General features: G+C 46.1%; 2 protein-coding genes across 3 annotated transcripts; one reads left to right on the top strand and one right to left on the bottom strand.

Moving 5' to 3' along the window:
* Positions 1-211: 211 nt before the first annotated feature.
* On the bottom strand, positions 212-10247 carry FASTKD3 (FAST kinase domains 3). Its single transcript, XM_047867868.1, has 7 exons — positions 10144-10247; positions 7762-9232; positions 6576-6661; positions 3888-4062; positions 2647-2716; positions 1549-1663; positions 212-503 (listed from the first exon to the last, which is right to left on the bottom strand). The coding sequence occupies exons 2-7, from the start codon at positions 9197-9199 to the stop codon at positions 405-407; spliced, it is 1983 nt and encodes a 660-aa protein (XP_047723824.1). The 5' UTR covers positions 9200-9232; positions 10144-10247; the 3' UTR covers positions 212-404.
* Positions 10248-10334: 87 nt separating this feature from the next.
* MTRR (5-methyltetrahydrofolate-homocysteine methyltransferase reductase) lies at positions 10335-42890 on the top strand. 2 transcript variants are annotated; one of them, XM_047862746.1, is made up of 15 exons: positions 10335-10393; positions 12143-12307; positions 14254-14407; positions 16393-16510; positions 19264-19642; positions 23997-24119; positions 25725-25878; positions 26750-26838; positions 29040-29217; positions 32574-32616; positions 33165-33351; positions 36559-36677; positions 37952-38044; positions 38130-38312; positions 40960-42890. In XM_047862746.1, exons 2-15 carry the CDS (start codon positions 12179-12181, stop codon positions 41102-41104), a joined length of 2094 nt encoding a protein of 697 aa, XP_047718702.1. In that variant the 5' UTR covers positions 10335-10393; positions 12143-12178; the 3' UTR covers positions 41105-42890. The 2 variants fall into 2 exon arrangements, with proteins under 2 accessions (XP_047718702.1, XP_047718712.1); XM_047862756.1 differs by lacking the exon at positions 10335-10393 and having other exon boundaries at positions 24000-24119.
* The last annotated feature ends 79006 nt before the right edge of the window (positions 42891-121896 follow it).

The following is a 121896-nucleotide window of genomic DNA, read 5'->3' as shown; positions in this document are numbered from 1 at the left end:
GGAGGGGCAGAGAGAGAGGGAGACACCGAATCCGAAGCAGGCTCTGAGCCATCAGCCCAGAGCCTGATGCGGGGCTCGAACCCACGGACCGTGAGATCGTGACTTGAGCTGAAGTCGGACGCTTAACCGACTGAGCCACCCAGGCGCCCCTCATTACATTTCTTTATTGTACTTGATCAATTGCTTTGTGTATAAAAGTATAACACTAGTATTAAATAAAAATAAAAATAAAAATTTATTTTAAATTTACCACTGGTAAGCGTATACACGGTATAAGGAAAACCACAGACCCTTTCCGGATCACGGCCAACTCACAACCTCCATCCTTTTACATCCTTCTTTGTACCGAGTCCCAAGAAAACACAAGTTGGTTCACCGAGTCCTGAGGCCAGTATTCCTTCTTGTTACCAACGAACGCCCACGTTGTGAGGAAATAGTTTTCTCTGCAAATATTCCACCAATTCAACTCTTGATTTTAGCATCTCAATCTCATAATAGGGGATCTGTAAAGGGAGGGAAATAGAATACATCACACAATCCGTCATGTTCTGAAGTCACCCTGGTGTTTCGGTCCCTCGAACCCTCTGCCACGGCTCCTGGAGGGCAGAGCTCAGGGCTGCTCGGCGGGTCTCCCCAGTGCTTGCGAGGGTGCCCGGCACCCAGTGCGACTCAGCAAACGAGCCGCAGAACATGCAGAGAGAACGGGCGTCTCGCGTGGAGAGAGGCTCACATTTCGGGTCAGGGCGGAAGGGGAGCCCGAGCCAGAATTTGGATGCGCAGAGTGTTGAGACCAGTCCTCTGAGGGAAGCAGCGGGGCCAAACGGAGAGAGGCAAGAGAGCGGAGGGGGGCAGGGGTGCGAAAGAGACCGCTGAGCACGGGCCGACCGTGGGGGGTCTTGGATGCCCAGATGCAGATGGGTTTCCACTTCATCTTGTAAGCAGTAAAGGAACAGTAAAGGTTTCTCAACACACACAGGCATGTCAGTTTCAGGAGCGTTAATCTGGGGATGTAGGTAAACTATGGAGTGGAAAAAAGTAAGCAGACGGGACAGCAGAGAGCAGACCAGCAGACCGGGAACACACAGTCCGGGAAGCTCCATGAACATTCGCTGCTGACTCCGCACAGACCGCCTCGCTAAGAGATCGACAAGACAAACACAAATAAGGGCTGAAGCTTAAAAGTACGATGATGATCCTGGTTTTAACGGGGTCATCTCGGCTATTTCTATTCATTCAATCAGAGGGACATTAAAGCAAAACAGGTGCTCTAATAATTCAGTAATCCTAGAAGCAGAGGTTAGTATAGCTTAGAAAGGGTATACGGATACTGCACTTGAGAAAACTGTGGGTCTGAATATTCTGTATTTCAAAATATAAATACAGGGATTTTTTTTTTTTTTTTAACTGGGAAAATAATGCTCAAAGTTGGCCTTTAAACTAGATGTAAGATGCATGGTCCACTGGGCTGGCAGACCACCTAGCCCTCTGGAGAAAACACATCTAAATTAGAAGTTGCTTTTCGGGAGAAGAAAACAGGTGAATTCCTACCTGAACAACCTGATAACCAAGCAGGCGCAGGTGTCTCTGTTTAATAGCTTCCTTTCCCAGTAAGTGTCTGCTATTCAGAGAAAATCTTTTTGGATCATCAATGCATAGTGCTAACCTGAAAAAGCGGATGGAGAAACTTAGTTCTTAAAACAATCCAAAATATTTATACATTTTTCGTGGAAAGAGTTTATTTGGGATTCGGCTATTCCTGTGTGTCAATGTTATTTTCAAATAAATCATGAGTGTGCCATTCTTTAATTTGCTGAGAAAGCAATCTTATTAATATTAATGTTTCTGTTACAAGGAATTTCCAAAATTGGGATGCTGTTCAGTAGTGTCTTTACTTCTAGAAACATGTCTATTTTCCCATCATGTTTTTAATGCTTTATTTATTTATTGGGAGGGGGGGGGCGGGACAGAGAGAGAGGGAGAGAGAGAGACAGTCCCAAGTAGGCTCTGCACTGACAGCAAAGAGCTCAGTGTGGGGCTTGAACCCAGGAAGTGTGAGATCATGACCTGAGCCAAAATCAAGAGTCGGATGCTTAACCCACTGAGCCACTCCTGTTTTCCCACCTTCTTAAGAAAATACCGGGGCGCCTGGGTGGCGCAGTCGGTTAAGCGTCCGACTTCAGCCAGGTCACGATCTCGCGGTCCGTGAGTTCGAGCCCCGCGTCAGGCTCTGGGCTGATGGCTCAGAACCTGGAGCCTGTTTCCGATTCTGTGTCTCCTTCTCTCTCTGCCCCTCCCACGTTCATGCTCTGTCTCTCTCTGTCCCAAAAATAAATAAACGTTGAAAAAAAAAATTAAAAAAAAAAAAAAAGAAAATACCATCGAGGGGCGCCTGGGTGGCTCAGTTGGCTGAGTGTCCGACTTTGGCTCAGTTCATGATACGCGGTGGGTCTGAGCCCGCGTCGGGCTCTGTGCTGACCGCTCAGAGCCTGGAGCCTGCTTCCGATTCTGTGTCTCCCTCTCTCTCTGCCCCTCCCCTGCTCAAGCCCTGTCTCTCTGTCAAAAATAATGAACATCAAAAAAAAAACCACCATCGATTATTAATCCCGACAAGTTTTGTAACATAAAAACCGCATCAGCTTTCTTTACCTTTTATGCACATCTTCGTCAATCGTAAATGGCAATACTAATCCTTCTTCGTCTAATTTAATTTCCACATCTGGTGAGAGAAGAAAGGAAACATTCTCCGTGTGATACCCTCACAAACACTACGTTCCTTTCCTCCTCCTCCTTCTGTTCTGAATTCTCCCACACTGCAATTTACCAGCTGTGCTGGAGGCTGCAAAGAAATGACCACACCAGACCACGGTGAGAATTTTAACGTAACCAGCTCTACCATCAACCAAGTCAGCCTTAATTTCAGAAGGCTCAGCCACTAAATCAAGGTGTCAGGTGTGATAAGAACTGCACGTACTTCCTCTCTCTCCTTGAGGTGAGTATTGGGACCCCTTCACCCCAGACAGGAAGCAAAGCCAGACTGTGGCCTATACAAGTCGCCACTTTCATCACGGAGTCTCCCAGAGTCTCCAGGGTGGGCAAAGCCTCCTGCACCCCACTCTGTGGTCGCTGGGCACGGCAGACCCCCACTTCCTCCCCTCTGATGTCCTGCTATTCTCTTTGTGAAAAGAGCCCCTAAAGGAGGAGGGAAGTGAGCTACGACGTCCTGAAGCCTATAAAACACTACCTCCTCGGAGCTGATTTTCTTGGAGTCATTCATTTAAAACACTGTTAAGGGCAGAAGGACGTGAACTCTCCCGTCAGCCCCACCCAACAGAACTTTCCGCCGTGATCACGTTTGCGCCTTGGCTGTTCCAGCACGGCTGCCACCAGCCACCTGTGGTTCTGAGCCCTTGACATGTGGCCAGGGCAACCAAGGAGCTGAACTCTGGATGGTTTTTAAACTTTAACTAACGTAAATTTAAGTAGTCACAGGTACTCCTGGCTAGGGCCTCGGACAGCACTGACCTAGAGTGGCACAGCAATTATACTGGCTAATGATTACCCAGCACTTGCTATGCTCTGGGTATCACTCACTTAGTGCTTAAGCAAGTCTGGGTCACTATTCTTCGTACTCTCATTTTACAGAAAAGGAGCAAGCGGAAAAAGATTACTCTGCCCAAAGACATTCTCCTACCACGTGGCTAACAGGTGGGACTCCCCCCACGCATCTGGACTCCACGGCCCTACTGCTCACCCACGGTTCCAATTTGCCTTCGGGGAAGGGCCAACTCCGTTTTATATTTCCTGACCTTCCAGTGGCTGCGAAGTCCTGCATATTCCCAAAGAGGACAGCAAGCCGAGCCTGGTAAAGGAGACTCCCAAGTACTTACCTATTGTATAACAATAGGGCGTTAACACTTTTGAAGCAAAATACATTCTTGCGCCCAGAAGGTCAATCAGTCCAATCCTCACAGATCTGTAAAGCTGAAAATCCATAGGCGTCTCCAGAGAACAGCACGGAGTAAGAAATGACCTCACTTGATATTTAGGAAGAAGTTTCCGACCCTGAAAATTGTATGTTTAAACATGAGAAAGGAAGATATGATCCAAAACCAGAAAATAAAACAAGGTTACCTGCGAATAAGTCTGATCAATATTACTCTTTAAGCAGGATACTTTTCCAGATTAAGGACAAATACCTTCCTCAAAATGACAACAGAAAAATATTCTTGCGATAGCTCAAATCCAATGGTTCGATAGATCTTTTAAATGTGTGGGTTTTTTTTTTTAACATTTATTTATTTTTGAGAGACAGAGACAGAGCATGAGGGAGGAGGGGCAGAGAGAGAGAGGGAGACACAGAATCCAAAGCAGGCTCCAGGCTCCGAACTGTCAGAACAGAGCCCGATGCGGGCTCGAACTCATGAACCATGAGATCATGACCTTAGCCGAAGTGGGACGCTTAACCAACTGAGCCACCCAGGCGCTCCTAAATGTGTTTTAAAAGTAGTCCGTGGTCATAGAAAGAAAGAAAGGAAGGAAGAGAGGGAGGGAGGAAGGGAGGAAACAACAGTGCTCTTGCAGCTCAAGAAATATCTCTTTGGAACTCTTAGAATTGCTTTAAGGGCCTTAAGGACACTCATGTTTTTAACAGAGGACAATGTGATAAGGGTGACATTTCAATTTACCAGGAGAAGGAGAGCTACGTAATAAATGGTACAGCCGGTAATCCATCCAGAAAACAACCAAGTTAAAGTTCTAGCACATGTTGAGGACTGCCATAAATTCCAGGTGGGTTAAAGTGCTATAAATTCAGTAAGGGAAAGGAGCATTTTTAAAAATTTAGTAAAATATGTGTATTACCTTAGGAATGGTAAAATACTCTAGAGAGAGGAAACCCAGAAACCATAAAAGATGGATACATTTGACTATAGACAGCTTGAAAATTTCTGTAGACCAAACAGAGATCATAAACAATATTAAGCTACAAGCCCCCCTCCCCCAAATGAAGAACAAAAACTAGGACCGAGTATGTGCGACATACATAGGCGCTAATATCTCTATCTCACAATGTGTTCTAGGACAAAAAAAAAAAAAAAAAAAAGAGAAAGAAAAAAGACAACCAATAGGAATCTGAGTCAGGAGATAATGAGGTAATTCACAGCAAATCGACCAATAAGCATTGTGAAAATAGGCTCAGCTCAAGATGCAATTTAAACATGTGACACGGTACTTTTCCACGGAGTCAAATGACAATGATTCAAGGGACTAACCACGCTCGGCAACAGAAACGATAGGTAAAGGGACATCTCCAACTATCAGGGGAAACACATCTGCCAGTAGTCCAGAATCTAGTCCACAGTCTAGTCTCTAGATTGAAAAACAAAAAGAATGCACTTAATCTTCATGCATTGCCCTCGAGGAACGTCCATGGTAGACTGGGCATATTAGAGCCAACTGTCCTCGGAAGAGCCCCGTTCCAAGGAAAGAGAGAAACAGGAGTGTTCATGTATTTGTGCACCTTTGTACATAAAACTGCTAACACCACTCCTTCAGGGATGGAAGGAAGCTGAGGTAAGTAGCATTTACTTTTCTGTGCCTTACTACCGTTAAAGCTGTTTTGTTTTTTTAAGTAGGGTCCACGCCCAACATGGGGCTTGAACTCACAACCCTGAGATCAAGAGTCCTATGCTCTACTGACTGAGCCAGCCAGGAGTCCCTGTTGAAGCTGTTTTAAAGAAGAAAATAGGAGTGCCTTTCTATTCTTCCTTCTTAATCTGAAATGAGCTTTTTGTTGTTGTTGTTGTTTTTTAATGTTTAGTTTGAGAGAGAGAGAGCCTGTGCTCATGAGCAGTAGTGGGGTGGAGAGAGAGAATCCCAAGCAGGTTTCACGCTGTCAGCGCAGAGCCCGATAATGTGGGGCTCAAACTCACAAACTGGGAGATCATGACCTGAACCAAAATCAAGAGTCGGATGCTCAACCGACTGAGCCACCCAGGCGCCCTGAAAATGAGCTAGTCTTAAATGTGATTCAGTCAAGGGAGGGATGAGCAAGTCTGGAGAGGCCATGTGTGATCTTAACCAAGGTGCTGGATTAAGTTACAAGAACAAATCTCTGGGGTACTAGACAGGAAGCACCAACTCCACCTATCAGGTGAGAGTGAAACTTCTGCCTTGGCGTAGAAATGTACTTGACACAGTTTAGGATTTGCTCAGGCCTAACCGAACGAGGGATTCACATTCACTATCTAACAGCTGTGGGGAGTGCAAGCCCTTCAAGGCCCTCAGAGCGCATCCAGGACGCTCTGACTCATGTGCCGGCAGCACCCCACAGAACCTTCCAAGAAACCTTACGCAACTGGAAATGGGTACTTCCAACACAAGAGAACAGGTACGGGGCCAATTTATCAAAGAGAAGGCTACCTAGTGGGAAAGTAAGTTGGAGTGAATGAAAGCTCTGCTTTCTGATGAGGTTACGGAGACAGATCAAAAGAGGAAAAACTTAAAAGATGGGGAGGGAGACACAAAAGAAAGCTGCCCCCACAGGGAAATAAGGTTAAGAGGACTCCTGCTTTTACCTTATAGAAAGGGCATTCTAGCACTGAGGTTAGGAACAGTTGGGTCAGCTGTGCGAGGCTCAGTCTGTCCACGGACGATTCTTCCCCTGAAACAAGAAGCATTCCAGTTGTAGGTAAGTTTGAATTTGGTTTGTGAAGGAACATCACAAATGGACGATGTACACTAATCACTCTGGAAGTAATGTACTATTAAATGGCACTTGGGAGGGGCGTCTGGGTGGCTCAGTCCATTGAGCGTCCGACGTCGGGTCGGCTCGGGTCATGATCTCACGGTCTGTGGGTTCGAGTCTGCATCGGGCTCTGTGCTGACGGCTCGGAGCCTGGAGCCTGCTTCGGATTCTGTGCCTCCCTCTCTCTCTGCCCCTGGCCGACTCATGCTCTGTCTCTCTCTGTCTCAGGAATAAACATTAAACAATTTTTTTTTAAATAAATAAAATAAATGGCACTCGGGGAAGAACTTGTCAGAGTTAACCATGCCTTCTGGCTTGCCATCAAATGCCATCTCATTTAAACTTTTTTGTTTTAAGTTTTATTTGAGAAAAAGAGAGAGAGCATGAGAAGGGGAGGGGCAGAGAGGGGGAGACACAGAATCCAAAGCAGGCTCTAGGCTCTGAGCTGTCAGCACAGAGCCCGATGCGGGGTTCGAACTCACAAACCGTGAGATCATGACCTCAGCCGAAGTTAACAGTCGGATGCTCAACTGAATGAGCTCCCCAGGTACCCCAATGCTATCTCATTTGAACTTCTGAGGAATTCAAGCTATAATGAAAAGTCAACAGATATGTTAAAATTAGTGAGAATTTCCTTTAGCAGTGGAGACAGACATCTGACGTTATTTGGGTGGCCTTGAAGATGACCCACACCCTTTCTGAACAGGGGAGTCTACAGTTGCTGTTGTGGCTTCTGACATATTGGCATGACTATCACCGATGCCACACCATGTCCCCGCGAGACTCAGTTCAGCAGTCTGTGCACCCGGAATGGTTTTCTCTGTGCAGTGCTCCATCATTCTTTAACTCCGTATTTACACTGGCATCTGAAACTTCACATGTCTTCTTTAGGTTATTATGGAAGAGAAATCAAAGGCACCGCACGGCTCAGGCTAAGAGGTAGATGTGCGACTTGAACACATCACGCACGCATTCAAGGGTTAATTTTTCCACTCTCCAAGTTATAACCAACTCACCTTGCAGCTGCTGAAGAAAATAAGGGCTGAATATTTTTGCCATAAAGTTGACCGGATGGCATTCGATGAGTGAACACGAATGGAGAATTTTCAATAACGTTTTGGGTGGAAAACAATCGAAACGAGTGAGTAACAGGTTTTCTAGCTTTCTGAATAAAGCAGAGGCGTTCGGTGGCAAATAATTGAGTTTTCCAAACGGTTCAATTAACTCGGAAACCTGACGAGGTGAAAATTTCTCTGACTGGCCAACAAAAGTTTCCGCCACCGCATCGAAGATGGGTTTTGAAAGAATCTGTTTCCTACCGCAGTACTCCATGACTGTGCTGATGACCTCAGGATCCAAAGTGAGACACAGTGAGGCCACATGTCGCTCCAGGGCTGTTGTAAAAAATCGGTCATTGTGCCCAAAGTATATGAAAGCCTCCAGGACTTTTCTGAGCTCTTCATGAGTAAAATGAGGGATATGCCTCACAGCGTATTTTCCCAATTTTATAACCAGAGGAAGTGCTTGAGTTTGATCAAGAGCCACTAGGGCAGTGAGCATTTGACTCATCAGCGTAGGACTCAAGTTGGAAACGACCGACAGGGAAAAGCTGTTTATCTTGTTTAGAAACGCTTGGTGTCGGTCCACTTTTTCAGCACATGCCTGCAGTATTCTATAAAGGGCCACAATATCCTCAGGGGCAAATGTTTCCAATTTTTCCCCTTGCAGTTGATATATAATCAGTTCTAGTGTCTCACCGCCTGGACCCTGCAGTCTAATCAGACTTTCCCCAAGGATACAGAGACTGCGGACTTCCAGGCCACCTCTGTTGACACGATGGCGGCTTTCTGCCACCAGGTTTAGTAACAGGTTACTCTGAGGGCCCACGTACAACAGACTCAGAGCTTGCAAAGCAGTCACCAAAGCAGCGTCCGACAGACTCGGGGATTCCTGCTCAAACCGAACGCATAAAGCCTGAAAGACACCGTTCTCTAGTATTCCTTTTGGCAGCCTGTGACTGCCATCTTTTTTTTCCACTTCACAGATCCGTTGCAAGGCTCCTGCTGCCAGGCTGTCAGGCAAAGGTTGCAGCGTGCCTATAAAATGTAACACGTCTTCTGAGGAATCCAAGTCGTTGAGTCTCCTGTAAAACATCTGTTCATCCAGGCTTTCAGGATTTTGTTCAGGCCCAGCCCAATCATGCGCTTGAGAGACCACTGGCTCACCAAGTGGATGCAGGGCGTCTCCGTTTTCCGAGTGGAACTTTTTACAACAGGCATGATGGAACCTGACCCTGCAAGGCTCGGGTTGTAGTGAAGGGAACCACGGACACAGATGCCCCTTGACCGTCTTGCGAACATGGTTTACGGGGTGATTTTTCAGAGCGGCCAGCGCTCCATGTATCCGAAAATCGGATAAATGGTAAAGGTTCCTCCGCAAGGTAATCAAAGCCATGCCATCAGATTCTCAACTCCTCTTGACTTCTAACTAAAGAAAATAAAGAAAACACGGTCAAACATACTGAGAACGTGACTCGCTCAACAACACGAATGCTTCTGAAACTGAGGATGAGTACTCATAAGAAACGACACACAAAAGTTTCCCACTGAAACACAAGCACCCCGAGATCAGTCGCAGCATCCCACAGCTTAGAAACGTGGCTGGCACCCAAGGATGATAATCGCTATGGTTTCTATGCACTGTTGTGCCCCCTAGAGCTTAGCCCTCAGCTCAGTGAATGAAGTACTTCTGGTGTCATTTTATAGTCGAGGAAACTGATGCCCTCGGTTTTCTGTCCAGCTTCCAAGCTGGACACAGTAAGCGGCGGTGCTGGGATTCCCCTCGGGCAGTCCAGATGCGAAACACGCCTCCTACATGTTACGTGTTGGGTCGACGGAAGGCACTGCGTTTGGTTAAACTGACTCAAAAGGAGCAACGGGTTAAAATGGCCAAAATTCGTATAGGTCCACGCAAAGCAAAGGTCAAAACCACGTTTAAGAAGCCCTGAGGCGTTGGTTTCTGCTCGGAGTAAAGACCCGGCCAGTGGTAAGGAAGAAAAGGATCTAGCTTGGCAAAGAGGGAAAATGTAGGATTTAAAAGAAGATAAAGGAGGCGGGCGTGTAAAGGAAGAAGGTGGGCGGTCCGTCCAGATCTAAACACCCTGTGTGAGATTTGGGAACAGGAGTGCGCGCGCCAGAGGGGACGGGGCGCCCCGGGGACCCGGTCCTCCTTGGCATGAAAGGAACCCACGCGCCGGGCGCCCCAAACCCGACGTCTAGGGACCTTCGATAAAGCACCGGGAGGGAGGCGGCGGCGGCTGGAGAGCAGCGGAGGGGCCCGGGCAGTACCGACAGCTCAGCTATGCCGCGGGCCCATGCACGCCGGGCCGGCACACCTACCACGCTGGGACATCTACTGCGCTCACACCGCGGGAGGTCGTGCAGCGGCGAGGACCCTGGAGCCTCGTGGGCCTCCGTACGCGCCTTCCCAAGCGCCGGACAGCGGGCGCATGCGCGGGGAGGGAGGCCACGCCCCGCATCCGGAGCGCTGTGACTGGCACAGTTCCTTCCCGAGCTCATTGGTCCCCGGCGCTGACAAGAGTGCGCAGGCGCCCGCTCTCCCCGTGGGTCTCCGGCCGGTCACCCTTAGGTGAGCGCCTGGCGGTGGCTGTTTCCTAAGTGAGCAACCCGTCCTGCTCGAGCCTGGGGGACGCGCCCCAGGGTGGGCAAGGGCAGCGGCTTCTGCGCCCCCACGTCCCTCCCCCGGCCGGGCTGGGCGCTCGCGGGTCGGTCAGGAGCTCGGCCCCGCAGGGCAGAGAGCGGAAGGCGGGCTGCCCGGAGGCCGGTGCTCGGGGGACTGCGGCCGCCTTCCGGGAGCCGGCCCCACGTGGCGGCGTTGACCCACGGCGTGGGTCCCTCCCGTGGGCGTCTCTGTTCTCTAGGCTGGGGGCGAGGGGACTCGAGAATGTTTGGAGCACAGCCCCGGGCGGCAGGCGGGGTCTGGCTCCCTTGCTGCTGCTGCGCCTGTGGTTGCCGGGGATCCGCCTCTGAGAAACGCGGGGCCGCGGCACCTGCTTTATAAGTGTTGGTGAACCCGAGAGGTTCATCCCCTGCAGCGCCTGGGGCTGTGCCTGGCGCCTAGGAAGTGCTCGAGGGCCCAAGCTATAGTGATAAGCGGTGACAATTTCCATCTCTCTCGCTGCATTCCCACAATTCTCACCGAGTCCAAATGTGTATTATCCTTACAGTACTTATGCGTTCATTCGTTCAATGTATCGAGCACCTGCTCTGTACCAGGCTATGTTCCCTATGGACATTCCATGATTCTAAACAGCCCACGATTCTAGACATGTTATCTAACCCAATTCTTTTCATGTCTTTCGTGGCTTAATTTATCCTTGGATGTAACTGGTCAGAGGAGCATAAACCTGCTGATGGTTCATTCTGGAAGAGCCAAGATTTGATTTGGTGACATCTGTCCCCACAAGTTAACAATTCCCCAGTTTTAGATACTGGATGAGCCTGTGAGTGTTCCTTATTGTACTCTTGGTTTCCTTTTCCAGGAAAACATATAAACTAGCTTGAGTGGATTGGAAATATTTTCTCTTTGTACATATGTAAGTGTATCTACCTGTGCACCCACATATGTTTGATATTGAATTAAACCATAAAGCAGAGTATGTAGATTAACTTCAGTACTTTGATCAGTTTATTCGGCATTAGGATCATGTAGGAACAGAATCCTCAACTTTCATTGGAATTTTATTTTTAATTTTTTTTTAACGTTTGTTTATTTTTGAGAGAGCACGGCAGAGACAGAGAGGGAGACAGAATCTGAAACGGGGGCTCCAGGCTCCGAGCCATCAGCACAGAGCCCAACCTTGGGCACGGTGAGATCGTGACCTGAGCTGAAGTCAGATACTTAACCGACTGAGCCACCTAGGCGACCCTTTACATTTTTTTTAAATAAAAATATCTAAGACTTAGTGAACAGTGCCGTGTCTCAGCTGTTGTTCACGTCTTTGCAGCTAGCACGTCTTTGTCAGGTGGGTACAATTGTCCCCATTGTAAGGGTGAGGGAGCTGAGGCACAGATCAGTTGAAAAGCTTGCCTGAAGTTCTCTCTTTTTGAATGATGGACCCTGGATTCAAGCCCAAGTAGCCTGACCCCAGAAACTGATTTCCGAGCCTTGAACTTCAAGCTTTACTCGTGGTTAAATGAATTCTCTCTTTTTAAGACTCACTGAGTTAATGCTAACAGATCTAGAGAAATCTCTTTCGTATGTGTGGATATTGGTGGAGACTTAAAAAAAGATTGTGAGGGAGAATTAATGCCTGTGGTGTACTACTTAATTAAAAAGAAAATCCCCTTTTTTTGTTTTTGTTCTTTTTTTTTTCAGTGTAATTGTTACAGGTGAAGCATATGCCTCAAAGTGATGAGGAGGTTTTTGCTGCTCTATGCTACGCAGCAGGGACAAGCAAAAGCCATAGCAGAGGAGATCTGTGAAAAAGCATTTGTGCATGGATTTTCTGCAGATCTTCACTGTATCAGTGAGTCAGATAAGGTAAGTGGTTACTCATGTGGTTTTTATCCTGTGTTTTGTGCCTGCAGTATTTTGGTTGGGAGGGAATGTTAAACAGCAAAGCAAGGTGCTGAATGCCAACATAATCCTTTTCTCCCCCACCACATTCAGAAATTTATTTTATCAACTGTGTTGTAAGATTTCTGCCATTTTTTTTAAGCATATAAGTGTATGTTTGAATTAGACTAAACTGTCCCCCAAATCGAAGCAAGTAACTATTAACCGTAAGCAGAAGTCGTAATGCTTGCCTTGGTTTTCTTGGTTCTTGGGGTGGCTTTGCCAACAAATGAGACGTGTTTGCGTGCACGTGTGTGCTTTCCAACTCACAAATCCCATGTCTCAAAATAAAGACTTGGCATTCATGTCAGAGTTCCTGCAAATGAAGGGCCATGGAATTTTTTTCAAGTTTATTTATTTTTGGGAAAGAGCAAGTCATGGGCTCATGCACAAAGCCAGTGGCGGTGGGGAGGTGTGTGGAGCGGGGGAGGGCAGAGAGAGAGACACACACACACAGAATCCGAAGCAGCTCCAGGCTTCGAGCTGTCAGCGCAGAGCCTCTGCGGGACTCGAACTCACTAACAGCGAGATCGTGACCTGAGCTGAAGTTGGATGCTCAACCGACTGAGCCGCCCAGGCGCCCCAAGGACCATGTAATTGTTCTGTGGAATAAAATTTAAAGCCGAAGTGGAAGGATCTAGAGAAGATTTGGCTTCTTTAGGTCAAGGACTGCTTATTTTTACGTTCAGTGTCTGCAGAAGTTCATACTTTAGGTTATGTGAGATCATAACACACGTATATTCTTCTCTCAGTTTGTGGGATTGAGTCCTGCAGTTTTACTGTTTTATACAGTCCGGTTCATAGCAACTAACAGCTTTTTATACCAGCACAAGATGATGTACCAGCCACTCATGAGTCAAATTTAGTTTAGTATTTTAAAAGTTACCCTGCCGGTACACTCAAGTTCATAAGCTCCTCTGTCCTTTCCCACATCTCTGGTTCAGAAGACTAGACTGTCGGCAGCACACTTGAATTATAAACTCTGCTCATAGGAGAGCCACCTGGTTCCTTCGTGTGTGAGGGCCAAGGTGAGCCAGCAGGGAGCATCCTAGAGGACACCGCCAATCAGCAGGTTCTGTAATCCTGTGGTTACTTCAGAGTTGGCGTAGCGGATGCCACATGATAGAATAGGAACAAAAACAGAGTTGTCCGCACCGTGTAACTGGCCCGGATTTGGCCCCTAGGGTCGCCTCACCACCCAAATCAGCGGCTACTTGAAAATTCGGTGAGTGTTTTAGTGCCTTGTTAGTCACGTGTGCGGTCCCAGCTGATTGACTTCTCCAGCTGTTCCCGATCCAAGTTCAAACAGATAGCTTTCTACTTCCTAGGTCGAGGTCGTCCTTTTCAAGGTGGAGTTACTTTAACAGACTGTAGAAGTTTAATACACAATTTGCGCCGCGTCCTGTAAGCATTGAATCACCTGGAAAAACGTTAGCTCAGATCCTTGTGTCCGCCTGAGAAATAAGTGAATTCCTCAGAGGCAGCTTGGATCCGCATGCTCAGTAGAGCTCTGGAGTCATGATAGAGATGGTGAAGTGCTCTTCTTGGAATATTTAAATTTAGGTGAGAATTAGGATGAAGAAACCTGATCTGTAAGACACGGAAACGCGGACGATCTCGGCTTACCACTGACACTATCCCCAGCCCCCCCGGAGCCCTGAGGGAGTGAGGGCTTAGCCAGGCTCCCTGGTGTCTGAGGAGTGGGATGTGCACCTTCCCAGAGTGACCATGCTCCGCACCCTCTCTGCCGTTAAACAACGTGCAGTACAGGTGACCGGTTCAGGATAGAGACTAAGCCGGTTGCGTGGCCGACGCGTTAAGTCGAAACTGCATACGGCTGTAGATCCCTGACGTGCCTGCTTGTCTTCTAGTACGATCTGAAAACCGAAACGGCGCCTCTCGTCGTCGTCGTTTCTACGACGGGCACGGGAGACCCACCCGACACCGCTCGCAAGTTTGTCAAGAAAATCCAGGACAAGGCGCTGCCAGTGGATTTCTTTGCTCACCTGCGGTATGGATTACTGGGTACGGACTGTATTTTGGTTCTGACTCTCCTCAGTTATTACAGGTTTGATTTCTGGTATCTGAATGTATCCTTCAAAACCGTGGTGTGTAGCTGTAGAGGTCTTGTTTTTGTTTGTTATTTATAGAAATGTGTAAAACACGTAAGTGTAAATACCGTGCTGTGTTCTGCAAATGAGTCCCCTGGCTTCACCCCACAGCAGCGCCTCTCTGGGGCCAGGGGACATTTTCTGACTATCAGCGGCTAGTCTCCATCCCAAACTTGGTTAAAAATAAAAGGAATCCCTGAAGGAGCAACTTTAAATGCTGTTTTATTGTTTTTTGTGTGTTTTTTTGTTTTTTTTTTAAACAGGCTCCCAGGTCGATCTGATTTCCCTAGGAGTCACTCCCCTAGTATGATTTCTAATCTCGGCCACATATTAGGACCAGCCAGGGGAGTTTTCCTTGAAATCTGTTACCCAGGCGCATCTCCGGTGACTCTAACTTAATTGCTTGGAGGTGGGGCCCTGGCATCAGTGGTTTTTAAAAGCTCCCAGGTGATTCTAATATGTATCCCAGGTTGGGAAACACTGGCATCTAAGTTTCTGTGAAGTACAGGCTAAAAAGCTAAGATAAAGGATCAGAAAGACCAGCTCAGCAAGATAGGACACCAGAGAGAGAATTCAGAGCCCATATTCCTGGCTTGTGATCTGTATTGTTCTTTGAATGCTCTTTGAGAATTATTTTGGGGAAGGTGTCTGGTAAGGATGGATTATGCTAAGTGACTGATCAGAAATTTGAGGTTATGACGCTGACTAGGTTCTGTCTTAACAGAACTTATTCGAATAAGAGGGTGGTTTAGAGTACTTACATGTTTTTATTCAAGTTTTCCTGATTTCTTTTCAAGAATGAACATGTGTTGCTTTAAAAAAATTCCTTAAAAAAAAGTATAGACTGAAGCCCATCCCAACCTTTCCGGTCATTCTTAGTCCGTTTATGCCCCCCTCCCTCCAAAAGCTCCCCATGTTCTTGTTGGGAAGGTACATGGAGATGATTAAGTGAGAAATTGACCATTTTAATTTTAAATTTTTAACCAAGTATGAAAATGTTAGTCCATTTTCTTACCAGGAGACACAGAAGCAGTTCCTAATTCACCTCACACAGAAACATGGCAAGTGATTATATATTACTTGTCTCTGCTCTAGATTAGGGGTCAGTAAAATCAGTAAAGGACCAGCTGCTAAATATTTTGGGCTTTGTGGACCATGTGTTCTTTATAACAACTACTTCCCTCTGCTGTTGTGGCTTGATAGCTGCCATGAACACTACGTGCACAGATGGACTTGGCTGTGTTCCAGCACTTTATGTGAAGAAAGACAGCGAACGGTATTTATTTGGCCCACAGGCTGCAGTTTGCAGACCTCTCACTAGATCAGAAAAGTCTGCAAAGACAGATGTTATGGTTTGTTTTTTAACGTATCTAATTCTCGTTTTAAGGTTTCCTTCCACATTAAAATTTTTTTTTTTAATGTTTATTTTTGAGAGAGACAGAGAGCAGGGGAGGGACAGAGAGGGAGGGAGACACAGAATCCAAAGTAGGCTCCAGGCTCTGAGCTGTCAACATGGAGCCTGACCCTGGGCTCGAACCCATGAATCATGAGATCGTGACTAGAGCCAAAGTCGGACACTCAACCGGCTGAGCCACCCAGGCGCCCCTAAGGTTTCCACATTTTTACAGATTCGCGTAAACAAACGTGAACATATTTTTGTTAACGGTGGCCAAGAAGTACTTGTTTGTGTTTCGATGCATCTGATACTTTAACATGGTAAGATAGAAGACGATCGTTTGCATGCTTAGTATTACTCAAGGAAAACCTCAGAAAACGTGAAGCTATATGTTATGTATTCGTTAATCAGCATGTAGAATGTTGTTTTAGATACTCTATGTATCTGTTCTATGTACCTTCTTTAAATCTTACGGTGCACTAACAACCCATTTGGGCTCCTAGGGCTGGGCGATTCAGAATACACATACTTCTGTAATGGCGGGAAAATCATCGATAAGCGACTTCAGGAACTCGGTGCCCAGCATTTCTACGCCACTGGACACGCAGATGACTGCGTGGGGTAAGGACAGGCTGTGCGGTTTCCACTCAGCCCCTGCTGGTACTTGATGAAAGTCTGTGAGGTTCTAAAATGTGATGACTTTTGATTTAGCACTGAAGCTTTTTTTTGAAAGTGACATTTTCATTTCCTTAGCTTTTTTAGCTCTAGGGCCAGAGATCAGCCGGAGCTTGATGTACGTATTCTGTTGACTTTAAGTGCCTCACCCATCTCAGTAGCTGCTACCGGAAGAAATTTGAAAAACCGCCCCAGTACCGTTATCTTTATCTTGAAGCGTGTAGGTCTTTGTGAAAGTCCACATTTTCTTTAGGAACTTCGATAGCACGTGCGCTTGCTTCTCTGCCGCGCGCACAGGGGTGACTGCGTGCAGGTCCTCACGTGGAGGGCGCCCGGCAGGCCACGCGTCACCAGCAGAGAACACAGACCAGAGGCCTTCCCGGCACTCTGGGTGCCTAGGCTCTCTCCCTCGCCATCTTAATGGCCATTTGCCACCATGCCAGCCAGAAATAGAATTCCTGCTTCCATTAGATTATTCTCGTTTTTACAGTTCAGTATTTCACTGCATGTGCGGCCTCTCAAATCCTCTTTGTGTGTCTGTTCAAAGGTCTTCTAGATGTCGTGCTCCGCCTTAGTTTATCACTTAGCCTTTGGCCGTTTTAGCCAGATTACAGCATACCCGCTTGCTTTTTCCTACTCGGGGCGTGTATTAAATTCATACTCACTTGATTTTTCTGTATGAATAATGACAGAGTCAGCAAATGTCTTGCTTTTCTGCATAGCGCCACCTCACACGAGTGTGGGTCCACGTAACCCACCCTTCGGGTCCGCTCCCTCCATCATTTCCTGCAGCTGCGATGCTGTGGACGCTTCCAGATCTCAGCACACACATTCTTAGTTGTGACAGAGCTCGACCGTGTTGCCTTGTGTCTTCACCTTTTAGTTTTGTTCCTTTATATTGATTTTTTTTTTTTGGTGGGTTTTTTGTCAGAATCCTGTTACCTCCCATTGTTTGTCTCATAAGAGCCGTTTACTTGCTAACTTCTTCTAGAACCCATTGGGCCTTTCCCTGAGCCCATATTTTACGTCTTGTCAGGGGCATTGTTTCCCTGTGCATTTACTGGATGGAGTGTTAAAATTCTTGGGGCGCCTGGGTGGCTTGGTCGGTTGAGCGTCCGACTTCGGCTCAGGTCATGATCTCACGGTCCATGAGTTCGAGCCCTGCGTCGGGCTCCGTGCTGACCACTCAGAGCCTGGAGCCTGTTTCAGATTCTGTGTCTCCCTCTCTCTCTGCCCCTCCCCTGTTCATGCTCTGTCTCTCTCTGTCTCAAAAATAAATAAACGTTAAAAAAAAAAAAATTAAAATTCTTAAGTGTATTAACCTGCATCTCTGAAAGTTTAAAAACCTAACCACCTTACTTGAACTTACCCTCGTCTAAAATTGTTTTCAAGAAGATATCCTGGATTAGTGTACCCGGCACCACATTGATGGGTTCAGGATGCAGCGTGGGGTCCAAATCCCTGCGTCCAGATCCAGAACTATCCACCGCCTCTAGTGACCGTGAAACTTTGGTCGCGTTACTTCCCCCTCTCGTGCTACCATCTCTCCCTGTGTGAACTAGAGAATAATAGTGTGTGTTGTGGAGAGTTTTGGGGAGGACTGGATGAACTGACACAGGCTGTCCTCTTAGAAGAATGTCTGCCACGTAGTCAGTATTCCACGGACATTAGCTCTCCCGCGACAGTGTCATCGTCTCGATATCTCTGAGCCTTGAGAATGGCATGTTCGATGGAGCGGCTGTCGTGGAACTCAGGGTTTTGGGTACTTGCTTTGCCAAAGGCTCGGAGGGGTGGATGTGGAGCGTGGAACCAAATTTTGAGCTGTGAGCACCTAGTGAATCTAATGAGCTTATAGCCAGAGTCCTGTGAAGACAGAGGCCTGGAATGTGCCTTCTCCTGTCATTTAACTTTATGAATTAGAATTTAATTGATGTGTCCTTTGAGTTGTGACTAAAAATGAGAAGGAGGTTATTTCCAAGGTTCCGATCCACAAGTTTCTCAGTTCAGGAAATATAGGAGATGTTACTGTGGGCCTACCCTACTTTGTTTATTGGCAAATACACTACCACATTTTAAGACCTACCTATGATTCATTCAACTTTCCTAAAGGATTATTAGTTTTTTCCTTTATGTTCAGACTTGCTGCAGATTTTATCAAAAATATCCAGAACCGGTTGAAGATTTGAACTATTTATACTTAGTCAAAATAGCATTAATCTGGAGTGATTTCGTGGTGATATTCTAATCTCTAGGGGGAAAAAAAGGTCAGTAAATTAGGTGAAAAAGTGAAGTTGCATTTGAGCTATGTAATTGTCATGTGATATTAGAGTGCACTTGGATTTGGGGGGAGTTCTGTTAGCCTCGGAATTTAGCATGCCTGTTTAAAATCACAGCTGCTTAAAATAAAGATCGCCAACTATATTTTAGAAAGTTAAGAGCAATCCCATTCCTCTTATCTATTACTAAAATGGCTTCATTTCCGTTCTGACATTGTTTGTGGCTGAAGTGCCGACGAACACAAAATAGTGTTTTTAACTCGATCTCAAGTGTATTTTGTATTCCGAATCATTGTTATGTCTAGTGTGTTTGACCGCTTCATAGTGCTCAGCCAAATAGACTGCCGTTGCCCTAGTATTGCACATTTAAGTGGAGAACTTAGGCCTTTTTGTATTTTTTCCTTTTTTGTTGCTACAATCCAGTTTAGAACTTGTGGTTGAGCCCTGGATTGACGGACTCTGGGCTGCCCTCACGAAGCATTTTACGTCCACTAGAGGAAAAGAGGAGATAAACGGAGCTCTCCAGATAGCATCGACTGCCTCCCAGAGGATGGATCCTGTGAAACCAGAATTATTGCACATTGAATCACGAGTTGAACTTCTGAGATTAGCCGACTCAGGCAGAAGGGATTCTGAGGTTCAGGAACAGAATGCAGTGAACAGAGATCAATCGAGTGCTCTGATAGCAGAGTCTGAGCCCTCACTCACCCACTCGGTTCCCCCACTGTCACAGGCCTCTCTGAACATCCCTGCCCTTCCACCAGAATATTTGCAGGTGCATCTGCACGAGCTTCTCGGCCAGGTAAGTGGCTTTACTTTATTCCTCGTGCTGTAGAATGTTAACTCACCAGGGGGTTGGTTTTGTTGTTGTTACATGAGAGGGCAGCAAACTGGTCCACCACCTACCCCGGAGATAAAGCTTTGTTGGAACACGGGCCTGCCCGTCCATTCCCACGTGGTCTGCGGCCGCTTCTGTGCTACAGGGTTACGTGGTTACCGAGGCCTGCGAAGCCCGGCCCCTTTCTGGGAAAGTTTGTGTGTTGCAGAAGCGTTTGTGTTATTACATTACCTCTGTGGTTGAAGCAGCAAATGGTTAAGAGCTCGGTTTCTCTGTTATTTTGGAGAATTCTTTGTTGCGGGTACTCAGGAAGTTACCTTAGCAGCTAAACTTAAAGCACTTCTTTATAGTAAAATCTCATTTCCAGCATGGCTTTTTGGTGTCTTGGGATGCTCCGTTTTGGGGATTAATTTTCTTGGCAACATCTTATAAACTTGTTTTCGCCTGTATTAAGTCACTTTCTTTTGTCAAGTGTATTTTTTGTACCAATAAGGAAGTGAGTTTAAAGTAGTCTGTAAATCTGGGGGCACCTGGGTGGCTCGGTCAGTTGGGCGTCTGACTTTTGATTTCTGCACAGGTCTTGATCTCATGGTTTGCGAGATCGAGCCCCACATGGGGCTCTGTGCTGAGAGCGTGGAGCCTGCTTGGGATTCTCTATCTCCCTCTCTCTCTCTCTCTCTGCTCCTCCCCTGCTTATGCACACATGCTCCCTTGCTCCATCTCTCAGTATAAATAAATGAACTTAAAAAAAGTCTGTACATTTTGAGCATTAAGTTGGATAATATCTCATTTCTCGTCACTACTCTTCGGACATGCCTGGTACACATCTCCGTTGAAAGCCAGTCTTTTGGGGCAGAGCCACACTCTGTCTTTAGAGTGGCTGACTGTGGAGTTTGTGCCGGCTTTCTCATGAAAACCACACCCTCATGCAGCCATCCTGATTTCTTGTTTCTTGATTTTTTATTTCAATTTTTTTGGGGGGTGGGAGGGGAGAGCATGCGTGGGGCAGAGAGGCAGAGGGAGAGGGAGAGAAAAAGATCTTAAGTTGGCTCCACACCCAGTGCAGACCCAGACACAGGGCTCAGGACTTGATCTCATGACCCTGAGATCGTGGCCTGAGCTTAAATCAAGTCGGACACTTAACCAACAGCCACCCAGGCGCCCCTCGATTCCTTATTTTTAATGAAGCAATTTAAATACGACTTTCTGGTATATTAGAACTGTTTTCTGACACCTGATATGATGGTGGTTTTTTAACGTTTATAGCATCTCTCTGAAGCATCCAGATAAACAAGTCTTCATACATAAACAACTATCGGGTATCATTCCGCTTGATTATGGCGTGAATTGTTGACGGAGGTGATGACAGTAGGTACACGTTTGTCAGGTCTGGGAACCGACACGAGCGCCTCTAACGAACCTGGCGCACAAGCGGGTCCAGGGCCCCTGTTGCACGCTGTGGGGACGGATGCACGTGGCAGAGGCGTGTGTGAACGTGATTGCCTGACCGGGCGCTTGAGGAGGATCTAAGGAGGTGTCTGTTACAGGAAGTGTCATTAAATAAGCGTCAGTTGCTGGGAGTGTGGTTGAAAGGCTTAAAATCTCAACCGGTTAAGGGATATTTGTGTACATTGCCCAAAGGATATGCTTAGAGGATAAGGGCTTGGACAGAGATTTATTTTAGGCCATCCTCTTGGGGTCGTCACGTTAGGGAAGGGGAGAGGAGGGGAGGAGCCCTGGGAGAGCGGCCAGTCCCGCTCCACAGCACCTGTGTCCTTCCTGGGAGCTCTTGGGCTGTGGGGCCTCTGGGCTGCGGGACCGGCCGTGGGACCCCTTAGCCCCCGTCACTCGGACCCCGCACGGCTGCTACCTGGTGTGTCGTCTGGTGTTGGGGTCGGAGCGGCCATCCTAGGATCCCAGGTGTGGAAGGTGCAGGCCTGCCCTAGGCTGTCCCGCTTCTCCCAGGTGAGGTGACGGACAGGACTCATCGGTGCGTCCTCTGCCGGGAGGTGCAGGCCTGCCCCAGGCTGTCGGGCTCCCGGAGGTTGTACCGAGAGCGCTGGCCCCTCGGTCTGCACGGGGCGTGGGTCTTCCCGGGGATGCCCGCACACCAGCCACGTGTCCCCCGTTGGGTCCGATGGGCACCGTGGCACTGACGGGCTCGTGTGCCGTGCTGCAAGTCCAGATGTCCCGCCTTGAGCCAGATTGCCGTAACAGCCGGCCGGAGCATTGCCACAGTCTGTTCTGCGTGGAAGCGTGTGGTCGTCTTTAGGGAGAGACGTGGAGAAGAGCAGACTGGCTAAGTCTGTGTCCACGCGCCATGCGCCTGAGGCCGCGTGGATCTGATCTCTCAGGGGAAGCCATCCTGCGCGGAGGCCGAGCTGGGGCTTCCCGCTTGTTTGTGTTTCTTGTGGTTCCTCGTCGTCCTCCCCGAGGGTCCGCCTGGTCGTTGCAGGGCCAGGTTGGCGAAGTGGATGGAGACCGTCCCCTGGTCCTGTTGACTTTTAGGGATGGTGTCTGTGCCTGCAGTTCCTCTCAGGATGCTGGATGTTTCCCTTTGTACCTCGTGGGGGGAGAAGGCCACGTCAAACTCACAGGCTTCCTCGTGGCCTTCCCACCAGATAGCCCTGAGCCCCCCAGGGTGGGATGCCCTAGTGGGGGCATGGGCGTGGCTTGCAGGGCAGAGGACTCACGCAGCAGGGAGTTCTTGCTCTCTGTAGGAAGAAGTAGCCACTTCTGCAGACTCAGGTTCAAGGGAATCTAGGGATTCAAGATTTTGAGGCCTCACGTCCCCCTGTCAGCTGCCAGGAGGCCATTCTTTCCCTATCAGAGACAGGCCTCAGCCTTCTGTCCCGAGGCAAGAGACAGCAGCTTCTTTGGATGCCGTGGAGGATGTTCTCTGGCTTCCACGTTTAGTTTTTAAGTATTTTCTCAGCTTTTGCGTTTTTTTCCAGAGGTGTCAATGAAGTTTAGTAAAACCCACAACTCGACTGGCCGTATCAGTGCTATTTCCCCCTAGATCTCCAGCACCAGCTACTGTCCAGTGCGTTCCCTTTCATGGTGCGCCCTCCCACTTAGCTCCCGCCTTGCCGCCTTGTGCTCTGTCTCCCCTCTGCCACCGGTGTCGCGTGCTGTTGTCAGCCAGGTGGGTGATCCAGCTCCAAACTCCCGTTTTAGCATCTTGAAGCCACTCTAGCACCGGCTGTCACAGACTCGGTTCCTGTAAATCGAACTACATGATTATTTTTAGGGTATCCCCTTGAGATCCTCACCTTGGGGAGAGGGGGGGCAGAAGCAGGAGTGGGCACGGTGAGAAGTGGGCTGCGAGGCGTTCCAGCAAAGGCCCCAGCCGATCTCACGGGGTTCTCCGGAGCTGGGATGGCCCTTCAGAGTTGGCCAGAGTTGGGGCAAAGGGACTGGGCCTTTATGGTCATCAGCTAGTCATTGTGTATGGGCTGCCTCTGAAAGGAGGCGTGACCGGGGTCCCAGATGACCACGAGCCAGCTGAGGGCCGTCTGCTGACAGTGCTCCCAGCAGCCCTGCTGAAGGCTGTCTCTGGCAGGGGGCTTCTCCCGGTAGCCCTATGTCATGACTGTCAGGCTCTGAGCTCTGACGCTTTTCCCAGTTTTCCCATCTAGCCATGTATCCAGTGTTAACTGACTAGCGTTTTGTAAGTTTCTGTCTTCAAAAGAGCTGAGGAGCATCAAGGTAGGAAAGGGGTGGAAATAGTGCAACCAATTGGATTTCTTTGCGGTTTCCCAAGACCTGGGCTCGCTAATATGGGAGCCACTGGCCATGGGTGGCCACTTAAAGTTAAATAAATGAAAATAAGAGTTGTTTGTTAGGCACATGCATCTGGTGGCTCCTGTGCTGACCAGGGCGGGTGCGGAACATTCCCGTCGTCAGTGCCCAGCAGGCTGAAGGTTCTCAGGAACATCTCTGCAGGCGTCTTCCAGCCTTAAACATCTGTCCTTTCCTTTACAGTCTCCTTCCTGAAATAATGCATGCACGCTGCCTCCTTTTGCACAGTTTACTTGGAAGACTGTTAGACCTTTACACGAAAATGCTGGTGCCTGATGTTTTCAATATATATCCCAGAAATGTACCTAATAACCAAGGCATTTAAGATCTGGATGAGCTATCTCTTCTGAAAGATTGAGAGGCGTGTGTCTGTAGCCATTTGCCTTAGAAACAAATTCTTCAATAGCTAGGATGTTTTCTAAGACCCTATAGATCTTACCTAGTCACTAAGTGAAGCAATGGTGAGTAAAATTGGAAATCGCATTTAGTGATATTTTATCACATTTGTCTTCTCGAGGAGGAAAGCCGAGCATCTGTGACTCCCGTGGATCCAGTTTTTCAAGTTCCAATTTCAAAGGCAGTTCAGCTGACTACGAACGATGCCATCAAAACCACTCTCCTGGTGGAATTGGACATTTCAGTAAGTTCCAGAAGCTGTCTCTGAGCCCCGTGTGCTGTCGAGGGGCTGCTGGGGTCCCCACGCTCGGGAAGGAGGACGGTCTCTGGCCGACACCAGGCCCGCTCTTTCTCGACCCCCCCATGTTCTCTCCCCACGTCACACCTGTTTTCTTTTCACTTTGGGGGTGTGTGGGGGTGGGGCTACAATGAGGAGGGATCTGGGAGGTGAGTTGATTGGAGAGAACAGTGGCGCCACCTATAGAGTGTCTCTCGCCTAGGAGAGAACAGCGTCCCCTCACTCAGTAAGCCATGAAAAAATAGCATCAAAGCGGCATTTCCGTTCGAGAAGAGCCCTGAGAGAGGCAGCGGGTCGTCGGAGGGTGGTCGGGAGCAGAGCTCAGACCCGGCCGGGCACCGACTGCTTCATTCCTCATCGTCGTGGTGGCTCTTGTGCCTTGAGAATCCGGGAGAAGTCACGGATCCCTCCAGAAAGATGGTGATAAGCGTTCTCATGTAGTTTTAGGGGCACGTGCTGTGTCTCAGCTCCATCCACGAGCCACTGCCCGGCCCCTGCCCCAAACCACTGGCCTCCTGTGACCTCAGGGCCGGAGGCTCCAGAGTCCCTCAGCTGTGTATTTCGGTGGGGGTTCCGGGAAGGGGGTTGTGCTTTCAGAAAAGGGAGTCAGGGCCGTCTGTAGATTTCGCCGAACTTCTGATAGGAAGAGAGAAATGACAGGCATCAAAACTAAGTGGTTTTGCTGGCATCCGATTGAGTAGTTTCCCGTTCCTTTGGAAGTGTTGTTAAATATTCTGTGTATACCAAAACGTTTTCTTTTTCATTCTGTGTTACGCTCTTGTCATAAAATGGTGAGGGCTGGCCGGTAGGTGGGTTCACGCTGTGTCCCTCACTGGCCGGGGATGTGAGCACGTGTGGTCAGAGGCTCTCCGGATCCTGCACTCGTTCTGTGTCGCTCTGTGAATCGCTGTGGGGGGCACGTGGATCTTCGAGTCTGCCTTCATTCACAGCAGCAAAGCCAAGTGCTGTAACGTTTTCTGCTCAGTAAGGAAGAAATACAATGTCTCTCCTGGACAATGCCCTTGCTCTTCCCCGAAAGAAAAAAAACTAAAGGAAATCGAGGACCAATGCAGACAGCCTCAAGAAGTTTCTCTCGCTCGTGTTTGCCTGAGAGGGAGTTTTACGTTGATGATGAAGACGTTTACTGAGTCACCTTAAATGAGGAAGGTTTTAACATTGTAAAAAATACTCAAATGGTCGAAACAAAACACTGGGTAGCTGTGGAAGTTTTTTTCTTTGAAGTAACTCCTGAGGCCCCTGGCTGGCCTAGTCCATGGAGCATGTGACTCTTGATCTCCGAGTTGTGAGTTGGAGCCCTGCACGGGGTGTATAGGTTACTTTAAAATTAAAAAAAAAAAAAAAAAAAAAAAAAAAAAGTAACTCCTAATAAAAGGTTTGTTCAGTTGGGCTTACTTTTTGAAGTTAGAATCATTTTGTTTCTAGTTCCTGTTTTGAAATGAGAATATAATAAAAACATATTTTTGTTACCCCACAGCTCAAACACTTGACTCATCTGTGCTTTTTTTTTCTTCCATGTTGGTTCTTCTCTAGAAAACAGATTTTTCCTATCAGCCTGGAGACGCCTTCAACGTGATCTGTCCCAACAGTGATTCTGAGGTTCAACACCTACTCCAAAGACTGCGGCTCACAGACAGAAGAGAGCACTGTGTCGTCTTGAAAATTAAGGGTGACACCAAGAAGAAAGGTACAGCCCCGATCTGTTATTTCTTCAGGTGTCATTGGACCAACGCATGGGAGGTGACCAGTGCAAGGCCCTCCTTCCCCAACCCTGTGTGATGGCTGCACAGGTGGCCTGAGGCCTGGCGCCCCGTCAGTGGGTGGGACACGGGCACGTGCTGGCCTTCCGGTTTCTTAACTTTTACACACATCACACGGGGTGGGATGATCATGCATTTTCTGCTTACTGGGACACTGCTGGACAGGACACGTGAGTGTAACCGAGTCTGTTCGTTGGCTTTCTGCACTTAGCATTATTTTGTTGTGGAGTTCTACGAGAGTTGTCCTACAGTAAACTTTTATTATATGGACCTTTTTAAGGTTTTCTTATAATGTGTATTTCTCATAGCATATTTATTGCTTATTTAGTATATAAAAATAGTTTTCCATAATTAAGGGGCATTATTTGTTTTTTCATTTGTTTGCCTAGAATCTTGAACTGGAGTTTCATCAATTCTAAAATTCTTTTTGAGAATAATATGCATTGTTAATGGACAAGAGCCATATTTTGGTTTTTGGTTTTGGTTGTTTTGTTTGTTTGTTTTGGTCCTTGGCTTTGGATAATTTCCCTCTTGTTTGGTATACCTAGATTTGGTAGGTGTGGCTAATAATACTATTGAATTTATAATTCTTTTATTTATTTATTTTTGCAAAGTGGATTTTTTTTCCCTATAAACATTTTGGGAAAATTTTTTGACTGGATAAACATTGCCACAAATCCTATTGTACCTTGCTAGCACGGTAATGTAAAGAATACAGGTAATTGTGTTTTTAAGGATGCAAAAACATTCTGTTCTTTATTTTTTGTGTCATAAACTCTTTCCTGTGTGCCTGAAAAGGAGCAGCCTTACCCCAGCACATCCCCGAGGGACGCTCTCTCCAGTTCATTCTCACCTGGTGCCTTGAAATAAGAGCAGTTCCTAAGAAGGTACTTCTCTTTGGGTGATTATTTGCAAGTATACTTAGCTCTGTGTAAGATTCATTAAATCTGGTATCTGCCCTTTGAAGGCTTAGAAGATACGGCGTTCAGGGCATCTTTTCAAGAGTTTCCAAGCGTGTATGGTATTTGTCATGGACAAATATTTTTGGGGTTGTGCTTATATTGAAATTTTGTGTTTTCTGTTGAAATGACATTTTTCTTATTCTTACCAGCCGTTAACTTGATGTGACACGTTAATCAGCGATTAAGGTGACCCCAGATGACCTTGTGTTCTCCAGTGCACAGGGACACCTTTTCTAATTGATGACAGGAAGCTTATGAGGGTGCAGGCCTGTTTAATGTTGGGATCTCTTCCGGGTGAAAGCACACAGTCACCTACTGTTAAATCAGAATTAAAGGATTCGGGTAGGTTACGGATGTCTAGATGAATGTGCAGAGAGAATGATCCACTAGGTGTCAGTAGGATGCCGGGAGCTGCGTTTCGAAGATGCTCGTACCTGATTTCTTCCAACCACGTCCCTACACAGATCCAAATGGGGACACTTTGCCGGCCGCACTTCGCCAGTGAGCATGGGTGGTGCCTCCATCAGGGTGCCCTCCACAATGCCGTTTCTGCTCTCTGTCATATTCGTCATTTGTTGCATGCAGCCTTTGGGAAGCAAACTCCTTTAGAGAGAGGCTCAGCCCTGGATGTAATTTGAGTAAATTTAGAATTCACTGTGATGAGAACTTCCTGATTAAACACAGTACGTTTCACAATTTAGTTCAGCTCTACCTTTCCATACATCGAATATACATAAACATAGTTTTCCTTACTATAAAAGTAACATTCTCACTTTAAAAATTCTGGACACAAAAATGAGTAACTCAGGAACTCAGGAGCTCGTGTACCCCAGCGTGGGAAGGTATCCTGCCTGCGACCCATGCAGAGAAGTGGGGTGCTCGTTCACCCCACACGGTTTCCAAGTGCTCGGTCTGTGTTTGGTCCTGTGCCTGGCATCGTGAAGAAGGCTTGCAGTGTGTTAGTCCCAGGATAGTTCAGGCAGGGCTCCTGAGCTGAGCCACTGGAAACCTGTGACCCCTCACGAGAGGAGGGACCTCGTCCTTCCTGTTGGGGGGTCCAGGGCACGAGGTGCTTGAGCCATGGGGTGACAAGTAGGAGTGTCTGTTAGCATCTCATTTAGCACTGGAAACAGAGGACTCGCTTACTTGCTTTGTCCCTAAAGAACCCTGGAGTGGTGACAGCTGTATGTGCCATTTAACGGGTGTATGTCCTTAAGAACCATCTATATGTATGTCATGGTCCGAATACGTGGAAACTGGAAGTCGTTACTAGCAAGTTTGGTCTTTTGTCTGAGAGTTTGGACTTGGCTCTTTGAGGCTTGGGATTCAGGATGTCATTGCTTGGCTTTCTTCGTTTCTGTTCTCCTCCTCTTTCTGCAATGAGTCTGAGGTGACTCAGAGAGTCCGTGTGCTGGAGGCTCTCGATGCTCTGGCCCTGCCTGTCTTTGCAGCCTTTGTCCTGCGCCCCCATTTCCCTGCATGCTAGTGAATACAGCATGGCCCCGGGGAGCGTGCTTTTTCCAGCCGCCTGTGCCTTTGCGGAACCGCTGGCCGCTTCGCCCTCCTGACCGTCTCTTCCACGGGGCCAGCTGTCGGCCCAGGCTTGCGTTCCGGGACACCCTGGCTGCCGAAGCCCCTATTGGGGTAGTTGGCCTCCTAAGCACTCTATGAGCTGGGAGCCCTTAGGGCAGAGCAGGGGTCGTGCCCAGTGCCTCTTGTATAAAGGACTTACCAGTTAGCAGATGAGAGAAGTCTAGCTTGTGGTCATTGGCTAAGACAAGAACAGGTATCTTGTCTCGAGTTAAAATGAGGAGTTAATGAGACTCCTGATCACTGTTACTCAAGTACACCAGACGTGACATCTGAGGTCGTACTTGGGACTGAATCACATTGGTTTGGGAAACAGGAAAGGTGACCGAAAGTAGAACGTGGGAGGGCACTTTCTTGAGCAGGCTGAGTGAAAGCACATGGGTGCCAGCCAAGTTCTCTCTCCTGATCGCACACCTAGATGCGTGACCGGGCGCGTCCCCAGGTGACCAGGCGCGTCCCCGGGTACGTACTGACGGAAGATTCGCGCAGCCTGGCCCCCCGTGGTACTTTCAGCCTGCTTCCTCCTCTGGCCGCAGGCGATGCTGAGAGCCCTGGCGGAACACGCGGCCGGCCCAGACAGGCGCAGGCTGCACGAGCTGTGCAGCAGGCAGGGCGCCGCCGACTACGGCCGCTTCGTGCGGGACGCCCACACCGGGCTGCTGGACCTCCTGCTGGCTTTCCCATCCTGCCAGCCTCCGCTGGCGCTCCTGCTCGGTGAGTGCTCCTGGCCCTGCGCCCCAGGGGCCCTCCCATCAGTGCTCCCCACCCCTGTGCCAAGGGCCCTCCCGTGAGTGCTTCCGGCCCTGTGCCCCAGGGGCCCTCCCGTGAGTGCTCCCAGCCCTGCGCCCCAGGGGCCCTCCTGTGAGTGCTCCCAGCCCTGCGCCCCAGGGACCCTCCCGTGAGTGCTCCCCACCCCTGCGCCAAGGGCCCTCCCGTGAGTGCTCCCCTGCCCTGTGCCCCAGGGGCCCTCCCGTGAGTGCTCCCCGGCCCTGTGCCCCAGGGGCCCTCCCGTGAGTGCTCCCCGGCCCTGTGCCCCAGGGGCCCTCCCGTCTGTCTGGCAGGTGGCAGGTGGCAGGTGGGAGCGCGTCTCTGGGAGGGAGCCTCTGTGTCAGGGTCTTCCTGGAAGTGGGAAGAACCCCGCTGCCACAATGTTTATTTCCTTACTTCGTCCTTCCGCCGTCCTCACAATCGTCTGAGCTTCCTTGCAGCCAGTGGTCCTTCTCCTTCTTTGGATTGGCCTTCGGCGTCTTTTCCATTCATTCAGCTATGGTTTGGAAAGTTTTTTTGGTCAGATTTTACCGAAAAAGGCGTTTCCCGAAGGAAACCAGGTTTTTCAAAGCTGATAGGCATCAGGTGTACATGACAGGGGTTAAGGAGGTGGGTGCTCTCTGTGCAGAACACAGAGGTGTCGCCGCTGGGCACGTCCAGTTCAGGGCGCTCCCAGGGCGGCAGGGGCCCCCCGTGTCGTACCGGCACGTGCCGCCTCGTGCAGGGAGCCTCCGGGCTTGAGGCTTGGGTGAACTGGCCACAGAATGTCCAAATGTAGGATTACCTTGATTTTCATCCACACTGTCTCTTGGGGTGTTTGTTCCAACAGAAGAGAGAAGACCTCCCTGAGGAGCTGTGTGTCAGGGAGGGACTTTCTGCAGCCTCCGTGGGGACCACAGACGTTTAGCAGGGACGGTGACGGAGAAGTGCGCAGGAGTCCTAGGCGCGTAGTACTTTCCTGTGCTTGTAGTTTTGTCCTCTCCTAGCTGTTTTCCTGTGGTGATAACTAGTAAAACCTTCAGAATTGCGTTACCTTTGGTTCCAGGAAAACGTATATCCTGCTTCTCACTGTTAGGCCACAAGGTGCCCCGTTGTCCCGCAGAATTAGCTGTGTGCTCCTCTATAAGTCAGATCCTGCTTTATTTCCCTTCTTCCTTTTTTAAGTTTATTTATTTTGAGGGTTTTGAGGGAGAGAGAATACACATGCATGAGCGGCGAGCAGGGCAAGGGCAGAGATGAGAAAGAGAGAGAGAGAGAGAGAGAGAGAGAGAGAGAGAGAGAGAGAGAGAATCCCAAGCAGACTCCACACCCAGCGCGGAGCCTGATGCGGGGCGCAGTTTTATGAACCATGAGATCATGACCTGAGTGGAAATCAAGAGTCGGACATTCAACTGACTGAGCCCCCCAGGTGCCTTTTTCCCTTTTTCTTAGTACTCCTTTTCCTTGTCCTCAAAATGGTGAAGTTTCTGAGCGAGGCAGCTCCTCCCACTTTCCCGTATTCAAAGGGACGCTCCTCCCCTTCCCAGTGGAGTCTGTGGAGGGAGAACGGGGGTTGGGAGAATAACCAGAACATGTGTAGACAAACTGTAAGAACTCTTGTAAAGCTCCCCAGCATATGAGAATAGCTTTCTGTTCTTTTCACTGATTTGCTGTCTTTTAACTTCTGTATAGCACTTATTACACAATTATGTAAAAAATTAGTAAAGGCATTGAGGCTTAAAAAATTAGATTATTGGGGCGCCTGGGTGGCTCAGTCGGTTGAGTGTCCGACTTCGGCTCAGGTCATGATCTCACAGTTGATGAGTTCGAGCCCCACGTCGGGCTCTGTGCTGACAGCTCAGAGCCTGGAGCCTGCTTCGGATTCTGTGTCTCCCTCTCTCTCTGCCCCTCCCCTGCTCATGCTCTGTCTCTGTCTCTCTCTCAAAAATAAATAAACATTAAAAAATTATTTTCCAGCTTCTTTAAAGAAATTGAACGTATCTAAAGCTTATATTATGTTGAGCCCTTTTTAAGCCTTATTCTGTTATTTGTTAAATTTTAGAACAGGTCTTTCCCAGTTTTTACTAGAGAACTACTAAACGTATAACGTTGAACACAAAAAGTTTCAGAGTTTGTTAGTGGACAGTTAGGTATTCAAGTAGTGAATCATTTTTTTTTTTTTATGAAATTTATTGTCAAATTGGTTTCCATACAACACCCAGTGCTCATCCCAAAAGGTGCCCTCCTCAATACCCATCACCCACCCTCCCCTCCCTCCCACCCTCAAGTAGTGAATCTTTGACTTTTTTTTAAGTTTATTTACTTTGAGAGAAAGGGAGAGTAGGGAAGGGGGTGTGTGGGTGTGGGGGAGAGAGAGAATGACAGAGAGAGGGAGAGAGAGAGAATCCCAAGCAGGCTCTGTGCTGCCAGTGCAGGGCCCAGCTCGGGCCTCAGACTCACAAACCATGAGCCATGACCTGAGCCCAAATCAAGAGTTGGTTGCTTAATCGACTGAGCCACCCAGCTGCCCCCGACTCTTTGACCTACTTTTAAAAGAGCACCAATGTATTTGGAAACCACTGGGTTCTGGATAACTTAAAGGTTTTACCACTACATTCCCATTTTCTTCTTACTATATAAATATAAGAAGGAAAAATATTTCAAGCCTAAGTATTTCCCATAATCCTTAACACCCTTAATCTTTTGGGGGTCATGATCTTATTTGAAATATGAAAACTCTGGACACTTCTCAGAAAACTGCACACACATAGCGAATTTAATGAGTTTCTTGATTCTGAAGCCCCTTCATGGATGCTTTTATTATCCTTTGGGTTAAGAAGCTAGCCTTAGAAAGACACACTGATTTCCAGTTAAAGGAATGCCACGTGTCTGGTTTTTAATGTGAGGAATTGGAAAAAGTATTCAGTCATAATTTGCTTAGTCACAGTGAATTTACACATGCTCTAAAATATGATTTAGAGTGGGAGAGAGCCAAAGCATAAGAGACTCTTAAAAACTGAGAACAAACTGAGGGCTGATGGGGGGTGGGAGGGAGGGGAGGGTAGGTGATGGGTATTGAGGAGGGCACCTCTTGGGATGAGCACTGGATGTTGTATGGAAACCAATTTGACAATTTCATATATTGAAAAATAAAAAAATAAAAAATAAAAAAAAGTTATGATTTAAATGCAAACATGTTATTTTGGGTATTCGAAATAAAAAATAGGCATCAAACTCAGACTTGAATTTTGACAAACCCTTACATATAATTTTTTTTTCAGTAGCAGTGAATTCATTGCTTGTTTTCATTTTCTTTTTTCTAGAGCATCTTCCTAAGCTCCAGCCCAGACCATATTCGTGTGCAAGGTACTGATATTTACTAACACATAGCATCTCTCTCCCAAAATATTGTGAATCTCCGACTTCTAAATCCTTATTAGTTCCAAATTCACCCGGTGGAAGTTTAACCTGATTTTTGGAAGACAATAGCGGGGACACAATAGGGAATGAAGGAGACCCGTCTTGGGACTCTGGTCCTGCAGAAGCACAGCCACATTTAGTCCCTGGGCTGCAACCACATTCCCCCACATGAGGCCACAGTCGCCCGGGCCTCACCTGCTGCCTGGAGTGCTGGGCCAGGCCACCTTCGCTGGGTAGCAGAGGCCGCCAGTGAAGAGATGAAAGGTTGCAGAGATCTTACGGAGTCTTGAAGCAAACAGGGAATTGGAATCTCACAAGATGGGGGGCAGGAGGAGGGGAGCTTTTAAGGAGCAACAGATCGCTTTTCCCTGAGGAGTTAGAAGGCAGCTTAGAGCCCAGAAAGAAACCTCCCTGTGTCCAGTAAGAAAGGCTGAGTGTAGCCTGGATGATCAGTCCTGATACAAAGTTTAAAAGTAACCTGTGTGTCTCTGCAGCTCAAATCTGTCTCACCCGGGGAAGCTTCATTTCGTTTTCAACGTCGTGGAGTTTTTGTCTCCCACCACGATGGAGGTCCTTCGGAGGGGCGTGTGCACAGGCTGGCTGGCCACGGTGGTCGCGTCCATCCTTCGTCCAGACACGCAGGTGTCCCCTGCAGAAGGCGGGCCAGCCCCTGCTCCTGAGGTACTGGGAGTGTGCAGTGTGGGCCTTCTTAAAATGCTGTTTGCCTGATTCGAAAAAACAACGTGGTCTTCCCTGGCATCGTCCGTTACTGTGCAGTTTATTCAAGGGAAAATTTTTGCCATACTTGAATTTTAGAATCTCTTTCCTGGGAAGTCAGGAAAACATTACCTGCGTTCCATGTCTCTCTCAAATATTTAAAGTATGAATTTTGTAAAATACAGTCTTTTCTCCTTCCCTGTCCTGTTCGTAGAAAAGAAGGCCTTTCCTGCCAGTTGGCACAGGAAGAGTCCAGGACCATACTGAAGGCTGGTGTTGAGGTGTGCAGGCCAGAGCCTGTGTCCCAGATAAGTCCTTAACTTGGAGTCAGTCGACACCCGGAGATTAATTTTATAGCCTTTAGTTTTGGGGTACTAGAGGTTGGGTTTTTTTGTTGTTTTTTTAATTTTTTTTAATGTTTATTTACTTTTGAGAGAGAGAGCACAAAGAGGGGAGAGACAGAGAGAGAGGGAGACAGAATCCAAAGCAGGCTCCAGGCTCCACGCTTTCTGCACAGGGCCGGACGTGGGGCCTCGAACCCATGAATTGTGAGATCGTGACCTGAGCTGGAGTCAGACGCCCACCTGACTGAGCCACCCAGGCACCCCTAGGGTACTAGGGTTTCACCCTATTTCTTTCCTTTTTGTCACAGATGTGGTATAGAATTCGAATTAGTGCTGTTAACGTGAAGGCATAATGTGGCAAAATGGCTTTTTAAACACACGGGAGAAAAATGTGACTCGATTTTGTGAACTGTGGACACTTTTACATCTGGACTTAGTGCCCATCCTTCGTGTTTTGATACAGCATGGGCAGAATCTCACTCAAGACTGTGGCGAAAGGAACAGTTTAAAGTCCCTGCTCGCCCACGAGGATGGTTGAAATTAAACAAAACATTTCAGGCTTTATCACGAAGTCGTCTTTCTCTGTGGTATTGAAAAAAAAAACGTACCTATCATTTGTAGCCTTATCTTAGGACGGATGTGGTGGTTGTAAGTTATTGCAGTGGAAGAGTTCATGCCCTGAGGGGGTAGTAAGGCTCGGTGTATACTTGAGAGGGCTTGTGGGAAACTGCTGCCTGAAGTTGCCCTTTACTGCGGTATTTTGCCAGGCTGCTGCCTGGACGGAGGCGTCTGAGAGAGAGACCCCGTCTCCTCCCCTGCACCCTGTACTCCTGGGTTCACGCGTCAACAAAATATTAACCTAACACACTGTTCTTCTTTTTTGTTTTTTTTAATTAAAAATATTTTTTTTAACGTTTATTTTTGAAGGAGAGAGACAGGGCGTGAGCAGAGAGAGAGAGGGAGACACAGAATCGGAAGCAGGCTCCAGGCTCTGAGCTGTCAGCACAGAGCCGGACGCGGGGCTCCTACTCATGAGCCGAGAGATCATGACCTGAGCCAAAGTCAGATCCTCAACCGACTAGGCCACCCAGGCACCCCGGTTTTGAAAAGAAATACTACAATACCGACAGGACCGTACTATGTCGTATGATCCTATGAAAAGAGATGATCTCCAGAAAGTTGAACATGTGTGCGCCACACATATCACAGCCACTCAGCACGGGTGCCTTTTACACATTCTCTCCTCCCTTCCACCCTTTTCTTGCTCCTTTCTCTGCTTTAACAGATCTTTTATCGTAGGCTCCTCAGTGTTGAGGCATTAGAAGTACCGGGAAAAGGATACGACTTCAACTGTGCTGCTTAGCACACGTTTTATTAGGAAGTGTAGGGACTGTTAAGGGTCACGTGACCCACCCCACACCCTCCCCGCGCGGGTAGATGGGACAACTGTGACAGACGCCCCCTGTCCCTGGGAGGCGTGGACCGCCCCTCCCGACGGTGTGTGGCCAGATCACGCCATGAGGCGCGAGCGGACAGGATGCGTGCCTGGCCCGGCGGGAGCTCCCTGCCGGTGCGGCTGTGATAGGAGGACGGGACGCCACGGGTCAGGGACGCTGCTGGGGCTTGGAAGTGGGTGAAGTTGGTCTGTGGCGCAGAGAGCTATAGCCAACCCGTAGCCTTCCAGGAGAGCCAGGAAGACGTGTGTGGAGGTGTTGTGAGCCGTGTGGGGTCTGCTGCAGCGAGAGTGGACCTATGCTGGTTGCCTTGCGGTCCCTGTCACCAACACACTCCCGTCATACCCGGTGTATCCTGTTTTGTTTTGCCTCACGGGTCTTATTACGAGTCATTTTACGGACAAATGTCTGATTATCGTCTCTTGTTCCGAAAACGTAAGTCCTCGGAGACAGGGATCTTGTTTTGTTCATTTCTGTATCCATAGTGCTTGTCCTATTGAGTACCGGCAGGGAGACTCATACGTGAATGAGTCAAGGCCAAGGTAACGTTAATGACTAGAATGAGAGCACGCATTCACTCACAGCTCTGCTGGTTCTTTGTTTAAAAAGTACGGTGTTCATCCCGTTGATGAACCTCGTATGATTTTCCTTCCACCCAAGGAGAAAACGTCTATAATTACACATGGGTGTGTAGAGCAGTTTCCCATTGCCCGGTATAAGTTCTGCGCAGAGCAAAGTGAGACTGGAACTGAAATAGATTTAGAAGTTGATTCCTTGTAAGTGTTTCTGGCACACAGTTTAGAAGAACAATCTTTGGAAATTTTAGCAAAAAGGTTGTATTTATCTGTGTATTCGGCTTACTTATTCTTCCCCTCTTGCAGACACATAACATTGACCCCAGATTAACAAATACAGCACAATTCTCTAGCATCTTTGGAGCAACCCTCTGCTTTTTCCTTCACTTGCCTAATTTGCACTGGAAACTTTCACTCCATCTTGTTAATCTTCGTTGCCCCTTCGTGTGTGAACACAGAGAATCCTGTCTTCAGGTTTTCGTGCATTTCTCCATGATATATATAAACGGTTGCCTACTAGAAAGCAGATCTTATCCACGGGCCCAGGACAAGAATGTGATTGTATCTGTTCAGTGTTCTACCTTCAAAATATACCTGTCATTTTTAAAGCACCTTTGATTTCGACGGAAAGTAAAACTTTGCAAGACAGGCTTGTGTTTTTCTCTTTGGTGGTGGAAATGTTCACGGTTTCAGTCAGATCTGATGCTGCTGTTTAATTTCTCTAGCAAAGATCATCTTGCTTACGTACCTTTGTCTAGGTTTTCTTTCGGACTCACGAGCATTGGTTTAATATTCCAGATCTCCATCTCTCCTCGAACGACCGGTTTTTTCCACTTACCGAGTGACCCCGCCGCCCCCGTCATAATGGTGGGTCCGGGAACTGGCATAGCGCCCTTCATTGGTTTCCTGCAACACAGGTGTGTGCTTTCTTTGACTAGTGAGAAAATGTATCCCTTGTGATACTGGCTAGAAATACAACAGAGCACCTTTTTTGTTTCCGCAGTGACTTTTTTGGATATTGGACTTGGGTTGTAAAATTTTTATTTTAAAAAATTATTATCAAATGTGTGATCGCATAGCGTAATTTGTCACCATGGGAAAAGTAAATCTGCTGTCTCCCAGAGGTTTCGTTTTGTATTAGAAGCTCCCTTTTTACGGCAGCACTTTATTTTTCTTTTTTTTCCCCCAGCTGCACATGGTTTATAACGTGTAGTTGGGGACAGATTTCAGGCACCACTTTCTGTTGTGATGATGTGCGCACTGTCCCATGTGTCCCTCAACTAGATAATCCTGCTACTGACGGAGATTCGCTTACACCAAAGATTCAGAGTTAAACCCAAACGTCAGTAATTTTCAGCAGATTGATCTGAATAGATGTGTCTTCGTATCCGTGTAGAACTATTTGATGTAAAACAAGTTGTCCTTCTCTCCCTGTCTGTGAAATCATGAACAATTCTTTTTGTGTGCTGGTCTCCACATAGCGGTGTAATATCCTGTGGATAGAGTCTTTTTGTTGTTTTTACTTTGTTTTCGGTTTTTCCTCAAGGAAGCAGAGAGGAAGGGCAGACGTGGCCGGCTCGTCTCCTCGCTGTGTCATTTCTGAAACAGTTCTCAGCAGATCGTTCTCCTGCGTAAAGCCCGGGGCCACGTTTCCATTCCATTAATTGAGAGTTGATTTTATTCAGAGTCGCTATCAATATTGAATGTAGAAGTCAGTGTAGGTTTCACACTGTGATGTGATGTTCTGGGCCATCCTCCTAGATCCCCACGAAATGCTCGTAGGTGCCTGCAGCCCACAGGTAATGCCTGTAGTAGCTGCTGCTGGAGGGACCGGGGATCCCTGGGAACATGGCACAGTGGTCACTCAGTGACTGCAAACCCTGCCTCGGTTTCTTGGGGGTATTTCCTGACCTAATAGCTTGGTTTTACATATATATATTTTTTTTAATGCTTGTTTATTTTTGAGAGACAAAATGTGAATGGGGGAGGGGCAGAGAGAGAGGGAGACACAGAATCCAAAGCAGGCTCCGGGCTCTGAGCTGTCAGCACAGAGCCCGATGTGGGGCTCGAATCCATGAACCGTGAGATCATGACCTGAGCCGAAGTCGGACGCTTGACCGGCTGAGCTGCCCAGGCACCCCAGTTTTACATATTCTTTATGTCCAACATCTCCACTTTCTTTCTCACGTAGAGAGAAACTCCAAGAACAACATCCAGAGGGACACTTCGGAGCAATGTGGTTGTTTTTTGGCTGCCGACATAAGGAAAGGGATTATTTATTCAGGTACGACACAATTCTAGTATTCTGATTCCAGGCTTTCTCAGCTTGAAAGGATGAACTTTCAAGTAACTCATATACCGTATTTCAGAGAAGAACTCCGGCACTTCTATAAGCGTGGGATCCTAACTCACTTGAAGGTTTCCTTCTCGAGAGATGCTCCTGTCGGGGAGGAGGAAGCCCCAGTGAAGTATGTGCAAGACAACATGTGGCTTCACAGCAAGCAGGTGGCCAGGGTCCTTCTTCAGGAGAGCGGCTACATTTACGTGTGTGGGTGAGTGGCCGTCAGGCTCAGGGGCCGGGTCGGCGAAGACAGTTGATGATACTTATTAAGTGAACCAGGGACTGTTAACCTAGGTGGGTAGGGATGACTGATTTGATTCCTAAGTACAGGAATAGGAATACAAGTTCTAAAATGATTTTAACATACATTTAGCAGCCAAGGTGTTGTCATTATCCGAGAAATAGAAGTGAAAATTAATCCTTGCTTTTCAGAATGCCGTGTGCTGTATTGAATACATGTTTTAGCCTCTAGAAGTTCTTTTTGGTATTAAGACGTTACTCATTGAACTTGCAGTCTCAGGACTGATTTTGTTGTATCCAAGAATATGTGACGTGTGCAGCTGACCTAACTAAGGAAAACTCTGGTTTTTTACTCTGAGAATGTGAATCTAAAGATCCTTTTTTTCAAGGCATAATTTATGTCAAAGTTGACCTAAGCCAGGAATTTTCTTTGTTAAGTTTTATTTACTTTTTGAAGCAAGATCTATTATAGAAATCCCAAAATTGCCATAAAAAATAAAAATTTGGGGAACTTACCAACTTGTCAGTGGAATTAAAAAAAACTGCTAAATAGAAAGGACTTTTGAAGTGAGAAGTAGTTGTTTTTAATTCTAACACATCCCTGGCATTTATTTTTAAATTTTTATTTATTTTTGAGAGAGAGAGACAGGGTGTGAGCCAGGGAGGGGCAGAGAGAGAGGGAGACACAGAATCTGAAGCAGGCTCCAGGCTCTGAGCTGTCAGCACAGAGCCTGACATGGGGCTCGAACCCACAAGACATGAGATCATGACCTGAGCCGAAGTTGGATGCTTAACCGACTGAGCCGCCCAGGTGCGCCCACATCCCTGGTGTTTAAAATGTGTTGTAAATCACCAAGTCAGGTTTTTTTGTTTGTTTTGTTTTGTTTTTAAACTGTGATACCGAAGAAGAAATACTGGTACAGTGATCTGGAATAGATATAATTGAAACAGGTTTTATAAAACAGAGCTTTTTCTATTGACTTCTCATGACCTGTTGTGATAACGTCTATTCTGTCTTATTGTTAAAAAAATTGGTTTTGACCACTGAGTTGATTTTGTGACCTGTTAATGGATTTTTGACTCTCTGCTTTTGGTTGATAAAGGCAGAGATTCTGGACATGATGTTGGTTTACATTTTCATTTAGCTTTTAGAGAAGTATTTGACCTTCACTTTGGAGAGTGTAGAGCTGTCAATGATGAGGAATAGGCTGGAGTTTTAGATGCAGCTCGAACTACTAGAGGCAAAGTCAGTTGCACAAGTCTACAGATAACTGATAATTGAGAACTTGGGGGATATCTTACATGGCCAGAGTCTTAAAATGTTAATTCAGGAATAGTTCTTTACTCATTACTGGTGCCTCACTTTCCCATCTGTGCAGTGGAGTTGATAATGTGCATCATGGTGGTCTGTGGTCGGGGCTCAGGACGAGACCCCGTGGTGCCCTCATGCGGACCAGCCCCTCAGCAGGAGTGATCTTGTCCCTCAGCCCAGGGACCACTGTCCCAAGCCGGGAGCCTTGTGCTGCTGACAGTCAAGAGGACAGTGGAGACCAGGAGGCGTGGCAGCTGCAGCCACTGGCGCCACAGGGAAGGGCTGTGGGGATGAAAACTCCGGTGCAGTGGTGGAGGGTGGAGCACGACCAAGTCGAGGTGGCCCCTGGAGACACCTTTCCCAAGAAGTGTTACCGCAAGGGCAGGACAGGTTCTGTTCCCGACATCTTGGAGTCCTACCTGACACCTTGTTTTTTTTTTAACTTGTTTGTTTTTAAGAGTGCATGTGTGCAGGTGCGTGAGCGAGCGGGGGAGGGCAGATAGGGAGGGAGGGAGGGAGGGAGGGAGGAAGAAAATCCCAAGTAGCCCCCATGCCGTCAGCGCAGAACCCAACATGAGGCTCGATCCCGCGAGCTGCAACATCATGACCTGAGCCAAAATCAAGACTCAGACGCTTAACTGACTGAGCCACCCAGGTGCCACCAGCGTCCTGTCTGGCACGGTTCAGATGTGGAGTGATAAGTGCAGCACATTCCCTGCCCCCAAACAGCTTACTCCCTGCTGGGAAAGCCACATCAGCAGGTGGTTGGAGGGGACTGCAGGGGCACAGGAGGGTCACTCACCCTGTCCTATAAGTGAATAGGCTAAAACATGTCGAAGCACTTAGAGCCAGGCCCCCAGTTAATGTGTCTGTTAATATTTACGTGTGTGTGTGTGTGCGCGTGTGCACAGGCATGTGTGTGTCCATATGAAGGCTTGTAGGTGGAAACCTGGTTGCCCTTGGGAATGCAAGTTCCGCTGTGTGTCCGGAGAATGAAGTGGGGGGATGAAGGCCATGAGCAGAGCTAGGTTTATGGGGTCCTGAGACCTTGGACTTGGCTGCTCCTGGAGCAGGGGCGCCTTTGAGGGTTTCCAGCTGGCAGTGATCAGCTCTGAGGTTTGGATGGGTCACTGGTGAAGGCCTGACAGCTGACAGGCTGGGGCACCTGTTGGGTCGCTTCCCAGAGAGACAGAGGGAGGACCAGGGTGGGTGACGGTGGAGTCCGTGGGATTAGATTTGTGAATTACGGAGGCTTCGGTGAAAGTTCTTGTTTCCTAAACACTGACGCTATTATTCCTTTTTCTAGAGATGCAAAGAATATGGCCAAAGATGTCAATGATACCCTTGTGGAGATAATAAGCAAAGAGACTGGAGTTGAGAAACTGGAGGCAATGAAAACATTGGCTACTTTAAAAGAAGAAAAACGGTACCTTCAGGATATTTGGTCATAAAATCAAAGGAAAAGAAAAGAGTTGTGCTTTTTTGGCTGAAAGCGCTAAAAGACAATTTCACTGAAACTGAGACTTTGAATTTTTAAAACTAAATTAAAAAAGGTTTCTTGGAGGAGGTAGGGCAGGAGTGGGTCACTTCCCCTTACAGCAGACTTCTGGCTTGGTTTTCCGTAAATGCCCCTGCCGCTCAGCACTCCGCGCTTCAGCCCCTACACTGGCACCTCCCGGGCCGGCCACTGCGTCCTGGGGAACGTCACAGGTCCCTCCGTCCGCTCACAGGGCATCTGTCTGTACGCGACGAGGCTTCCCAGGACAGGGCGTGGGCCCTAGAGCCGAGCGGGTGATAGTTAAAGCTCGTGAACTTAATGTGGCAGTTTTTATAAACAAGGTGAAAATAATTTATTCTTACGTGAACTCTACCGTAAAGAATATTCATGTATTAAAATGAACCGTGTGTGGTGTGTGATTACTTGTGGACACAGGCAGTCCCTGATGTCCGACGTTTTGACCTTACGGTGGGTGAGAGCGGTTCGCATCCGGTAGAAAGTGGACTCGACAGTTCGAGTTTTGCTCTTTCCCCGGGTCGGGGACGAGTGATGTCTCGCTCTCCGGTTTGCGGGACGTCGCGGAGTCCCCAGGCCCGGCCGCCGTCTGTACCCGCGCAAACGTTTTGTCTCTTTCGGTGCAGCGCTCAGTAAATCGAGGTGGTCGGCACTAAGCTGCACCTTCAGGGCTCACGTCCGTGAGGTAGGCCGGGCTGAGCAGTGACGTTCGGTAGCTTAGGCGGATTAAATGCTTTTCGACTTACGAGGTTTTCAACTTAGAATGGATTTGTTGGGCTGTAACCTCACTGTAAGTTGAGGAAGATCTGTATAACCTTGTCAAATGATTATTTATTGCCAAGACTATATTTTTGATAAAAAAATACTAAGGTAATGCTTATAGAGATTTTTTTAAATGACTTTAAAAATGTGACCTATATTTTAAAATTCTATTTTATATGACTTACCACAGTTGCTTCTTAATATCATAGTTCCAGAATTTAGGGAAATTTGCATAGTTTACAGATGCGAGCAAGTACATATTTTAGTAAAACTACACCTCCATCCCCCCCGCCCCGTTCGTCTCCTCTGCTCCTTTTGGCGTATTTTTTAGTTTTTCTACATTATTTTAACCCCATGCTATCACTCAAATTGTGTCGTAGGCTTAAAATACCTACTTAAATTAGTGTCCTTGTGTTCTAAAAATTCCTACTGCGGTCTTATATTTATGTCCCCCCACCCCCATTCATGTGTTCCCGTTCTAATTTCCATTGTGATGATAGTAAGAGGTGGGGCCTCTAGGAGGCACTTGGGTCACGAGGGTGGAGCCCACAGGAATGGGATCAGTACCCTGACACGGAGGCCCCCCAGAGCCCCCTGGCTCCTGCCTGGGGGGGGGACACGAAGCCCATAGTCTGCGGCCAGAAGAGGGCTCTCTCCAGAGTCGGGCCCCACCGGCACCCTCCTCTTGGACGTCTAGCCTCCAGAACCGTGAGAAGTAATGGTTTGTAAGGCACCCGCCGTCTGGTGTGCTGTTCCAGCCGCCCAAGAGCCTACGACAGCTCCCAGTGACAAATTCTTGTAAAATTTGTCAGTACAGAAAAAAAAACGTAAAAGGGTATTAATTTTTCTAGGCTCTGATGTTCACTGGTTTTTTATTCAAGAGATTGGCATTTATAAAACAAATCTACCTGCCACAGGTTCCTGGTCATTTTGAAAAATAAATAATGTTAAGATTTGATAAAGCTTTATGCCTGTTACATTATTCTCTAGTCTTATTTTGTATATTTTATAACAAATCTATTTAACCTATCATTTTATAGATTTAGAATTATATATAGAATTATATTATTCATATATAACAAATGTATATTTAAACAAATCTAAAAAAACAGAACCTATCAAACAAATCCAGTTACAGACTTAATGATAAGCACGTGCTTGTATATATCAGCCAAAAAGGACTTAAGATGAGAACGTTGAAAAGGGCAAAGCACCACGTTCTTTACTTTTGACAACTGTAACAAGAGGTAACAAGAGCTCGTGTTCCCCTGCCAGTATTGTCTATACCGTGACCCGCAACTGCCCTGTAAAGAGAAGGTGACAGACAGGCCACCCCGGTGGCGCTGGAGCCCATCCTGAGCTGTCTTGTCTGCATACGGCCTCCAGGTCGGTCCTGTTAGACGCTGCTGGGTGTCAGGTGTTAGAGCCGGTCGGTCAGCTCCCTCGCAGCCTCGCCAGTGAGTGATAGGCGTCAACTCAGATCCTGTACCGTGTTTATTAAAAGCGCGTTCACGATCCGACACACGACAGCTCCTGGAGCCTGTTACGTCAGCTTAGTGGGGTTCCGGGTGTCTCTAGATAGTCCACGGCGTCTTCCAGGAAAAGTTTGAGGTGGTTTTGATGTGCCAGGGGCAGGATTTTGTTCCTCCTGACGCCGTGAGCTGCCCTCCAACCCAGTGGGAACACAGGGCTATTTTAGGGCTAAGTCTCAGGCACTACCCAAGGGCCTTGCTAGATAGTCTGACCTTTGCGGGTGGCGACTACCTCTGAATTACTCTGTCCGGATTCCGTCCTATCTGGAGCACCACTGGTGTTACCAGTAAGAGATGCTTCCTAACCTCAGTTGTTCTGACGAGCCGCTCTCAGACCCATTACTTTCAGTAACGACGCTGATGAGCAAAAGCCAGAACTTGGGGTAGCTCTCTGCAATGGGGGTTTCTCACTAGAAAGCCGACTGGGCCCAGGAGGTTCTTCCCTCTGTGTAGCACATCTGTATGTCTGTCCTGATGGATTCTAAACTGAATCAGATTGAGAAAAAAACCATGAGAATTTGAGCTTGATAATTAGAAAACTGGGTGTATGTGCCACATCCAACAAACTGGGACCCTCCTTGCTTTGAAATACACTTGAAACTTAAAATCGATTATGAACGAGGCCAGAAGAGAAAACAGGTTGCATAACATAAGGCATTGTTCTCTGACCCTTAGGAGGTTAAAAATGAACTATAAAAACTAACCCACTGAGAACATCGTAATTTTAAACACCTGCAAATGATCCATAGCATAGGAGGAAATAAAAACGGATTACGGAGTATCTGGGGCGGATTTCTTTTGAAGGACTAAATGTACCCGTGGGGTGCAGCCAGAACGGTACCCAGAAGGGAATTTCATCCACTTCACAGATACTTGAAAGTATACTTTTTCAGGTACTGCTCAAAGTACTGTGGCTACAGCAGTGAACACAACAGATGAAACGCCTCTGTTCCCAGGAAGCTTGCGTTCTTACGTTGAGGAGAGACAGCAACGAATGAATAGACGTACCGGTTTTGCATGTCTGAGAAGGAGGTGGAGGCTACGGAGAGAGTAGTCTGGAGGAGATCTCGTGTACCGGCAAGTAGAACCTCACCGGGAAGGGAAAGACTTGAGAGGGACAGGGAGCCAGCCATTGTGGATTTCCTCAGGCCGAGGGGACAGGACAAAGGCCCTGATGTAGGACAGTGTCGCAAATGTGAGGAACAGAAGAGACAAGGGGAGGTCTGACTGTGCATGCCTTGAGACTGTTGGAGATGATGGCGTTTCCTCTGAGTGTCTAGAAAGCCACTTGGCTGGAGGAGTGACCTGATCTCGCTCCGCTCCTGAGAGCTTCCTCTGGTCGAGACTGAATTGAAGGGGTCCCAGGTTGGAACAGCGAAATCTCATAGAGAGCTGACGTGATAGAAAGGGTCAGGAGAGTCAGAGATCTTAACCAGTATCTGCCTTTACTAACGTCAGGTGTGCAGGGAATTTGAGGACGTGGGGGAGGTACAGAGACATCTAGACCCACCTCCCCTGTTCCTCCACAGTACCGTAGGCCCTGGCTGAGATTCAGCACATGCGTGTGTTACATAAGGGGGGCATCACTTACACAAGAGGGCTGTTTAGATGATGGAATGTCTTCGCATGACCAAAATTACACAGCGAATGTAACATTTTCTGGAAAGCCAAGCCTCGTAAAACTTACATCCTCGCTTTATGAGCATGCTGGACCAACCAAGGATTCAGTAACTATGTTAAATGTACTAAACAAGTAAAAATATTTTTTTTTCCTTTTTAAAAAATGTTTATTTATCTAGAGAGGGAGGGAGGAAGGGATGGGGGGGGGGGGAGACCAAACAAGCTCTAGGCTCAGTGCAGAGCCCAACACGGGGCTCGATCCCACAACCATGAGATCATGACCTGAGCTGAAATCAACAGTTGGACGCTCAACTGGCTGAGACACCCAGGTGCCCAATAAATAAAAGAATATTAAGCAAACCCATGCAGATGCTGTTTAGAGGAGACACGCTGTCTGAAAGCTTGGAAAAGGACGTTCTGTGCAAACAAAGCAGATGCAGTGAAATCAACATAAAAAGAAAAGTTCAAGAAACGCTAGTGGAGATATGTTCATGCTGATTAGAATGAATAAGGAGGACATGAAAATCCTAAATACATACGCACTTAATAACAAACCTCCAAAATATATACACTTGTCAGGAAAGCTAAAAGGAGGAAAAGCCAAATCTAAAATCTGAGTTGGGCGGGCGCCCGAGTGGCTCACTTGCTCAAGCGGCTGCCTTCGGACCAGGTCATGTTCTCACGATTCATGGGTTCGAGCCCCGCATTGGGCTCTCTGCTGTCCGTACAGAGCCTGCTTCAGATCCCCTGTCCCCTTCTCTCTCTGCCCCTCCCCTACTTGTCCTAGCTCTCAAAAATAAATAAAACTAAAAAAAAAAATCGGCAGCAAAGGGAAGTAAAAACTGAATAGTAACTTCAAAAAAAAAATAATCAAAATCTGAGTTGGGAAATATAATACCACACTTAGTAGTGGAGAGAATGAGCAGACAAAAAGACAAAACAGTTAACATTTAGAAGATTTTAAGCAACAAAACCAATGGGCCTGGTTGACCTATATAACACCAATACCTTCTAAACAGGGGTTCTTTTCTAGTTTATACTGAATATCGGCCAGAATAGACCAACTTTCAAAAAGACGAAGACTATACGACAGGTTTTCTAAGAATTAACTAAAAGTCAAGAACTAAAATGAAACTAGAAAAAAACCCCAAATATTTGAAAAATAAGCAATACACAAAATGACCCACAAGTCAAAGAAAAATCACAAAGGGAATCAGAAAACATTTTGGTGAAAAAATGGACATACCTAAATTTGTAGTATATGACTCAATCAGTGCTCTGGGTCTAAATCTGTGGGTATAAATTGTTACATTATGAAATTAAAAAAGCTTAAAAGTCCATGATGTAAGCTCAAATACTGGTAAGTTAGAAAATGACCAGTAAATTAAACTCCAAGAATATAAAAGAATCTATCAAGATGAGAGAAGAATGGAATTAAATAGAAAAAATACATACAATAGAAAACCAGAAAGCCGGGGCGCCTGGGTGGCGCAGTCGGTTAAGCGTCCGACTTCAGCCAGGTCACGATCTCGCGGTCCGTGAGTTCGAGCCCCGCGTCGGGCTCTGGGCTGATGGCTCAGAGCCTGGAGCCTGTTTCCGATTCTGTGTCTCCCTCTCTCTCTGTCCCTCCCCCGTTCATGCTCTGTCTCTCTCTGTCCCAAAAATAAAAATAAACGTTTGAAAAAAAAAAAAAAAAAAAGAAAACCAGAAAGCCAAAGTTAATTGTTTAAGATTTTCTCAGCTTTATTAAGGTATAATTAACAAATAAAATTGTATGTATTGAAAATATAGGGGCCCCGGGGTGGCTCAGTTGGTTGAGCATGTGGCTCTTGATTTCAGTTTAGGATCCTCTCCCTCCCTCTCTCTCTCTCTTTCTCTCTCTCTCTCTCTCTCTCTCTCTCTCTCTCTCTCTCAAATAAAAGAATAAGTTGTGCAATCTGATGATCTGATATACATATATTTTGTGAAGTGATTACCACAATCAGGTTAACACATCACCTCATATGATTACCATCTGTGTGTGTGTGTGTGTGTGTGTGTGCATGTGAAATGAGAACACTTAAGATTTACTCTCAGCAAATTTCAAGTATACAATACTGTACTACTAATTTTAGTCACCACGCAGTACATTAGATTCCTCAGAACTGACTCATCTCATAACTGAAGACTTGACTCCTTGACCAATGTCTCCCCATTTCCTTACCCTCCAGCCCCTGGCAACCACAGGCTACTCTCCATTTCTAGGACTTTGGCCTTTTGGTTTTTTTTTTTTTACATTCCACATTTAAGTGAGATTATATAGTATTCGTGTTTCTCTGTCAGGCTTATCTCAGCATAATGTTCTCTATGTTCATCCATGTTGTCACACATGGTAGGATTTCCTTCCTCCTCGTGGATGAATAATATTCCATTGTATACACTGGTAAAGATCAACTGAGGCATAGTGAAGATTCTAAGATTTTATTTGAACAAAAACCAATTTGAATTGGGCAGCACCAAAACAGAAGTTGTTAGGAGTGCTCCACAGACAGGATCTAGGAGAAAGACTTTTCTAGAAAAGAAAGGAAAGCAAAGTGAGGAAATTATTTGGTTGGCTATAGCTTAAGTGGTTGTATTTTTTGGGATAGCCTAGTTGACTGTGATTGGTTGTCCTTAGATTTTCATTTATTTTTTTTAAGTTTTAGGTTTTTTTAAAAATATTTTTTAATGTTTAGTTTTGAGAGAGAGAGAGAGTGAGCAGGGTAGGGGAATAGAGAGAGGGAGACACAGAACCTGAAGCAGGCTCCAGGCTCCGAGCTGTCAGCACAAAGCCTGATATGGGGCTCGAACTCACGGACTGAGAGATCATGACCTGAGCCGAAGTCGGATGCTTAACCAACCGCGTCACCCAGTCGCCCATGTTTTTTTAAGTTTTATTTATTTGTTTTGAGAGAGAGAGAGAAGGAGAGAGAATCCCAAGCAGGTTCTGCACTGTCAGCACAGAGTGGGACTCAGGGCTCGATCTCATGAACCGTGAGATCACAACTTGAGCCCAAATCAAGAGTCGATGCTGAACTGCCCGAGCCCCCCCAGGTGCCCTTGATTTTCATTTCTTAACTCTCACACATTACAAGCCCTGTTGCCAGAGTGCTAATTGCTTTTATTAACAAACCCTTGACAACCACTGATCTCTTTTTTTTTTTAATTTTTCTTTTAACATTTATTCATTTTTGAGAGACAGAGACAGAGCATGAGCAGGGGAGGGGCAGAGCGAGGGGGAGACCCAGAATCCGACGCGGGGCTCGAACTCACTAATGGTGAGATCATGGCCGTGGTCATAACTGACTAAGCCACGCAGGCACCCCCCACTGATCTCTTTTTAATACCTATAATTTTTGCCTTTTCCAGACTGTGTGATATGATTAGAATTATACAACAGGTAACTTTTTGGCTAAGTCTTCTTTAATTTGGCAAACTGTCTTTAAGATTCATCCATGTAGTTGTGTGAATTAATATCTGGTTCCTTTTTATCACTAAGTAGTATACTGCTGTATGAATATATGACTGTTTATTCATTCGCCTATTGAGGGAAATCTGTGTAAACATAAGATTTCGATTCACTTGGTTAAACACATAGGAGTGGGATTTCCGGGTCAAAGACTAAGTTTTTATTTCATTTTTCTTTTCTTAAAATTCTAAGAAACTGCCAGACTGTCTTCCGAGGTAGCTGTCTCATTTTGCATTCCCACCAGCCACGAGTGAAAGTTCCTGCATTTATTTTGGGAGGAAATGTGTAGGAGTTCAGCATTGTTAGAGCCTGCCCTGGGTACCAGCCTCAGAATTATATAGTGCTGCATGTAAACAAGAAATTCAAAATTTCAAATGGCAGCATAGACATTATAAACACAAGGAAACAGAACTTGAGTTACTTCATTTCTGTTGTTCCGGACGGCCACTGGAAGTTTTCCTTCGCGGTGACTTCTGTAACATCTGGAAAACAATAATTTATTCCTTTCCTTATAAATAATATAGGCGAGAAATGCTCTAAACTAGGGGTATAACCAAGAAACGTCTCCCCCTGCTGAATATGTTCATCACACAGCTCTGCATGGAGCCAAAACCAATGTTGAAAAGTCTACCTCAGCCTTTGAAGTGCATTTACAGTCTGAACCTCAACGCGGCCACCGGAGATGCTCCTAAGATTTTGTTTTCTGCTGTAACGTGATGTTTGTTCCTGAGCCACTTTTTTTTTCGGATGTGAGATTTTAAATCAAGTAAATCAGATAGAAAATATTTACAAACATCCAGATTCAACCGTAAAAATCGTATAGTAAAACTCAGGCTTTAAAATTGTTCCTTGAAGATCAGCACACAGACCTTGTAGAGAACACCATTAACTATGCGATAATAATATGTAAGTAAATGGAAATTCACACAGAAAGAAAATAATCAAATTTCAAGGCAGAAGGTCAGGGCAGAGGACAAAGGATGCTGGCCTTTTCTTGCCAGAAGGAACGGCAGGACTTGTTTGAATATTTTTGTTAATTTCACCGAGAACTGGACACTTCTAAAGGGGCGTCTGGGCACTCAGACGGTTAAGCGTCCAACTTCGGCTCAGGTCAAGGATCTTACAGTTTGTGGATTCGAGCCCCACATTGGGTTCTGTGCTGACAGCTCAGAGCCTGGAGCCTGCTTCGGATTCTGTGTCTCCCTCTCTCTCTCTGTCCCTCCCCCTGCTCATGCGCTCTCTCTCTGTCTCTCTCTCAAAAATAGACATTAAAAAATATTTTTTAAAAACCCCTAAAACTCACTCTTTTTCTCAAAAATAAGCATTAAAATTTTTTTAATTAAAAAATAATAAAACAATGGAATAAATATTCTCAATGTTCGTTAATATTCAGCCATTTTCTGAGATTCCTTTGAATGTTTACCCTTAGTAGAAATTTATGGTGAATTTTCCGGTGCAGCTATCTTAGGGACAATACTTCAACTGCAGAGACATTTGAAACAAAGATATCAACAGTATTTCAGTTTCTGGAATTTATTGTGATGTGATTTTTATAAATCTCTGACAATGTTAGCCTGGTAGGTAAGACCTTCCTAACATTCACATATCTGTTCTCTCATGTGCAGACAATTTTTCAAAATTAAAATTTAGGAAGTGCTTTTTCGATTAACTATGGGTGAAGAGACATGACAGATCTCGTTCTATGTCCATTGAACATGAAAATGCAAGAAGTTAAGTATCGAAAACAGACATTGCAATATAATTCATTAAGATGTTAGACCAATATATAGCTATAAGTTTCCCTGGTTTTTTCAAAACGTGTATTAGTGTATCTTTTATTATAATGTTTATTATACTTTGTATTTCTAACTGATGTGATTATATATACCTATATTGAGTTCAGTAAAAAAGACATTTTGGGACTCCTGGGTGGCTCAGTCGGTTGAGCATCCGGCTTTGGCTCAGGTCATGATCTCACGGTTTGTGGGTTCGAGCCCCTTGTCGGGCTCTGTGCTGACAGCTCGGAGCCTGGAGCCTGCTTCAGATTCTGCGTCTCCCTCTCTGTCCCTCCCCTGCTCACGTGCTCTCTCTCTCTCTCAAAAATAAATAAACATTAAAAAAAAAGATTAAAAAGACATTTTCACTGCATTTCTCCCCTGCCATTATTATTATTATGTGTTTCATTAACATGATTACTACTTCTGTTCTGTAGAGGAGGAGATGGTGTTAAACCGTGATCTGCTCGAGGTGTGAAATGTATTAGGTAGGTCACTGCTGGCCCAGAAAGAGGACGCAGCATGGGGTCATACTATAAACAACACAGCGTCGTGAGGCAAAACCTTTTTATCTTGTGGGAGGAAGATTTGCGATTAAAAAAAAATGCAAGAAAAGGCAAAACATACAAATTTTGCCATTTTCTGAACACGCTTTCTTTTTGTTACTATGTGAAAATGCAAAACATCTACCCCATGGCTGTTGTTTCCTTTGTTTCTGCCATTTACAAAAAGTGCCCTTTTTCCATCGTTCCGCATCTGACACTCCCAAAGAATGACAGAGGGCGAGTGTGGGGTTGCTGACGTGGTTATTTCAAGTCTGCTGTCATACAGGAGTCCGAAAACGAAGGGGAATTTGGTCAGGAAGGTTTCATTCCCTCTGACTTGCTACGCGGCCACGTAGGGGCCACCAGGTCTGATGGAACCGTCTGCCAGCCGCGAAAACCCAGGGAGGAAATGGGACTGCTCACGGTCATGCATGTGTTTTCCTGACACCCGGCCATGGCGTGGCCAGTGTGAGGGGGGCCTGCTTGGGGGACTATAAAATATGAAGGTCGCTGGCGACCAGTGTGATCGCCACTCGGGTCTTCCACCCAATTATTGTGAAGCAGACAGCCCCGTATCTTTCCTTAAGTCACCTCAAATAGAAGAGAAAATGCGTCGTGTCCCTTCTGTATTAAACTGCACTCTGATTTCTGAACATTCACCTTCTGTAACTTCAATTTTCAGGTACATGTAACCAAAGCTGATCTCTGTTGTGCGTATTAGACTGTAGGCCAAGAGCAAATGCAATCCTCATTTTCCAGTAGCGTATGACGAACAAGGCTTGACGAGGCCAAGCGATTTCATGTGTCTTCATGGCTTCCAGTCCCACTTACCAGTCAGACCACCCACACTTTTGGTATGGGTTTTCCGAAAAAGCCCAAAACCAGCCCAAACCACCCACCAGAAAAACCCAGGACGCTCGTCCGCTCCAGCCGTGCAAGATGAGACTTACTTGCGTAGCGTTTCTTTGGGGGTTCCTTATAAAGTGAACGACGTATGCGAAACGACACTTGTAATTTTTATTCTCTGTAAAGGATCCTGACAGCAGTTTGAGCTGGAGCCTGTAGGGAAGCAAGACACGTGAAGCCTCGTGATACAGTCACCTCTCGGGCCGCCTTCGCACGTTCGCATGACCAGGAACTCTGACCGGCAGGCTTTGGGTGAAAGCCTGTGTCACGTTGCCTACGTCTGGGGAACATTTTTAAGTCTGTATCAATATTGGCAACTGGATGGGAGTTTTAACCTGAATGAATTGGAGTTGATGATGGTCCCATCATCCGAGTTTCCACGCGTAAAGTGTCAGAGCAAAATAGGCATTTAAAATGGTGTAAGTACGGGGGCGCCTGGGTGGCTCAGCCAGTCATCCAACTCTTGATTTCAGCTCAGGTCATGATCTCCTGGCTCGTGGGTTCGAGCCCCACGTCGGACTCTGTGCCGACAGTGTGGGGCCGGCTTGGGATTCTGTCTCTCCCTCTTTCTCTGCCCCTCCCCCGGTTGAGCGCCCCCACCCCCACCCCCACCCCCACTCTTTCTCTCAAAGTAAATAAACTTAAAAAAAAATTAAAATGGTGTTAGTATCTTTTATTTTTTAATATTTTTTTTTTCAACGTTTATTTATTTTTGGGACAGAGAGAGACAGAGCATGAACGGGGGAGGGGCAGAGAGAGAGGGAGACACAGAATCGGAAACAGGCTCCAGGCTCTGAGCCATCAGCCCAGAGCCTGACGCGGGGCTCGAACTCACGGACCGCGAGATCGTGACCTGGCTGAAGTCGGACGCTTAACCGACTGCGCCACCCAGGCGCCCCTAAAATGGTGTTAGTATCTTTTAGCACCACCGTTGCTACTCTTATGCGATTACTGTCACTTTTACAATTGTTCCTGGAGGAACATTTTGTGGATGGGTGTGCTCTGAATTTGAGAGGAGCATTGGTATACGGCAAGGTCCTTGCGATATGTTTTTAGTTCCCCTGGCAAGTGCCCAGCCCACCGCATGGTTCCGGAACAGACATCTGTCTCCATGGTCCTTGATTCAATTGCAGTTAACTCAGCACCTTCCACCAGCTTTAATTCACTTTCCGAAGGTTAACAGGTAAAGGAACAGGTTCAGAAAAGGCCTAAATCATGTTTCTATATTTCCGGATGGATGATTTTAACAAAGAGCATGACTCCGTTGTGTATCAGAGAGGTTAAATTCTGCCTTTATTTCAGAACATCCCCGTAGATTGTTGGGATTTTTTTTTCTTCCGTATTTTCAAGGGGAAGTCGGAGTTTCTTTGTGAAGAAGTTTCCAAGGAAAATATGTGAACTATCACAGGACCCACCACAGCTCAGGGACTTCGCCACATAGACAGATTGTTTTCTCCAGCGCACCCTTGTTTAATAGCAACTACGGATAAACACGCTGGGTGTGCGGTAGAGGATGCCTCGCCTGCATGTGCCTAATTAATGGTCAAAGGGATGGACTGGTGAGTGTCAACTTCAAGCTGGACTAGAAAAATCCAGAGGATGACATGACTCGACCCATGATAATAGAATACAATAATGCCACACATCCAACTGTTTGGGAACACGCTGCTATTTAAGCAGCCATGTGAGCCCCTCGGTGATGCGTGGATGTACTTGAATAACTTGGGGCCCAGTATCCAGCATTTGTTATAATTCTCTGGGACAAAGTCATTGAATATGAACTCTAAAAGATCAAGGGGGCAATGGAGGGAGGTGCCTCTGGCCCACTTTCTTTTTTATAAAATATTTTTTTTTTCAACATTTATTTATTTTTGGGACAGAGAGAGACAGAGCATGAACGGGGGAGGGGCAGAGAGAGAGGGAGACACAGAATCGGAAACAGGCTCCAGGCTCTGAGCCATCAGCCCAGAGCCTGACGCGGGGCTCGAACTCACGGACCGCGAGATCGTGACCTGGCTGAAGTCAGACACTTAACCGACTGCGCCACCCCGGCGCCCCTAGCCCACTTTCTTTCTAAGAATATCAGATCTGCAGTTCTATTTGCCGGCTAAGTGAAATATTGGTAACCAAAACTCAAAATAGTCCCCCATCTAGCAGCAAATGCCCTGGCTTCTTAGAGGCACCCCAACAGCGCCTAAGTGGGGCTTGATTCCTCTTGCCGACGCACCAAAGATGACCTGAGCTGCAGCCCCCAGGCTCTTGGGCCCATATTAGAACGCCCTGTGTCCCAGTTCTCCTTGCTGACAAACACCTGGTGTGGGGCTGTGTATGCTTTTGGTGAAAGAGGACGAACCAGAACACAGAACGGTTAGCTACAAATCTTTTATCGGAATTCCAGAGCTCGATATCACGCCCTAGGAACGCTCTGCCTTGGGAAAGAAGGGGTGACTTCTTACAGAGCCCTAATAAGTGGGTCAGCCTAAGTTTAGCTAGTTAATGGAGGAGTCAAAGACGGTTCTCAAAAGAAAAAGGAATTTTTTTTTCCTTTGGAAACCTAATCAGCCTTGGTTTGGCCAATTTGTGTTCAGCAAGAAGGGGCGGGATGTGAGAGTCGTAGGGCCAAGATAGGAAGGCTAATGAATATAAAAACAGCTCGCGTGGCTGCTTAGTGGCGTATTCATGGTGTCTCAGGGATGAGCGGGGACCTTCCCACCCGAGGGCCAGAGCAGCAGCCGAGCATTTGGACGAGTCTGCTGACAGCGATGGAGGCACAGGGCCGGAGCCCGGGGAGGTGAGGCTGCTTTCAGGGATACTGACATTCCTTAGTCACCCCCCCTCCCCCCCGGCTCGGTTTATAACATGGACCCTAATCGAATGATGTCCCCCCACCGGTTCCTTTCCAGCCTCGGGGGAAGAAACCTTCCACCCTCCGCGCTGAGGCTGTGGGAAAGAACGGGCTCTGTGACCTTTCCCAGCCCCTCGGCATCCCTTGGCTGGGAAAGCTGGGTGGTTGGAAGGAAGAGTCTCTTGAGGCTGGAGGCATCTGGCAGAGACAGCCGAGGAGGAGCAGAGCGGCTGTAGGAGAAGCGGAATTATTATACAAAGTTGGGAACTGTATTTTCAGTTTAACGTACATAGTTATTCATCTATCCATTGGTCTGTGGATCCACCCACCCGCCCACACACGCCCACACAACCCCCATCCATCCAACATCTATGCATTCATCATCCATCTATCAGCCACCCATCTACCCATCATCCATCCATCTGCCCACTCATCTATCTATCATCTATCCATCTATCATCCATCCACCCATCCATCCAACAAACACCCATTGAGCAACACTTACAAACCTGCTCCTTGTGAGGTGATCCTCAAGGAATGCACAGTCTTGAGTGGGAGACAATGATATGAATCGATAAGTAATTCAATAACAACTTGATAAATCACAGTATAGTATATTACTAAGTACTGGAAGTGTTGAAAATACGTGCCCCCGCCTATTTGCTCTGTCATTTCTACCATCGCTACTCAGATCTCATTTTGAGCACTGAGAAATTGCTTCTACCTGCTGAAAAATGTGCTATGCTCACGGGTTTCTGTTCCTTTGAAAACACCGTACCTGGTGTTTGCAATGACTCTTCCTCCACCCCATCCCTGCTTGTCTATTTGGCCAACTCCTCTCTGTCCCTCAGGGCCCAGTTCAGGGTCCGCCTGATTGGAGTAGCTGCCGTAATTTCAGCTCAATGGGTCCTTGGCTGATGTGGTCACGACATCTTGTCACCAACCCAATAGTCAGTGACCGTCCTGGGTTGACATTATTCCCAGGATGCCTCCTCACTGAACTCTAGGTTCCGTTCTGCCTTGGACCATATCACTGTGCCCACATATTCCCTGTGAATGGTGAACAGTGGGCTATCCAGAAATGCTGACAAAATGGAAGGAAGGAAGGAAGGAAGGAAGGTCAAGTAACCATGGGCTTGTTTTCTCATCATTCCGTGAACAATCACTGACAGCTGTTTTGTGGGTGCCAGGCCTGTGCTAAGAGCCGGGGACACCACAGCAAGCGGGTCCATCACAGAAGTCCTTGCTGTCCCGGAGCCTTCACTCGACAGAGCCAAAGACAACACGCGCAGCCTCAGACAGTGCTAAGTGGCCATGCGACATCGATGACAGACTCTGACCACGGGAGCATCAGGTGGAAGCGAGTCAGGTGTCAGAACCACATCCAGAGTTGCAGCCGTGGGGACACAGAGAGGCTGGAGCGCTGACTACGACAGACGATGCACACGGAGTCCTGTCCGGGAGGACAGAGGGTCTCTCCACTGGTGTCTGCAGCACCAGTGGGCGGCAAGGCCAGCGTCCAGATAAATTGAAATAATTGCAAAAAGACGGACAGAGAAGCGAGTGAAATGAAACCCAAAGCATAGCAGCTTTGCCAGGGGAACAAGCCTAAAACTGATGAGGCATTTGAAGCTCGACCATTTACCTGCATACTGGAAACAGCCATTTCCTTAGCTTTCCGGATTTAGCCCCAAGGGCCACGCAATTGAAAATGATAGCAGGGGAGCACAGCGTTTACTTTGAACCTCACATGTGGGAATGATTTAGGAACTGGATTGTGTTACAAATGTCACATAAACCTCTAGAGCTCCCTCATATGGCTCACATTTCAAAGAGCTGTATGCTCTCCACAGCCCCGGGAAGCCGCTTTGCCTGGATTACCAAGCTGGGGAGAGGATCTATTAGGTTAGATCACTTACAAATTGGTGTAAGTATTCGTTGAGAAATGGGCTGGGATACAGGTTGTTTGAAATGCCACAGGGGCGATCGTATGCCCCAGCTGGTCTGGTGTGAGATCGGTCAGTGTTGCGCGATCCTAGAAAGACTGTGAACGCACACACTTTTATCTGCAGACATCATGGGATTTAGATGCCAAGGAACCCCGGATTACGGGGCTGGTTCCAGGGTGGACTCTCCTACCATCTCAATAAGTCAATAAATCCCTGGGAGCCCCCGGTCCTCCTCTGTGCATGCAGGCAGCCAAGGTCTCGGACACATGAGCTCTCCCTCCTGTAATAAATGCTATGGTTTTCCCGCTCCTCAGCACGTGGGTCATTCGAGTTTGAGCTAATATTATAGACAGACGGGGAAAGCTGCCAGCAAATCTTCTACTGAGATAGAAAAGATATGTGGGATTGTTTTGGAAAATTAGAAAATTCTAGGCAGATGCTCGTATTCTAACTGCGGATATAACTTTTGTCAAATATTTGGTTCCTCCTTTTCTTATGTACGTTACTAGACAATAAAAAGCCTAATAGACATTAGAAAGAGAAAATGTCGAATTCTGCAAGTTTATGCGAATTATTGTGTTAGTCTCCTGGGGACAGTGCCACAGACCAGGGTCTTAAACAGCAGGAATGCATCACGTTACAGCTCTAGGGCCTGCAAATCGATCAAGAAGCTGGCAGAGTTGATTTCTTCTCAGGCCTCTCTCCTTGGCTTAGTGGTCTGTCTTTTCCTTGTGGGTTCACATAGGAACTCTCTGTGTGTGTCTGTGTCCCAATACCCCCTCTTAGAAGGACACCAGTAATATCGCATTAGGGCCCACCCCAATGACCTGATTGTAACTTCATTCTCTCTTCAAAGGTCCTGTCTCCAAAAACAGTCACATTCTGGGGCACTGTGTTAGGACTTTAGCACAGGGATATCGGGGGGACATAACTCAGCCCGTGATGGTTATTGTATCACAGATCTTTTACTTAGGAAACAAATTACCTTTTTTTTTTTTTTTTTACAGTTTTATTGAAAGATAACAGACATCCAATAAAATGCACATATTTAATGTGCACAATTTGATGATCTTTGACGTCTTTTTGAAACTATCAAAAAAATCAAGATAATGAACTCCAAAAGTTTTCTTGTGTCCCTTTGAAATACATGCCTCACTTCATACCAGTAGCCCTGTCTCAAAAAGCCACTGAGCTGCTTGGTGTCATTACACGTCACTTTGCATTTTCTAGAACTTTCTATAAATGGAATCATACGTTACGTACTGTCTTGTTTTCTAGCTTATTTGGGTCATAATTATTTTGCAATTTATTCATATTGTTGTGTGCGATCAGTAGTGTAATCCTTTTTGTTGCTGAGTTGTGTTGCATTGAATGGCTACATCACAGTTTGTTTATCCATTTACCTGTTGGTAACCATTTGGATCTTTCCAGCTATTTCCCATTGTTTCCAAAATATTTCCAGTTGGCTTTCTGAATAAAGCTGCTATGACATTGGCGTACAGGAATTGTGTGGACATAGACTTTTCTACTCTTCAGCAAATGCCCAGCTATGAAATAACTGGGTCGCGTGAGGATGTGTGTTTAACTTTTTAAGAATCTGCCAAACTGTTTTCCGACGAGGTTAGAGCGTTCCTATGATGCACATCCTCACCGGCACTTGGTATGGTTAATCTTTACATTTTTATTAAAAAATTTTTTTTAACTTTAATTATCTTTGAGAGAGACAGTGTGTGAGCAGGGGAGGGGCAGAGAGAGAGGGAGACACAGAATCCGAAGCGGGCTCCAGGCTCCGAGCTGTCGGCACAGAGCCCGAGACGGGGCTCGAACTCACAGAGTGTGAGATCATGACCTGAGCTGAAATCAAGAGTCAGAGGCTTAACTGACCGAACCACGCAGGGGCCCCTCCGTGCCCCCCCCCGCCCCCCGTTCTTTGAAGTCTTTGTTTTCACAACCTCTAGGTTTACGACAAAACTGGGAAGGAGGCGCAGAGATTTCCCTCATCCCTGCTCTCGGCACACAGAGCCTCCCCCACTATCTATATCCCTCGCCAGAATGGTTCCCTTTTCTTAGCCTGAGATGAACTTTCACGGGCACATCATCATCACCCAGCGTTTACATTAAGATTCACTCTTGGATTTGGACAAATGCATAACGACATATATCCATTATTATAATAAGATACTGAGTATTTTCACTGCTCTACAAATCCTCAGTGCTATGCCCGTCTCCCTCCCTACACTGCCCACCGGCCCCCTACAGCCACTGATATTTGTACTGTCTCCATAGTTCTGTCTTTTCCAGAATGCCATTAGTTGGAATCATACAATACGTAGCCTTTTCAGATTGGCCTCTTTCACTTAGTAATATGCACTTAAGTTTCTTCCATGTTTTAATGGCTTGTTAGCTCATTTCTTTTTAGCGCTGAAAAATATTCTATCGTCTGGATGGACCACAGTTTACTACTCTAATCACCTACTGAAGGACATTCTGGATGCTTCAAGTTTGGGCGATAATGAATAAAGCTGCTATGGGGCGCCTGGGTGGCTCAGTCAGTTAAGCATCCAACTTCAGCTCAGGTCAGGATCTCGCGGTCTGTGAGTTCGAGCTCCGCGTCGGGCTCTGTGCCGGCAGCTCAGAGCCGGGAACCTGCTTTGGATTCTGTGTCTCCCTCTCTCTCTGCCCCTCCCCTGCTCACACTCTGTCTCTGTCTCTCTCTCAGAAATAAAATAAAACATTGAAAGCAATGTTTAAACAGGAATAAAACTGCTATAAACGTGAGTACAGGTTTTTGCGTGGATGTGTTTTCAACTCCTTTGGATACATACCAAGGAGTGTGATCGCTAGATTGCACAGTAAGAGTATGTTTAGCTTTGTGAGAAACCACTAGACTGTCTTTCAAAGTAAATGTACCATTTTGTGTTTCCCAGCAACGAATGAGAGTTCCCATTGCCCCACATCCTTGCCAGCATTTGGTGTTAGCGTTCTGGACCTGGGCGATTGGAATAGGTGTGCAGTGGTATTGCATTGCTGTTTCAATTTGCATTTCCCTGACGACGCCTTGTGGCACATCTTCTCATATGCTCCTTTGCCATCTGGGTATCTTTGGTGACGTGTCTATTAAAGTCTTTGGCCTATTTGTTAATCAGGTTGTTTGTTCTCGTGTTGTTGAGTTTTAGGAGTTCTTTGTATATTTTGGATAACAGTTCTTTATCAGATAGGTCTTTCTCCTACCCTGTGGTTTGTCTTTTAATTCTCTTGACGCTGTGTTTTGCGGGGCGGACGTTTTTAATTTGCACACAGTCCAGGTTATCGATGCCTCCTCTCATGGATCGTGTCTCTGGTGTTATAGCTAAAAAGCCACCGCAAGCCCGGGTCATCTAGGCATCTACGTCATCATCTGGGAATTTTAGAGTCTTGTGTGTTACATTTAGGTTTGGGATCCATTCGGAGATGGTTTTGTGAAGGGTGTAAGGTCTGTGTCTAGATTCATTTTCTCCTTGTGCTTGTCATTGGCATTTGTCTAGGGAGTAACGATGGTCTGGTCGGCTGATTTTCAGGAGCATCTTGAGACATTCTGGTCGGTTCCCCTCTGTGGGGGATGGGCAGCACTGCTTTTGATGAGAGGAAAGAGCCCAAGCAGGAAGCACCGTCCAGGGCCACCGCCCGCAGAGAGGTTTCTACCAGAAACTCAGCATGGGGGATTTGGCTGCGGCTGGTGCCTTGCTTTCAACCTAAAAGACAGCAAAGGGCCACGTCCTCCCACCATTTCCTCAAGGCATTCCTGACCCAAAGCAGCCATATAAACAAACATAAAACCCAAAGTAGAAAAAATATGGGCACCTACAGATTGTAATTTTTATCATACAATAAGCTTCTAGAACTTCAAGTCATGTAAAAAAAAAAAAAACAAAAAAACCCAGGAATTCTTAAAGAGAAGCATTAATGTCACCTTCCATGACTTTGTTCTTCCAGAAGGGTCTGTGGCAAGGTCCCTGGGTAGAAGAGAAGAGGCTTAGAAGTAAGTTTTTCTCTCGATTGTGTGCTTACTTTCGGATATTTTCTGACCATTTCCCCTCCATTCTTTTATAAATTGTTTCCTCTCCCAGTGGCCACGATTGACAGACTGAAGACACTCCATCCCCCCCCCCCAAATACCTCGTATGTTAGTTATATACATGCCAGCTTAGGCACCTGACATCTAGCAAGCACCCAGGAGTGAGAGGGGGTTGAAGCATTTAGGGACGCTCACCCTGCAGATCCGTGGCAATCCACGAAAGTCCCCAGCCTTCCGGGTGACAATTACAACAGGACATGGCGACATTTGCCTACATCCCAGGGGCAGTCTGTCAACTTTCCACAGGACTGGGTGTCGTAAAACTCACTCTCAGGTTCAAGTCCACTCTAACTTGAGACCTTTCTGTCTGTGCCATCCATGTGCCGTTACAACACTTGGTATGTCACACACGTGCTGGATAGGAGTGGTGACTGTGACCAGCGGACGTCCCCTCAGCCACCTGTCTCTGGGAGTCCTGCAAGGGCCTTGATCACTAAGACTACGCAGTGCAAAACTCACTTCTGTCCCAAAATGCCGCTTGTGCATGTCCCAGCCAGCCGGGCTCGATAACTGCACAGCCCAGAAGTAGACCACGTGGCGATGTTAACTGAAGTTACAAGAACCTTACAGTCCTCGGAAATGATGTGTGAACTCCTGGTGATGTGAACACAACAACAGAAGCAGGTAAGAGGTCAGATGCATCTCATTTTAGGACGGATATGTAAAAATAAGCAATTATTCAACAGTGAGGCTTTAGAATACTTAGGGAAACAATACAGACTGCTTCTTTTCTTTGAGAAATACATCAGACTTGGCACAGAAAATCAGTGACCTAAACCTACGGGGGGTGGGGGGGGTGGGGGTGGGGTTCCGGGCCAGCTCACTGGCCAATAACAGCGAAAAAGCATGTTGAAAGGAAAGAGCCACCTTAAGCAAATTCAAACGAGTTGTAACAGGCACGATTTTTCCCAATGCAGAAAAGTGTAGACCCTGCTGAAAATTTTCAACTTAGCTATTTTTAGTTGCATGAGACACAAAGACTATATAATCCTCATAAAGATGTCAGCTGGCCCCAGCCCTCCCCAGGCACCTGCAGGGACGATTCACTGGACTGATGACAAAGCATCTGCATATGGAAAGCATCATACATCTTTCATATGTTACAATAAACTGTTATCAGTGCAGCAGACAGTGCTTTTATCAGTAGGTGGCATTGACCCTGGGGAGTCCAATTGGCTAAAGTATAAAACAATGGCAACATATGTGAGATCCTCTCTTGCTTACCTTGGGCACAGCCTCAATGTTATAGTAGACATTTCAGGCGGTTGCTGGTGGAAAGCTCCCCGGAGGCTCTGTCCACCCTTCCCAGGTTGGGGGTCTCCAGTTCTAGAGGCTCCAGACAAAATCGGGAAAGGCCAGAGGTTTATGAATTGCTTCCATTTTGTTAAACCACTGAGCAAAGAATCAAAAAGTGAAAAGCAGGTGGGTGTTGGGGAGTAGATGATACTTGTAGAATATTCTAGTAACTTCCGCCTGGATCATCCAGGTCCTGGTGCTGAAGACACTGGATACCTGCATTAGGATTCAGGTAGGAGCGAGTGGGTTGCGGCTTACAGCGAACCCAGGCTCTGTGCTCGCTTGGGCAGGCGGCTCCCTCTCTCATGGGTCCCCAGAACGCAGCATCCAGAAGCAGCAAAGGGCACAGCCTAGAGGGAGATGTCAGGATGTGGGGATTGAGGGTACCCACATCCTGTGGATCCACGTGAGGCTGTGATGCTCCCCGTGGGCTTCTCACCCCTCCAGGTTCAGGAGGGACTCTGCACAGCCCCGGGGACCTTGTCTCGGGGACACGCACACACCTGCCTCATTCTGCACCTGCAGCCGGAAACTTCCAGGGAGGGGAGGGAAGGCATAAGGGAAAACAGGAACAAGACTGGGAGAGAAGCATAGAAGGAGGAAGAAGCGACTTGGCTTTGATCCTGTCGTCCATGTGACCGCTGCAGGGTTGAGTATCTCCATCCTTGGTGACACGGTGCCTACAAAACCAGCCGCGGCCCTACCTCCCGCCTCCCTCAACACCAGCACGAGTCACGTCAGCCTCCGGACACGTGTGACTCAGTGGAGGCCACCAAGGGCAGGGATGGGCAGCCACCCCCTGCAGCCAGGTGCACAAGGAAGGCAGGTGGACCCTGGGGGCTGTTGGTAGAGCCCAGTGGCACAGGTCATGGGGTGGTGGGAAAAGTAAAGGGCTCCCTCTCATGATTGATCGCCTTCTTTTAGTTTTGCTTTCCTCATGAAACAGTGACATGTCGCCTGGGTGCATAGATTTTAAAGGGTCAAGGGAAACCCAAGAAATGAAGCCCTGCCCAGTGTCGGACAGCTGTCCGGAGTCCGGGTGCGTCTCAGCCCCAAACTGAGAGAATTTGCGTGGGCAGTTGTGCTCTGCGCCTAGCTGGGGGCAAGAGGGAGGAAGAGGGTGTCACTTCAGAGACTGTCCTCTAGATGGCGCCCCGAGACAACGTTTGCATTCCTTTCAAATCAATCTTAAAGTGCCGCGAAGGTTCTTTGCACACTGTAAGGCGATGCTTCACATTTCTGGTGCATTTTGTTATTTTTTTCCCCCCAGCGGGCAATGAAACCACTCGTTTTTAAGTCAGACATTTGTGTCGATGGCCTGTCTCCTGGTTCCGAGGAAGAAGGGGGGAAAGGAACATTAACTTTGGACTTGACGGACCTCTGTCACCTTGAGAGAGTTGCTCACACGCTCTGAGCATCCGTTCCCGCGTCTGTAAGTTGGAGGTGATAAGGCTTGGCTTCCAGAACTGCTGCGAGGATCAAACGAGGTACTTGATATAAAAGTCCTTGATTGGTATGGCACAGAAGTGCTCACTAAGCCGGGCTCTCGGGGGAACTGAGGGGCGGTTCAGAACAAGACAGACGAGGGCCACTTCCTGTTAGCCAAGTGGTGCTGGGGAACTCACTTCCCTCTGCTGTAGCTCAGTGTCTTCATCTCTGAATGGATATAACACTATTTAAAACAATAATTTCCATATTGCTGTAAGGTTTAAATGAGTGACTATCCATCAGGTCTGATGCCCAGCAAGGCATTATCTCTGCTGTGCCTCTTTACGGGGCCGCAAGGGCACTGGGACAGCATCAAGGGCTGTCTAAACTTCTGTGCCGCATACACGAGGGAAGGGAGTTCTCTTTAAGTAAACTAAATACTGATTTTCTGTTTCATTTGACGATTTAAAAAAAAAATTTTTTTTTCAACGTTTATTTATTTTTGCGACAGAGAGAGACAGAGCATGAACGGGGGAGGGGCCGAGAGAGAGGGAGACACAGAATCCGAAACAGGCTCCAGGCTCTGAGCCATCAGCCCAGAGCCCGACGCGGGGCTGGAACCCACGGACCGCGAGATTGTGACCTGGCTGAAGTTGGACGCTCAACCGACTGCGCCACCCAGGCGCCCCTTCATTTGACGATTAAAACAAAACAATCTTAAGCACTGCTTCGATGGCCTCTCTGTCCTACCCATGTCATTTCTCTTCCTTCCAAGCAGTTTGCTCTTTCCCACTGGGCCTCTGAGGAAAGCAGGATCCAGAATCTGTCAGTTCCTCACAGGGGTCGGATGGAAGCATCCTTGTGAGTTAAAAACACGCTTCTCACGGCCCCCGGAGAACTGGACCCCTACGGTACGAGGAAGAGGAGAGAACTCATTTCACACGGAACACCCCACCCCCTGCATACCCACACCTAAAGAATACTGTGGAGTTCTCCGGAACTTTCCAAATGAATTCCCAGAATGAAAACATGGGGCTGATCTAAACCGGATTCCAGCCTGAGGGCTGTGTGGTCCTGTTACCTGGGGCATTTCAGCCATGATTTCACTGGTCCTCGGGGCTTGCTTGGGGCAGAGGAATCTTCAGAATTAATTAGAAATCTTCATGCAATTTACATGAAATATTCATCTACATCTTTGTGAAGCTTGGTAGCTCATTTCTTTCTATTGCCGAACAATAAATCCCCCATTGCAGGGGCGCCTGGGTGGCTCTGTCGGCTAAGCATCTGACTTCGGCTCAGGTCATGATCTCAAGGTTTGTGAGTTCAAGCCCCATGTTCGGCTCTATGCTGACGGCTCAGAGCCTGGAGCCTGCTTCGGATTCTGTGTCTGCCTCTCCCCTGCTCATGATCTGTCTCTCAAACATAAATAAAGGTTAAAATTAATAAAAAATTAATAAAAAATCCCCCATTGTGTGGATATACCATAGTTTGTGTACCCAGTCATCTACTGAAGGACACCTTGACTGCTTCCAGGTTTTGGGTTTTTTGATAATGAAAAAAGCTGCTATAAACTTCTGTGAGCCAGGTTTTGTGTGTCTGCAAGTTTTAAGACCAGTTGAGAAAAATCTAGGAGGACTTCTGCTGTTACTATGGTGAGGCTTTGTGTAGCACCATACAAAGCAGCTCACGTGTCTTCCAAGCGGCCGCAGGACATTGTTCCCACCAGCTAGGAATGGGACCTCTAGCTCCTCCGCAGGCTTGCCAGTAATCGCTATCGTGCACTTTTTGGAGCTTAGCCATCTTAATGGGTGTGTAGGTGTCCGTCCCTTCGAATTGGTGTTTTTGCAAATTAAGTAAACACCCCGTGGTGTGATTACTGGATGGTAGAGGATGATGAGGGAAACAAAGGCAAGAAAAATGAAGTTTAGCCTGCAGCCCACTGACAGGCACCAGACTCTGCAGGGAGAAACATTCCTTCAGGCGCTTCTGGCTGTCTTAATGGCTTAATGTTTACACGTCCTTAAAAACTAAAAGCAACCTTATCTTGACAATAGCTAAATCTTCAGGGTCCGGTCAGACCCCGCTTTCAGCATCCAGAAATTCATCAGAAACGAACTTTACCTCTATCCCCCATCCTTCCACAAAGTTAAAAGTATGCAATCAGTCACTCCTTACATTCCCAGGGTAGATTTTTCTGCCCACGGGTCCTGTCCGTGTGCTTTAATAAAATCACTTTTTTGCATCAAAAAAAAAAAAAATCTCGAGAATTCTTTCTTAGCCCTTGGCTCATAAACCCCACTTCAAATGTCATCAGGGTAGCCCTATTTTTCATGTTTTGAGGACCCCCCGGCTGTGCTCCAGAGGGCTGCCCCAGTTTGCACTCCCACCAGCAGTGCAAGAGGGCTCCCCCTTCGCATCCTCACCAACACTGGTTGCTATTCTTTTTTCTTTTTACTAGGAGAAGCACAATTAGAGCGGATACTTTTAAGCACCCCCCCCCCCCCCACAATGGAATCCTGCTAAAAGAAAAATCAAATGACATTAATATCAAATGACACTAATCCCAGTTTAATCTCTAGGATTATTTCTGGATACGGTTGAAGCTTGGCTGGTTTTCGTTAGGACACTGGCTTTTAGTCTCACATTCAAATTCTTTGGAAGGGAGTCCCAGGGGCGGTGCTGCTCAGGGTCCTTTCTCCAGAGGGGACTGTCACCAGGGGGCTGCATCCTCCCGCAGGAAGGACGCACAGCAGGGCCCTTCCCCAGGCCACCGGGGGGTGGGGTGGGGAGGGGGTGGGGTGGAGGTGAGGAGCCCAGGGCTTGTGTCACCCTGAGCCACAGGACTGGGACTTCGGAGGAGTCTGGGGCCGGGTGGGTTCTGCCCCACGGAGGCCCCGCGGTCACCGGACTGGGCGCTGCCCCGCACGTTTGCCCCCCCCTCGCCGGGGACCCGTTTCCTTGGGGGCCCCTGAGCCCCCTCCTCCGGGGACGCCCGAGCCTGCTCACCCCCGGCGCTGCCTCGTGTGCAGGGCAGGTGCAGGGGCGGCTGGCGGGGGCAGCGGGGTGTCCCTGCCCCGGGGGGAGCCCGGTCCCCGGGAAGGGGCCGCCCGCGTGCCCGGGGGGGCCGGGGTCTGGCCCCACTGCCTCGAGGGCCGATGCCAAAGAGAAGAGGAGGTGGGAAAGGGCGGGAAGTAGGGGGGTATGGGAAGATGGGGACCCGGCGGCTCCGGGCCGAGTGGGAGGGACGGTCCCGGGTGGGGAGCCCGGACCCGCCGGCTCTGTGGGTCTGAAGCCAGGACCCTGGGGGGATCCACTGCGCAGACCGCAGGGGGTTCCGCCCCGGACGCCCTCGTGTCCTGCTCTGTCCGCACAAGGGTGAGGCCGTGGGGGCCCCCGGCCCACGAGGGTGCGCGTTTGCACCTGAGGCTGCGGTGGCACTGGCGGGGCAGAGCTTTCCAAGCTGTGACAGAGTCCCAAGGGGGGATGCCGCGTCCCCAGGGCCACCTGCCGGGGTACACGCGGGTGAAACTGAAGATCAGAGGAGACTTTATTTGAAGTCTGTAGCAGTCTGCACTCAGCTAGTCATGTTGTCCAAATGCCTGTTTGATGCACAAAGGGCAGCCTTCCTTGCTAGTGCTTGAATTCACACGTATGCTGATGTCTCTTTATAACGTTTTCCTTGCTTTCAGAATAATTGTGAACATTTCCCCAGCACTGTCAAAGCGTCTGCAGGGCTTCAGACTTTGCTGAAGGCCATCGAGTTTCTTTGGCCCCAGGAGGTTTTTTACACTCCTTTGTTTTCTGTTTTTTGGGTTTTTTTTTGGGGGGGGGGCGGTGGTGATTTGTTTGTTTGTTCTGTTTCGTTAATGCGTGCATTTTTGAAGTGTCTCCATTATATGTGAATTCAAATTTCTATCTCAAAAGAGAACTCTGGGGTACATAACAGGCAGAGAGCAGGTACCGAATGGTTACAATGAACTCTGTTTGCAGCTGTTCTCCACGTGGGGGCCTGGTGCTCTAGCCTCATAAACTCCAATAACCAGTTTCTATGTAAGTAGAGTATTCAAATGACATCCTTAAATCAACTCATTTGCAAACTCATTGCTGTAATTTTTAAGATGATTGCATTGGTCACGACCAATATATCCATTTATTCATGGTGTGCTTGGCGATTTCTAATGACATGACATAGCCAATAGTTGGTTACTAATCAATGGATTAGCCAAGGCAGACACCCTAAAGTCATTCCGACTCCCTTGCTTCTCTGATCAGTGGTTGTGAAGTTTGAGAACATAAAGTATTATTTATTTTGGCCTGAGAAGTGCATCAACAGTAATACCAAATATTGCACAATACATCACCATGTAGGATAAAACATTTGCAGAGCGGGTACCATTTTGGAATTTATTTCTGCTGTTTTCTCCTATTGAGGGCACTAATAATAATTGATTTCTAATTGATTTAAGGATGCTTTGTAACCCAATAAATACTGGACCACGGCATTCAGGTTGTTTCAAAATTACAAAAGCAAAGAAAACATATTGCTCTAATCTTTCCTCTTTTTCTCCTTTGGAAGTTGAAACACAATGAATGAGGTGTGTTTTCCCTGCCCGGTCGCCTTTCTGCATGCTGAAGTTCTGACGGTGATTTTTATTTTTTTTTTTATTTTTTATTTTTTTAAATTTTTTTTCAACGTTTATTTATTTTTGGGACAGAGACAGAGCATGAATGGGGGAGGGGCAGAGAGAGAGGGAGACACAGAATCGGAAACAGGCTCCAGGCTCTGAGCCATCAGCCCAGAGCCTGACGCGGGGCTCGAACTCCCGGACCTCGAGATCGTGACCTGGCTGAAGTCGGACGCTTAACCGACTGCGCCACCCAGGCGCCCCCTGACGGTGATTTTTAAAATGACAGTATTCCTACTTCTTTTTAAATGAACTTATATTAAAGAGGAATTGTATATTTCTTCTTGCAGACGGAATAAGATGTTATTCCAGTTTAATACAGTCTGTGATCAGAAATTTGGTGTTAGAAACATCAGGAATGAAGACCTGATCTCCTCTGAAAATACACACTGCAAAGTGACTTACAACATCATAAAAACCTAATCAGAGTTTGATACCAATTGTACAATTCCTAGCAAAAGTCACTTCATATAGTCTTTTCTAAAGATCATATTAGCTCTGCAACTGGCAAAAAATCAAGTCTATTACCCATGATAAAATTTGATACCAGATCTAATTCAGATAAACCTATTTTATTGTGTTGACAAGATAAAGCTAGCCCATCAAGCACACTTTCAGGCCAGAAAGGAGAAAAGTAGTGTAACATTCATTACACGTTGCTAGTGGTAGATGTCTTAACTCAAGTGTAGGTTGGCCAAGAAGCTATGTTCCTCTTCTCCTAATTTAATCAGCGATCAGAGGCCAGGAGTTCAAATGTGCTCCCTTTCTTTCTCAGCTCCTGGTAATTTAATCCTCCACAACAAGAAAGACTTGAAATGGCTGAATGTTACAGATTCATAGGCTGAGAGGGAGATCCGGATTCTGGAAAATCCAAGCCATCCTCTATCATGTTAGCATCCTACCGTTGATAGTTTAATTTCCTATAAAAAGTTGCCAGTGCCTTAAGATGATGATTAATCATTACGAGTAGATATTATTGGTTCCAATTAGAAGCAGATGTTTGATTGGATATACTTTAAAGGAAATTACCCTTTGGGGTGCCTGGGTGGTTCGGTCCGTTAAGGGCCCGACTGTTGGTTTCGGCTCAGGCCATGAACTCATGGTTCCTGAGTTCGAGCCCCATGTTGGGCTTCGTGCTGAAGGTGTGGAACCTGCTTGGGATTCTCTCTCCATCTTTCTCTGCCCCTCCCCTGCTCACTCTCTCTTTCTCTCTCAAGATACATAAATAAACTTAAAAAAAAAAAACAGAAAATTACTTTTTGAACTCAGGAATAGAAAACAAGCAATACAAGCCTCGTCAGGCTCCACTGGGGATGCGGGCCTAGGAAAAAGGCAATTTAGAATTCAGGTTAACCCAGCCTCAGCCTTCCAGAATCTGACCCCATTCTCATTTTTGCATCTTTCAAAACCAACCAACCAACCAAACAAAGAAACAAATGAACTTCACACAAATAAGTAAACACTGCAGTGTTTGTTCTATAACAGGAATGGGAGTGTAATGCCTAGAGGAATTAGAAACTGTTTCATTCTTCTTCTTCAGGAAAGCCCATAGACGCAGGGAGACAAGACACTGGCCACTGATAGCTGCCACAGATGTGGTGACTGGTCACATGAGAACTCCCTAGAATGTCACCTGGTTTTTTAAAAGGGAAATTTCAAACTGTTTCACAGGTTTGCAAAGGGCATCATCAGCTTTGGCTAAGAAAGTTAATGCTTTTCTGCTGAAGTTGACCACTTTTGCCTTATACCGTGACTGTAAACCAACATCAGACTCGGACTTTTGCGCTTTGAAAGGAAGTACGTCCTGAACCTCCAGTTTGAGCATCTAGATTCACCACCAAAACAGCATCGTCTGCAGGGAAAATGCATACATTTGGTCCAATGCAGGATTTTATAAAGTGCATGACAACGAATTTGTGCTATGCCATTTGATGTGACTTCTAGACACATTATGAAATGTTAAATGCCTCATTTTGTGTTAAGTTGTGTTGGGTGTTATGTGACACAAAATAAACCTGTTTGGAATTGTTTTATTTTGTCAATGGACATTCTCGAAAGTCAACTTCAAACCTTGGTAGAAGTGTAGGAAGTTCCTGAGCTCACTCCTCCCCCAAATCATTAATCACAATGGAGCTTTTATGCAATGAAATAGCATTTCCCCCTTCATTGGCATGAGAAAATGTAATTTCAGTTGTCCTGCTGGAACGCTCATGTTTTACTGGGTGTTTCCTCACTGGCTCATTGGACGCACCATACATTTGCGCAGTCTTGATGATTTTAATTATTGCGGTCATTTGAAATCTTGCTGTTAGACATGAGCGATATAAATTTCTATTTTAACTCGCTGGTCTTAAATGCGCCTTTGGGAGCTGTCCAGTTGTACCTCTAAAAATGTTGTTTAATGACACTGGTCATGAAGTGACATCATTTTCAAAGACCGTTGTGACGCCGGTGTGGCAGCCCAGGCTGGGAGATCTTCGCCTGCTGCATTAGATCAGTTCTGGAAGGTTCAGAGAAGGGTGGGGAGCTACCCCAGCTGTCACCAGAAACCACCCACAGACATTCCAAGCCCCAGCTCTAAGGAAAGCATGTTGAGAAAATAAAATTATTATGGCAGAAGTGACAATGTGCTCACTCACCCCTCTTAGTGAATTGCCAATTTCTAGAACCCAAACTGATTCATCTTCAAAACAAAACAAAACAAAACAAAACATAAAGAATGAGGGGCGCCTGAGTGGCGCAGTCGGTTAAGCGTCCGACTTCAGCCAGGTCACGATCTCACGGTCCGTGAGTTCGAGCCCTGCATCAGGCTCTGGGCTGACGGCTCAGAGCCTGGAGCCTGCTTCCGATTCTGTGTCTCCCTCTCTCTCTGCCCCTCCCCCGTTCATGCTCTGTCTCTCTCTGTCCCAAAAATAAATAAACGTTGAAAAAAAAAAATTAAAAAAAAAAAATTAAAAAAAAAAGAATGATCCCGAGTATTGCTAACAATTCTCAAATTCTTCCTTTAGTAACCCTCCTGCTGTCTCTTTCTGCCAATATGTTTCCTGGGCAAAAAAATAAGAGAATCCTAATTATGTGCCTTATAAATTGTATTATATTGTTTGTACTTACGTTTTATGTAAATAGTGTATCTCATGCAATTGTATGCAAGCATTGAAATAAATACTACCATTTAGGGAACAGTTTGGTCGAGTGTCTTTTTTGCACAGCCTCAAAGGGTGCCAAGTTTTCAGAGGTGCTAAGGCGCCACTGTTTCTTGAAGAACTTTAAGAAGTGCCTTCGTCAGAGACTGGGAAAGGTTTCCCAACCAAACCCCATGCTGCTGCTCCCGTATGACCTTCAGATCCCCGTGGCCTCTCGCTTAGGGCCCTGGACAGGACCAACAAGCTTTGTGACAATTCTGTGATGTCCTAAGCAGTTAAAAATTTTTTTCTGTTGGCAAAAGGAAGCGTGTGACAAGGAAAGCCAATCAGGTTTTTAATTTTCATGGAGTTAGTATCTGCTGCTTTTGTTGACTGATTTATTAAGCTATATTATACTCACCCTCTCTCCAGCACGCTGCAGTCCATTCTTCCCCACATAAAAAAAGGGTTTTCACTTTGTTTTTAAACAGCTTTCTTGGGTGTAATTGCTATACAAAAAACTGTACATTTTTTTAAAGTGAATTTATTTTGAGAGAGACAGGGATAGTGTGACTGGGGGAGGAGCAGAGAGAAGGAGAGAGAATCCCAAGCAGGCTCTGTGCTGCCAACACAGAGCCTGATGTGGGGCTTGAACCCACGAAACTGCAAGATCATGACCTGAGCCAAAGCCAAGTCAGATGCTTAATTGATTGAGCTACCCAGGCACCCAAAAAATCTGTACATCTTTAATGAATCCAATTGGATGACTTTGGACATATGCACAAATGTTGAAACCATCATTACAATCAAGGTAATAAACATATCTACCAAAGAAAGCTTTTATTTATTTTTTTCTTTTTAAAAGTTTTATTTATTTATTTTGAGAAGGACAGAGATAGCGTGGGTGGCGGAGGGCCAGAGAGAGAAAGACAGAGAGAGAGAGAGAGAGAGAGAGAATCCCAAACAAGCTCTAAGCTGTCACGTAGAGCCTGACGGCTGAGCTCGAACTCACAAACCATGAGATCGTGACCTAGCAGAGACCAAGAGTTGGTCGCTTAACTGACTGGGTCACCCAGGTGTCCCCAAAGAAATCTTTTCTTGAATGAAATGCTACCAGTCAACGTGAACATGTCCAGAAGATACGCGGTCAAGGAAAGCCACTCTATTGAGTGAGAGTCATATTGTATACATACATGCTAAATGCCATGTGTGTGTATGTGTGTGTGTGTGTGTGTATACACACACATATATACACATATACATATGTGTATATATATACATATACACACACACACACATACATATGTGTGTGTGCATATACATGCCCCAAATCCCAAAACTCCAAGTCATGAAGTGTTGAGCTTTTGAAGAATTTCAATAATGTTTTACACTTTTTTCTGTAAGAAAGAGCTGGGTAGCAAGTAGACGGAAAAAGATGGAGGCAAAAAATGGTAAAAGAACACACTAAGAAATGTAGAGACATATGGGGTGCCTAGGTGGCTCGGTTGGTTAAGCGTCCTACTTCGGGTCAGGTCACGATCTCGCGCGGTCCGTGAGTTCGAGCCCCGCGTCGGGCTCTGGGCTGATGGCTCAGGGCCTGGAGCCTGCTTCCGATTCTGTATCCCTCTCTCTCTGCCCTTCCCCCGTTCATGCTCTGTCTCTCTCTGTCTCAAAAATAAATAAACGTTAAAAAAAAAATTAAAAAAAAAAAAAGAAATGTAGAGACATAAAAAGAAACAGGAAGCACGTAATTTAGCTCTAAGTATTTTATTTTAATATTATTATTTTTAAATTTTTTAGAAGGTTAATTAATTAATTAATTAATTAATTATTTTTGAGAAAGAAAGAAAGAAAGAGCGTGTGAGCACGAGCGGTGGGGGGGGGGGGGCAGAAGGAACGGGAGAGAGAGAGAATCCCAAGTGTGGGGTGTGACACAGGGTTCGATCTCCCAAACTGTGAGATCATGACCGGGGCTGAAATCCAAAGTCAGATGCTTACCTGACTGAGCCACCCAGGTGCCTGAGCTCAACATATTTTAGTCTGCATCTGATTGGTTGGTGGCAAGTTGCTTGATGTGACAATTTGATCGCAACAATGACAGGATCAAAATTGAATCCACCCAGTCAATTTTTTTTTCCTGGTAGTAATTGTTATAATTGCAACAACATTATTTTTGGATATTAAGCATCTTGTCAATTTTTCATGGCATTAACCTGAATGTACAACAAAAAGGATAATAATATATGACTCTCACAACTGAGTCCATACACTCAGATGTGCAAAAAAGAACTCACTTTTATATGTTGGGGTCGGTTAAATCATCTTCAACCTCAGTTGTTCTGGGGGTTTCGCCCACCCCATCTCTCTGTCAAAATGGTGCAGAGCTTCCACGACCCAAAGAAAACACGTCCGTAAAACTGGGGAATTAGGAAGTGCAGGACGTCACTGGTGCTTCATCGTCTAATAATGCCCCTTAGAACCAAGACACCCATAGGCTGAGAGGACACGTGGTCTACTCAATGTTCCAAGCTGTGTGCGGAGTGTGGGGGTCTTTGGTAAGGCTAGGGTCCCACAAACTGAGTCACTTCTCCTTAGGAGCTTACATAGTCATACCCTGAGGCTGGATCCCTCCCCAGGGCACCAACATAGAGTGATAGGTGACTCTCTGCTTCTCCTGGGAATCTAAACATCTTTTAATAAGTACAGGAAATGAAACGTGAATAACAAATAATTCTAAATCACCGAAGGTGATCTCTTATTCCTTTCACACAAAAATATTGCTAGATAGGCAGAGGAATCATCGCTTGCTTTACATATTTTTAAAAAAACAAATTAGACATAAAAATATAAATTTTGAAAAGAGTGACAGATCTTCTATTTCTTTTCCTTTTTCATTGCAAATGTATTACATATTTATTATGGCATACCCAGAAAATTTTCAACGGTGAAAATACTACAAATTATATCTATAGTCCTACCTACCCAAAGATAATTACTCTTGGCACTATGAGTATATCCTTCCATATTTGATTCTGTCCATAATTATAATAGCTGATGTTAAGTGAATACTTATGTGGTCCCAGGCTACTCTACATGCTTTTACATGTGCCGGCTCATTTCACCTTTATGATAACCTTATGAAGTAAGTGCTGTCATTATCCTCATTTAGCAGATGGAAAAAAACCTGTGCACACAAAAATATGAGAAAAGTGTCAATTCTGGAGTAACTGAAAAGGACCTCCAAAAGTTTGTTTCTCCATAAAAGCCATTCGAACTCTGTTTTAAAAACTGTTAAAATCGGGGTGCCTGGGTGACGCAGTCGGTTAAGCGTCCGACTTCAGCCAGGTCACGATCTCGCGGTCCGTGGGTTCGAGCCCCGCGTCGGGCTCTGGGCTGATGCCTCAGAGCCTGGAGCCTGTTTCCGATTCTGTGTCTCCCTCTCTCTCTGCCCCTCCCCCGTTCATGCTCTGTCTCTCTCTGTCCCAAAAATAAATAAACGTTGGAAAAAAAAAACCTGTTAAAATCAACTTTTTTGTATGCTGGAAATAAGCAAAAGACTCGCAGTAATCCAAAGCAAAAGAAATGAATCATGGCAGAAACATGATTGGAGCATTTTAACTTTATTCCCATGTCTCTCTCTTTTGGTAGAAGATAACTGCAAAAACCAGTGATCTTGCAACCATGGTAACTGTGAAAACTTGCAGTCTAGTAGTTAGCGGAAGCAGCAGAATGAGGTTAGAATTCCTAAAAAAAGAAAAAAAAAATCCATCCCTACGGAATTGTCTTTAATCAGCAAGCTCCCTGGAAAATCTCCATTCTCAGTCTTTACTCAACCTGACTCAGAGCTTGGTCAGTATGAACATCTTTATCCCCATGCTGTTTGTTGAAAATAACCAGCAGCAGTTGCTTAATAATGTGGTTTCCTGAGGCAGTATCATCAGCCAGAATAAACAAGACTGATAAAAAAAAAAATAAAGAGGGACACCTAGCCGGCTTAGTCGGTGGAGCATCCAACTCTTGATTTCAGCTCAGATCATGACCTCATGGTTCATGAGATCAAGCCCTGGGTCTCAGTGTGGAGACTGCTTGGAATTTTCTCTGTCTCTCTCTGAATTTCCCCTGCTCTCTCCCTTTCGAAAATAAATAAACTTTAAAGACATTAAAAAGAAAATTTAGAAAATGAGATGTTTATGAGATCTTTGAAAAGCTCTGATTTATTTCTGAGAATCTAGCAAACCACAAGCATGTGCAGTGCTGTGTACATGCCTAGGAAAGATCTAGAAAACCCCAGTCTCTCACTCTGGTTCATCTTCAACTTTGCACAAGCAGGAGGTAAAATCTAAGCCAGAGTTAAAAACTACTGAGCATTTTAAAGTTCGCCTACACACACTCACAGAGCACCTTTGCAAAGCATGGGAAACGTAGGATTCATGACATTTTAGGACATTTCTGTCCAATTATTAGCTGACCACTAAGCTAACTGAGCAGAGACTTCAGTGGCCAGATGACAGGGAATACAGATTTACAGAATGAATCCAGTAAAGTCACTAAACACATATCAGCAATAAACACACACACAAAACAAACAGCAATTACAACAATCCAACGATCTTTGTGGGAATGTGGATCTGGTTTCTAGAGTTGCCACATTATGTAATTGGAAATACCTAGCTTTCAACAAAAAATTCAGAGACCTTAAAAAAATACGAAACCATGGGTGGTTCATGCATAGGAAAAAACCATCAACAGAAGTTGTCCTTGAGAGAGTCCAGATGGCGTATTTACTAGACAAAGACTAAATCAGCTATTGTAAATATGTTTAAAAAAACTGAAGAAAACCATCAAACAATTGAAGGAAAGTAGGAGACAGGTGTCTCACTACATAGAGAATATAAATAGAGTGATAGTAATTATAACAAGAAATAAAATAGAAACTTACTTAGCGGTTCCACTAGTCAGGGCTGAACTGGGATATAAGCCTTACTGTTGGATATTGGAGACTATGATTTTTGTTCACTGTCTATATATCCACCCACACACTATGCATATGCAGACATATATTTTGTTACATTCTAAGAAAAGTTATACTCTAAGTCTGAAAACCTGATCTGATTTATTAATTAAATCTACCACTTACTAGATATTTCTTGTATTGTGTCTTTTTCCTATATTGCCGGATTTTAGGTATTCCTGTACATTTTCTCTAACACAGTATAGATCAAGAATAATTGACTGAAATTAATTTAAAAAGTAAAGGTGAAAAATTCTATGTAAGTGTTACCACTTTGAGTTCAGGAAAAGATGTCCAAATCACAATATGATTCATTATATATGTATGCAAATCAACGCATATACAGTTTATCCTTTCTATCAAATTATTTTTATTGCCAATTTACACTTGACAGAAATCTTGTTCCAATAAGCTGCTTTTTGCCAAACTTTCTGGGACCCAGATCACTTTTAAACAAATAGTATCTGACAAGTGAAGGCAGAAACATCAAAGAGGGTCTCACATTCTTTGCGCCTCTTTCTTTCTTCTTTTCTTTTCTTTTGTTTCTTTTCTTTTGTTTCTTTTCTTTTCTTTTCTTTTCTCTCTTATTTCTTTCTTCCTCTTTCTTTCTTTCTTTCTTTCTTTCTTTCTTTCTTCTTTCCTTTCTTTCTTCTTTCTTCTCTTCTTTCTTTCTTCTCTTTCTTTTCTTTCTTTCTTTCTTTCTTTCTTTCTTTCTTTCTTTCTTCTCTTTCTTCTTTCCTTTCTTTCTTCTCTTTCTTTCTTCTCTTTCTCTTTCTTTCTTTCTTTCTTTCTTTCTTTCTTTCTTTCTTTCTTTCCTTCTTTCTTGCCTTCCTCCTTTCTTTCTGGAAAAGAGGGACAGAGGAAGAGAAGGAGAGGATCTTAAGCAGGCTCGTCACTCGGCACAGAGCCTGACATGGGGCTCGATCCTGGGATCATGACCTGAGCCAAAATCAAGAATTGGATGGTCACCTGACTGAACCACCCAGGAACCCCCCCACCCTTCTGTTTTTTTGGGTGCCCTTTTCTTTATGACATTTACTGACTCAGAAGTTGCAAGGAATTTCTAGGATGGGCAAAAAGCAGCAACTCAGAGCTTTTACATGTCTCATTGGGTTAGAGAATCGCATTTGGAGGTAAGGAGGATCAAAAGCAAAACAAAAATAAAAACAAACACACAAAACCCAGGTGTTTGTGGTCCACAATTCTTCTGACCAGGGAAATGCAAATAAGTGAGCCTGACTTTCCACATTGTTTTTCACCTTGAGGCTTTGATTATTCTGAAGTCACATAGAACGCTTTTTTTCTTTTGCTTTTAGTAGTTTTTCTAGGATGTGCCTAGGGGTGGTTGTCTTAGTATTTATGGTGCTCCGGGTTCACACGATTTCTGAAATCTGAGGCTTCTCGTGTGACGGGGCAAACCCTGGAAACAAGTAAGGGGATTCTTTCCTCTAACACGGGAGAAAAGACTAGGGAGGGAAGTGTATGGAACAGCATCTCCAATGTGTAGAATTGGAAAGTGCACCAACCAAGGATGAATGAGGGGACCCTGGAACCGCCCTGAAGCAGAGATGAGAGGAGCACCAGAGTCTCGAACGGTTCTATCAGCCGCTATTGACCTGTCTCCAGCAAAACTCAGCATCCCAGAAATGCGCACGTGGCCTGACCAGGCCGCAGTGGTGAATGTACAAACAGGTGACGGATTCTACAGCGGGGTGATTTATAAAGTTTTCTCGAGATGAAGTTGAAAAGACGAGCTGAGAACAGGTGGCTCATGGATGAAGTATGGCTCGGAGAGGGTGAGCGTCTACAGAATGTAGGGAACAGTCGCAGTGAGTTGACAGTGAACTCTAGTGTATGGGGAGAGGTCAAGGAAAGGGCATGTTGTCAGAGCACAAAAGTTCAGAACTGGACCTTTCAAGGTGGAACCATCCTGGGTAATTGGCACCACCGGGGGTGGAGTCTTGCCATTTGGATACAATGAACATCTGGAGGTAGATATCATTGGAGTTGGTGTCACGTCATTGACGAAGCATAAATACAGAGGCTCCAGTGACTCTGGTCTTGGCAAAGGATGAGTTGGAGGCGGAACACTGAACGAGGGCAGAGTCCCCAAAGAAGAGAGGAGTCATGAATTGAGCAGCGACCTATAGCAACACTTCGGAAAAGAGAGTGTGTCACCATGGGGCACAGTATGCCCAAGAGAAAAGGAGGAAAGACGATGATGCAATATTGCCGGAACTGTTCTCCAGAAGCCAGGAGGAAGGAACTTTTTCTCCTTCCTCCAAGACGGAGGAATAAGGCACTTGAGAAAGCAGTCCCCAGCTCCACTTGGGGTTTCTGTAAACGTACAGTGGCTGAGGGAACAACCTCTAGAGGACGAGGGTTTTCAAGATATTTCTATAAAATACAGTGATGGACCTAAGGAAACAGTGGATTCTCAGAGAAGGAGGTGACCTGATAGGGGAGAGAATTGGAAAGGGTGGCTGTAAGGTTCTTCACTGAAGCAGACTTCCTCGCTCTTCATCCCGAGGGAGGCAGGTAGGGAACAAACAGGAAAGGACTGAAACCGGCTCAGGGCTCATTCTTTGATCTCCTTCATTGTACAGGGACTTTCAGCTGTCCTGTTTTCTTTCTAAAAATGGCAGTACATGCTTCTGAACTCTTCTCAAGAAACCACTGAGTTGCTTTGTTTTTCTAATTTATGGTGATGGTCCAAAATCTTCCCCAGATATGAGACAACACACGGAGATGTGCTCCTGGGCATTGGAGATTGTACTTGTGTTCCCGAAGGAGGATTTCTGTATAATTTGTCTTCTAAAAAGCTTAAAATATTTAGCTGGTCAACCGAAATACTAAGAAATAATTTGAGAGATTTTTGGCCTAATTTACCCAGCAGAACACGTAGATGGTTGGGAACTTTTCCATATTTACCTCAAAGTAAAATGTTATGGAGGTCTAGGGTGACATTATGAGACATTTCCAAGGGTTTGTGGTTACTTTTGCTTTCAAATGGAGTGGTTGTATTTTAAGACTTTATCATAAATGTTTTAAACCGTAGGAGATGTTATAGAACCTGATGATGTATATAAGTACAAATCTCAATTCAGAAATGATAAGATATTGCATTCTTAGGACTATTGGTTAAATAAGTCAAATGAACCAAGCGCATACATCAGAATTTGAATATCTCACCTTTTTTCCACTTCAGTGATTGAGTCAAGCTATGGAAAACACAGCTTCATTGTTTTCATGTAACGTTCCAAATATCATCAACTCCTGGGAGAAAACTGCTAAGCAAATTAGTCTGCCAGTTCTAGAGATATGTCAAAACAGATGTTGGCATTTTCCTATTACATAAAGAGTAATTCTAAAGCGTTTACAGTCTTTCTTCTTTTGCTCTCTCCCTGATTTCTTCCTTCCTTCCTTCCTTCCTTCCTTCCTTCCTTCTTCCTTCCTTCCTTCCAGCTCCTACCTCCCTTCTTCCCTTCCTCCCTCCCTTCCTCCCTTCTTTCCTTTCTTCCTTCCTCCTTTCCTTTCTTCCTTCCTTCCTTCCTTCCTTCCTTCCTCCCTCCTTTCCTTCCTTCAAGCTCCCTCCTTCCTTCCTTCCTTCCTCCCTCCTTTCCTTCCTCCCTCCTTTTCTCCCTCCCTTTCTTTCTTTCTTTCTTTCTTTCTTTCTTTCTTTTCTTTCTTTCTTTCTTCTCTTCCTTTTCTTTCTAACTTGCAGTCTGTCTTTTATAGAATTTAAGAGTGTTTGATGTTAAGTGATCTGCCTCTATGTTTTGGGCAGATGGAAGGGAAGGGCACCACGGCAATATGGTGCTGGTCCTGGTAGGTGGTGGAAAGAGTGGCCCGGGATTCTGAGCTAATGATAGGTGGGAGCTGCTGAGGATAAAAAAGAGACACCCAGTGAGTTCCCAGAACCAAGGGCTTCCAGAGATCTTCAAATAGCCTTGGTTCCAGAGCTCCCCCAAGTGACCATTTAGGGACTGTTTGCTCCTTAAACCTCACAGTTTTCCCCACCCTTGCCCCATCCTTGTCCTCCGCCCTTCTGGCTTCCTCTCCTTGCCTTGCCCCCTCACCTCTCTATTCCCCATGTTGAATGAACAAATGCATTTGCGGTAGGTAAGTTCAGTGGGGGAGCTGTCTCGTGGCCATCAGATCTGGGATGACAGTGTGGTTGCGTCACCTCCTCCAAAAGGCTGTCCTGTTGAACGCATGCAATATAGTCTCAGTGAGACCCGGTCCTCTCTAGGGTGTCCCCTCCCATAAAGCTGCCAGGCAGAACAGTCTTTCTTCTATCTATTTTCTTGATTTGTTCTCCTGGTCAGTTCTAAGCTGAGATGGGCACTGAGGGCTCTCACAATGCTGATGCAGTTCCAGAAAGCCAGTGCCAGAAATCTGACTTAGGAGGAGAGGAGCAACTTGCCTGGGGGGGTATTTACCGATGCCATTCAGGACGTGTGAGACCTGTGTCCAAGTGCCATGGGGGTGTGGGCGGCCTTCTCTTGTGGGACAATCACAGCCCACTCTGATTAACACACAAACCCAAGTCTCCTCACCCTGAGGCTCCGATCACGGACAGTGGCTCCTTCTAGAACAGTCTGGCACATTACAGGTCCTGTTCTCGGTCTTCTCCAGCGGTAACAGCTCAATGTGGAATCTGTTACAGAATCGAGACCGAGACATCTAGAGGGATGGTGTTCCTTGAGTCTCATCCCACCCCTGTCCTAAGGCAGTTTCAAATGAGAGTTACTGCCTGCCGGGCATGTCTGCATGACACAGGGTTCAGAGAGAAGGTAATTTCAAATTTTCTTGATGGATACGATTCTAATGTAGTAGCTCCCAGGACTTAAGCTTCCATAGTGAAACGTGAACTTCATGTCTTTGGATAAGAAATTGAATGGGGTTTCTTTAATTTCACTCCAGGATGGATTCTCATCGCTGCAAATGCACTCAGGCTCTAAGGTAAGGGTGTGCAATGCCAGTGCTGTGCTCTGAGTGACCAGATGTCCATCAAAAGAATGGGTGTTCTTTTATGAACCAACTCTAAAGATCAACATGAACGCCCTGGTGATTTCTCTACAGACCCCGACAAAGGGCAGCCAAAGCGGTCACTGACTTGGTTGTGTATGAAAACTGAAAATTCAGTGAGGAACACAATGCTTTAAAAAAAAGAAAAAGAGAAACTAAACTGAGTGTGAGTCCAGCAGACACAGCTACTCTTGACCTCTAATGTCAGGAGAAACAAGAAAGGAACAGAGAAAGAAAACGTAAATCCTTAATCAATAGAGGTTTAATAAAAGCAGAAAAAAATTGGGAATGCTGATTTTTATAGAATTAATATATCACTGAACTTCTGACGCTGACATAGCAGTGGCCGACGGAAGCTCGGGAGACAGAGCGTTTTTAGGCACGCACCATTTTCTAAATTTGAAAGGCTTTTGCTGACTCCCTCACAAGAGACGAGGGCAGAAGCAGCCCAAGAAGTGATAGACAAGAAAACAGTTTATTTTTAAAAGGTCCGTGCAGGCGAAGCAGCGTCTGACTGGATGGCCAGCTCCTAGGGCACAAAGTGAATAGCGAGAAGTCATCGAGGTCAACATGACCGGTGTCAGCGCATTCTCTGAAGACCTGGGCGAGGGGACAGGTTGCAGGTGGTCAAACCCGTTGAGGGCACAAAGGTGTTGAGGCCAGAAAGGACCAACGGGGAGAAGAGAAAAGCTCCCCGAAACTCAGTAGGTCATGATCCAGGGGACCGATAGGCGATTGCAAAATAACCATGTAGGCATTAATGCTCTTGGAAGATGTCTTCTGAGCTATGTGTCAGCCTGGAGCCTTTTCCATCCTTCAGCTTCCCAGAAGAAGCTGTAGGCTTCAACCTCACCGAGGCTGACATATGGTGGCACCTGGGAATGTGTGTCTGCGGTTAGAGACAGGAAGAGGACTAGGGTTGTACTGGAAAAGAATGATATAGAAAAAATGTCAAATGTTGGGAGCCAGACCACCCCCATCCGTGACGAGGTCCATGTCTGGCTCTGCTTCTGATTGGGTTTTTTGACCCTGAATGAATCTGGGGGGAATTTGCCCGGCAAAGTGCAGGGAGCATTGGAAATGGAGACACACATGCATGGATAATTTCCTAAGCTGTTTGGTCTTTGAAGACAATTCGGGTATAAGGAGTATTTTACATGTTAAGAGTTTGGGAAGATTATGATCACGTGTTTTGAAATATTTTTCCAAACTTTTGTCATGTTCAGTGTTTTTCCAAAATTATTTAACTTACAATTTACCGTATGAACATTTGAGAAGAAAGAATTTGAAGAGCTTCTGATGGTACGACGCAGAAGGGTAATATATTGTGTTTACACGTTGGCTTTTCAATCTTCCAAAGTGCATCCTTGTCTCTTAAAAAGATGGAATGTTCCAACTAATGTGGCACGTTGTGAAAGGGAACTAGAATTGCCCACGCTGGTTCAGGTAAGTAAGTGGGCAGTGTAGGTACTGCCTGGACTCAGACTCCAGCTCTCCGCCTCTGTCCCTTACCGGGCACCTGGGATGTTAATTAACCCTTCAATGCCTCAGTTTTCCATCTGCAAAATGGGGATAATTATAAGACTGATCTCATAGGGACATATTCATAACTCATGAAGTTAATACATGTGAAGCACGTAGAAAAATCCCTGGCCAGACAGGAAGGTGATGTCAACAAATGTAAGTTGTTGTTAATGCTATTATTAGACTGAGTTCAAATGTAAATAATATTTCAAGAAGGAATATTGCATCAATATGTCCCTGTGGTAGCTGGGAGTCTGCGCAATTAACAAAGGGAAAAATGTGAAGCCTTTGAAGAGTGGGAAGGCGATCTAACACGAAGAAGAAACACACGTCCGTAACAGGAGACAAGCTGTAAGTTTTGGTCAAGGGTATATTCCTGGGAGCCTTTAGGGGTCCAGCAAAATCATAAACAAGCTGCAATTACCCCTTGTAGAGGTGCAGATACAAAGGGAGCCGTTCCAATTGTTCATTTCTCTGTGCGATACACAGAAATCCATCAGAGCCCTTTCCTGCCCTTGGCGATGATGGAGGAATTTTCCCAAACACGGAGCATTCACATCGCTCTTGGAAAGAAAGGCTTTCTCTACAACTGAGGCAATGCTATTCTCACTAGTGAGCATTCTTCAAGAAAGAGTGTGAGACACTGTAATTCACTGAGATATTACGGACAAGAGTGTTGTGTTCAGTTAAGTCGCTAATTGTCTTGGGCTCTCTGCACTTCAGAGAATCCGAGAAAGACGAGAGTGTCTAAGGCGAGGTGGATTTTTATTTTATTTTATTTTACTTTATTTTATTTTTACTTACTTTTATTTTATTTCACTTTATTTTATTTTTTTCTTTTGTCCGTTTTCTTTTTGGCAAAAAAGCAATGATGGAAAAGGTTTTGCAGCTGTCAGGTAAAAAATGACCTTCATAGACATCTACTTGACACTTTCATATGCTTTTCACGGCTTCTGAGGAGGAAGGCACATACTGTGGGAAGTCTGGGCCGCGTCGTGGGTGGTGAGGCCAGCAAGGAGAAGTGACCCAGTGATGGCTCTGTTGCCATGAGCCCTGGAAGTAGAAACTCCCTTACGTTGTGCTGCAGGGCCAGGATCTGGAAGTTCTCCGTGAGGGCTGTGTGAGCCTCAGCGGAAACTCAGCGCAGGCTCGCTGTCGCAGTGCGGAGTGACACGAGTGGCCCAGAAAGCTGTCTCCGCTTCTGTGTGGGACCCGGAGCTCTCCGTCCGCGGAGACCTGGGGCCCAGGGAACAAGCGTCAGCACCCTCGGTGACACCGCTGGGTTTCCCAGAGGGGTGTGTGCGGCGGCCCAGCTCCCGGCAGGTGGAGGGGCAGAAGCTACTGGATTGAGGGAGGGAGGCGGGCCCGGGTGAGGAGAACGGGCCCTTCCTGTGATGTGGCTGCGGGTTGGCTCCGCCCGTGAACACGGCCCCGGGGCTCCGGCTGTCCTGGGCGACACATGGCAGCGGGGCGGGAGAGCCTGGGCAGGCCCCGTGCAGCCCTGTGGAGCACCCATGGAGCACCTGTGCAGATCGGGGGAGCACCCCGGAGCATCCTGGGAGCACCCCGCGTACCTGCGGAGCACCTGCAGAGCACCTGTGCAGATCGGAGGAGCACTCCGAATACCTGTGGAGCATCTGTGCAGATCGGAGGAGCACCTGCAGAGCACTCACGGAGCACCCCGAGTACCTGCGAAGCACCTGTGCAGATCGGGGGAGCACCCCCGGAGCACCCCGCGTACCTGCGGAGCACCCACGGAGCACTCATGGAGCTCCCCGCATACCTGCGGAGCATCTGTGCAGATCGGAGGAGCACCTGCAGAGCACCACAGAGCACTCACGGAGCGCCCCAAGTACCTGCGGAGCAGCTGTGCAGATCGAAGGAGCACCCCGGAGCACCCCGGGAGCACCCCGCGTACCTGCGGAGCACCCACGGAGCACTCATGGAGCTCCCCGCATACCTGCGGAGCATCTGTGCAGATCGGAGGAGCACCTGCAGAGCACCACAGAGCATTCACGGAGCGCCCCAAGTACCTGCGGAACACCTGTGCAGATCAGAGGAGCACCTGCAGAGCACCCACGGAGCACCCCGAGTACCTGCGAAGCACCTGTGCAGATCGGGGGAGCACCCCCGGAGCACCCCGCGTACATGCGGAGCACCCACGGAGCACTCATGGAGCTCCCCGCATACCTGCGGAGCACCTGTGCAGCTCGGAGGAGCACCTACGGAGCACCCACATAGCACTCACAGAGCACCCCAAGTACCTGCGGAACACCTGTGCAGATCAGAGGAGCACCTACAGAGCACCCACGGAGCACCCCGAGTACCTGCGTAGCACCTGTGCAAATCGGAGGAGCACCCCCGGAGCACCCACGGAGCACCCCGAGTACCTGCGGAGCACCCGAGGAGCCCCTTGCACATCGTAGGAGCACCCATGGAGCACGTGTGCAGCACCTGTGGAGCACCCCGGGAGCACCCGACAGCATCCTCCGAGCGGGCGGGGTGTGAATGGTGAACCCACGGGTGGCCCTCAGCTGCACGCGCACCCGCTCCCGCCCACCTGCTGCCGACCTCCCCGCGGAAGGGCCCGGGTCAGAGAACGCGCACCGGTCAGCCGCACGTGAGTGTGAACGCGCGTGAACCCCGGAGGCACGGGAGAACCGCACCTGCTCGCCACGTGCAGTCGAGGAATCGGAGGGTCTGTCCGGAAGCGGACGACCCATCACTGCACGGGGGGGGGGGGGGGGGGGGTCCCGAGAGCCCCTTTCTGGAAGTGACAGGTGGGTGAGGCCAGCACGACACCCCTGTCCCCGGGTTTGGCGCCGTCTGTGCGGAGATGGGGCCCCTGTGCGTCACGGAGCACCTGAGGGCAGAGCTGCTCCTTCTCCGTGTTCCGCCCCGTGTTCGCGTCTTCACACACTGGAGGCCACTCGCTGCATCGGCCACCGACCTCGTCCAGCTGCTCCCGCTCCGAGGAGCCACCTGCACCCACTTGAACCAACAGAATTTAGCGCAAACCGACGTTTGCGCAGCAGCCGGGTCTAAACCCGGATCTCCTGTGTGGTGGGAGCAGTCCCCTAGGAAGACGCCTTTCTGAAAATCCGCGTCTTTCCCGAAAGGTACGTGGAACCGAGGCTGCGAGGCCGGAGTCAGCTGCGGGTTGGGCATTCGTTACTGGGCGGCATCCACCTGCCGCGTGTGCTCAGGGGGGCTGAGGGGGAGCCCTGGTAGGAGGCCGCTGTGCTGGCCCCGGGGACCGCGAGGGCGGGGGTGTCAGGGCGCAGGGGGATCCCCGAGATGGGAATGGGCCGCTGACCTGAAAAGTCGGCGATGGTGCAGATGAAGGGCGGGGGGGGGGGGGGGGGGAAGGGGGCTACAAACCAGTGGTTGGACTTTTCTGGCAAAGCAGGAGCAGGTGGGTGGGAGGAAGCGAGGGCGCCTGGGGCCCCAGGCGGTGCAGTGAGGCTGGGGGCCGGGTGTGTGGGGGGGTCTGAGGGAGCAGCGAGTGTGTGGGCAGGGGGCGAGGAGCCAGGAGGAGGCAGATCAGGAGGAGCCCCTAGGGGGGGGAGTGGTGGGGGGAGAGCAGCTTTGTCAAATCACAAACACGACTCTTACACCCTGTGGACCAGCGGCTTTATCCCTTGTCAGCTGTGCAGCTCGTTTCTTTTTAAGCTAAAACGACCACGGGTGCAGGGCAGTGAAGGGGCGGGTATGGCTGAGGCGCGGGGACACCTGCTGTTGCTGCGCTGTTACCAGGGCCAAGGTGACCCTCCCGGTCAGCTCTGGGAGGACCCCGCACACTGGGAGGCCCTGCTGGGAAGGGTGGTGCATCGCAGACCCCGAGGCGCCCTCGGAGTTAAGAGGATTTGCAATTACAGAGAGAGAGAGAGAGAGAGAGAGAGAGAGAGAGAGAGAGAGAGAGAAGGAGAGAGGGGAGGTGGGGAGGGAATGAAGGGCCTGGGCAGGGCTGGGGCATTCCCTAAGGAGGGGCCCTCCATCCCTGGCAGTCAGCAGCTGTCCCCCTGATAACCTGGAGAGCCGGATGTGGGGTGAGCTCAGTGCCTAGAAAATAGCCAACTGTCTTGTGTGTCTTCCAACCCATCACTTTAGCCCCCGATGCAGTCAGGCTATTTTCTGGAAGCTCTTCAGAAATCAAGTTTCAACAGTGCAGTAAAATATAAAAGGGGGCCTAGGTAACACTAATTCCTAGTGTTGGACTGGGTATGAAGTTTTGGAGCTTGTGAAGGTCACCCTTTGTGAGGTAAAGCCAGAGTCATTTGGAACCAACAATGGGTTCTTATCCAACCCAGGTAGAAACAGCATTTCACCCCCCAAGCCAGGCTTAATTCCACCAACATAAAGAAAAAGATTACGTGTTTGGAAACAATGCGCAGGAAGGGATTAAGGGCAAAAATCCTGGCGTGTCTCAATCCTACATTCATCCCACCAGCATTGGACAGTGATGTTTACAAAATTCTGTCAGCCTGAGGCGGAAAACCAAGTTAATATGTCCAGCACTAAAATGGATGCGTTAGAAAGAATGTTGCCGATTTTTGCCTCTCTTGGGAGGAAGATCATTGTATCTGCTAAATTACATTGGATTTTCTTCTTTGTGATAGGATGGGTTTTGAAGAGAGAAACTATTTCCTCTGGGGAAGTTGGTCTACGTTGCTTTTCTATCACCTGAAAGTACTGTGACCAGCATATCCCAGAACTAAGCTTTCCATTTTCCCGCGGCTCGCTCTACTAATACACAAAGAATAGCTTTAAGAAAATTAAAAAAAAAAAAAATGCAGAGAAAGTTCTGATACCTAATGCCTTACCATCCAAAATGTTGGGTGAAAAAAATGCCTAAAGTCCCCTACACTATTTGTTAAAACAGAAGATTTTGCTAATTAGAATTCAGGCAGATTGTATTGGGCTGGTGCTGAGAAAAAACCGCTTTGCTTTCTGTACGCTTAAGTTACCACTGTTCCGTTACATTACGTAGTTAAAATGACTTTTACCATTATATTGCACCAGGGCCCACCCCAATGACTCCACTTTGACCTTAATTACCTACTTATAGATGCTGTCTTTAAATACAGAGTCTGAGGTCCTGGCGGTTACAGCTTCAATGCATCAATTTTGTGGGGACACAGTTCAACTCCTAAAAATCATGGTAGGAAGTCTCCTGACGGTGTAGGGTTCCTCTAGGGTCACATTCATCTTCTGGACATTTTGAGACTGAGAATCTGCCTTTACCAATTCTCTTCTTATTCTAATTTTTCTAAGTACCTCAGTCTCTTGAGGCACCAGGACAGGAATGAATAAATAAAAAGCAAACGATAACAATGAAACCAAAAGCCCTCAGTTTTAACTAGAACTTCTTTTTCCATATCTTGTTTCTCGCGAAGCCCTGAGGATTATTCCTGTGAAGTGACTTTCATTTCTGTCCCCTCCTACTCTTTTCTGTCTCCCATTATGGTCAGACTATTGGCTTATGTCCCTAACTGTAGCACAAGGAAGTTTCTAGCGTAGTGCTTGACTAAATAGTGTCATAGTTTTTTCCCTTCGGGGGTGTGCTTCTGAACTCGCTGTGATTCTGGGGGGCTGTGTGGAGGTCACTAGTGCTTTTCACAGACAATTTGTTGATTCCTCCTGGGAACATGATACAGTTGCCCTTTCTGCCTCTTTGAAAGTGAGTGCTGACTTTCTGACCTGCTTTGACCAGTGAAATGCTAAAGGAAGTAATAGACATTTCTTCATGAGGGGCTGTCAGTCAAGGGCCCTCCCCTACCTCACCGCAGGGGTGTGCCTGGGGCCTAAGGGTACGAATCTGATTACCTTTCTCTTCTGGAACTCATCGAGACCTGGGGCCCCAAAGGGACCAGTCTGAACCCATTCTCTTCCTTTCTGAGCTCCTAAGAGGTAAATACCGTGTGAGCTCGGAGTAACAACACCTTCTCATGTATCACTTTGAAGAAGATATTCCTGAGAGAGAACCAATACAGAAAAGCAGAACGGAGAGATGGAGAGAAAGGGCAGATTGCTGAGGATGTAGTTTTAGTATCTGACTTGGAGATCTGCATAACTGTGTGTGTGTGTGTGTGTGTGTGTGTGTGTGTAATATACCTTCTTTTGTGTTTAAAGATCAGAACTGGGTTTCTTACTCTCATACTGGCATTCACTTCCATTTCCCTCCCGTCCCTACCAGGAAGTCTGTAAGACTATTTTCAAGTCTGTAGACCAGAAGTCTATAAGAATCTCCCAGGTGACTCTACGAATTAACCAATTTCATCCATCGCTATTATCTTATGTATTTCCAATGACTGAAAATTCTCGCAGAATGAATTGCTAAGTCTCAGCTCTAACTTACATTGCTCAACACCTGATTGCCATCTGCCTGTGCTCATCTGTCCCCACTGCCCTGCAGGGACATAGTACATTGTTTGTGAGAAATGTGAGCATTCCTTACACTTTATCCTGTCCATCCTCCAGCCCGTGCCCATTCATCTGGAATGCTCAGGACCCTCAACGCCATTAAGAGAATTCACACCTCTTCTTCCAGACTCAAATCAAAAGCCAAACTTTCCATAAGCTTCCTTCTGTTACTAGTCATGAAATAACGTTGATCAACCTTCAATTGCAGAAATACCATGGTGTATGAGAAGGAAGAAAAAGAATCTATATTTCTCAGTTACTGACCTGAGTGTCCTTCCTCATTGGTTAATATTCAGAAATATCACCTGGTCTTTTCTGTTCCCCAGACTCATTGAGATGAGCGAGAGTTAATGTAGACTGAAGTGAACTTTTACTCATATTTATCTGTCACTGGGTTGTTTTGTGATTGTGTGTGCATCATTTCTCATAGGTTGTAACTCCTCCAGGGAAAGAACGAGGTGGCATGTGTCATTAAAGTGACTAAAGAGACTTGTGTCTTAGACACAAAAGGGCTTTAATATACTCTACTGCATCAATAAACTAATCGTAGAAGAATATGATTAAGAGATAGCTATATCCAACAGCATTTATACAGTATAGATTTAAAAATTTTTTTTTCAACGTTTATTTATTTTTGCGACAGAGAGAGACAGAGCATGAACGGGGGAGGGGCAGAGAGAGAGGGAGACACAGAATCGGAAACAGGCTCCAGGCTCTGAGCCATCAGCCCAGAGCCTGACGCGGGGCTCGAACTCCCAGACCGCGAGATCATGACCTGGCTGAAGTCGGACGCCTAACCGACTGCGCCACCCAGGCGCCCCTATATAGTATAGATTTTAGACATTGGAATCACTAGATAGAGTTTGTCGAACTTTCACAATCTTTAGGAAAACGCTGTCTTTGGCAAAATCAACGTAAAACATTTCTATGCTTTAAAGTGATGACATCAAAACAGATTTTTGATACTGTTTCTTTGACTTCTGTCACCTCATGTTCCCCACCCCTCGATTAAAGATAGGGCGATTTGTATGAACTAAAACTACTTTTCTTCATAAAATGAAAAAAGACAAAAATTGCATTCATAACTATTCTAATAACCGCTTGGCTCTCAGATTGTGTGGCATCGGGGCATATCGCTCGCTTTTTTCTCGTTTGACAATAAAAATCAATGGCTTTTGGATTCTTTATTCTTTGGAGAAGAAACAGAAGTCTTGGGGTGTATTCTCTTGGTCACACAATCATTTATGGCCATCTATGAGCTCCTCAATCACAGGAAACTTCCGGCTACAGTTGCAAATGTCTCTTTTTCTCCTACTAGGCGGAAGCACATTCTTTACCTCTTTACCAAGAGTTATAAAACCCTTGGGCATCTGAGAAGACTCCAGATGATCTACATTTGCCTCTAATGTTTGAACGCAACGAACAAAGTACCCCAGCTGGCATTGTCTTTTGAGCTAATCTAGATACAGCCCTCACATTCCACCCTCGGGAGAAACTAAGGCAGGAGTGGCAAAGTGAGTTTCGAGGTCACTGGGGCAGGGGCAGGGCTGGGACCCCCACCTTCTTACATTCACTGTCCTGGGATGGGGTCTTCCGAGGGTGTATTTGTCCTAGCACACGGAACAACCTGTGTATAAGGATCCATGGGGGCAGTCTCCTGCCAGCGGTGCCCAGGTCCCTAAGAAGGTCCCCTCTCTGTTCAGCCAGGCCAAGGGCTTGAAGTGCCCCAAACCACATGAAGCCACAGATACCGATGCCCTGTACTCAGCCCTGTCTTTATTCTGACCCCAGTTGCCTGTAGACGAGGCTGATCTTCTGGCTGGATTATGGAGATGTAGCGATACACCTGTCTCCTGGGGCCGTCACAAGTTCATGGGGCTCTGCTGCACCTGACGTGGGTTTGCAGTATCCTAGAGAACCAGGGGTGCTGAAATAGAGAGCGTGCCACCAATACAAGCTGGTAGACTGGGCAAAGCGTATTTTATCAACAGAGCAGAGAGCAGATTTATAGTACACAATTGTGTATTATGACAAGTAAAAATAGCTTTTTCCCCTCCATGTTCTGGAAAATTTTTGTTTCTTAACTACGAGGGAACTGTTCACAGGTTGCTATTGCCCTGTTGAGGGTAGGGATAGAGATGAAAAACATCTGTGAAGATCCTGGAAATAATTATTTTACATTCAAGAAACCACCGAGGGCAGTCTTCCATAGGCAAAGCATTGTCATGGGGGTTATTTGGGATCTGAGATGATCACAGACTCTGCCCTCCAGGAGCTCATAATTCATTAGGTGTTTACGCAAGAATGCAAGAGAGACATTGACAAGTTCCAAAAGAGCCGTGAAAGTGATAACTTAATTCCGAGGAAGGGGCACTCAGCTTTCCACTGGGTGTGTTGAAGGCAAGAGGGAAGATCCTTTCTTCATGTCTTTCGATTTCAGCAAAGTAGCACGAATAGCTTATCAGAAGGAGCTGACTAATTACACCGTGTGCTTTCCTGCGGTGGGGAAGACAGTGTCACCTGAGCAAGTCACGGTCAAGCACAGATGCTCATCACAGTTCCAGAAGTCATTGCTTCACTGAATACACGTTCCTCTTACGTGGAAGGTTGCATGTGAGCCTGTGCTTTAGAATTTTGAAGTGAATAAAAACTCCCCAAATTAGGGAGTTTGCCGTCCTTTCATTGATTGGAGAGATGTTTAAACGTGAGGAAAGTTTTAAAAATGATGTGTCTGCAGTTGGATTTTAAACAATACCTTTGATCTTGCCCTCTGTACCTCCAAACTACAAATCAGCCTTTCCCCAAGCTCCTATGTTGATTTTTATCCCGTTTTCATTGGGAATGCCCACGATCCTGGACCTAAGTGAGATCTATTATTGCATTATTGCAATAGTGAGAAATTGCCGTGGTGAGGAAAATGAGAGACGACACAAGGCAGCCTTAGCCTGTAGAGTACCTTTTCTCTCTGTTTAATATATACATATTTTCCTCTTTCAGACTCTGTTTTGTTTTGTTTTTGTTGTGACAGGAAATGCTTTATCTCACTCGTTCTCATATCCATCAAATCCACCATGGTTTATGGCACACAGCAGTTCTCTTTCTTGAGAACTAGATTAAAAATGAACGAATGGATGGATGCATGAATAAATGGGAGAATTTCATCATTTCCACTCAAGAATGAACCACTCAATCATGTTACAGAAAGTCCTAACCCCACAGAATTGGAACGTACCCAAAATGTAGGTTGAGGCTTTGTGACGGTTGCTCTAACTTGGCATATTGCACAAACTGGGCTGAACTTACCACGATGGCACTGGTAGGGGGCCGTGCCCAGGCTTTGGCAGATAAGGTAGAATATAGCTATGGTACTTGACATCTAGTGATTTTTGCTTAATTGAAGGAAATGGACATGGAAAGGAAAAGGAAATGAGCAGCAGACAGCTGATGCGAAAATGCAAGGGTGTGGAAAAACTGTGACTCGTGTGTCAAGGAAGGAAGGACTAGGGGACACTGACACAGGTGATGGGATTGCTCGGGAATCGCCCCAGCCGAAGGCTCACGAGCCTTTACTTCTGTAAGTTGTTTGTGGGAGCCCAGCTGCTGTGTCCCCCCGGGGACAAGCCTCCTGTGTCTCATACATCTCTGAAAATGCATTCTTGACCCGTTCAAGCGAGGCCATCGAATCTACATGATACGTGAAGTCAGTGGATTAGAGAGAAATCTGTCTCATGGAAACAATAAAAAGATGTAGCCGTGAAAAGCAGCTTACAAGTAGCGACATAATAGCACTGTGTGATAATCTCATTAAGTGGGAGCATTTATTTGGTAACCCTGGTTGCAGGCAAATAAAAGCTGGTAGACTGGGCAAAATATATTTTATCAACAGACCAGAGAGCAGATTTCTAGTGCACAGTTGCATATGATGACAAGCAAAAATAATGACATAATTGCCCAAGGGCTCCAATAACATTAATTTGTGCGCAGAAATAAGATAAGCCAAGGGCAGCTGCTAAGATTGTGGTGGGCAGAATCAAGCTCCCTTCCTCAAAGATGTTCACACTGTCATCCCTAGAGCAGGTGGACAAGGGGAGTTGAAGTTGAAGCTGAAATTAAGCTTGCTAATCAGATGACCTTAAAATAAAGAGATCCTGGGTCACGTGGGTGGGTCCAGTGAGTCACCGGGATCCTCACCTGTGGAAGATAGAGGCAGAAGGGCGAGGTCTGGGTCAGAGAGAGATTTGGAAATGGTATTCTGCCGGCTTTAAAGATGGAGGAAGTGTCCTCAAGCCAAAGATTACAGGCAGCTTCTAGAATCTGGAAAAGGCAAGAGACACGTTCTCCCCTAGAGCCAGGCAGGTCTGCTGACCCCTCGATTTAGTCTACCGAGGCCCATTTTGGACTTCTGACCTCCAGAGCTATAAGATAACAAATTGGTATTGTTCTTGGCCACTAAGGTTGTGGAAATGTAACAGCATTAGAGAACCAATATAAAGATATTTTCAAACAATCGTAGAATATGTATACCATCGTACCTTCAAATAAATGAGGAACAGATAAGAGTGAACTTTCCAACACCATTTCTGATTTCTACTCAACACTGAAGACTGAGGATTGGGTCTGGAAGGGACGTATTTCCTCACGTCTCATGGGGAGATTTTGGGTGGGTGGTGCTGGAAGCTTGGGACCTGTGGGGCACAGCAGCTGGGCTCCCGCAGGTAACTTTAGGGAGCAGAGACTCATGAGCCTTTGGCTAGGGAAATGCGTGAATCCGCCCATGAAGAGACCTTCCTCACATCAGCAACTCTATAAATACGGCCAAGCTTAACCAAAAAAAAAATCACATTAAAGAGCCCAAGAATGGAAACGACCTACAATGTATTGACATTAGTATATTCGATGGTAAAAACACATTCACAAAAGCTGCCAAAGACCCAAATCAAGTAAAAACAGTATACGTTTCCTTACATCCTCCTCTTAACATCATGGAAGGCTGGGGGAGGGGTGTGTCAGGTCTTGTTCTGCCTGCTGGACACGGCATCTTGCAGTTCTAAGTTCAGAGCCAGTGGCTGTGGTGTGCCCAGTTCCTGTCAAGCAGGGGTCTCTGCTTCTTCTCTCTGGGGTAGATGAGCACATTGTTTGTAGCTGAAACCCCAAGCATAGAGGAGAAGTTGTCAGCTTCTAGTCTTAAAAAAAAAAAAGAAAGAACATAGACTGAGGTCCACACTCTATGTACGGAACTGGATTTGGCATCTTCCAGCAAGACGATTTTATTCAATTTCCATTTCTATTGGGTGTTTTAAATCTTGCCCCCTTGACTGTTTCCACTCCTAGTGCTCTATATAGGCTAACACTTAGTCCCCAACTCATTTCTGGCCCATAGATATTTTCCCTAATTTTTTTTTTTTTAACGTTTATTTATTTTTGAGACAGAGAGAGACAGAGCATGAATGGGGGAGGGGCAGAGAGAGAGGGAGACACAGAATCAGAAGCAGGATCCAGGCTCTGAGCCATCAGCCCAGAGCCCGACGTGGGGCTCGAACTCGCGGACCGTGAGATCGTGACCTGAGCTGAAGTCGGACACTTAACCAACTGAGCCACCCAGGCGCCCCTTCCCTAATTTTTATTTAAAAAAATTCAAGGATATCTATGTGTGTGTGTATACATGTGTGCATGTACGTGTACTTGTATATATCCTCGTCTTTTCTGAGTATATGGCGTAAAGGGCTTTTGGATGCCTCTGACCAGAAGTTTAATCTTTAAATGAGGACTGGCCTCTGGCATGTCAGGCAGGGGGAAGGAATAGCTTTTTGAAAAGAATATGGAGAGTACTTTTTTATGGTTCATTAAATGGGCAAGAGATATCTTTTTGTCTTATGAATATATACAGAGCTGAAAAGTCTTGAAGATTCAGCAAAGCAGTTTTAGTAAGACCCATCCCCATTTAAACCGGGTAGTGAAAACAAGCAAAGCCTTGAATGGTGGCCATCCAGTGTTCCATTTTGGAAGGAGTGAGACAATGGTATCTCCTATATGGATATTGAGGCATAATAAACGAAATCAGTGTAAGACTTTTTTTTTATAGCATATAGTATCATGAATTAATGTACATCCATCCATAAGAATTCTTTTGTTGGTTTTGGAAATTATTATTTTTCTCTTAAGAAATGTTCCAATGGTTCCTGAGCTCGAGAAGCATGCACCCCCTAAGACTACAGGTCTTAACCAGGAAGCTTACGTGGTCATTTCATTTCTAGCTCTACCTAGCTGTGTGGTCTACAACAATACAGTGAATCCTCTGTTATTTACGTGCTCTCAGGCTACCGAAACCGCTGGTTTCTTAGTGATGCCACGGGGAAGCAGTCAGTCTGTGTGCGTGTTTGCTGGAAATTATACAACACGCCGTGGGAGTCGTTAACCCTTCGTTCATAGACGCTGCCGTTCCAAATACCTTCTCTTCCGTCTCTCCTGACTGTTCGCAACATATAAAGACATAGAAAAGCGGTTATTACTTATCAAAATGTATTTCCCCAGCAAAATGCAAAATTAATACGTCCCTGCCTTTCTGCCGTGTTTCTTTTCCCCTTTGCTCAGCGAAGGTTCCTTGAGCTTATGGGCTAAGCCTGCACTTTTGCACCTTGGAGCGTTTAGAGGACATTTTGAGCAGTTCCGCCACTGTGAAGCTTGCTGCTCGATGCTTCCTAAGTTTTACTCTGACTGGCGGATCCACGAGGGGATTTACGAAATGTTCAGCATTTGTGTAGCACTTGCCCAGTAGAGAAGTAATCGTTTTTCATACAGCAGAATTGCAAAGAAGACTTTTCCCTTTAACCTACTAAAATATGAAGGCGAAAGCTAACTTACACTAATTTTCCGTTCCATGTAATTCAAATGAGCACATTTATAAGCAATATTAACGTTGGCTCTAAGTAACGATATTTGAGAGAAGAAACGGGATTTTTGGGTGACCAAGAACTTTTCAGTTCTAAGAAATAGAAAGCAAAGGGCCCCTGGGTGGCTCAGTTGGTGAAACATCAGACTCTTGATTTCTGCTCAGGTCATGACCTCATGGTTCATGATTTCAAGCCCTACATCAGGCTCTGCGGTGACGGTGTGGAACCTGCTCGGAATTCTCTCTCCCTCTCTCTCTGCCCCTCTCTCTCTCTCTCTCTCTCTCTCATGAATGGATAAATAGAATTAGAAATCAACTCTGGTTAAATCAAGGACAGAGGGGTTTTTTCCAAGGCTGTGATTTAGACAAAGAAATGAAAGAGGAAACGGAATCGGCAGGTGTAGTCTCCCTGGGGTGTGCTGACCTTGAGTGTCCCTCCACTCCAGGTCACCATTCCAGGGTTAGAGGGGTGATCATTCTGCTTTGGTTCACATGCACCCGACGAGGAGAGAGTTCCTGAAAAGGCTGTTACCAAAAGAAGGGGCAATGGACGGTAGATTGCAAAAATCCAAATATTCCTTTCAGTAAATGGTCAGGTTTCAACAGAGAAGAGAAATAATCATGAAAGCAATTCAGAGTCATATGTTTTTACTTTGGAAAGTAATTTTCCATTAAATCACCGTGGATTTTAGAATCAAAAGGAGTTTAAAAAAGAAATTACGTTCAATTCAACAATGTAGTTACTTATGCTGCCCCAAAGCAATAAGAAGACGGTATATAAGAGACGTTGCACATTTTTATGGATCTGAGATAAAGAACATTTAAACTACTGTACCTTGTAATATTTATTCAAATTGGCTTCAGCGAGACAGATGGCACATAGACCAAGAACTGCCTTAAGAATCATAAAGAAAAAGGAAGGATGCCTGGCAATAACTAAGTTATAGGAAAGCGGCGAGTGGCAGCTATTTTTTCTATTGAAATGTCTGGCTTTATTTAGACTCCTATGGATTAATCTGGGGGAGATAATAACACGTAAGGAAAATTAATAGGAAGCTATCATAATAAATGAGTATTATTCAACTATGCTTCAAAGAAAAAAATAAAGTGCATTCTCCTGTAAAAAAGATGAATATTAAAGTGGAAGGGATCTCATGAGAGAAGAGTCTAATAGTCCACACTACTAATGCTTTCAATCAGGGAAGAGCAGCTTTGGAGGCAGAATGTGAAGAGTGGATTGAATGCCAGAATCTCATTTTCCTTGTTTACTTTAACACCCAGATCCCAGAGCAGTTGTTGTCACATTGTAGGCATGCGATAAAAAATGCACTGAAAATTAATAAAATAATCAAGGGAAGATCACTGAAGCACAAAATGCTAGGGATCTAAGGGTGAAATTCTAGTCCCATTACTGAGACTTAGCTTGTATGACCACTGGAACCTTGAACTTTTCCAGGACTAGTTGTTAGACAAGGAAGTTGAATTAGATCACCTCTGAGTTTTTTTCAGAGAAGTTTAAAAATAAGCAGCAGGGTTCTCCAGCAACGCTCTTAAATACCAAATGTCATCAGGCACAAGCAAGTTCAAAGCAAGCTTGAAAAAACAGGAGAACAGGAAACCTTCTCTCCCCTTCTCCATTCAGGCATGGTCCCACTTTCCTCCCTCCACTGCTCATAGCAAAGAGTAATATGTTAATGGATGGGGGTTTGAATCAAGGACACTTCAACAGTGGACTTTTGAAAATTAAAGTGGCTGATGTGGATTCTCTGGGTAGAGAGCTCTGTCCAACAGTTGTGTCTCTGCAAATCCCTCGCTCTAGCTAAGCGTGTTTGCATCTTTTCATTTCTTCTTCCTAACTCTGCAGGACATAAAGTCTCCAGTAGCCACATTTTCCTTTGAATATGGGTCGCATTTTCCCATTTCTTTGTATGTCTAGTAATTTTGGATCGTTTCTTGGTCATTGTAACTCATGACATAGACACTATCCTGTTATGTTCCTCTGACGGTTATTGATTTTTTGTTTGTTTGTTTTTTGTTTTTATAGGCAGTTAACTTGATTGGACTCAAACTCCAAACTCTGCCTCTCTCCACAATGGGGTGCAACCCAAATCTCTGTTCTGATCCTGCAACCTTAGCTGCGTGGCTTGTGGTTAGCCTGCACACGAGTGGCTCGGGGTGAACAGAAGCTTTGTGTAGGGTTTGTGTCCCAAATCTGAAGCTCTCCCTCTGCCACCCTCCCTTTAGTGATTTTCCCCAATAACTTTTTAGCTCCTGTAGTTGCCCCATACTCCGTCCTCTGTTTCCTCAAGCCTGTAGGTTTCTACGTGAGTTTTAGCACTTCATAGGCAACTGACTGAGACCTGCTCTCGGGCGAAAAGCTACCAAAAAGGGGGAAACTCGAACTTCGCACAAAACCAGTCTGTTTTCTCCACATGCCCAGCCCTCCAGCATTTGCCTCCCTTTGGCAAATCTCTAGTTTCCCCAAAGCGTTGTTTTTATATTTTGTCCAGAGTTTATGTAAAAATCTTCAGGAGCGTTGGTCCCGTCTGAGGCATTTGACCAGAACGAGGTGGGAAACTGCCGAGGCAAATAAGGAATAATGATTTCAGAGTCCAGATGAAGTAAAAGTTTGGTAAGGGTGGAGGGGGAAAGCTCTCCTTCCCTCTCCAAAACGGAGATGTGCCTATGTTTTGTGTATCTGAACTTGCTCAGATCAAGCCTCCAGTTACTGGGCTTTTGTCCTGTTATCAACAGGAAGTAAGATCAAGAAGAAGACGTTGCCAGGAGAACCAGGTTTCCTCAGAAATTCCATGGGGCATGCCGCCTAGCTCTGGAAGGTCTATGGATCAGAGAAAATGGAAGTGGTGTGGTTATCCCCAAACCAGAAAAAGTGGAAGAACCATCTCTTGATGTAGCATGCCTGGCATCACCCTTTGTGTCTCCCGGAACACACACCTTCAAAGGCTGTCCGAAAAGTCAGACCTTTACAGGCTTCACTAGTTGTGCTTAGAATTGAAGCGACTGACTTCTAGACTCCTAATAAGCAATGATTATCTGCATTTTCTTTTTCTCTCTCAGAGGAAAAAAAAAAACCTCACTTCATATTAGGAAGTCAATCCCCTACCTTTGCTTTTTACTTTTGCTCTGTTAGCTTTTGTTTACTTAAAATTTTTTTTAATGTTTATTTATTTTTGAGACAGACAGAGGCAGAGCACGCACAGGGGAGGGGCAGAGAGAGAGGGAGACAAAGGATCTGAAACGGGCTCCTCAATGACAGCAGAGAGCCTGACGTGGGGCTCCAACTCACGACCTGAGCCAAAGTCGGATGCTCAACCAACTGAGCCCCCCAGGCACCCCCTCCTTCTCATTCTTAAGCAGAGGGTCACAGGCCACTACAGATGAGTTTGGTTTAGCCAGATGTAGAGAGAAGAATGAGCCCCTAGTCATTAGCCATATAACTTTTAGGCTAAACCAGGACATTTTTGGTAGGACAATTAACACACACAGAATGTTTTGAACAAATGTGACATGTGACCCCCTACTGATTCGGTGCATCTCTATTTCTCCTTTCCCACCCTTCACTGGAGCAAGCTGGGGCCCTCGACTCAGTATATTTAGCTCGTCTCTGCAAGAGCTCTGGTTGGGGGGCCCCATCTCCGCGTAGGTGCTGAGAGCTTTATTTTCTTACCTTTGCCGTGTCACGACCCTCTGTAGACCTCACGCCTGTACAGACCCCCTGACGCCTTTCCTATGATCTTTCTCTCTACAAGGCTAACAAGAATTTTCCCCAGGAACGCAGCTCTTACTTATTTCCAGGACCAAGGAGGCTGAAAATCTGAGTCGAATGCAATCCCGCCTTTAAAAACCTCTCCCCTAATCATTTACCAGGGACAACTGGTGCACATTCATATCTTTATCGTAAGGTGAAAAACCATGAATCTAAGGCACAGACAACAGGTGTGAAATTGAATTTTTTGTCTCCAATGATTCCCACGGGGGTATTGCCATCCGAGCAACCTGGGGACCATTGCATTTCCCAGTTGTGGGTCTATATTTACTCCGTAACATCCGCCAGGACTGTTAAATGTAATCCTCCGTCATCTTTGATAGAGCCCAGGATATTTTATAATTTAAGCGAAGAAAAATTATTCTTTAATTTTGCTCTGTAAACACATTGCAAAGTGAAATCCAATGTCTACGTAATTCGCATACATTCATAATTTCATTTTGGCGATTTATCTTTTCATTTTGTGGTGGCAACATACCCACGACCACAGAAACGAACAAAATGCTTTTACGCTTGAAAATGTAAAATCCCATCATAGTAACAGTATTTTGCAAATGCATCCAGTTAGAATATTCATGCTAACCAGTGTGTATTCCACTCCAGTTCCCTATTGACTTCCCAGTTACACTATTTCAATTGAATTATTTTACTTTTGAATTTTTACAGGATACCAGTTTAAAACCCATTTATTTGGAAGGGGCATTGAAAAGCCTTCAAATTCTTCTTAGGCAGCCGTACTTTGGACTAAACTTTTAACTGAGTACCTTTCCCGCTGGATTTTACTGCAGACGTGAGGGTGAGGGTTACGAGCCTTGGTGATGTGAACAGAACGCCCAGGAACGCACGGAACATTCTTCTTCTGGCAGATGTGGGTCCCTCCCCCGATGCCTTATGTTCGGGGGACTCACACATTCAGGTTATCTGCTCGGCTCTATGGACCTTCTGCTTAACCCTCTCCTATCGAAGTTCATTTACTATTCTGAAGAGACAGATGGGCCGAGAGGCAGGATTTTCTAAAACGATTTGAGCAAAGTCGCGAGTAGAGCTGGAGGCAGAAACCAGGCAGCCGAGCTGGTCTCGGGTTCCTTCTCGGCTTCCGAAGCTCAGGATTATCTCCAGTCTCACCAGTGGGAATTGGGAGGCAGGGCCACGTTCCTGTCCAGAGCTCAGGTTTGGGGCCAGATTCCCTGAACCTAATCACGGACTCCACCCTTGACTCCGTAGCTGGCCCCGCATGATGTGAAGAAGCCGTGGTTTCTTCCTCTATCAAACAGGACTTCTTCAAGCATCGTACTGGGCGAAAATGCGCTTCAGTAAGGTGATGAATATTACAGCTCAGTGCCTGCCGTAGAGTAGTGAGAGGCCACATGGAAAGTGGACCATGACCACACTGCATATTCAAACAGAACTCTGAGCCACACCTGCCCCGATCGGCTCAGGAAACCGACCACTATCTATGTCACGGGCCCAGGAAGCCGGCCTGCTCTCTGTAAGTCAGGAAGTCAGACTGTGGTGTCTGGGGAGCAATCCAGGAAGCCAGACAATAACTCCTGTAAAACCCGGCTCGGAAAGGGCAGCTTCCCCACTTTCTGCCCTGCGTCTAATTTAGGACCAGCCAAAGTGAGCCAAATACGCTCCCCGGCCAGTCCCCCGGGAGCCTGCACCCAGCGTCCCCGCACCGACAGCCTGCCATCGAGGCGGCCCTGAGCTGCGTCTTTCCCCCCATAAGCCTTTCCCAGCCCTGTGCCTGCCGGTGAGCCCCTGCCTCACTCCAGGAATGCTGGCTGACTCCCTGGCTAATGGCAATCCCTGAGTAGCCTCCGCTTTCCTCATTTGGCTGGTCTTCCTGTCTTTCCATTCAGCGAGTAGTATAAGTCATAAAAACAATCAAATAATTATTGAATTAAATATGAAATCAAGTCAATGAATCATCAAATAATGTATCTCCAGAAGACTCAGACGTAATTTCTCTTAATTCCAATGGAAGCATTATTGATCGTCTCTCCTTACATTCATTTTATTTTGCCGAATCTTGATTTTCTTAGTAAATTATTCACGGGTGGTATGCCAGCTTCACGTCCCCTGCTTATTGGTGTGCAGGCCGGTTAACTTCAAAGTGATTTGCGGCTCTCTAAGATCACCAGGGCCAGTAATTCTAACGCACTGTCTGAGACAGCCACACACAGGAGGGGACAGTGGCTTTCACAGCAGACTCGGTCCTGTCTCTGGCTTCTGCTGATCTTTCAGACTTGTCACAATACTCAGGAGGAAATTGCTTTGGGCTCTTGAATGTGTTCTTCAGAAAGCTCATAGATTTCTTGGCTTAGTCCCCTGCAGTTGTAGACTTGTATACAAATTGATCCTTTGATGATTCATTCCAGTATTTTTAATGGGTATTGAATTTGAGCTATTCATGTCTAGATTTCTGATTTCCTTTCAGAGTTTCTTCCTCTTATGTGAAGAAAATGCACTAGTTTTCTGTGCTTTATCAATCCCTTGGATCCTACGTGCTCTTACAATAACTGCTGAAACCCAGTAATTGCATCTGTGCAGTCCATTCTTAGAGGGCCGGGGTTATCCTACTCATAAATGTTCAGTTGGGCCTCACCGAGACGCCTCAGCAACACTGTGCAGCTGAAACACAGACACGCACGTTCCAGAAGATGCATCACGTCTCACCCTTTCTGTTCTGCAACTCCCCTGCCCCAGAAACGACCAGAATCTGTAGGACCAGATCTCTGACCTCTGACCAACCGTAATGTACAACCCCTTACGAAAAGATGACCAAGGAACAGGTTGGTTACCATGAAATCTGTAACACAAGCCTCTTCTGCCCCTAAACCCAGGGGAAAACAGGAGGCAAAAAAGTCCTAAATCTCTGAATGCGGTTTCAATAGTGTCGATTAAATGCCACTACTTTATGGCGGGAATTTAGTTACGTTGTTGTTCTTAACAATGGGTGGTCTGGCACAGAGCTAGTTAGGAGTGAAAGTAATGTCGCGTGTAAGTTTGCTGTGAATTTCAGCCTGGATAGAGGCTGTTTCAGTAGAGGGAGTCCTGGTCAGTGGGGAGATAGATGGCATACTTCAGGAACCGTGGGAGGCAGGGATGAACTTGAGATACTTGAAGAGAACTGTCGCTATGTATTTCTTTTTGTATGATCCAAAATATAGGAAAGAAAAGGAAGGGGGATGAGGCTCATTTCATTGGGTTTAAGCTTCCGCAACAGGAGGAAAATAATAGTGGAAAAGGAGTTATGGGAGAAAAGAACTTAGCACCAACGTCTATACGTTTAAATCACTGAGCCTTCACTTCTGCCACTAAATTACCATCCGAAGGCCTAAGATCTCCTATCATTCGTGTACGGAAGACGGGCTATCCTTAGAAACCAGCAAATTGCTTGTCAACATGAAAACTGGCCTGGTCGGAGAGTTCCAGAAGTTATCAGTATTTCTAAATATTTTAAAGAGAGAATACATTGGTTGTCTTAAGGGACTGTGTGCAAGGACATGGCAGCAAAGCTGAAAGCATGCTCACGGAGGGACCGGAGAGAGGGAGAGAGAGCGAGGGAGGTAGAAGCAAGATGTCTCAGCCCCACCCAGGAGAAAACGTGCTTGTTCTGGGGTGTCGTCTCCACAGCAGTCTGTGGGCTAGAATACGGGCACAATCTCACCTGATCGTATCAGCAGCGCATGCGGAAGAAAGAGTGTACACACCGTCAAAGACTGAAAACAGATTTATCTCCTGATGGGCAATTATGTGATATGACCCGGAGCGCTGCTTTTAAAAATTCAAATTTGCCATCGAGGGGGGCCCCTGTGGGGGTGAGCACGGGGTGTCGCACATAAGTGACGAATCACTGGGTTCCGCTCCTGAGGCCAAGACTACACTGTATGTTAGCGAACGTGAACTGAAATAAATGAACTTCAAAAAACTGAGACATTTCTGGCATTGATAGAGAGTACAAAGCTGAAGAAATGCCACAAAGAGAGAGTGAACAGATTTGTTTGGTATCTGCAACGAGTACACGTTCATTCTTCTGCTCAGGACTTCAAAGTCAGCTACATGCAGACTCCTGCGAGCATAGTTCTCTGACGGCTGGAAGCTGTGTGTTACTTTACTTGTGCACATTGTATTTGATTTTTTTGTTGCAGCTGCACCTGGCTTATTTTTTCCCCACACCGCGGCTGGCTTGAAGGGTCCATGTGTGCTCTAAGGAGGAGTCCCCAAACCAACGGTTGTCCATGTGGCAATCACAGAGGAAGAGGTACACATTTAACGTAGGTGGAAGAATTCTTCCCCAGACAGAAGTCAACTGAAACCAGCCTAAGGGAAAGGAGACTGTAATGGCTCATAGAGCAGAGGAATCTCGCTTCAGGCATGGCTGCATCCAGGGGCTTGGGCATTGTGGGTCCCTCTGTCTTTCCAGCTCTCTCTCCTCTCTTGTGCCTTCTGAAGGGGCATTCTCCTCAGGACCTCTCTCTTCCTATCACAGCCAAGTGGCCTTTGGCCAGTCGGAGACCTCCCTGGTCTACGGTGCACGTAGTTAAACGGGGTTAATAGGGGCGCCTGGGTGGCACCGTCGGTTAAGCGTCCGACTTCAGCCAGGTCACGATCTCGCGGTCCGGGAGTTCGAGCCCGGCGTCGGGCTCTGGGCTGATGGCTCAGAGCCTGGAGCCTGTTTCGGATTCTGTGTCTCCCTCTCTCTCTGCCCCTCCCCCTTTCATGCTCTGTCTCTCTCTGTCCCCAAAATAAATAAACGTTGAAAAAAAAATAAAATGGGGTTAATAATTCTTGACCCAAAGGGGTTTATAAATGTTGAGTGAGACCCTGCAGATAAAGAACCCAACACAGCACGGGCTGCAGGACCAGTGAAGAATCTAATTCGGGACCAGCACACGGCAGAGGTATTTTTGTGTTTGTAATAATTGTCATCTGCCTGGCGTCCCCGAGGTCCTGTAGAGAAACGGGACACGGTTCTGATTGCAGGGCTTCAGGAAAATGCGCTTTCTGGTGGTGGACACAGACAGCATCGAAGGAAATGGCGACACAATGGCCAAAGCCCCGTACAAAGGAGTGAGCGCTCCTCATGGTTTCTGTCACCGCCCTCTGCCACTCTTGTGCCCCTTCTCTCCCGGCTCACCCCCTCCATCGTACTCACCACGGTGCCCAGTGAGCACAGTAATGGCAGCCCAGAGACGGGATGGAAGTTTTCCTCCCGGGGCTCATCCGACGACCCTGTGAGCTCTCTGACACGCCAGCCACCCCTCCAGACCCCCTTGTCCCCTTGGCCTTGTGAGTATTACAAGCTTCACGTATCCTTTACTCATATCCAGGGCTAATATTAACTATTTACAAATGACATGTAACTATATCCTCACCACCACTGGAGGGAATTACAGATGACTCTGAGACTGGGGTACCTGATATTCGTCACCCCCTTTCCATTCCTAAGGGAACTCTGACTTTGTGTGGATAGCCACGAGTCTGGCTACAGATCTCCATTTCCTAGGCGTCCGTCCAGCTGTTAGTGGCTGTGTGGTAGTTCTGTCTCGTAAGTCATAAACAAATTGTCCTGGGTTGAACTTTTTTTTTAACGTTTACTGATTTTTTTTAGAGAGAAACGGAACACGAGCGAGGGAGAGAGAGAGGGAGACACAGAATCCGAAACAGGCTCCAGGCTCTGAGCCGTCAGCACAGAGCCCAACGCGGGGCTCGAACTCAGGAACAGCGAGATCATGACCAGAGCTGAAGTCGGACGTTCAGCCGACTGAGCCACCCGGGCGTTCTGTCCTGGGTGGAACTTTTAAGGAAACCACTGTTTTGTCTGAGAAAAAGGGAAAAGGCTTAGCCGGTACAGTGTTTGGCCCTCCCTCTCATTGTTGCTGCCTGGAATGCAGATGTGGTTTCTAGAGGCACAGCAACCATCATGTGAGCATGAGGAGAAGAGCCATGCATTACGGATGGTAAGGCAGGGAGTGGGAGGAGCTTGGTGGCCTGGGGGACAGTTTGGAGATACTCTTTCCATTCAGAATACGTATACCTCTAAACTTCATTTATCTGAAGGAAAGGGGATTAGAGAATTAACTTCATCAAGCTTATGTTACTTTTAGCTGAAGAACAACCCTAAGCGATACTGAGTCGGAATTATTCCAAGGAAAAATGGAATACCAGGAGTCTTAGTAAACACCACGAAAGACGCCAACAAGAATGGGGCCATGGGCACTTCTGAAAGAGAATTAGAAAAAGTAACCCATACAAACACACACACACACACACACACACACACAGAGGCACATGGTTATCTTGTTTTATTTTGGAATTTGATCACCGGGCAATAGGACTTTATGTTGGACAACTTTTTTAAAATATCAGAAGAGGATACTGTTCTCCTCATCCCATTTTTTTAAAAAGTAAAAACAGAGGAAAGATGATGTTAACATTTTCCCAGGAAAGTTGTGTAAGTGCCCAAATTAGAACTAACACCCTGGAGGTTTTCTTTATGGGCTTATGGCTGGGTCTGATGACTTGCTATGTTGCCCTGTTATTGGAAAACTGCGAGGATCAGTGAACACTGATAATTGAAGCATGAGACGGAGGCCAATTTTGCCTGATTTGTAAATTTGGGCAATTGCCGTTGGAGACAGTAAATGTCTAACCCCCAGCCCTCCCCTGCTACTGGAACCAGCCAGCGGAGTTCATGACATATAAATGAGCTGGTTTGTATGAATAGGAGACTTTGCACGTGTTTAATGTTGTGATCTTAAGTCATCAGTGCAATCTGACCACACGGATTGTGCCCCCACCGTGGGAGAATCATGCAGGGGTTTCACTCTTATGATGGACCAGTGTGGGTCTTACTGGAAACAATGTGGGACACACAGAGTGTGCCTTCTCTCTTTACTGACACTCACGCCTTCTCTAGGCTGTGGAGGCAGAACGTGCCACGTCTGAGGGAGGGGCTTCTGTGTCCTGACTCTTCCCTTGCTGTCAAAGCTCACGGGAAAAGAGAAACGTGCAAAATAAAAAGCAGAAGAGCATGAAGCTGGACAATGAGTAAATGGCAAACACAAAAATGTTAAAACCCTGAAAAGACCTGAAAGAAAAGCTGTTTAAACCATGTTGACTTCTGGTGGGCGGGGGTGGGGTGGGGCTCTTAAATAACAGATTTATTTATTAAAAAAATTTTTTTTTAATGTTTTTATTTATTTTTGAGACAGGGAGAGACAGAGCAGGAGCAGGGGAGGGGCAGAGAGAGAGGGAGACACAGAATCCGAAGCGGGCTCCAGGCTCCGAGTGGTCAGCACTGAGCCCGATGCAGGACTCGAACCCACGAACTGTGAGGTCATGACCTAAGCGGAAGTCGGACGCTCGACCGACTGAGCCACCCAGGTGCCCCAGTGACAGGTTTATTTAAAACAGCAGTTCAAGACATGAAGTAAACCTTCAGAGAGGTTAAGCCTTTCAGGAAAGCTCCTAAGAGCTGGTGTTTGAATGATTGCATCTGGCTGATGTCAACTCAGAAGGAAAAGTAAACGGGACCCCAAGGTCATCTTTATTCGTTCCTCTGAAAACAAGGATGAAGAGTTAAAACAAATACAGTTGTTACTTTGGAACTGTTTCTTGTACAAAGTTTCTAAAAAACGGATTGCAGGCAGGGCACCTGGGTGGCTCAGTCGGTTAAGCATCTGACTTTGGCTCAGGGCTCAGGTCATGATCTTGCTGTTCCTTCACAGGTTCGAACCCTGCGTCGGGCTCCTTGCTGTCAGCACAGATCCTGCTTTGGATCCTCTGTCTCCCTCTCTCTTCCTCTCCTCTGCCTTGCACATGCTTTCTCTCGAAAATAAATAAACATTCAAAAAGTTAAACAGTGGATTGCAGGCTCCTAAGTGATTGCCGTCACCTAAACGGACTTTGGTCAAACTATCTGGAAAATTTAAAGTGACAGATAACGCAACAATAATCACCTTTTAAAATAGCGACTGTCTCAACTTGGGTTTCCCGAGGCAGATGCTGAGAAGATGTTCAGACGCAAGATGTTCATCCGAGTGACCACCTGTGAAGGGAAAGGGGAGGGTCCGGGATTGGACAGAGGGGAGAGTGACATGTTTTGCTGCCTGACCAACACACCGCCCTGGCAGGGCTCCTAGGAGTGGGGTAACTGGCCCAGTCATGCTGCCCCGGGCTGAATGGGCCGGGTGTTCACCACCTCCCTGGATGCGGGTGCCCAGGGAAGGGCATGGCCGTGGATGAGGCAGCGCCCTGATGCTGGGGTGGACCCTCAGAGGACCTAGAACCACAGCAGGTGTCCTTCGAACACACTCTCTGCCTCTGGGCAGCAACCTTCCTTGAAGGGGGATGTGGGTGCTGCATCTCTGTGCCCACGGAAGTGAAATACGCAATATTTATTTTTGAGAGAGAGATACACAGAGTGCAGGCAGAGGAGGGCAGAGAGAGAGGGAGACACAGAATGTGAAGCAGGCTTCAGGCTCTGAGCTGTCAGCACAGAGCCTGATGTGGGGCTCTGAACCCATGAACCATGAGATCACGACCTAAGCTGAAGTCGAATGCTTAACTGACTGAGCCAGCCAGGTGCCCCTAACCAACTGTTTAGAAGCCAGTGTGCCCTGGGGCCACCTGGGTGGCTCAGTCGGTTAAGCGTCTGACTTCGGCTCAGGTCATGATCTCAGTTTGTGAGTTCGAGCCCCGCGTCAGTCTCTGTGCTGACAGTGCAGAGCCTGCTTGGGATTCTCCCTCTCTCCCACTCTCTCTGCACCCTGCCCACTCCCCCGGACCCATGCTTTCTCTCTCTCTCAAAATAAATAAATAAACTTAAAAAAAATTAAAATAAAGGCAAGTGTGCCCTAAAGATCTCTCTCTCTCTCTCTCTCTCTCTCTCTCTCTCTCACACACACACACACACACACACACACACCTGTTGGAACTAATACACAAATTCAGCAAAGTGGCAGGATACAAAATCAATATCCTCAAATCACTTACATTTTTATGTACCAACAATGAACAATCTGTAAAGGAAATCAAGAAAACAATTTCCTTTGCTATAGCATATAAATATTCCCACACCCAATGATTCCAGTGTTGGACGACGGGGAGGGTTTTTCCATACCACCACCACATAATTCTCCCACACCAGCTGGGTGTCCTACGGTTGAACTCAGTTCTGACCCTATTGACTCTTATTTGTTAGGGCATGTAGAGTGATAGCACCAAAGTCAGGGTTTGGGAAGACTTCCCAGGTGACTTTGTAGGGGACTGGGAGGGAGTGTGGAGGCAGGAAGGCTGGGAGGAGGCAGGGAGGCTGGAGGTCAGAAGCCTCTTCTAGACAGCAGATGGAGGGAGCTGGGGTGAGGGCAGCCACCTGACAAGAGCTGAAAACTATCCCTTGTTTAGTGCAGATTTCTGCGTATCATTGCTTTTTAGCACTGAGATTACGTAACTGTAAAGGAAGCGTAAATGTTAGACGGTCCTGGGCACCGGGGGCTGATGAGACGGCCCCGCTGTTCATTTCTGCAGCCTGCCCCCCACCATCCAATACTGTCCCCACCTGAGACCAGCAGGAGGCACAGAGGGACACTCATCAAAGGGACAGGTCCACCCAAGTGGGAGAGATTGGAAGCACCTCCCAGTTCACCGTAAAGTGAGACCACAATCTCCTCGCCTCGAAGACTGAGTGAAATCAATAACCAATAACTCCGAGCTTCATTGAGAAGCAACAGAGTGTCTGTCCTAGAATGAACCAGTAAGACACTCAGTCTGAGAAAGACCATAATTCATGGCCCTACTTCTGCCTACCCGGCCCCAAAGCTGGGTCTAAGATGATGTTGACATTACATTAGTGATGATATTGTATTTTTACTTGATTATAGTTTGAAGATATAACTCAATGGCGGGATACAGACTAAGAATAATATATGATCTGGCTACATTCCTTTTTCAACAGAACTCTTTTCACAGATTTGTTTCCATTTTAAAGACTTTACAAACCAACAAGGAGGTGACAAAATGATAGAAAGATGGACAAAGAATGAAATGCAAGTTCAGAAAGTACAAAAACACAGTCATATGTATCTACTGGGATTCACAGTGTAAAACTCCACTTTTTACTCACCATGTTGATCAAGACAAGAGGGAAAGGTAATGTCAAATGTATGGAAACAATCTCCCTTTAGTAGAAATGCCAACTAGCACATTTTGGGGGTAGTTGGGAATATCTTTGGAAAGCCCTAACATTTTGCTTGGCATTTAATCTACATCGTCTGTCTCCATGCGAACAGCAGAATTCCATACGGAGCAGGTGGCAAACCGGAAAAGCTACTGTCTTATGGGATGCAGGCCAACAGTATCCCTTGCTCAGTTTCTGGCAGGACAAATGGAGTAGAACATGATGTCACTCACTTATTAACATTGTGAATGAAGGAGCAGGATCAAGTTTAGGGGGAAGATCCAAAAACATTCACTGGATGTAGCTATAGGGGGATCACTGGGTGCTTCCAGACAGGGTTTCAACTACATGTTTGGGGGAGAGAGATGAGAGAGTCAAGGAGTGGGTTGAGGTGGTGGTGAGGAAGTGAGAGAGCGAAAGTAGCAGAATTTTAAGGAAGTTTATAGTGGAGAAAACGAACCCTGTGAGTAAAGGAGGAACATACAGTGTCAAGGGCTTTATTTTTTAGGATATCCTCGAGCAATTCTTTTTTTCTTTTTATTTTTTTTAATGTTTATATATTTTTGAGAGAGACAGAGACAGAATGTGACTGGGGGAGGGGCAGAGAGCGAGAGGGAGACACAGAACCCGAAGCAGGCTCCAGGCTCCGAGCGGTCGGCACAGAGCCCGACATGGGGCTCGAACTCACCAGCCGTGAGATCATGACCTGAGCTGAAGTCAGTCGCTCAACCGACTGAGCCATCCAGGCACCCCTCCTTGAGCAATTCTTTTTAAAAAAAAAAATTTTTTTTAATGTTTATTTTTGAGACAGAGAGAGAGCATGAATGGGGGAGGGTCAGAGAGAGAGGGAGACACAGAATCCAAGGCGGGCTCCAGGCTCCGAGCTGTCAGCACAGAGCCCGATGCGGGGCTCGAACTCATGGATCATGAGATCATGACCTGAGCTGAAGTCGGACGGTCAACCGACGGAGCCACCCAGGTGCCCCAGAGCAATTCTTAATGCTAATGAGTAGACAAAGAAGATGAGGTTGAATATACACGAGGAAGAAGATAATTGATAGGTTAGGGTGCCTAGGAATTGAGAGGTGGTCCATACCACCTGAGCTGTATTGATCCCTGCTTCCAGTTAACAAGGCAGAAGAAAGAAATGATGAATGAAAATACAGGCAGGAATGTATAATTGCTAACACAAGTCTGAGGCCAATCAACAGCTAATTGAAGGGGAATATTGGAATACACACACACACACTGGAATATTACTCAGCCATAAAAAGAACAAAACCTTGCCATTTGCAACAACGTATGGAGCTAGAGAGTATTCCGCTAAGTGACATAAGTCAGTCAGAGAAAGACAAATACTACATGATTTCACTCGTATGTGGGAGTTAAGAAGCAAATAAGCAAAGGGGAAAAAGAGAGAGAGGCAAACCCAGAAAAATACTCTTAATTATAGAGAACAAACTGATGGTGTCCAGAGGGGAGGTGGGTGGGGGATGGGTTAAATAAGTAATGGGGGTGGAGGAGTGTACTTGTCGTGATGAGCACAGGGTGATGTATGGAAGTGTTGAATCACTATATCCACTATATACACCAGAGACTAATGTAACACTGTATGTTAACAAACTGGAATGTAAGTATAAACTGAAAAAAATATATATATCCTTACATATTACTCTGTAAAAGCTTTATTGTTTCTCTGTCACTTAGATCTGGAATCTACTTGGACTTGATTTTTGTCTACGGTATGAAGTTTAAGCCAATATATTTTTTTCCATGTGAATATCCACTTGACCCATCATGATTTATTCAAAACACTGTTCGTTCTCCTACCGTGGGTAGATCTCCTTTCATGTTTTATGCTTTTGTTGCCCTGTATTTTTATTCTCTAGGTGCTTCAAGGTCAGTAGAATATCACTATTTTATGAAGCCCATATTCCTTTATATTTATCTGTATATTTATCATTCTTCCTGCTTTTTGTTACCCCTGTTGTCTTTATTCTTCCTTCTGGGATCATTTTTTTTTAAGGGAGAGTCTTCTGGTTACAAATTCTCCTGGGTTTTATTTGCCTGAAAATATCTTCATTTTGCTTTCATTTATAAATGGAATCTTAATGGGTAGATACATCTAAAATGACATTTATTTTCTTTCAATAATTTGTACCTTGTGCCTTCAGATCTCCTGGCCTCCTTTGTTTCTGTTGGGAAGTCTCCTTCTCCTAGAAAATAGAGGCATGGGTCTTGGAGATACATCATACATGTTGAAAAGGTGTGACCTATGTTGAGTTATGGCTCCAAAATAGGAGGAAATGACAAAAGAGGACGGGCAATATTTGAGTAGTTAAAGCTTAAAACTTTAAAAGACTCATGGGAGCCAGCAAGCCATCGACTGATGTACACAATACCTCCCACACACCCTTCATATGAAGAGAAACACACCAAGGGTTAGTATCGTAAACTAAAAACAGAGAGAAAATCAGAAAGGAGCCTTTGGGTTGAAGAAAGACACACACACAAAGATAGTTCTTTTTATGTTTTTCTGGTCTTTCTGGTTGTTCTTAGTGGGAGAGTTGATTCGCAATCAACTAATACACAGTGACCCAAACCAAGAAAATAACATCTATAGCTTTCTTTTCTTTTTTTTTTTTTTACAAAATGCAGCCAGCTCCATATGAAGTCAAATAATAGAGAAGAGTACTGCGATAATTTAATACACACTTTGTTTTTATCCATCCTTTATCTCTCAGCCCACAGAACCTACCCTACCCCCTGGCGTGGAAGGATGGCCGGTCTCCAGTCAGGAAAGAGCAGTCAGAAGGCTCATGCTATGGTGTAAAGGGATCAGCTCTGGGAGTCGGACTGGAATTTCCCCAATGTGAGCTTTGGAACTTCGCCCATATTTTCTTATTTTTCTCACCTGTGAAATAGAGCCAATAACTAGTCTTCCTTCCCCATGGTATTGATGTATGGATCAAAACCAAACAGAGACACTGATAGGAACCTTACGTAAACCTTGAAGTGTTATAGAAAGGGGACTTATAGCTATGATTTTTCTCCTTACAACTGTGTTGTTCAGCTCAAAAGGAAGAGATATCAATATGAGAAAACAAAATCAAATTTATTCCTTGGATAATTTTATATTACCTGTAGAACCAAGGCTATTTAATGACCATTTTTCTCAGTGCTCAAGGTCACATGATTTTTAGAGGCCCGGAGAGAAGATAAACTAGTTTGACATTGTTGACTCTAAGCAGAGTGCCTTGAGGTTCTGTGGGCTCTGACCAGTTTGAAAACATGAAAGAGGCTGGGAGTATCTATACTCCAGGTCTGTCTTTTCTTCCTGGAGAGAGCATGTAAGGAGGGCTTAGTGTCCCGGAGAAGTCACTGTTAAAGTTCTTGAGAATTTGGAAGCATCTCCCTCTGAACCGTAAGGGCTCTCATTAGGTTATTGGATTGTAGAAAATCACTCGTTTCCCTAGAGCAAGTTGACTCTTAATTACTTATTACTTTAGCCACATTTCAAGGCCTGGAGAAGAGACTTAACGCAAATATATAACATTACTGGTGTTGTCACTATCAGTCTATTTCATATGGATTTGGTATAAATAGGATCTTTAATACTAGCAACAGATAGTGACATTACTATCTCGATGTGATGGTGTAAACTATAATTTATTTTTATGGGCACACGGGTGAATGAAAGATGCATTCCAAAATGAATCCATCATTTCATAAGTTGAAAAGAAAGGAATTTATGGAAACATTTGCTGTAAGAAAATCATTTGGAGGGTGAGGAATTACAGACAGCTTACGAGCTCCTCGCGGGAGAAGAGGCAGCCTCCCTTCCTGCCAGCTCTTGAGAACAGAGTATTATGAGAGCAGATAAAACTGAGAGAGAACTATTTTAGAGGGTACTAATAATGAAGAGCGGATTACAGCTTGAAATGTGGCGATGATCGAAACCTGAAAGTATTGTAACTCAGGATTCTGATGGCTGGCATTTTACTGGAAAAGTCTATCTGGTTTTATTGGCGTATCTACAGTGTAAAGTTCCTTTTATAACTTCTGTCCTTGGAAAAATGGTCAAAATGTTATTTTTATTGTGTTGACGTTAAAGTTATGAAAACCTGCCGTTTCTCATACACTAATAAGATCCGTCCCATAAAGGCAAATGAAAGAAAAAGAAAAAAAATAGGATGTAAAATAGAAGTAGAGATAGAATTAAAATAATTATGGCGGGGGCGCCTGGGTGGCTCAGTTGGTTAGGCATCCAGCTTCTTTGGCTCAGGTTGTGATCTCTCGGTTCGTGATTTCGAACCCCGCGTCGGGCTCCGTACTGTCAGTTCAGAGCCCCCTAAGGATCCTCTGTCTCCCTCCCCCTGCTCCCCACCCCGCTAGCGTGTGCTCTCTTTCTCTCTCTCTCTCAAAAATAAATAAACATTAAAAAAATAATTACGGCGACTTAAATTGAAGGAAGAAAATAGAAACACTTCCGTGAAAGGCACATATAGTGAAACTTTAGAGAAGTTTCAGAGGCAAATAACAACTTATGATATTGAGGATGAAGTACAATCACAAAGTCTTATTATTATGCTCAATTAATATGTGAGAAACAAAACGGTAAGATAAACTGACTGCTTAATATTGAGTAAAATCGGGGCGCCTGGGTGGCGCAGTCGGTTAAGCGTCCGACTTCAGCCAGGTCACGATCTCGCGGTCCGGGAGTTCGAGCCCCGCGTCGGGCTCTGGGCTGATGGCTCGGAGCCTGGAGCCTGTTTCCGATTCTGTGTCTCCCTCTCTCTCTGCCCCTCCCCCGTTCATGCTCTGTCTCTCTCTGTCCCAAAAATAAATAAACGTTGAAAAAAAAAATAAAAAAAAAATATTGAGTAAAATCATAACCAATTTTCTCTCCCAGTCCCAAGCAATACGTTGCCTTCATTTTTTGCAGTTACATTACTCTTCCTGTAAGAAAAAGGAAGAATTTTCAACACATTTCAAATAAGACTTGTCAATAATTTTCAAAAGTTATTGGTCCAGCAAAAACTTTTATTCAAAAAGATTCGTGTTACTTCCTCCTGCTTGTACTGTTTCCTTCCCCATAAAGGGAGGCGGCCATGCTGCCTTTGTTTGCTTAGGCAAACCCACCGGGCCAGTCTACCCACAAAATGTATCCGACTCCAATATATACTTCTTTCCTGCCCTCTGAGTCCAATCCCCCTCACATCACAGTGGCCAGGATTCTGTCCTTTCCTCTGTCCTCCCAGGAGTGACATGCTGACCTTGACCCTCAGTTGAAATCAGTACCCCACCCCATCCTCTAAATACTTTTTCATGACTGCTTATTCTTTCTGTTTCTAGAACTCATCATAGCTTAAAATAATATATGTATTGGTTTCCTTGCAGGTGTAATATCTGTCTTGCTTCCTTGATGGAGTGTTCTTTGAAGGCAGGAGCCAAATTCCTCTCGTTCATCCTCTCATAGACTTTGTGCCCGGCACAGGGCCTGGAATCATTTCTGTAGATATTGGTTAAATGAACACATGATGCAGAGTCCTCAGTCACTGTAGTCTGAATTCCCATGTAAATCCAATGATTCTTTTCTTTTGGAACCCAGTTTCTCTTTCAACAAATTGTAATATGATTTTGCTTATCACCTTTGAATCCCACGAACACCTGTGAAGTTAAAAGAGATAGTTATTCCCATTTCATAGATGAGGCACTTGAGGTCAGAGGTAAAGAGATCACCTAAAGTTCCACAGAAAGTGAAAGACCCTGGTCTTGAAGCCAGATCTTTCGTGGTCAAGTCCAGGAATTTGTATAACAGTGACCTGATCAAAGTTCATTTCGTCTTTTGGCCCTACCACCAAAAGAATGTTCTGAGCACCCTAAAACATAGACAAGTGAGAATTCCCATCACTGTGTTTGCTTGCTGAGAAGCTTTGACAAATTCTGGTATCCTGGAACCCTATGCAATGCCAAGGAAAACCAAAAAATGACATTGATTCCCTGCCAGACACTTTGAATACCATATCGTCACATTTCTCTTAGCAATGAAGAGAGGTGGAATTCTCTCGCTGTAGAAATGAGAAAAACTGACACTCAGAGAAATTATGGAAATTGCCTCTGGTCACATAACTATAAGGGTTGGGATTTGAAGTCAGTTATCTGTGACCTACGCCAAAGCTATACTTTTCCCAATGAACAGTATACCATTAGACCTCAGAGAGTAACCCTTTGTGACCCCAAATCTCCCAGTAGAACAAAATACATTCGCAGCTCAACCAACAATGTTCATATCACATAGATATCCATATGCACCATGGCCCCCAGATTCCTTAGCAATACCTACTGATTTTTAGGCCTTCAACTGCTGATAATTCATATTTTTTTTCCCCAGAAAGATGGTCGTCAACATTGGTGAGATGTGAAACAGACTTGAATGAAAGGAAACGGGCTGATATTAATCAGCTCAGGTTTTCACAGCAGAACACCACAGACTTGGGGCTTAAACAAAAGAAATTAATTTTCTCACAATCCCAGAGACCAGAAGTTCATGATCAGCGTGCCTTCAGGGCTGGTTTCTCTGATGCTGCCTTCTCTGTGTATTGGGGGTGGGGATGAGAGAGAGAGAGTGAAAGAGAGAGAGAGAGAGAGATCGATCTCTGGGGTGTCTTCCTCTTATTATAAGGACACCAGGTATGTTGGCTTAGGACTCTATCTTTAGGAACTCTTAACTTAATTACCTCTTTAAAGGCCTTTTAAACATTGGGTTAGGAATTCAACATACAAACTTTGTGGAAACACAGTTCAGTCCATAACAAAGGGCCTCCATTTGTTTGCAGTCTTCCTGTTTTTTACTTTCTGTGGGTAAAATAATTGCCTTTTGGAGGACTGTCTACATCCCTAGGGCCCATCTGTGTTTAAGATAACAGAGGATACAGGGGTGCTTTCTGAAAGTGTACAAAAACGTAACTGAGCTTTGGAGAGTTGATAGTGGACCATGCTTATCTTACTGATTTTTGAGCCCTGAAGATGCTTTCTATGCCATCATTTTGGGAAAGATTAGCAATGCATTAACCTCAGTGCAGGGGTAGGGGTTCCTCAGTGCTGGGGTCATCACATTTGCATTTGCAGATTTGATTAAATGGCATCTTTAAGGGTTGATTTCATTTTGGATGCATTCCAGGATTGTCCAGAACTTTTTTTTTTTTCTGTCTTCAACTGTAATAACCAATAATTAAACTGAAACTTACTTAATGTGTTTAAATTAGATTCTTGGATTTGGGTATTGTCCTCTTAACACCAATTCACTTTTTCAAACTGATTTGTCACCGGTGCCTTCTGGTGTTATTTTGAATTTTCATTCAGAAAGTAAGATGATTATTCACATGTTTTTCTCCATATCCATTAAAAAACCACATAGTGTGTGGTGAGAACTAAATTGTTTTTGGCTGGATCTTCTAACAGCAGAGAATACCAATGTTAGCAAGATAATTCTTTCTGTATTATCAGTAAGTACACTACTTTATTGAGGAAATTGCCTTAAAGAAGTAATTCTAAAATGTCACCTCACGGGTCAGGCACTGTGTGGGTATTGCCGGGGACTATGGTCCCTGACCTTCAATAGCCTACAGTTGTGTCTGAATACCAAGGCATGCTCATTTATAAACACAAAACACATTATAATAGATAATGCTGCAACAAAGGAACCATTGAAGAGATAACGGGTGGGCAGAGGGGAATGTTAATTCTCACTGTTGGGATTCATAAAGTTGGCTGATTCCAAACAGGGCTGTTCTCTTTCATTGGAGGGAACTGGGGAGGGGAAGGGCATGAGCCCAGGCATGGGAACAGCTGGGCAGGGGACTTTTCTGCAGTCTCAGGGTTCACACAGTGCTGGGAGCTTAAGGCTGGAAAAGGAACGAAGGACCGGATTGTTTAAGGCTTCAAAAGGTGGTCTGGGAACGGTGAAAACCATGGGGAGCCATTATTTAGTACAAAGAATATCATTCCTGAAATACCCATCATTGTCCAGAATCCATGTTGGTTGAAAGTGGCCATTCCTTCTTTTAAGTGTCTTAGTGTTTAATGTAGGGGAGATGGCCAAATTGGTGGAGGTGATATGATGGGCACATTCTAGAAATGTGCATGGGTGTGGGAGAGCCCCAAAGAGAGGTCTCCCAAGGGAAGACCACAGGAGTCTTTTCTGGTAAATAAAGTGGATAGTTCTAATTCAGTTACTACAACAAAGAATTGTTACCATCAATAATAGTGCATTTATTTCCTTTTCAAAATTATGTTTCAAAGGGGAATAATAATGCTATGAATTTCAATTAGTTTACATTCTTATATCACTGTGCTCTAAAATGATGTCTGATGATTCATGATCCCAATAACTGACTTTTCCTAATTGGAAGAGAAAGTATTACTTTTAATCCTTTAACTCAAAATGTTCTCATCCCAACAAAAACGAATGATGTTCCTCAAGCTGGAATTTACAAATGCCAAATCTATAACTTACTTTTGTTATTGAAAGCATTTAGAATGCTTGTCTTCCAGTGGAAAATTTTCAGTCCTATTAATAATTTATTGTTTTAAACATTGGCTACAAGGAGACATTCGAGAGTAGAAAATATTCAAATATACTTACAAAAATTGTGACCAGTTCATGCTATTTGGTTTGTTAACTGTTGAATAATTAGTTCATTGTTTTAGAAATCCAGGAGCTAATCTGAAATGCTAAGGCTGTGTATTCAGTCTCAGCAATTAACATGAGTTGTTAGGTTCCAACCTGGTTTCGTATCCTTCTGCATGAAGAGAATTTAAACCAGGATTTGCTCTTCTGTGGCACTCAGTACCCTGAGAACAAAGTTCATCATGCCAGAAGGAAAAGGGAGCCCATCTGTTTAACATAAATACATATCAATCTGTTTTCCTTAATATGTATTCCAAATTTCAATCATTTATTTGCTTGTCATGAAGATTTTACTCTACATGAGTGAAAAATGTTAGCTACTGAGAGCAAGACAAAATGCTAAGATAGGAAGACTTTCCTCATGAGCCTATAATCTACTAGGGAATATTAGATAGCTGCACAAATGTCTATCATATAAGAGAGAGCACATTCCATTAGAGAGCCCATACTGTAAGAGAGGCAGAGGAAAGAAAGATTAACTCTGCCTGGAGAGTCAATTATCTTTTGGAAGGAGGAGCGGTTGGGTTTGTCCTTGAAGGATGATGTTAGGATGGAAAAGTTCTTTCCCACTCCTGACGTTTCCTTCTCTGTGGGCAGAGCCCAATGTGTGTAACACTCTGACCTCTGTCCTACCTTCCTCTCCCTGCCTTAGGATTTATCACATTACTAGGTTGGTGAGTAAGAAGAATGTCACCACTGGCTGAGGTCCTCCCTTTTCTTGTCTTGGTAGTGAACTTACCTGTGGGGAGTACTGTTCTCTGCCACTCGAGCTCTGTGTCTTACCTGGACATGTGGCTCAAAGTGCAGAGGCCTGCCCAGGTTGTCCTTACTCATGAGCGGGTGGACTCCGGGATTAATTGTCGGACTCGGGTGGCTTTTACTTTTGATCATTTAATGTTCTGACTGTACCACTGTGGGTGAGACAATCAACCTCCATGACCCTCAGTCTCCTCATCCGTAAGTGGGGTAAACAGGGTTTCTGCCTCCTAGAGATATTGTGGAAGTTAAGGGATATAATTTATGTAAATCATGTGGACAACACTTGGCTTCCAGAAAGTGATAGCTCAGTCATAGATACCATCTGAGTTGTTCATGATGAGGGGGACGGCACTCTCCTCTCTGCAGCTGGCTCTAAGTAATGCCTGAGCGTCAAGGACACATAAATCAGGGAAACAGGTATGCAAATTCAGAAGCAAAGAGGGTGAAAATTTGTCCAAGAATGGCAACATCGAGAAGGTGATTCTTGAGCAAAGACCTGAGAGACTAATGTACTAATGTGCTGATGTCTCCCAGGCCTGCCATAACAAAGTACCACACACTGGGTAGCTTAAATTACAGAAGTGTATTTTCTCACAGTTCTGGAGCCTAGAAGTCAAAGATCAAGGTGCCTTCGGGGTTGGTTTCTCCTGAGGCCTCTCTCCTTGACTTGTAGATGGCCGTCTTCTCCCTGTGTCCTCCCTATGTGCATGTCTGTGTCCTAATCTTCTTCTTCTAGGGATTCTGTGCGATTGGTGTCCACTTTAATGATCTCACTTCTGCTCTTTACCTTTTTAAAGACCTGTCTCCAAACACAGTCCCATTCTGAGGGACTGGGGATTAGGATTTCAATTCGTAAATTTGGGGGGGAGGGCACAAAATCCAACTCACAGGCACTAAAGTTGGAAGCTGACTGTTGACTTCTGGAACCAAATGATCCCAGTGCCCTAGGGTGGGGGGACAGGAGGGGACAAAGATTGAGAGGCAAAGGTGGGTGTAACCAACGTGGTATGGAGGGGTGGGGAACTGTACCTAAAGGACTGCAGGGGGTCTGGTAGAGAGCAAGGAGACCAGCAAGGAGGCATCTTATCTGATTCTGTGCCGGACATGGACCATGGCCTGCAGTGGATGTGGTGAGAAATGGTCAAATTCTGGGCAGGTTTTGGCGGTAGAACAGAACAAAATTGCTGATGCAGTGGGTGTAAGATGTGTGAAAGAAAAGCATGGCACTCGAATGAGATGAGAAGGACAGTAGGGGCTTGGTGTGGACCTAACAGGGGCATCTCGAAGATGAAGCGGGATAATGCAAGCTGTATGAGTTTCTTATGAGTGCTGCAACAAATTCCTCCCCGCTTAGTTGTTACAAACAGCGCAGTTTATCATCTTAACGGTTCTGGAGGTCAGAGGTCCAAAATCAGTTACACCACGCTATGGTGGAGGGGTCAGCTGGGCTTTTTCTCTCCGGAGGCTCCAGGGGGAGAATCCATTCCTGGCCTTTGCCAGCATCCTGAGGCTGTCTGGTTCCTTGGCTGCTGGCTCCTTCCTCCACCTTCAACGTGCTTCTCTCCAACCACTGCTTTTGTTATCCCATCTCTTTCTCTGATTCTGACTCTCCTGCCTCCCTTTTATATTGACCCTTGTGATTGCATTGGGATTGTCTAAATAATCCAGATAATCTCTCCATATCAAGAGCTCTATCTTAATCACATTTGCAAAGTCCTTTTTTTTTTTTTTCTTTTAAGTTTAGTTATTCCTCTTTGGGAGAGAGAGAGAGTACCAGGACGGGCAAAGGGAGAGAGAGCCAGAGAGAGAGGGAATCTTAAGCAGGTTTCACACTCAGCATGGAGCCTGATGTGGGGCTCAATCTCATAACCCTGAGAACATAACCCTGAGAAAAAAATTTCAGAACCCTAAGCTGGAATCAAGAGTGAGATGCTCAACTGACTCAGCCACCCAGGTATCCCTGTAAAGTAAATGGTTGATAATAGCAATATATACATGGAACAGTTGCTTGTCAATTTTGATTTGTAACAGCGTGTCAGGCATCGTAAGGAAATGACAGTCCAGACTTTGATTGCGTTCTGCTAAACCGGGACTTCTCAATTTGGTTCTTACAAATCATTACATTTTAGAACTTACAGACTTTTCTGCCAACAAATGCACACTGTATGAATTATCATTTTAACTGAACAATGAATTTTCCCACAATTATCATCTCTTGCAACATTCAGAATAAATTCCGTCGCTTTGTGGTAAGTGTGGAAGTAAATATCTTCAAATGGGCCATTTTGCTTCCAATTTCCTATGGTTTTATTAGAACATTTTTATGTTTATTTACTTTTGAGAGAGAGAGAGAGAGAGAGAG

This window comes from Prionailurus viverrinus, chromosome A1 (genome assembly GCF_022837055.1).
Source record: "Prionailurus viverrinus isolate Anna chromosome A1, UM_Priviv_1.0, whole genome shotgun sequence".
Taxonomy (NCBI): Eukaryota; Metazoa; Chordata; class Mammalia; order Carnivora; family Felidae; genus Prionailurus; species Prionailurus viverrinus.
This window is presented reverse-complemented; position numbering and strand designations above follow the sequence as displayed.

Excerpts from the sequence above, each read along its gene's own strand:
- FASTKD3 (XM_047867868.1), bottom strand. The coding sequence starts at position 9,199 with ATGGCTTTGATTACCTTGCGGAGGAACCTTTACCATTTATCCGATTTT. Across the intron at positions 4,063-6,575 it reads TAGAATGCCCTTTCTATAAG|GGTCGGAAACTTCTTCCTAA; the intron begins GTAAAAGCAGGA and ends TACAATTTTCAG. Across the intron at positions 1,664-2,646 it reads GACGAAGATGTGCATAAAAG|GTTAGCACTATGCATTGATG; the intron begins GTAAAGAAAGCT and ends CCGCTTTTTCAG.
- MTRR (XM_047862746.1), top strand. The coding sequence starts at position 12,179 with ATGAGGAGGTTTTTGCTGCTCTATGCTACGCAGCAGGGACAAGCAAAA. Across the intron at positions 14,408-16,392 it reads CCTGCGGTATGGATTACTGG|GGCTGGGCGATTCAGAATAC; the intron begins GTACGGACTGTA and ends TTGGGCTCCTAG. Across the intron at positions 16,511-19,263 it reads CACGCAGATGACTGCGTGGG|TTTAGAACTTGTGGTTGAGC; the intron begins GTAAGGACAGGC and ends GCTACAATCCAG.